This window comes from Pteropus medius, unplaced genomic scaffold, assembly GCF_902729225.1.
Source record: "Pteropus medius unplaced genomic scaffold, Ma_sr-lr_union100, whole genome shotgun sequence".
In the NCBI taxonomy this organism is placed as follows: domain Eukaryota; kingdom Metazoa; phylum Chordata; class Mammalia; order Chiroptera; family Pteropodidae; genus Pteropus; species Pteropus medius.
The window spans coordinates 620,308-747,880 of NW_024346667.1; the positions used below are offsets into that span (position 1 = coordinate 620,308).

The 127,573-nt window shown below is 38.2% G+C and overlaps 3 protein-coding genes, 2 long non-coding RNA genes and 3 pseudogenes across 21 annotated transcripts in view; 3 read left to right on the forward strand and 5 right to left on the reverse strand.

Moving 5' to 3' along the window:
- LOC120613171 (translation initiation factor IF-2) overlaps positions 1-2,874 on the reverse strand; it is a 57,174-nt gene extending 54,300 nt beyond the window's left edge. The window contains exon 1 of the mRNA XM_039875765.1: positions 2,282-2,874. Within this exon, the coding sequence (XP_039731699.1) occupies positions 2,282-2,874 (593 nt within the window). The remainder of the gene's footprint in view (positions 1-2,281) is intronic.
- Positions 2,573-22,058, forward strand: NOCT (nocturnin). Of its 2 annotated transcripts, XM_039875805.1 has the most exons (4): positions 2,573-2,674; positions 15,975-16,012; positions 18,641-18,910; positions 20,106-22,058. In XM_039875805.1, exons 3-4 carry the CDS (start codon positions 18,649-18,651, stop codon positions 20,939-20,941), a joined length of 1,098 nt encoding a protein of 365 aa, XP_039731739.1. In that variant the 5' UTR covers positions 2,573-2,674; positions 15,975-16,012; positions 18,641-18,648; the 3' UTR covers positions 20,942-22,058. The 2 variants fall into 2 exon arrangements, with proteins under 2 accessions (XP_039731739.1, XP_039731738.1); XM_039875804.1 differs by lacking the exons at positions 2,573-2,674; positions 15,975-16,012 and adding an exon at positions 10,325-10,384.
- A 3,065-nt stretch (positions 22,059-25,123) lies between these two features.
- ELF2 (E74 like ETS transcription factor 2) lies at positions 25,124-104,856 on the reverse strand. Of its 15 annotated transcripts, XM_039875789.1 has the most exons (12): positions 104,697-104,856; positions 90,873-90,945; positions 86,949-87,036; positions 85,471-85,706; positions 71,163-71,328; positions 36,807-36,920; positions 35,274-35,447; positions 31,497-31,535; positions 31,027-31,113; positions 28,474-28,666; positions 27,243-27,593; positions 25,124-26,836 (listed from the first exon to the last, which is right to left on the reverse strand). In XM_039875789.1, exons 4-12 carry the CDS (start codon positions 85,540-85,542, stop codon positions 26,209-26,211), a joined length of 1,824 nt encoding a protein of 607 aa, XP_039731723.1. In that variant the 5' UTR covers positions 85,543-85,706; positions 86,949-87,036; positions 90,873-90,945; positions 104,697-104,856; the 3' UTR covers positions 25,124-26,208. The 15 variants fall into 15 exon arrangements, with proteins under 15 accessions (XP_039731723.1, XP_039731724.1, XP_039731722.1 ...); XM_039875790.1 differs by lacking the exon at positions 90,873-90,945 and having other exon boundaries at positions 35,274-35,411; XM_039875788.1 differs by lacking the exon at positions 90,873-90,945.
- LOC120613213 (uncharacterized) lies at positions 28,665-32,422 on the forward strand. The gene is made up of 2 exons (XR_005655615.1): positions 28,665-29,079; positions 31,472-32,422. It is a non-coding gene; the product is annotated as an uncharacterized LOC120613213 (long non-coding RNA).
- On the reverse strand, positions 32,866-32,984 carry LOC120613652 (uncharacterized; annotated as a pseudogene).
- LOC120613578 (uncharacterized) lies at positions 52,088-52,206 on the reverse strand (annotated as a pseudogene).
- Positions 77,354-77,472, reverse strand: LOC120613536 (uncharacterized; annotated as a pseudogene).
- Positions 104,857-105,820: 964 nt separating the features above from the next.
- LOC120613211 (uncharacterized) lies at positions 105,821-114,423 on the forward strand. Of its 2 annotated transcripts, XR_005655610.1 has the most exons (4): positions 105,821-106,422; positions 107,003-107,203; positions 110,790-111,029; positions 111,439-114,423. It is a non-coding gene; the product is annotated as an uncharacterized LOC120613211 (long non-coding RNA). The 2 variants fall into 2 exon arrangements; XR_005655611.1 differs by lacking the exons at positions 105,821-106,422; positions 107,003-107,203 and adding an exon at positions 109,412-110,373.
- Positions 114,424-127,573: the final 13,150 nt, after the last annotated feature.

The following is a 127,573-nucleotide window of genomic DNA, read 5'->3' on the forward strand; positions in this document are numbered from 1 at the left end:
ACCCTTCATGAGTTCATTCTTGCCCGCGGCTTCTGTCTCCGCTCCTGCCATGCCCTTATGGGCACCTTGCACTCGGGCCTTATCAAGTGTGGCAATTAATGTTCCCAGAACGCCCACTTCTCCCCGCCTTGCTGTTCCCTTGGTGGATACCCTCCCTCATTCCCTCTCTGCTTGGAAGTCACCTTGTCCAAAAAGCCTCTCCTGGCTTCACTAGGCAAGTAAGTACTTCCTCTTCCCTGTTTCCACAGTACCTTGTTCATATCACAATTCTATCTTTATTATCAAGTATTATAAGTATTTGTGTTTATACACCCACTAGACTGTGAAGACTTTGTTCAATTCATTTTTGTACGGTTTCATGTAGAACCCAGTACGTAGTATGTACTGCATTAATGTTTACTAAATACATTTGTGAAGTGAACACACTTTATATTTTTCCGATTGCTTAAAGCATTCAGTGTTAAATATATAACAAATATAAAACTACCAACCTACTTTCAGAATAGCATGCTCTTTGAATCCCTTTTAATAATGTTTATATTTGAACAGCACTTTTAATTTTTCAAAGTACTTTCCCCCCAATACTTTATTACAAATATTTCCAAACATATAGAAAAGAAAAAAAATTGTAACTAAACACCCATATACCCATCACCTAGATTCTGACTTAACCTACTGCTATATGAGCCTACTTTGGAGATACTGCGTGTTTGGTTTCAGACCACTGCAGTAAAGCAAGTCTTAATCTTTTTTGCCGGTGGAGGGTCTTGCTTTCAATTTGTTAAAAAAAAAGCAACATCTGTGAAGCACAATAAAATAAGGTATGCCTGTATTTGCAAAACACCTTTTATGGACTAAGTTTATGAGCACCTTTTGCATCACGGAATGACTAAGGTATGCTTCACGGAATGACTAAGGTATGCTTCTACCTGTTTATAGATAAGGAAACTGAGACTGAGAAGGATTCTTGATTTGCCAAGGAGCTGTCTCCCAGGAATTGTGCTCACCCTGTGCCAGCTGACTCATCCACACCTGTGTGTTAGCTATACAACCCAGGTCTGAAAATATTTTGAATATCCCTGGTAATGAAAAGCTTCCAATTCCACAAGATAGGAGAATCAGCAAAATCATGGGGAAACCAACAAGAAAACATTTCTAGCTCCTAAATCATCCTGTCTTGGGTACCCTCACCCTCACCCCGCTTCCATTCCTGTTTGGTCATCATTTCCTCCCTGACCTATGAGATGCTTCTTCCATGCATATTTTTCCAGTACCAGAGGCAGGTCTAGAAAATCTTTCATCTCAGCGGGTCTACTCTCTCCTTCCTTTTTGTGTGCCAGAGATACATGACCTCCAATGAAAGCGGGGTCCCATCATATCCCTGCCCATCTCCTGGAACATCAGCAACTTACTGTTTCCCGCCAGACTGTCTAGTGTAATCTCTGCCTTCCACAATAAAAACTATCCAAGCATCTATCTTCTTACTTCTTAGCTTTCATCCTATATAACTAAGAGGAATTGTGTCCCCAAATACACCCAGGGCTTTCTGCTTGTTTCTTTCCTTCGTGTGTAAATTACCACCACTCCTCTCCCAAATTCCGCATGTCTAAATTCTAGACCTCCACGTCATGGCCCAACTCAAATGCCAACTCTTCTCATAAACCTTCTAGAAACCCCAGGCCTGCTATATAACCTCTGTCGCCAAGCTCGTGGCATCTTGTGGCATTGATCCTAATCTACTCTGTAGAGCTTTAAGGTATGATTTCTCTTGTCCCCTTTTGCCCCCTTTGCCTGAGCAAAACACCCTTGAGGAAAGGGACGCTGTCGTATTCACCACCGCCCTGGCGCACAGTCGGTGCTTTATCGTGCTGACTCGTTTAACGCGACACATCCCGCCGAAGGGGTCGGGGGGCGGGCGCCCTCACCACGCCGCGTTCACACCGACACTCGCGCGCGCGCACGGACGCCGCCTTCCGCTCGGACACACACGTGTGCCCGGGGCCGTGGCGCTGGCACTGTCTCGGGGCTCCCCGCCCGCGGACGCTTCCATTGCAGCGGGCGGAAGAGGAGGCTCGTTTCTGTGAAACCGCTCGGCCGGATGCCGGTTACCGCCGACCTCGCACGGCCTCCGCTCCTTACTCGGCTTCAGCTCTCCCTTCCTTTCCGAACGGAAGTGCCGGGTTCCCGGAACCCCAGCGGGGAGGCGTCGGCCCGCCGCGCCGCCGAACCCCCCTCCGCGGCCCGCGTGGTAGCGTCCGCTTTGTCAGCGCGCCGCGCTCACCGCTTAGTCCCCAGGTCCGGCCGGTCCGCGGCAGACGGTGCCGGTGCCGCCGCCGCAGCCGCATCCGCGCTCGCCGCGCGCGCCCAGAACCTCCCCGGAGCCTGGGAGCGTCCCGCCCCGACAGCCGGCTCGACTCGCCCGCCTCGGCCTCGGCCGTGCTCCGCTCCTCCGGCGCGCGAGGGGCCGCGGCGGTGGTGGCAGCGGCGCCCGGCATGTATCAGAGCCCGCGGCGGCTCTGCTCCGCCCTGCTGCACCGGGACGCGCCCGGCCTGCGCCGCCCGCCCGGCCCCGGCCCGCGCCGCCAGACGTCCACGCCGGCGGCCGGCCCCCGGCCCGCGTCCCCCGGGCTCCTGGCGGCGGCCTCGGGCGCGGCGAGGTCGTGCTCCCGCACAGGTGAGTGCGCGGCGCTTCCGCGCCGAGGACGCGCGGGCACCTGGGGCCGGCGCCGAATGAATGGGGCCGGGGCGCGCGCGGCGGGCGGGGCCGGGCAGCGGCCCTCTGCTGGCGTTGCCTCTTCCCCTGCCCCGGCTTGCAGCGCGTCTGGTGAGAAGGGAACGCTGTGGGTTCTCGTTTGGTCCCTGGGTGCCGTGCATATTTCTCGCTCTGGACCTACGTTAAATTTCCCCCTTCCGAGGCCGCAAATGATTTGTGTGTGTGTGTGTGTTGTTGTTGTTGTTTTTACTTCTTATTGCTCTTATGGAAATTTTTATGCAAAAAAAAAAAAATCACTGCAAGTTACACTTGACGTGACCACAGGCTGGCATGGCCCTAGTCTTTTTTTTTTTTGGGGAGGGGGGGAGGAAACTCGTGAATGTTTTATTGGGATATAAAGGATGGGTTGGGAAAATGTCACTGTGGGTGATTATGCCCCTGGGACACTGTCCATTCTAATCTCCCTGGGATAGCTTCTGGGGCTTTCTTTTTTCTTGAGCTGCGGCTCTTGTTCTGTTTTTTTTTTTTTTTTTTTTTTTTTAAGTCATGTTAACAACGTATTATAACACATTGACTCGTTTCACATTTATTCGGATTTTTTTTTAAGAGCCTTCCAACTCTTAATAGTTATGTAATTCTGTGTCCTGGATACCTGGGTTAAGATTTTGTAATGGTGATGCCTTCCTTTGCCAAGAGCCAATTTAATACATCACACACTTTGGACTTTCCCTTTTTTGCCATCTCCGTTTCTGCCTAAGGACACATTAGTGACCACACATTACATACAAATTGATCATACTTTTAAAAATGAGAGACAGTTTCTCTTTCAAACGGGCAATGACTTCATCACACTAAAAAGTGTACTCTACTTGTGCTCAAGTTAGCGTATTGCTGTTTCGGACATTTGGATGACCCTTCTAGATTATAAATAACTACATTTTGCTCAGAAAGTTTCGGACTAATTTAAAAAGGACAGATCGAGCAGTAGAAAGAATATGTTGAACGTGGCTTTCTTTAATTAGTGAAAGTGATAATCCAAAATGTATTCGAAGCCAAAATCTTAAACACTATTCAGATTCGAGACACACTTTCAAGAACAAGGATGTTAAACTGGTAACTGAAGACTCTAAACTCTAGGTTGTTCTTGAGAAAGGGCGAACTTGACAGTCATATACAGATATTTTTCCCTCAGTTATATAGGGATTTGGCACATTGTGAAATAACTATTAGAATGGCTAGCACCTTATAACTTAGTGTTTTTTCTTGCTGGAAATTTTCAAGAGAAAATTTGGAGTTGGAGAAGTAAAAGAAACCCAATTGATGTCTCCATATCTTACATTACCTTAAAGCCCCTCAGAGGCAGAGTGAACCTACTGGTCCGTTCTGGGAAGGCAGATAGCCTGTGTAATGCAGATACAGACAGCTGTGCTGTTAGCTGAGGGGAAAATGGTCAGGTCAGATAGAGCATCTGGAATGTTAGGCCTTTGGCATAGAAAGGTGTTTAATAATGAACTTTCTAAAAAGTCCTCTGAAACCCTCTGGTTTTACAGATAAAGAAAGTAAAGGATTTATGGTCCTAAAACTATTGAAGATACACAAAATCTAGGCAATTTCCTGTTTCATGCACTTCTAGCTTCAGCTACTTGTTAAAGCATCATTCACTAGTAGCTTGATCACACATTCATTCCAGAAGTCTTTACGTGTCTCACATACTGTAGTTGCTTTATTAAAGCAGATAAAACAATGTGAGCCTTAGTCTACCTTTAAGGGCCTTGTAAGAGAGATGAGATTTGCAAAAAGAAATGACTGTTTCATTAGACTTAACATCTTTTATTCACTCAGTTAACAGCTTGCAAATGGCACTAGGGTGTGGGAGATAAAGTTCCTTTCAGCAAAGGCATCTTTTTAGGCTCAAGAAGTGGGTAGCATTTGAGCTGGGCCTTGAAGCATGGTTAGGATTGAAAGAGATAAACATTTTTTTTTTTTCCCCTAGAAAAGCCAGGAGCAAGGAAGGGCAGGCATGGGGCATGGATGCAGCAGAGTGGGAGAAAGGGCGCCTTGTGGAAGGGTTCCTAAGGAGCCTCAGAGCCAGCATTGGTGCTTCTAAAACAGGCAGTGCTTGGAGCCTACTGTAGGTCTGTTAAACACAGTCGTTATGGGCGGGCCCCAGATTCCACAGTACTTAACAAAATAATAATAAAGCTCCAGGTGATTCTCACATGCCCCAAAGTTTAGCCATCTGGACAGAAGCCTTCCTTCCAAGAGTCATTCTTGGGGGGGGGGGGGGGGCAGAGGGGAGTAATAATCCCCAACACTTGACCCCATTCGGTAGTTTCTTCCTAACTCACACCCCTTGGCTGTGAGAGGTCACTGAAAAGAGTACAGTTCCTTTGGAGTCATCAAATGTTAGGTCATTAAAATTTAAAGGGGACCTTGGACACGAGCTCAGTGTTTTGCTACCTTTTCTCAACAAAAGACAGCAGCCTCCATAAAGAAGCAGCAATTGCCACAGTTATGGTCCTGGATGAAATGCAGTCGGGAGTTATCTGTGGGTTTATAAAAGCTGTCTCCCAGATCTCTCCTCAGATAATGAAGAGTCGGCTTTGCATTTTTTTCTTAGTACAATTTTAAGAGCAAATACCAGCTCATTAGAGGAGGTGGCTTTATTTAGTATGTCCCTTAACTATGAGTAAACTGCCTAGGAGATAGAAGAATGGGAAAGCTTGTAATTATGAAGCTTCTACAGAAATAAATTGCTTTCCTTGTGGGAGAAGCGAGGTATCATTTTCCGGTAGCATTCACTGGTAAGAGCTGAAATACAGTGAATTATTGGGGGCTTCAGAGTTAATAACCATGGCTCCAGAATCACTTCAGCACACTAAAATAGAAACATCTGCAAATCACTCAACCTGCTTGCTATCTCTTAACACTGGACTCTACCTAGAAGAAAATAAGCTATGTTGATATCAGTTGATCCCCAAGTTTTATTGAACACAGTACACTTAAATGGCCAAAAAGTACATCATGTCTCATGACTAATTGCTGCAAGAACTGATGAGAAAGAGAAATCGGTGCAGCTGGATTTGGGGGGGAAAAAACTTTACTTTGAATGGGTAAAAGGGAGCCAGGCCGGGAGAGAAGACCACACAACGCCCGGAGGAAGGTGGCAGGTGTGGGAGCCGGGATGAGACGCTTCCAGAATCACCTGGGCGCTTCAGAAAATGCAGATTTCTGGTCTTTCACCGTCTACTGAATCGTGTTTCCTGAGGAGCCTGGTTAAGTCCTATGTTTAGCCAGCGTCCCAGGAAAGGAGGAGCAGAGCTTATAAAACACTCCCCTTTCTGGAAAGCTTGGGGAATGTTTTATAAGCTCTACTCCTCCTTTCTCCAAGGTACTTATTCCTGCAAAGGTTGAGTAAACTGGGAGAGGATTCTGGGAAAGTGATCATCAGATCTTTGCGTTTGGGGCCTGAGGCAAGAACGTCCAAACAGAAGCAGGCTTTAAGAAAGGGCAGGGATTGGTGTCTTTATGAAAGTTCATTGAGAAAGAACTTGAGACTGACTTTGTAATGGAAGCGTACTGGTGTAGTTGTACAATTCATACGGATAAATATAACACCGTGTCGGTTTCCACATTGTCTACTGAGAGAGAAGCGAGTGAGGCAATCATTCTGGTTTTGGGGAGGAGGAGACTCCGCACCTGTGTTTGAATTTATAGGACCTTGATATCCACTTAAATGGTTATCGTACTTGAATGAATAGAAACTCGAAGGATGATATGCGTGGGCGATGAGCTCCACAGTAAACCCCCTTCTACTTTCATGAACAGTAGCTAAAGTATTTTGGATTTATTTTTATTTTTAGAATAGGGAGAAATCAGCCTTCCTACAGGAAGGAGTAAGACCTCAAGTAGAAAATCTCAGCTAGCTGCCCTCTTCTGCAACACTTGAAACATACTGGTCACCACGATTCGGTGACAGGGATGTGGGCAGGAGTGCCCAGGGGAAAGAGAGCAAAAGGAAATTATTACCATCAGATTTGAATGTTTCTGTAAAATACCTTTTTCTCCTTCCACTACCAAAAAAAAAAAATGCCTGGGCCACACTCATGTCTTTTGAATTTCAATATCTGCCGTTGAAGCCTGAGCATCTGGTGACAGCCACTTACTGGCAACACAGGAGGACAGCCAGTGAGGACACTTGTTTTAACTAGATGCTTAGTTAGAAGCCTGGTAGAATTTGTTTACTAAGGGATTTCCATGTCCCCACAAGTTAGGTACTGCTGTCGGATAATGAGGGATTGTGCACAAAGGAAAATGTTAAAACCATTTTTATTCCCTCTTCAGAATTGGAGTAGTATGAGAAGTCCGCGAATGCAAGTGCTTAAAGGTGACAGGCAGCCAAAATTCGGGTAAAGAATTAAGCGCAGTGGGGTGTCTGGGAAGTCCCTTGGGCTCGTCACGCCTGTCCCACTGTCTGCCTGTCCCTTTTCTTTCCCCTAACTCTTCACACTTCCAGTGCTTGGGCAGGGCCATCTGCCAGTCTGCAAGTATGCTCGTGACTCGCAGTACCTCACCTAGTACCAGGTACAAAATAAATTACTTTGCAGATGGTAATGATACCTTGGATATAATAGCTTTCTATTTCTTTTTTTCTGTTTTACTTTCATGGGTTTTAACTATCTTTGAGGGGCTGCTGAAGGAAGATGTGCATCTTTCAAATTTTTTAGGCCAAATAGATTTGCCGAGATGTATTCTAGAATTAATTTCTCTTTCGTCATGATTTTTTAAATAAAAAAGGATTTTTAATTGCAAAACTTAACACATGCCCATCAATAAAAATCTTCCCTCAGAACTTGAAATGTCTTTGTATGTACTGAGTATCTCTAGAAGCTTGTAGGAATTTCCATAGTCTTGGTGTTCAAACATTCCATTAGGACAAATGTCTCAGCATCAGGCGAGCCCATTCAACCTGAAGACAGACCGTTTTTGAGCTCAGGAAAAATTCCTATCCGGTCTCGGATGGTTTTATCCACCGTCTCGCCTCTTGTCATGTTCTCAAACTCCCGCTGGGTCGATTGTTAGCCTAGATCTGTCCTCTGTGTCTCTTCTCTCACTTTTTAATGTCTTTATCGCTTCTTTCTTTTGTGAGATTTTCTGAACACTTCCATCTTGCAGTCATTTTAAGTTTCTAGACGTTTTCTAGTTTTCCGATGGCTCCTTTTTTCATAGAAGCCCATTGTTGTTTTGCATTCCTAATATTCTGCTGCAGTTTTAAATAGATACAGCTGTGTATGCCCGTTTGCCCTCAGTCTGCCCACAGTCTGACCGCTCTGTGAGGCTATGTGAGGGCGGACAGCCTCGCTGGTCTTCAAACACCTGAGCAGGGCACACTGGAGACCTCCACCTTTGCCCAAGTAAGGGGGGCTTCTTTCTGTATTCTCTAATGTTTAACTCCTCACCCTGCTTCCAGAAAGATCCCTGAGGTCCAGAGTCAGCTCCTGGTCTGGTCTGCCTCTCTCTCTGGCCCATCACCCTCCTCAAGGGCCCTTCTAAGGCATGCCGCCCCCTTTCTTTGAAGCTTTCTTTGGTTCTGTCCAGCAGGCAGAAGCCACCTCTGCCAGCTTCCGTCTGTGTGAGGAGTAGTATGACTCGCAGATGGCCCTAACTGGTGCCCCTCAGCCTTTTCTGCCCTTTGTCTGACTCCTCAAGCTTCTTGGAAGGAACCATATTTAATTTACCTTTGGTAGCTGGTAACTTTTTCAGGCTTCGTGAGCCAGAGATCTCTGTTACACGTACTCAGCTCTGCCATTGTAGTGTGGAAGCGGCCGTAGCTAGGACATCAACTTTATGCATAGACACTGGAATGTGAATTCCCTAGAATTTTCACATATCATGAAATAATGTTCTGATCATTATTTTTCCAACCATTTAAAAATGTGGCAGCTCACAGACAGCACATGTCATGGACAGGGCGCTAGTCAGATTTGGTTCACGAGCCGTAATTTGTGGACCCCTGATCTAGGAGCAAACTCTGCAGTTGCTTGTCAGCTTTCATGTTTCCGTTCATGCCTGTAAAAATGGACCGTTTCCGCGAGCATCCCAGAAACGTCAGTGATAAACAACAGATAGTCACGCAGACCTGATGTCTTAGTGGACCGCAGCCGTCCACCCTGCTCCTTTGGGTTTTGCCTCTTCACAGCTCACTTCAGAGCATTATGCTAGAAAAGCCCAGCTTGTGGAAATGACTGGCCAGCCAGCTCACCAATTAAATGCGCTAACCTAAGCTTTTATTGTGGAGGGATTTCTTTTTTTCCTTAGTGATATTTTCTAGATGAATCTGGCATGACCGAAGGTACAGCTCAGCCTCTTCTGGAAAATACTTTGGCATTCTCGGCTGTTCTGCAACTGGACTGTCACTCTGGCTAGGTGCTCGTATTTTTAGACACGTTAGGTTGACAGTCATGACCTTCACTTGATATCTCTAGCACTGCCACATGGGTCGTTCTACTGCTTTGTACACTTTGTGCTGTGCCATGGTATGCTGTGAGGGCAGTGACGTCGGCAGAAGGAGGTGGAATTCGACCTCTATTCCTGGCAAGGCCCCATCGCATTGTCCTGACTCAGTTCTGTCAGGGGTTCTGGTGAGCAGCGGTGCAAGGTGCAGGCGGCCTCCTCCAGCGCCCAGACCCCCTCCTACTTATGCGATCTTGAGAAAACTGTGGAACCGCTTAACCTCAATAGCCGTGCCTGTAAGGTGGCAAATACAGTACCTACATTGCCGGATTGCTGGAAAGAGTAATGAAAATACTTGGAAGTGGTATGGCACGTGCTAGGCCCTCAGATGGTAATAGCCTCCTCCTTAACCCAGAAAATGAGCCTCACTCAACGTAGCAGAATAGGTCACATTTAGCTGACTTCTTAGGATGTGCTAGGTATGGCAACTTTAACTCAGTGACCCTCACAAAGGCTACATCGACCCCCAGGTGAAGAAACTGAGAGGTAAATAAGTTGTTCAGAATCCTGTTAGGAAAAAGAGGGGTGGGATCTGAGACCAGGGGCCTAATTGGGTCCGTGTGCTATGACTGTTTTGCCTCTAGAACTGTCCCCTGACCTTACTGAGAAAAGTTGAAGCTTTAGCCTTATGTAAGGCTTTCACCTGCAGACATACTCCGTTCCTGAGTACTCCAGGGATGCCTGTCACAGCTATACACTGGTGCTCAATGACAGACCTTCAAAGATATATCACCCTCACCAGAAAACGCGATCATCCTAAACTGACTCTTAGAATCCAGTCTCTAGGATCCAGGAACTAATGTACAGGCCCACACTCTCGTAAAACAGCATCAGGCTGGGTCCTGCCGGGGAAGCAGGGCAGACACAGTCCAGGCGTTTTACGTCAGTGGTTATCTTGTGAATATTTTCACTCACTTGTCTGGAAGGTGGACACGTTTACTCAGGAACCGACTGGACTCTAAGGAGCCTAATAAAAACGAGCTGCTGAATTAGCAAATCACACTTGCTGAGGTGGTTCAACGCTTGGCCAGTAGATGGCGGCATAGGCTTGCTCTTTCAGTGACACTTTCCTGTGACGTCTGTCGTTTACGGTTTTTGTGTAATTTACTCGTGAAGGTTTCCTCAGGCCCAAGGTTGTTCAGCTCGGCAGTTTCCCAGGTGTGTACCCGGATAATCTTGGCTTTTGTTTAGCGTTTAGTTTTTAATTCGAGTTTTTGCCAGGCCACCGTTTCAAGAGGCTAAGCTCAAAGTAATAAGAAAAATTATTCGCAGACCGAACGGTTTGGGCAAACTCGAGAATAAGCAATTGCTGGGTAACTGGAAAAGCAGTATGTGGAGAGATGTGATTTCTTAGCGTCGTGGGGATCTCGAAATGGTAGGCCCAGGCAGAGTGGGTCCCAGCCGTCAGGGTTCTCATCCAGCATTCTAGTTCTTGAAAGGGGTTCATTTCCCTCTCACGCTGGGCATTCTTGGAGGCTTGTAGTGGTCTGCCTATTGCTTTAGAAATATGTAGTAATTGGTAGTATAAAAAATAAGTATGTACCCTGTATTTTAATCATTAGTCCTACTGTATTTCTGGAATCTAAATAATCAAAATTATCTGGCAAATCTTTAAAGGCTTTTGTAAGGGTAAGAAGACTTATTTATTCCTATAAAGGAAAATAGCAGTGAGCTACTAATAATAATGCACAGAATGAAGGTATCCAGTTCTGAATGTTTTGGAAATATGCTTATAGAATTAGGAAATGGTAAGGAATGGGAGTGGTCTTGCTAAATGAATAACTAGGCAGAAGAAGTAAAGCTATTTTGACCTGCCTGTTGCTTGTATAAAGTATGTGTACCACATCGAGAAAGGTGACTGACACTTTTCTAGTGAAGCAGCTAGAAAAATTTTTTGAGCAAAAACCAAATACATTATGGGGTCAAATCAAAAAGACCCATATCCAAACACATATAAAAGTGGACCTAGAAGCTAGTATGAGTTCCAAATAAAGTTCGGCAGAGGTTTCATCAAGATTTTATGTTTTTCAATATCTTAATTACCAGCCAGGTAAATTATTTGTGCTATCTCGCCTCGGGAAATTGGCTTTCAGTATTGAGCTGTTCTGAACCTTTGACAATCTTTTTAAAGCCCTGAATAGCAATCCCTATTAGGGCATAAAACTTCAGTAGAATGGCTTGAAATATTGGAATCAGACAGAAATTTATGTGTGAAAAGAATTTTTTTAATGGTCAGTGCTCTAAAAGAAAAAAAGTATATGTTAAATTTTCGAGAACAGGTCAGAGAATGAGAATTGTCACTAAGTTACTTCTTCATTGTTAAAAGGGCATAAGAGTAGCCACCTCCTAGGATTGTGATGAGAATTATTTGAAAACACACTCAAGGCGAGCAGAATTTGTGAATGGGGCACATATTAAGCATTCAGTAGCCATTAGCTGCACTGTCACCAGCATCACCCTAGGATGGGGGAGGGGAGGAAGGCACCCATAACCTTCAGCCTTTCGTTTTCAAATTTAAATAAATAAGCCTTGCTACACTGCAGTCCTTAAGTGGATCTAAGCCTTGGTCCAGTATTAAAAGTGTAAAAAATAGTATATGAACTCTTTATAGTGTTCACTTTTAGTAATTAATTCCCTAGCCTGGGAATTAATTCATTTGTCAAAGTCTGCATTCCCTCTTGAGATCCCTCCACATCCTGCTTGGTATTTTAAATTTGCATACGTTAAAGTTTGTTGGTTGAGATGGACAGTTCTTTTGATTTTGCCAAAGGCATGGAGTCACATATGCACCATCTAGGGCTGTACAGAGTGGTTCCATCGCCCTAAAAAGTCCCCTCGTCAGCTACCACTCCCTCCCCCAGTCCCTGACAACCACCAGCCTATATAGTTTTGTGTTTTCCATAATGTCATCGGAACAGAGTCATACAATGTAATTTTTAGGATCTGACCTCTTTCATTTACCAAATGCATTTGAGATTCACCCATGTTTCATGGATGAATCTTGCAAATCAGCAGCTTGTTCCTTTTTCTCGCTGGATAGGGTTTCATTGTGTGGATGTACCACGGCTGCTTATCCATTTGCATGGTAAAGAGTTTCTTGGTTGTTCCAGTTTGGGCAATTATTAATAAAAGTGCTGATAAATACTTGCGCACACAATTTTCCATGAACGTAAGTTTTCCGTTCCCTTCGGCAAACACCTAGGGGCATGAGCTCTAGGCTGTACAGGAAGTCTATGTTTAGATTATTAAAAAAGCTTGCCAAACTGCCTTCCAGATTGGCTGCGCATGAGAAGCAATAAACAAGAGTTTGTGAAAGATTGGTATTATTCCTTATGTAAATATTTGATAGGCTCACCAAGGAAGCCATCACGGCCCAGGCTTTTCCTTGCGGGGAGGTTGAACTTATAGTTCAGGATCTTTGCTGTGCTGGTTGGACTGTCACAGAACCGAGGGGGAGAGAGGAGGAATGTCACAGAGTAGCATGGTTCTTACCTAAATTTCAGTAGCTTTCATGAGTAAAAGCTTCTCGGTTTGTCACATGCCTTTGGTCTATATCCAGGGCGTTGAAACAGTTGGCTTCGACAGTTCTGTCCAGGTTCATAGTTGCTTTTTGGGGAGAGGATCCGTCTGCTTCTTCGGGCTTCCCTCTCCTCTGTCACCCTCATTAGCAAACTGACACGTTATAACAGCGTCCCAAAGCCTCCATCTCCAGCAACTACTCCATTTCTCTCCTCTCTAGGGGCAAAATTCCCTCAAAACACTTCTCTGCTCTCTGTCCTAATTCCTCTTCTCCCCACAAGCCCACTGAAACTCAGAAATCGGTGATAAAGCTGCCAAAGTCTTCCATGTTGCTAAAGCCAGATCTGTCCTTGAACTTCAGTAGCATCTGACAGAGGCGGGAACGACCTTGTGGATGAAACACTGACTTGACTTTGTTTCCAGGAGGATCAGACTCTTCCTTACTTTTCTCCAACTCTCTGGTCATGTCAGCTTTGCAGATTTTCACCTCATCGTCCCCACTCTGCCCCAGAGCTCAGTCCTTTGACTTGTTGTCTCTCTAAACTCACTTTCGTTTCATCTGTCCACTAACATTAACCAGATGTTTGTTTCCAGCTTGTACCTCCTCCCTGAACGTCAGTCATCGCTTAAGTGCCCAACCCCTATTCTCGCAAGCCCACCACGTCTCCCTAACAGTGATGGCACCTTCACCCCCCAGTGGCCTTGGAGGCCTCTGACTGCTCCTCCTGTCACAGACCACATCCAAGTCATCAACAAAACCCAGCCACCTTGACCGCTCCTATCATTAGTCCAAGCCAACGACTCTTTTCTCCTCGGACGGGTTTCCTGTGTCTGCCCCCAAAAGCATAGTGTATTTTTAATATATCAGCCAATGAGCTTTGCACGTAATGTAAATCAGATTCTCACTCCTGCGTGGAATTCTCCAGTGGCTTCCCATCCCAGATAAAGGCGCAAGTCCTTATAATGGCCGACGAGGCACCCGCCTCGCCGCTTCCCCGTCCCCGCTGACCTCACCTTCAGCCCTTCTGTCAGTCGCTGACCTCGGCCTTGCCGAGCACCTTCCTTTCTCAGGGCTTTGCATTTGCCGTTGCTCTGCCCAGAATGTTCTTCTGTGACTCTCCATAAGACTCACTGATTTCCTTACCACCTCAGGTCTTGGCTCGAAGTCCGTCGTTTAGTGAGGCCTCACCGGGCGTCCTGTGGAAAGTGGGAACTCCCCCCTCAGTAGCATTCCCCACCTGCCCTTTCTCCTTCCTTTTTCTCCGTAGCACTTTTTACCTTGTGACTACCTGTCGATCTTTCTTTTCTGCCTCTCCCCACTAAACATAGCTCCATGAGGACGGAGAATTGAGTCTGTTGTGTCACCGATCTATCTCGAGTGAGCTGGAGTAGTGTCTGGTGTCCCGCGTGTGTCTTTGTGTCTGAGAGAGCGAGGCCGAGGATCGTGGTGGCTACTTACGGTGGACCAAGAAGGTGGCACAGTCAGGAGTTAGAGCTTCAGACCTTAAGTCTTTCTCTTGTTACTCTTCTCCATCCTGACTGTTTTAACCCTTATTATATCCAGCCTGTCCCACACAGTAAGCCCTCAGTTTTTCTCTCCCTAGTTCCAGTGTATTAATCTTTTCCCAAACACTTAAGTTCCTGAGGGAAAAGATCGGCATGTGTTTCATTGGTATAAAGTGCCCTTCTCAAACTCTTACTACTGACAGATTCCCCCTGAGAACTGTGGATTAGATTGAGACCTTCACCCTGCAGGGTAAACTCAGAGACGCGAATAAACCTCTCAGTGAAGACAGCCTGGCACGGGAGGCCCGCAGTTGCCCAGGAGGGTGGACTCGTGGCAGCGTCTCTCAGGAGCGTCGGTCTCCCTTCCCTAATTGCTCACGACGCAACAGGCTGATTCGTCAGTCGGCTTCCGCTACGGCCTCTAACCCAGATGCACATTCCAAATGAGACATTATGATCTCTTCACAAGCCCTCACTCTAAAGCCACGCAAGTTAAGTCTGGAGAGTCGTGGCACAGCTCAGTAGCAACGGAACTGGGACTAGAACTGGCCTTTTGATGCCCATAGTGCTTAGTACTTACCCATGCTGCAGTCTGTCCTTCATCTTTTTTGCTGCAAAGTTTTGTCTTTTGAGGGTAGAGTTGATTTTTGGAAACCACAGAGTCTTTCAGAGGCCAAGTCACGAATAAGATGGATGATCAGATTTCATAATCTACTATTGGTCCAAAATGAGCTGGCTTCAACAAGAATGTTTTCCCTGAGTGTTGTAGCTAATAGCCTAAAATGCACTTCTAAATCTGAACCAAAAAAAGATAACAGGGTATCACGGAATTGGAATATCCACTTTGCTCCGCCTCACATCCACAGAACGGTCTCAGAGTAACCATACTAATACCACCACTACTACTTATGATTATTGAAAACAGCTTAAAACTGTTTAAGTGAATTTGCTTTTTCTCATTCTGGTCTCTGCTTCGCCTCCTACTAAATCTTCATGTGTTCCTTGTTGGATCACATAGCCACGATATATTGTGCTCTTTTATCCTCAGACTTGAATTTCTAAGTAGCTGTTTGTTTGTTTGTTTGTTTTTGCCTACAGCACCTGGTCTTCCTAGGTGGTCTCCCATCCAAGTACTAACCAGGCCCAACCCCGAAAGTAGCTATATGTTTAATGCTCAACACCAGTTCTTCTACCAGTGTCTGTCTGGTTATTTTGGTCTGAAGCTTGTTCTCTAGTTCCAGGGCTGGCAATTTTCTGAAAAGGGTTAGATGGTAACATTTAGGCTTTAAGGGCCAAATGCGATCCTGACACGTATTCTATGTGTTGTGTCTGTGTCTGTGTGTGTGCTTAACACTAAAAACCATCCTTAGTTCGAGGACTGTACAGAAATGCCTCTGGCTGCAGTTTGCCAACCCTCGCTCTAGTAGTGTCCTCAAGATAGGGTTCTTGGGGTCAGTATTCCGGTTTCGCTTTATATAAAATCCTTGGTTCACGTATAGGTGAGATATATATATATATATATATATATATATATATATATATATATATATATATATATATAGTTTGAGATATATATACATATCTCTCAAATATGTAACTTAATTTTCTTCTGGTGTAAAACATTGCAGTTGAAGTCTGGTGATGCTCTAATTTTATCTTCCTTATAAGTTACTTGCTGTTTTTGCCTAGATGCCCAAGGGATTTTTTCTCTTTTTCTTTACAGTCCAGTTGGTGTTGGTCATTCTGGGTTGATATTCTCAGGTATGTGGTGTATTTCTTCAATATGGAGTTTCAAATATTGTTTTGTTTTTAAAGGTTTTTTCGGAATAACAAACACAAAGCTCTATGTATTGATATGTGAAAATATCCATAATACATGTTTTTTAACCTTAAATTTTCTTTTAAACCATTCATTTTATTTTCCCCAGCTTTGAAATATAATAAAAATTATATATGTTGTACCATGCGATGTGTTGATGTACGTATACATTGTGAAACGATCACCTCAATCACACTAACATATCACTTCACGTGGTTATTGCATGTGTGTGTGAGAGATCACTTAAAATTTACTCTTCAAGATTTCACGTATATAGTAGTTATTAACGATAGTCACCATGTCGTATATTAGATCTCCACAACTTAATTCATCCTGCATGACTGAAACTTTGTACTCGTAAAAGTTTTCTTGATTTATAGTTTTTAGTGTTTGGTTCATTTCCACGCATTCGCTTTCCCACGATAAGAACTCCTGTTATCCATATGTTGGATTTTCTTTGCTTAGAATGACGACATATTCGCCACTCTCTCTCAAACGCCTTATCTCCTCATTTCTTAGTTTTCTAAGTCTGACTTAGGCCATCCTACCATTTTCTGAATGACCTTCAGCTCATTTTGCAGTAGAATAGAGTTTTGCTTTGCTCTCTGGGCATGTCTTTCTGGCATGCTTTCATTGTCCGAAGAGGTGTTATTCTGTTCCAGAGTCTCTATTTGAAGGTTTTTCTAAGTTTTTAGAAGGAAGTGTGGTTCAGGGTGGTTTTTCTGACCTCACAGAACTCCTCAAACCGTGGACTCCCATTGGACTCCTTTTCTCACCATCATATTCACAGGATACTTTTTTTTTTTTTTAATCACAGTAACCTCCCAAACACTCAGCTCGGCAAAGATAACGTCAGCGAAAGGGTGTAGAGCAATCCTGTTGAAACTGAGCTACAGCGAGCCAGTAGTTTATAGAGCCTGACAGATGTCAAATACTGCTGTTTGTTTCAAATTTCACATATCCCATGGTGCCCTTGTGAGTCTGCTGCGGTGCCCCGTGACACTTTGGTCTACAGTGTGGGTGACGCTGATGCTGCTAATCTGGAGACCACACTTGAGAAACCACTAGAATCTCTACTTTTTTTTAAAAAGTAGAAGTACAGAAGATTTTCAGAGTTGTACTGCCAGCCAAGAAGAAAATTTCTTCCTTTGGACCCCTTTGCTCAGACAGGCAAGCAGACTGATTTAAAAAAAGAATTTAATATTAAGATCAAACAATTTGGAAACAGGTGTGTGTGTGTGCGTTTGTGCATGTGCACGTGTGTGAGAAGGAATAGTCTTGCTTACTAATGCATGTACACTTAAGTGTGTGTTGTGAAAACTAGTGTTTCTTTGCCTGAATCTAGTTTTCTTGCTGGGGGGAAAAAAAAAACTACTTTGAGTTGCTGAAAAGAATGAACAGAGAGCATGCCTGCATGCTTATTGACCTTGATGTTTAAAGGACATTTGGTGGTAAATATTTGATTTTTGCTTTTGCGACCTGCCTCAGTGAATTTGATTGACTGCGAGTTTCAGACAGTCCGTCTGCCAAATAATGTAGTTTATACAGAAAACTTTGTGTTTTTAAAGAGGATACGAATGTGGTAGGGAAACCCAGATTCCTCCATACAGAGATTCATTATGCAGAGAATCTTTGGCGATTGTTCCAAGATTTGCCCCTAATTTATACCATAATGAAGAATTGGTTGACCTCCAAAAGAGCAGTCACCTGCTCACAATGAAGTGACAGGTACAGCTCTCCTCTTTACTTGAAGGTTGTGCCCTGTTCTGATATAATCTACTAGGATAGAAAGCAAAGCACTAGAAAGTGTAGTGAAGACTGCGCCTCCCGCACCTCTCCTCACCCTTTCTCCTTCCAGGACCCCGGAAAATGTGGGTGACTGTCTCTTCCCCACTTCTGCCCCTAGCCCCTTTTCTGATTTATAAAAACTCTGGCAGTTGATATTCAAATATTGACTGTATTGCTCAGTGAGGTTCACAGAGCTCTAGAGAGAGCCAGAGAGCTCTGATTTACAGGTAACATTTAAGAGGAATGGGTGTGGGTTGAATCCAGCTGTTTCTTTTCATAATAGAGGGACCTTAGATGACATGGCTAGAGCAGCAGCCTGCTATACCCTAATCTCTTCTCCGGGATTAACACGGGCTTTCTCACATCTGGCTCTTTACAAACTGGTCTTCAATTCTTATTAAAATATATAGATAAAAGAATGTGGATTTCGTTTAGCCGTGCTTTTCTATGACTGGGTTTATCAGTTATAAAGACAAATCCTAGGTTAGAAGAGGCCATAAAGGTTAAGCTATTTTTGTCCTTAAAAGATTATCTTAGTTAATCAGAAACCAATTTTAACAGTGGTATTTCGATTACCTGTCCTAGTAGAAAGCTAGAACCTGGACACTCCGTTAGTCCACCTCTGGACTTGGCTCTGTACATGAACATGGCAACACCGCCCTAAGCTGAGCTCTGGGCTTCGATGCACAGTGCTTTATCTTCTAGTTGAGCTGGGTGAAAATAGAAGAAAGGCGGGAGGAGGAGCCGAGTGTGTAATTGTGCTCTCCTCTCCTTTCCTATAGTGTGTTCCATGGGAAACGGCACGAGCAGACTCTATAGCGCTCTTGCCAAGACACTGAACAGCAGCGCTGCCTCCCAGCACGCAGAGTACTTGGTGTCACCTGACCCAGAACATCTGGAGCCCATTGATCCTAAAGAGCTCCTTGAGGAATGCAGGGCAGTCCTGCACACTCGACCTCCCCGGTACCAGCGTGACTTTGTGGATCTGAGGACAGACTGCCCCAGCAGCCATCCACCTGTTAGGGTCATGCAGTGGAACATCCTCGCCCAAGGTATGCCTGACGCTTTTCTGCCTGAGCTGTTAAGTTTGTGGTGACTGCCTTTCTGCTTCTGCACAGGCCCGGGGTACTGTCTTATGTGGACGGAAGAGGTGTGGGCAGATGGAGGGAAAGGAGGGTGCAGTAACTGGGGTGGCATGAGCTCCCAGCAGGGGAGGTTAGGAAAGGGGGTCATTGGATTTTCTCAGATAAACCCAGCAACTCAAGATTTATTCCTTACCTTCCCCGTTTGTAGGCTTCCCAAGGACAGTGAAAGTCTGTCTACTTCCCAGACATCAAAATTTAAAGGACCCGGTCTTCTGTCAGCTTCAAAACTGTCTGTCGTCTCCAGCTTTCAGCCCATAGCACTAAGATAATAGCATTTGCAAGGGAGGAACTGAGTCTGCTGAATGGGTCACATATAGAACTTCGTGCGGGAAAAGGTTACTGTGTGATGTGGGGTGGTGCTGGGCCTGGGTTTTCTTACGGCCAGATTCTCATCCATGTGCATCTGTGTAACTTGAAGCCGAAGAGGTGCTGCTTCAGTTCTCTATTCTCGGTCACTTTCTTATGGTAGAAAGGGATCCTTTCCTGGGTTTGCCGAGTTAAAAAGCAGATGCGTCATAGTCAACTTTCTGTGGTATTATTGCCTCTCACGTAGCGGACGTTGAAATTTTAAGAAAAAGGAAAAGGCTGCATTTTTGTTTTCTTTCGTCCTGGAAAAGGGCATACTTTCCGACTTTCCAATCTTGGATTCATTTATTCTTCCAAGCATTCATCCACAAATAGGAAAAGCTGCCTACTTAAAGTGGTTCCCATTCATTTCTGAGCGGTGTCTGTGTCGGTTCATAGGACTTATTATGGTCAGTGTTGAAATTAGTATATAGAGTTGAATATATTTATTTCATCTGAAATAGTTTAGATCCCTGGAACTGTAAAGAACGCTTTTTAAGGCTGAAACTTAAGATCTTATGTCCATGAAATAGTTTTAATATGAAAGAAAATCAGTTGCTTGCTTTATCTGGATGGTGAGAGAGAGGTTATTTAGTTTGGTGGGTTAATGCAGTGGAGGCAGAGGAGAATCACCCAGAGCATCCGCAGCAGAGGAAGCGTACAGAGTGTCTGAGTGGTGTCAACCCCAGAGATACTCCCAGGTACTTAGAAGTCATGGTCCTGTGGTCGCTGACAACCGACTGGCTTTTTATTTCAGCTCTTGGAGAAGGCAAAGACAACTTTGTACAATGCCCTGTTGAAGCACTCAAGTGGGAAGAAAGGAAATGTCTCATCCTGGAAGAAATCTTAGCCTACCAGCCTGATATATTGTGCCTCCAAGAGGTGGACCACTATTTTGACACCTTCCAGCCACTCCTCAGTAGACTGGGCTATCAAGGCACGTTTTTCCCCAAGCCCTGGTCACCTTGTCTAGACGTAGAACATAACAATGGACCAGATGGCTGTGCCTTGTTTTTTCTCCAAAACCGATTTAAGCTGGTCCACAGTGCCAATATTACGCTGACGGCCATGACACTGAAAACCAATCAGGTGGCCATTGCACAGACCCTAGAGTGTAAGGAGTCCGGTCGACAGTTCTGCATCGCTGTCACCCACTTGAAAGCACGTACCGGCTGGGAGCAATTTCGATCAGCCCAAGGCTGTGACCTCCTCCAGAACCTGCAGAACATCACCCAAGGAGCTAAGCTTCCCCTTATTGTCTGTGGGGACTTCAATGCAGAGCCAACAGAGGAGGTCTACAAACACTTCGCTTCCTCCAGCCTCAACCTGAACAGCGCCTACAAGCTGCTGAGTGCTGATGGGCAGTCGGAGCCTCCGTACACGACCTGGAAGATCCGGACCTCAGGGGAGTGCCGGCACACCCTGGACTACATCTGGTACTCTAAACACGCACTGAGTGTGAGGTCAGCTCTGGATCTGCTCACCGAAGAACAGATTGGACCCAACCGGCTACCATCCTTCAATTATCCTTCAGACCACCTGTCTCTAGTGTGTGACTTCAGCTTTAATGAGGAACCTGATGGACTTTTGTAAAAACTCACCTGTGTCTTTTCAAACACAAGAGTCTTAACCAGGGATGTTTCAGGGAACCGAAATAAGATGCGCTGCCGAGGCCGGTTCCCGCTTCCCAGCATGCCCTTGGAGGGAATCCCGTTAGTCCACAAGCCCTTTCCATTAAAACCTACAGCGAAAAAGGTGTTTGCACTCCAGTTTTGGCTTGTATTGTTTTCTTCCCCTTAGCATTACAGTTTGATCATTTAAGGACATTAAATTAGGCTTGTTTTGAAGTTTTTTCAGTTTGCTGATGCTGTATAAAAAGACTCGCCTGAGTCCTCCACGATTAACCATAAGTAAGTAGGGACAATTTCGCTAGACAGTATTTCAAGTTACTTATTTGTGGGTTTTTTAAATGTCAATAGGATGCATGGCAATATTTATTTTTATATCCTTGTGTAAAATTAAATTATAGCATTATGAAATGAACATTTTAAAACCATGCAAACAAATTATAAAGTAATTTATCGTAATTTTCTTAAAGCTTTAAGATGTTTTATTTGGGGTCTAACAAAATAGTAGTATACAAAGGAACTATTTAGCCTGGAGGGGCTTTTGGGTTATTTTTTAGGTGGAAATACCAGGTCTTCTTGATATGCTCTTCATAAATAATTCTTGCTGAGCCTTTATGTTCCCCATTATTGTATTGCCTAAAGAGATTCCACGGCCAGCCTTCATTATTTAATCACTGCTGTGCATTTATAGTTCCCCATTGGAATGCTATTGCTATACATTTGAGGTCACTCAATGTCATTATTTGTATTGGAATGTGCTTTTCACAACAGGTTTTTTAGGAGCTGTTAGGTGGCACGGGCTAAGAAAATCGGTAGGATCTTTTCAGAGACGTGAAACTAGAAAGCCTGTTCATGAGGTTGTCGTTGAAATTTCCTAAAATAGCAAGGTGACTGGTTCAGAAGGTCTAGAAAGAATGTAAAAAGAAAGATAACCTAGAATTCTCTTCCATCAGAAAAAAAGTGGTAAAGATAACAGGTAAAGCCCCCTTCCCAACAAAATCCCAACAAATAATCTATTAATTGATGTTTTAATCCAGGAGGTGTATATATTTAAAATTAATAAATGGTCTTTTCAAACTATATTTTTAATAGCTTGTCTTTTTAGCCCAAAAAGAATCTGGGATAGATTTGATGTTTTAATACTATTATGTGGTGGCCCACACTATCCATTTACACAGACCTTCATTTTTAAAGGGGACAAAACTGGATCTATAGCAGCACACGGAACACATCCATGGTATGCTTATATGTAATCTCTCAGCACCAAGGCTGGAGTTCCCCAAAATGGCTCTGCACCCAAATCTTCTGCACTGGAACCACTTTGGAAACAAATGAGGTTTTCAGTATATTATATACAGAAAATCTTGGGGCTATGAAGGAAAAGCAAACAGAAAGAACATCTGTACCATTTGGTTCAAATCTTAACAGATGATGACCATTATGCGTGCTAAGAAACACAATACTGATTAGAATACTTACAAGTACAGGCATTAAATATTGTTTACTGACCCCAAAGTACAGCAGTCTAAAGGGAGATTATCACAACAGCCTTAAGCAAGCAAATCTGGACGAGAATGAAAGCCAAACACTTGAATTTCAGATGTTGTCCAATACAGTCATGCACTGCTTAATGATAGGGACAAGTTCTGAGAAATGCGTTAGGGGAGTTCATCATGTGAACGTCATGGAGTGTACTTACACAAGCCGTGATGGTCTCACCTACTACACAGCTAGGCTTTATGGTCTAGCCTATTGCTCTATAGGGGAGGAAAAATAATTCTCCCTCTATCCTTCTAGGTTCTTGGTTGAGAAATCCCTGTAATAAGACAGATTAACAAGAGAAAAAAACAAGTTTAATAATGTGTATACCTCCTGTATACATGGGAGACCCATGAAAACAGTAACTTGCAAAATGGCTGAGGCCACCACCTTAATTATAGCATCTTCAGCTGAAGACAAAAGATGTTAACGGGTGGGGGAAGTCAGTTATGGGAGGCTACCAGCAAAGGCATAGTGTATAAGGTAAGGTTGTGGAGGGTCGAGTAATGGGGTTGCTGGTAAGGTCACTTACTGAGCTAAAAGAAACATTTTAGAAAAGTTCAATTGGACATTCAAGAGGAAGTAGCCACTTGGCAATTACATAAACCCACCTAAGACTTAAAGTCTAAGCTAGAATATATTAGGTAGTAAGATCTATATGCAGGGGTGAGATTATCTAACAATTATTCTGAGGTGAAATCTATATAACAGTAAACATTTAACAGAATGCTTCATATATGCCAGGCACTGGTTCTAAATCCTTAATTATTTAATTCTTACAACTACTCTATAAGGAAGAGCCCCACAGACGGAATCTTGCTGAGTACTAACATTCAAAGGGAAAGCTGAAGGAAAGCAAGTCAACTAAGAAGAGTTGGTCGAGCAGGAGGTAAAATGAGGGGTTGTAGAAAATCAAAGAATTTTAAAGCTGAGACACACAATCACGTGGGAGGAAAAAGCATGTCTGATTTGAATATTAGGTTAATCGAGACTTCAATGAGAACTTTTCTAAGCCAGAATCCAGACTGCAAGCTACAGAAGAAAAAGAATGATGCGCTATTAACTGTTGGAACAAGGAAACCAAATAAGTATGAAAGTGGAGGAGATGCTGAGTACAGAAAGAAGGCATACCTGCCCACCAACGGAGACAGGTGGTTAAGGATGGGTGCTAGAATAAGTAGATGGTCTTATAGCAAGAGTTCCGGAAATGGAGGGAGCTTACAGCCCATGACTTCCATGTGTTGTCTGTAAAGAGGCATAATGGTAATGTGGTAAAGCAGAGTGGTGAAGGCTGGAATTGTTGCTCGCAGATGGCCTAAGTAATAAGTGGACAGACTACTGATCATTGTTCAAATGCCTACTGAGGCTGGAAAATTTAGTACATTAAGCCATTATTATGTGGTTCTTCTCCAATATGCTGGAGACAAAAAACGAATATGATTTATGGTTTAGGAGGGTTGAAATTAAAAGCCATACCACTGGTAATGTCAATCACCAGAAACATTCCAATCAGTACATACTGTCAATATGTATGCTTCCAAATCTAGGCTATAGGTGTGCTTATTCTGAAAGAGATACAGAAAAATGTTGAGGTAGAATGGTGGAGGTAAGCGAGGTAGCCTTGTTTAACCTAATTAGAACCAATTAATAATACAGCCTAGAAGGAAAGAATTACTTGCTTAAAATTTAAGTTTCTTTAGCTATCTTCCATAGCACGTGACTTATATTATTAGCAAATATTACTAAAATCAATAAATATCTGTATGTCTAATATGCTCAGCACTTGTGGAGAGGTGTAGGTACAGTATGATTTTGCCCCCAAAGAGTTCTGTGGAAGGCATTACTCGACAATCAAACTGCAGTGCAAATAAGACAATACAATTAAATGCCAAAGCATACAGTACAATTTTGAAAGCGGAAATATTTAGGAAATGTTTTCAGGAGGTAAAAATTTGAGATTAACTCTCAAATGGGATAATCAGATGAGTTTTTCTTTGAGCTTTTATTAAAAAGTACCATCAGGTATGTTTATGGAAAAGATAAAAGATAAAGGGAGTTGTTATAAAAACCTTTGTCGACCTAAGTAATATTTGATGAAATGCACAATTAAAGGCCACAAAATATTAAGTATCAGTTTATTTAAATTTCTAAAAGATGTAAAAATAGACAACTTTTCTTTATAGTAGAAAGAGCATTAAGATGTGGAGTCACAGGACCTAGTTTGGTGTGAAATAAGGAAATTCATGTAATCCCTCTGGTACCTCCACATCCTAATTTGTAAAAGGGCGAGAGTATTACTCTTCTAACCCTCAAAAAGTCTGATTGAGAAAGAAATGGTCTGATTTCAAATATAAATTCTTTAAGTGTGGCCAACATCAAAATAGTAAATTCATTATGGTAAGTAGAACATTATAGTTCATGATAGTAATTAGAAAGTGGCAACATGCAGATATTTGCCAAATATTAATACAATGGAACAAAACAGAAGTAGAATTTCTTACACAGTAGTTGGGAATGAGAAACAGGACTTCTATTCGTAACTAAAACGATGTCTCTATACTAGCTTTTGAATATTGTTATAAATATCACCAGAGAACAAAACGCAATATAAGTTTCATTTCTATATTTCAGAAAACCTACTTGAATACACTTTGAAACAAGAGTACAACAAAATAGAATATACTTCAAATGTTGAATATACAAACTATTATAGTTCAAATCTGAACACTGGTACTTTCCCTCTTAAACTTCAACTAAAAAAAAAAAAAGAAAGAAAACTCCAGGTATTAGAGTTGCCTGACAAAAATTCATGCTGAGCCTTAACTTCCAAGTGACAGGAGAACTGGAAATGTGTCTGCACAGATGCCAGGGCTAAGTGAGTGACACAGGCGTGTTACAGCAAAAGGCCAAAGCCAACTGTTAATTTGTCCACAATTAAGAAACTGACAGACTTAAACTACCATATAAAATGTTACATGTAAATTCTATAACAATACTGTGCTAGGTACAAGATTTTTAAATTTTTTTTCTTTTAATAAAAAAAGCTTTACACAAACAAGCCGTTAGCTTATTTCAATAAAGAAAACCGAAAATTAGTCTAAGGCCTTTGTTTTAAATCAGCTTAAGCTATATGATATAAAAAAAAAAAAATCGCACTAGATCTTTTTTTGCTATCCTCTGAAACTTTTGGATCCATTCTTCAATTCACATTCTAAAATACCTATATTAGCAGTCTTCACATAGCACCAGTTAAGTGAGTTCTGTGTGAACACAGTAATAATTGCTGGTATGCATATAAAATGCATCAAAAATTGCTATATGTAACAATGAGATCACCCATCCCAACCCCTCCCCCACTGAAAACTATATAGCCTCTTACAGAATGTTAGTGTTCCAAGTCTTAGTGTAACTTGATATTGTAGTGAGTTGCTTGGTCCCTTTCAATCCTTTTTCTTATTGATGGGGTTCAGTTGTTTCCTACTGTAAGAGGCAGTTTTCTGTCAGCATCTCAATATGTAGTTCATTTCCCACTGAAACATGGGATAGGTAATTTATTTCCAGTAAGTCTGATTGTTTTCTTATATGCATTATAAATGTTTTAAAGTCTTCTTTTGACTTTTCTTGATGATACCCCTTGCAAATATGTGTTAGTACTATCACTAACAGTCTAAAGTCCATGGCAGAGCTGCTATTTTATTTCTCACACGTCACCAGCCCTTCTGTTTTCATAGTTACCGGAAGGGCAATAGCTGAAGGCGCACTGACAACCACTACGTGGGTCACTGTCTTATTTCCATCTGCCGGTTTTTCTTCTTGTACCAGCTGCAAAGTTTTCACATCATGTTCCTGCTTTTTTGCCACTGCTTCTGACTTAACCTCTGGCCCTTTTATGACGGCGCTGATTACTCGGGGAGGAGTCTGGCCAGACGCCTGCTGAGTAGGCACCGAGAGTCTCATTACAGGTGTACCGTGGGCTATGGAAACCGGGGTCAGCGCCCTCACGGCCAGTGGGGTTCCAACAATGTTAATGCTTCCCGATCCAGTCAGATTTGACTTTGTCTGCAGTTGACACTGTGCCAGTTGTGTAGCTGGGATGGTAATAATTTTGGCAGGCTGCATGGTGATTTTGTCTCCATTTTCAGTAGAGGCTGGCATCACAGTAGGGATTGTCTGAATAACGACCTTCGGAGAGCTTGCTGTTGCTGGACTACTGCTGGTTAGTAACGGTGTGCCTGCATTAACTGACTGAACGGCCACAGTTGAAATTTTCTGACCCAACGATGTCATTACAACGGGTACTTGCATTGCCACACGAACTGTCCTAGTAGATTAAAAAAAAGTTGATTATATTGAATGCTAAATTAGAAAATAGGTCTCGTGCAAAAATATGACTGCCAATCCAAAATGTACAAACTAGCGCTCCCAAATTTTACAGATGTACTGACGATCCCTGACATTTAGAATATGAAATACCATGAAATAAATACATTTTAAAAATCAAATCCCACATTTAAGTTCTATCTATAAAACCATAAAAACCAATCCAGGTTAAAGGAGACATCTGCTACTTTAACAGTATAACACAATACATTTAAAATATCAAGTTCTTTTCAAAGTCCTGACCAACAGTGGGTTCTTAGAATGCTGGTATTAAAAAAGGGAGCATATCTTTCTGCCAGGGAGCTTTCTAAACAGCAAATACATTACAACTGACCATCTTCATTTACCTTGGAGCTGCTGTGGCTGATACAGATGCGGTAGTAGTAGGAGATCTGGACGAAGCATCATGGCCAGGGGAAGTGATGTTCACAACTCTAGCTACACCCTTCTCTGCTCTGGCGCAGTTCAGTGGAGATGAGTTTTTCCCACCACGAACAGAGGTTGCTGCTTTCAGGAGACTTTCTGCAGACAGTGACACACGTTCTAAGGATTTTTCATCAGTGGCTGCTGCTAAATCTTCATTACAGGTTTCACTTTTGTCATCGTCTATGACCACTATGTTTTTGGGCATATCCTTGAACTGATATACAAGCCTCTGTCCTTCAACCTTCGCAAGAATACCCCTTTGGTAATAATATCTGTAAGAGAAAAAGTACTAAGTGAATCAAATGTATTACTTTTTTTTTTTCTCAAAAAAAAAAAAAAACCATGTAGAATGGACACTAACAGAAACATTCATTTATTCCTGTAAGATAAGGAGCTCTTCTGAATTGTTCAAAAGGCTGCGAATTTGAAGTAAGAATGAAGGTGGAACCTGGTACCACAAGTCCTATAACTTTGAGATCCAGAGATCCACAAAGTAGCTCAGAGTTCATTCTTAAAGGAAGTGATTTTGCCTAAATACAGAATGTTATTGTATTTTACAAACACTGGTAAAAACTCAACTCTGACTTACAAAGGTTATAAAAACAATCTGATATTATATGGAAAAATTACCTTAGCCGTGCTTAGTAGAGATGAATCTATGGGATATCTGAATACTGTCACATAAACTATGTTCATTTACAGACACCCTTAATTAGAAGCCACGTACATTACAAAGTTTTGTGGGTTTCTTGAACTGACAAAACTTAAAGAGAAATTTTCATATCACCATTATATAGCCATTATAACAAATTCACAAGAAATGCAGCAAATTAACAATTTGGAAACTGTTTTGTTTGGCTTTAAATTTCTTTTTAAAGGTCTACAACTTAACTTTCTATTAAGAAACAGTCCTAAGTTCAAAAGCACATTTTCTGCAAAAATAGTATTTTCCAATGATACTGAAATTTTAGACATCTAGACCAAACTCCTTTCTCCCTATCTAGCTCCAAATCCACGAAGCACCTCTAGAATACCCCCCAAAATTAAGTTATAATAAATAAGGGGTTTTTAGAGCTTCTCTTTAAACAGCTAAAGGACAATATAAAGAGATGTATGCATTTTGTTTGAAAATTCATTCTTTTGTGCTCTTACCTCAAAGCTCGTCCCATAGTTTCATAGTTCATGTCTGGCTTGTTCTTATGCTTTCCCCAGAGCTTAGAGACAGCCTTTGAATCCACAAGTTTGAATATGCCTTTTTCTCTCTGAGTCCACTTAATATACCGAGGACAAGTATTTTTATCTTGAAGTAGATCTAAAAGAAACTCCCACAAATAGGTTGTGTTTCCTTTGAAAATAATGATAGGCATTGATTAAAAATTCATTAACATAATTAAACACATAACTAAAAGCAAATATTTAATTATGCTGGGTAAAAATCAATTCACTTACTACTGGTGAAATGCAAAGGTACTGTCTGTCATTAAATACTTGACTATATGAGCAATCATTTGTACAGTTTCAAATTGTGTTGTCTAGTACATAACCAAGTATCTGATAACAAAAATCATAAATATATATAACAGTATGAAACAATATAAGATATAAGATACATTACAAAGCAATGCATAATTAAAATCCAAATGAATGACAGAAAATAATGTTTGAGATTTCAGGAGTGAAAATTAAGTGAACTGGAAAGACATGACAGCATCTTAGAAGATGGCTAAGATCTGCACAGAAGAAAAGGAGGGAATCTGGGTAGGTAAAGTAAGGAACTTAACCCAACAGAAAGCATCACTCTTTTTTCCTTTGGAAGCAGAGGAAGAGTAATGGACGGTGATTATTAGATGCCCAGGCTTTACAGGCTGCTGCTTTTCTTTGATTCCCTTAGTAAGCCTCTAGGTACAGAGGTTCTTAAACCAATGGAAGAACAGAAAAGAATGCTAAGATTAGACTACACAGGCCACTACACTGAATCACCAGGCCACTTCCAGGCTCCTACTCAAAATAGCTTTACTATCCTCGAATCCAGACCCAAGTTACAGGCTACATAAGGAGAACTTCGAAGGGTGGAAGGCTTCCAAACCAAGCCACTGCTCCTCAATCTAAAAGCTGATGTCCACTTCCTCTAGCATTTCATTTTCATTCTGGATTTCCTTAAAAATTCAATACATCTATTAACCCGTAGTTGAGCCCCATATACATCTCTTGACCTAAAGAGATTAACCTTCGACTTCACAATATTGCATTTATATCTTGGAAGCCCTATTACATCAGCATCAATACCTAAAATCTCTTACTATTCAACCATGCATAACTTTCAACTACTATAGAACAAGATGTAGAGCTGGGGCATTTTTATTTTATGACCAGATTGTCAGGCCCTGTGAGCGGACATAGCAAAAGTGAGCAGAGAACTTATTCTGGAAGAAAATTTTATATAGCATAGACAGTGCCTTGTACATAGTAGGGATGTGAATGCTTCCGGGTGTGTTGAATTAGATTCATCAACATTCCTCAGGTTATCTTTAAATGCTCCACCCCAGGTCCCATCCCCAAGTAAAACTGACAATTCTATTTCTAGTTTCAAGGAAAACAATTCAGAAAAGAAAGCGTTCTTTATCATACCAGGTAGTTCATTACGTCCATGCAGAATTATCATTTTGCAAAAGAGTAAACACTGGATGAATTTTAAAAAACAGTAATAACTATAGTTATAATAACTCTAAATTTTAGCTTTCTAACATTTACTACTATCATGTAAGTTTTAAAGTTTTCAATTTAAGTTAAAAGATAATACCTAAGATGTTAGAAATATAAAATGACCAAACACAAAGAAGTTTTCTCAATCTGTCCCAAGTTGAATTATCAGCTCCTGAATAAATAAGAGTTCACTGGAATTTGTCTAAATTTCTTAGAAGGCTTACTAGACTTAATTATAGCTTTAACGACTTAAAATGAGATGTCAGAACACCTGTCGAGGATGGACTAAATTTGAGTATATTAATCCAAAATGATCCAACTATTGAACATTGGTCTGAAAACATTTATTCATGAAGTGATAAATTTTTAGTTACCAGAACACACCTAAAACCATTATTAAAATATTATTTGAAATACAACTTATCCAACAAAGTAATAGAACAGAATGTGGGAGGATCATTGCTATTTTTGTTTTTAATAAGAAAATATAAATTCTAAAGCAAAAAAGTGGGAAATGTTTATTCTGACTCCTGATACAACTCAAATTTGTTGACTGGAAGATTAAATCCAGCTTGCCTTGGATTACTGCATTGCTACTATCAGTTAAAAAACTATATCTGAAATAAGTCTTAGTTGTAAACTTCTATTCTAAGTGTCCCTACATGCGGATGCATGCTATTGTACATAACACACATCCTCTATAACTATGGCTCCTTTTTCAGAATGGTGTGTGTCAGGCTGCACTTAGGACCTTTCAAAATATAAATGCCTTCCTCCTTCCACTCCCCTGGTATATCTATGGCTAGAGAATCTAAGTGCAATAGGGAGCCAGCATAGTTTGAAAAACTCCCAGGTGATGCTGATATATCCCTGATTAAAAACTACCAAAGACAGTATTTCCAAATATGCATGTACCAGAAATAATTTCCTTAAGAATGCAAAAATGTAACCTGACTGAAAAACAAAATCATCTCACCTCCAAAACGGCCCTCCCCAAATTACCTTTTCCTTCTCTGGGTTTCTTCTTTATACCTAACTCAGGAGACCCATTGGAAATTGGTGATTGCTGGGTCTTTGGTTTACGGCCAACTGAAAAAATAAGATATGGAAACCATACATTGAAAACAAGAAAAATAACATAAGCATGATTAGCAGACTCTTTGATAACATATTATCGATGAAACTGAACACTAAATTTGTGGCACTAAATTTGTGGATTAATATACTCAGTGTATATAACGAGTTTCTTTAAAAAGAGCATTAAAAGCACTTCTGCAATTTTAGATTACAGCAGTTGTTAATTGGTAGTAATCTCAATATAGATGGCAACTCAGATACTATTAACCTATAATTTACATGGTCAGAGCCTCAATTTGGTAATCTTTTTCTAATAATGCGGCAATGGAAACAGATTCTAGTGCAAACTTTTTTGTTTTCTGGTCTACAGGATTGTTAGAAAAAGCTTTACCTACCTATTGCAGAAGATCTGATAATCTGCGAAGCCCTTGGAGCTCAAATGAGGAAAAGTAAAAAATATTAAACACTCTCTACTGCTCTGAGCCAATCCACCAGAATTTAAGCCCAAGTATTCAAATTCCCCCACCTAAACATACAGGTACATTATAAGAGTAAGAAAATCTTCCAAGTAATTACTTCATATGTGTAATGTTTATGCCCTTCCTTTTGTTTCTTCTTACTTCTGCCAGAAGGCTCTTTCAGACTAGCATCCACAATAAACAGAAAAACAAGAGCTGTACTTCCCTACATTAAAGAAGGCAGAAGTCTGAAATGTACTGTATTCAGACCTCAGCAGGTAAGCTGATGGATGGACACTAGCTGGCAGGTAAAAGGAACATTCAAGTGTATGATATAGTAGTCCCCCTATCCACGGAGGACATGTTCTAAGACCCCCAGGGGATGCCCGAAACCATGGATAGTACTGCACCCTATATAGACTGTATTTTTTTCCTATACGTACATACCTTTTCACTTACGGGGAAGAACTTTACAACTTCTCTTTGGCATACCCCAATTGCCACAATCACTAGTCTTGAGCTTTGGGGCCATTATTAAGTTAAAAAAGGGTGACGTGAATACAACCACTGTGATACCATGATAGTCAATCTGATATCTGCTGCTAAGTGACTAAAAGGCAGGAAGCATATACAGCATGGAGACACTGGACAAAGGGAAGATTCACATCCCAAGCTGGACACGGAGGGAGAAAAGGCTCAAGATTTCATCGCACTATTCAGAACTGCGTGCAATTTAAAACTTCTGAACTGTTTAGTTCTGGAATCTCCCATTTCATATTTTCAGACCTCAGCTGACCGTGGGTAACTAAAACCATGGAAAGCAAAATCACAAATAAAGGGGGACTACCGTATTTTCAAATTAAGTACAGGCACACTTTGTTTTATTGCACTTCACAGATATTGCGTTTTTACCAATAGGTTCTCAGCTGAGCAAGTCTACCGGCATCATTTTTCCAACAGCAGTTGCTCCTTTCATGTCTCTGTATCACATTTTCATAATTCTCACAGTATTTCCAACTTTTTCATTATTATTATATTTGTGATGGAGTTCTGTGATTAGTGATCTTTGACGTTACTATCGTTGTTGTTTTGGGGTATCACAAATCATACCCACAATAGCCAGCAAACTCAATCGATAAGTGTGTGTTCTGAATGTTCCCCCACCTTTCTCCCACTCCTCAGGCCTCCCTATCTAGAGACACAATATTATTATTATTATTTTTTTTTTTAGGCGAGGTAACCCTTGGTTGACCTCACAGATTGCAAGGACCTTGTCAGTTTACAATCCCTCATTTTTTATTTTTTACACCTACAGCACCTGGTCTTCCTAGGTGGTCTCCCATCCAAGTACTAATCAGGCCCAACTCGGCTTAGCTTCCACAGTCAGACGGGTTCGGGCTTGTTCGGGGTGGCATGGCGGTAGATGAGATACAATATTAAAATTAGGCCAATTAACAACCCTACAATGGCCTCTAAGTGTTCAAATGAAAGGAAGAGTCAGTCAATGCAGCAAACTTCACTGTTGTCTTATTTTAAGAAATTGCCACAGCTATCCCAAACTTTAGCAACCACCACCCTAATTAGTCAGCAGCCATGAACATCGTGGCAAGACCCTCCAACCACAAAAAGATTACAACTCACTGAAGGCTCGGATGATGGTTAGCATTTTTAGCAGTAAATTATTTTTTAATTAAAGTATGCACATTTGTTTTTAAGACATAATGCTATTTATAGCATACTTAATATATTACAGTATAGTATAAACACAACTTTTATATGCACTGGGAAACCAAAAAAATTGTGAGACTTACTTTATTGCAATACTTGTTTCATTGCAGTGGTCTGGAAATGAACCTGCAATATCTCTGAAATATGGCTGCATACTATTACTGATTTGGTGATTGTCAAACATCTGTGATTTCTGATGTCACTCTACTCTTAATTAGCAAGGACTATTTAAAGCCAAATAAAGAACTAGATTAAAGTACCTTAATTTATATTTCAAAATGCATAGCTATTATGTTCTAGGATTTTATTATAATTCTTATCAATGTTAGTGTACTTTGCCAAAATTAAAACAGAAAGTTCACTGGTCTTGTTAAAACAGAGCTTAACTTCTCAATTTAAATAATGTTTATATATACAAATCAATCATTAGTAAGATTAACATTTTACTGTCTCCTAAAGTAAAGCACAAAAGCCTAACTACGTAAAAGGAAAGGTAGCCCAAAAGGACTTGTTATCTTCTTATAAAGCAGCATTTCCCAAATCACATTCTTTGAAAAATACATTATTCATCAGTAGGAAAAAGGGTTCTACACTCAAATCAACTTTTAGAACACTGCATGCTTCTCTTAGAGATTCACAACACACATAAGTATATTAAAAGCTCTGGAAATTAAAAAAAAGGGCCCTATTAAAGAAAAAAATAACCTACGTAACTGTATGTCCCAAATGTATTTAACCACAAATAAATAAATGTGTTTTATGTAATTTTTTAAATGGTCATTCATTAAGACCATCTACTTTCAAATATATAGTTAGTTTTAAATTGGCAAATTATTTCCTCATTTATATCAAATCTCTTAGGTTATAACCATGTATCAATCTGTTTATCTAGAGGTCTTGGTTACCTAAATGATCCCAGCTTTTCATAGTCTTCTTTCTTTTAAATCTAAAAATCTCTTAAGTACTTTGTAATAACTCCCATAGGAAACAACCAGCCAAAGGCTATGGTGGACAGTGAGTAAACAGAACTATTAATATGTATGCCTTTTGTTTTTAAATGTTTACAACAAGAAATGATTCTTCTAAATTCTCTCATTCATACCTCTCTCAATATACACATAATCTATATAAGTATTATATGAGGGAAGGCACTCTGTCTTATTCTTCATTGTATCCCTCACAGCAATTAGAAAAGACCTATGAACAGCACAGCAGTTAGAAACACTTATATCAAAAAAATTGGGGGAAAAAACATAGTTTTAACACAATTCTCTTATTTTTGCCTTTTTGTTTTGCATTTTAAAACGTGAAGAAAGAGGAATTAGATGAGTACCCATTTATATATATTTCATTTCTTTCAAGTTTTATCCTCTGATTCAAACAGGAAAAGGACCCACTTACTGCCCATCTCTCCTCAGGATGTTGGAGATGTGCTGGGGCCTTGTGGCCACCCCCCACCCGGGGTCAGGTGAGCAGTCTCTGTCTGCAAGAGTCAAACAGTAACTGGAAATATTCTTTATCCACTGGTGAGTTTATTTCACTTAGAGGTCCCTACTGGCAATCTTGGTATTTAAAAGAAGGTATATGAAAGAAAATCGGGCCTTTATTTTAATGCCCGCAAAAGAATAGGAAGATAAGCTTATGAAACATAGAGAAAATAAAGAATAAAAAAAAGTTTAAGTAATCAAGGATCGAAAAGTAGACAATGTGCAGTGACTCTCTGGTCTGCCTTCTCTGTGTCCAACAACTGTTATAATCTCATTTTCAGGCAGCTACTTTTAGGGCTTAAATACTAATTCCTTTAAACAGTATGAATATGTTGAAACACAAAATTAAAATCTCGCTGTGTTGATTCTTTGAGAACATCTAAATTAAAATAACATCAATTATAAATCTACAGCACATACTTCCTATGACCCTTGGTGGGGAAAATGGTGCCAGAAAAAATTTCACTGGCTTTTCCAGAAATTTATAAATATACTCTACCTTTTTTCTTTTTCATTGGTTCATGGCTATCCGGTGACGTAGGAATAGGAGAGGTATCCATTGGTTCAGATTCTTCAGTTGACACCTCCACTACAGTTTCTGTAATGACATCTGGCCTCATAGCAGCATGGATAAATTCTGGAGTTGATACACAAGGAGGAACAAACACTTCCACTATAAAAAAAAGTTGAAAAATTAAAATTTCCCGCCCCGATTAATGTTTCTTAATGTGGACAATTCAATACTTAGTAAAGGTGAGGTTTTATTAAAAATTCATCAAAGCAAGATAAGGACTTGAAGTTCATTCGCTAAATGTGCAAATTAAAGTATATAAGGAAAAAAACGCAAAGAAAATCGAAGGAAATGGGTTAAGGGGGTGATCATGAGTAGTCACCCTCCATTCTTCACACTTAGACATATTTTCAAGTCATTACAGAAGTCTTCGAATTATTTTAACAACTGGGAAAACATATGAAAATAAAACAATAGTGTAGTAGCAAGTTATTTAATGATTACTTTCCTTCCATGTACCCATCATTATTCTTTAACTAGGTAATACATGCATAGTATAAAACCTAAAACTATTAATAAATGTGATTTCAGTGAAAAGTCAGTACTTAAGTTCATTTTAAAATACCAAGAAAAGGAAAATTGGCTCATTACAGCTCAATGAAAATCATCTTTCAATATTTAAAATTTTTACTTAATGGGTCAGTCCTGAATTTTGTACTAAATATGTACTAAATTGTACATATAGGTGGCTATTTGGTATTCTATTACATACGATAATGCTGTTCTGGCTTCCTTCCAATGTGCACAAATAATCAGGATATGACATTTCTATTTTGATTAAGCGATAGTTAATACATACTCTCTTGGATTAACACATTGACCAGTATGTCTTAATTTTCTTTTCACATCCACGAATAATACATGGGATTTCTGTTCTATTTTAAAAGTCTAGTTGCTCTTAGTATTTATTGTGAAACCCTTAATTTGACTGCATCAAGTCAAATTAACATTTGGACGTTAAAATTAGGACAAATTAAAATTAGAACCAAATGATTCTCAAAGGCAGTCTCAAATGAAAAAAAGAGACCAAAAGAAAGGAAAACTCGCAGTCTGAAGGGAGTGTGAGGAAATGGTGGAAGCCACCTCCTCTCTCCACCAGGGACACTTCCTTGGAGTCACTGCCTATTAATCATGAATAAAGGATTGAAAGTGGTCATAGGAGGCAACTACCCGCATCTGCCATTCGCATAAGGACTGCTATACGAACGTTTGTGATTTACCCAGAGTAAAGGAAGTAAGACATGATAGTATAAATAGCGACTTATCGAACATTTGTCTAACTCTAATGGGCATTTCCTGTATCATTTATTATGAAAACTAAGTATTTAAGACTTGGGAACTTTGACAAAGATCAATTATTGCTGTCACAGGTACTCATCTTGAGAACACCAACAATCCTCTTGCACTTTTTAAAAAAAATTTCATTCTAGATGCATATATAAAAAAGAACAGTTCACACACCAGGACTTCTTGAATCCCTCAAGCAGGTAGGAGATTCCATATGAAGCAGGGCTTCAGCAGCTTCGATTGTCTTGTCTGTACAGTGCGCATTACTGCTATGGACTGATGCTTCCACTGCGGAGAAAAAAGTTCTAGTCAATTATTAAAAATGTACTGGACACATTACTAAATTAAAACATGTTAGAAGAAATAAACATAAATCAACTCTGTTTGACTAAGCCACTGACACATATTAGTCTATGTAAATTATTTACAGAATTTAAACACAAAACGACCTAGTATCCACACTTTGCAAAATGAATGTTGATTTAAAGCAACTATTGAGACTGATTAGAAATTATTGAGAAATTTCTGAATCTTATCCAAAGGAAGACAAAGAAAGACCCTTAAATGGAACCCTGTATCAATTTTAGACCAAAACTAACCTAGCAGGGAGGCGGGGCAGATGGTCATTTCTATATTCTGATATACTACTACTAAAATCAGGGGTAATACCTATCAGAATCAATCAGAAACACATATTGCTAAGTTAATATAATTAACTGGTTCAATTCCTACGGACCCTCCTGCGTGAGAGTGCAGTGGCTCTAGCACCAAAGCTCTTGAGAATTTTTTTTCTTCACAATAACCTTGCTCTCTTCTTCAGGACCTCACTGGTCTTTGCTGGCTTTAACCCCAAAATTTTTTTTTAAAAAGAGTCTCTGTGTTGTTGGTTTTTTTCCCATGAAGCCTTTTCTGATTTTACCACCTTCTGTAGCAGTCCTAGCACTTACTTTATGCTTTGCTGATTAAATTATGTGTGAAACAGTAAGGTGTAAAACAGTAGTTTGGGATTCCACATCCAACGGCTTGGGTTCTAGTCTCTGCCACTTGCAATTTCTGTTATCTGAGGCCAGCAATTTAATTTCTTATAAGGGTCAGTTTCTTCTCACAGAACAGGAGCATTACTTATTTACCTCATAGAGCTGTGAGACTTAAGGGAGGCAACTCCCATAAAAAACAAGCATGCAGATAAGAATTCAATATATGGTGATTAAGAAATTATCACCATTATCACTCCTATAAGGTTATAAATTCTTTGAGGTCACAGGGTCTATCTTAATTCATCTTTGTATCTGTTACAGTCCCTAACACAGACTTTTCTTTCAATATGCATCCAAGTAGCTCTTTTATGTATTGAAGTTACAAACAACTTCAGGTACATTGACTTACTGACTTACAGAAAAACTGGCAATTCAAGCACAAACTTAGTATCTTAAAGATATATTAATTTCACATCCTGACTTAAAATACTGAATGTTTTACTTGGTAAGAAATTCGGAAACATGAATATGTAACAGTTTCTAATTTGACAGACTTTTTTCAAGATGTCCTCTAAAAGAACTAAAAGGAAATATTTACACGAATTCCATAAAATCGTATTACAAACTCACAAGTTCTACATACTAAAGATATGAATCTTTTTTTCCAGATATGAATCTTTTAAAACTGTTTCCAAGAAACTTTTAATTGAAAAAAAATCCACTTAGTCTCAAAATTCACCAAATGCTAAAGCCTCAGCCTCAAACACCAGTCATTTGGAGAGCGTTTATAAAAAAAATCCAGTGACTGTTTTACCACCTGTTGCACATCATCCACACTCTCGACCAAGGTACTGAGTCTCTCCAGTTGCTCTTTCCATTTATGGAAATCTGCTCAAAGCTAAACGGTTCCAGAGAGGCAGCCAAACCTCTAAGTAAATCTATCTTTAGGTGACCCTGCTTACTCTTATCTGCAGCTTCACCAAAGCAAAGGATTCAACCAGTCCTTCCAGCTCTACTTTAAGAAACTTAGTAAGTATAAAATACATTACCATTCTCAAGTATTTTTTTCAAAGTACCGCCCTACAATAATCACATACACCAAAGAACTCTGGAAAACAAATTCTCAGGTTTTTAAAATTTAGTCTAGGAACTTCATTCTCTTTAAAGTCTGCTTGTGCTGCAATTTAGCTGTTGTCCTAGGTGCTATTAATAAACCATCGTGGGTAAAGTAATTCCTTATGTAATTGTATTAAGACACACCCTAAAAACTCAACGTATTAAAATCAGAGCTTCGAGTATTTGATAATACGGCAAGAATTTTACCAGATTTTAAAGTTATCAACAAAATAAAATTTGCCTCGCAGATGGTACCCTGAGTTCTTACGTAGTTTGAGGTACATTTTCAAAACCATGATTTCGTATTACATCAGTGGAAATTATTTTCATGCTCATATTTCTAACCTCAACATAATATTATTTATTTCCCAGACATATTTTATATTTAGAGTAAAACAAATAAAAAATATATAAAGGAGAAAACTCATTCATACTTTAAATTCAATAATGAAAAAAATTCAATGTATCAATTCTCTATGAAGTATCAATCAGAAGATCTAATACTCTACAGTATAGTCAACAAGTGGTTGTTGAGCATTTACCATGTACCAGACCCTAAGCTATACACCTGAGATACAAGTGTGAATAGATCTCTGGCCTCATGAAGCTTATACTAACAGTTCAGAGAGTGTCAAAACACAAATGAAAGTAAAATATGTCAAAACTAAATAAAGGTGCAAAATAATTTAAAGTTACTCTTTAAGCTAACAACTGATTAAGAAAGCAATGATTTCCTTTTTTGGTGCTTACTAATTTTATTTTTTCTCAATTTACTAATTAAAATAACCCTAAACACATTTGGGAAAAAAGATGAACACCTACAAACTCACACATATCAACTTACAATAATGTACCGCTGCTTCTTGGCCTTTTGACTAAGATCAAGTGTAGTACAATAATGTACCTATGATAGTTTCCAAGAATACTTATTGACCCTTTTGTAAAAGAGAGCACTATCTCATTTTACTTTTCTTTTGCTGACACAAGTCAACAAGTGGTTTCTGATAACACAAATTGAAGAAATAGTTCTCTTCAAGTTTCTGTAATTTTAAAAAACTTTTAAATACTATTTTGTTCTGATCAATAATTCAAATACAATTCAAACTAAAAGTTTTGCACAATTCTTAAGAATAAACATGAATTTAACAGTGCTGTGCAATCAAAGTAAGCAAATTATAAGCGCAGGTTGAAAATTCCTTTTCTCTTAAAACTTGATTTACTGGTGTCTTTCTAGACCTGTGTATGAAAAATATGGGAGAAAATAATATGCAATTCATTTTAAAAAGAGAAACAATAAAGCTAAAAGTAACCTGACAGATATTTTCTAGTTACCACTAATAGATAGTGCTGCCAGTCAATATTCCTTGAAGAAATAAGTGTACCAAATAAATTTCAAAACCATTTTAATGTTAATCATAGTGCCAAAAATTAAATTTGCTTGTACCCTCCTTTACTATTGGTAAGAGTCTTCTTTATTCCATTTCTAGCTTTCTAATCAACTGCTGTTAGTATGGTAAGACTATTCCAGACTCATTCAACAGCTGTTACTAAATACCAAACTTGGTAATTAAGTCTGACAAGACACATACCTCTCAGCTTTGCAGAAGAGAATGCTGGCAATGGCTTTAGTTCAGAACAACGTTCTTAAGGTCAAAAATAAAAACTAATAGCAGTTTAATTTGAGAGGAATTTGAGAGGAATGGAAAAAAATTAGAAAACACTTCATTAGATGTCAGTGGTATTCCCCTACAAGCAAGACCATAAACTAATATCACAAGGTCATCATTCAACTACCACATCTGACTTACCACAGCTTATCCTCTGCCCCAAGGCTATAACATAACAGGTGAGTGAAGAATACAAGTGAATGCAATGAAAAGGGAGAAAAGATAAAGGTCTAGGACATTCCATCTTTATGTGTTCCCCTTTGACTTTCTAATCAATATAGTTGCACTATAAAGTTTAAAAGGGAAAGAATAAAATTATTTTCTGAAGTAGAGCTGTCCAATAAAAATATGACACGCTACATATAATTTTTAAATTTCCAGTAGCCACATTAAAAAAAAGGAAGGTGAAATTAATCTTTCGTTTAACTCAGCATATCCAAGATATTGTCATTTCAACACAATCGATATAAAGGAGTTTTCCACTGCTTCAGCTTTTATGTCTAAATTAAATTTTTTAAAATTAACAATTCAGTTTCTCGGCCATATTAAATATACTGAATAGCCTCATGTGGCTAGTGGCCAGGTACTGAAAAGTGTAGACTAAAATTGTATTTCAGCTATACTCAAAATTTTTTGATAAAAGGACCCTTTTATACCCAAATTATTGAGGCCCACAGAGATTTTACTTGTATAAATAATCTTATGTACAGATATTTATCCTACTTGAAATTAAATCTAAGAAAATTTAAAAATATTTAGTTCATTTAAAATAATAAACCCAATACTTTTAAAGATGTTCTTATGAAAATAATCTGTCTACAACAAAAAAAAAAACTTTAGTGGGTAGCTTTGTTTTACACCTGTGCAAATCTTTTTAATACATGGTAGAAAACAGCTGAACTTTAGTATTTGCTTCTTCGTTCAAATCTCTTGCAATATCAAGTCATGTAGCCTCCAGAAAACTCCTCTGAATATTTGTGAAAGTGAAAAGGTAAATAATGTCTTAGTATTATTATGAAAACAATTTTGACTTCAGACTCCCAGACCCCCAGATCAGAAATTTTAGCTTTTAAGAACTGCAACTGAAATTTTTTATCAGATGTAATTAAACCCCCAAATTCTATCCTGTTTTTGTAAATTTTACCTTCTAAACATAAACATCAGTGTGCAGATGAAAAATTATGCTTACACTTCCATAAGCACACAGTACTTTGTCCACTTACACATGAAAGATTTTTTAAAGCTTTTCATAAATATTTCCTTGCATCCTTTTGAATACTGAAGCTCTAGATAACACATGGAGTTTAAAAAATTATCAAGAACACTCTCCTGACTGCCCCCTCCACCAACCAAATTTGTTTCTAAAGAACATTGTTTTACGCTGAATTATCCTGACTACACACTGATGTTACTCTTTAACTCAGTTTTTATATGAATTTTAGTCTAATAATGCAATGAGTTCCGAAGAGTAATTTCTTACACACTTTCAAGTAAATTTTTTTCAATACTGCCATTCTTCCAGTTTTATTTCAACACATGCTTCATCTTTTCATATCTTAACTTTTTTTCAAATTGATTATCTTTTCAAGATACTGTTCCAAAATATAAAAAATGAGAAATAAGACTTTCAAGTTCAAATTTCATGATGAACTTAGACAAACCAGACACACTGTTGTGTCAGTAAAAATGCTTAGTCTAAATTTCCAGAAAATTTTCTCCCTTCAATTAATAACTACATTAAAGTAGAACAAAACTTCTGGTGACCCTATTTCTCAAGTCTCAAAAAGAAGAAGAAAGAAGTACACTTGAGAATAAGGCAGAATATTTTCAATTGAAAATCTTCCAGAAAATCGAGACCATATGTACACAATACTTTCGCATAAATATTAAGAACATTCGTTTTCCCTATGTTATAAATATAAAACTTATATATATGGAGAGAGAGAAAGAGAGCTGAAATTATACACTATAACATAGTCATTTGCAACATCTAGACATGGCCTCAAGTTCCAATCTGGCACAAAGACTGACTTAAAGAGAAATTAACCTCCACTTACATAACAACCTTACAGACATAGTCACTCATGTGGCGTAATGTAAAGAAATCCAAGAATAGAAGCCTTCACTGTCCATTAAATATTTCTGAGCCACTTATAATCTTAGAACTTCAAAAGTTATTAAAGATCACCTACTCAATCCGGATGAAGCTTAAAGTGGTTAAGTCACTAGTACAGAGCTAGTTTAGTGACAGCTAGACGTAGATCCTCAGCTCCTGACTTCAGGGTTAAGGCTCTTTTTCATATATCATGTTGCCAGGAAAAGTAAATATTTTGTATGTTAAAATAAAAGTGATTTTTAATAAATAAGCTTATTTATTTCATTCTTTACTCACACTACTCTAACAGCATAAATGTTGATAACTAAAGCTGAAACTAAAGCTGACAGTTATCGACTTTAAAGGAGGAAAATAAAAGCAAAAATATAGCCTCTAGTACCTTCCCATACAATAGTAGGGGCAATATTAAGTGCTTTATTCTTCCTTAGAAACAGTTATGCTAACATATTCAACTTAAAGCTTACCTCCTCCACAAGTTTTCATTAGTCTCAGTCATTCTACACTAATCATCAACCTATTATAACAATCACTGTAGTTATATTAACATTTACATATTTATATATTATATGTAGATTTTCATCTGTCTCCTCAATTAGATCGTAAAATCTTTGTGAGGTAGAATTATGTCTATCACCTGATGACTTCCCTCACGGGAATAAAAAGGTATCATTCTGTGCATTTTACAAACACAAACATTACAAAGTACTCTCCCAATGTTACTGGAAATGGGCAGCAATAAAAATTTAGATCCATGGTTCTTTATTTTATGGGCCACCTTTCCTCCCCAACTTTTAACTCACTGAATAAACCTTGGGTAAATCAGCAAACCAGTCTCAAGTTTCCATCTAAAACAGGGCTTGTAAAGAAGCTTCAGATTACATGAACATGATTGAGGAAATAATCTGAAAACAATTATACGTAAAACATATTCTTTACAAGACATTATAGCTATAAAGGAAATTTCGACGTTAAGGTTTGTATATATTGAAGAAATGCACTAGGGCTGGAAATCCGCATTTAACTTTTAAAAAAAAAAAAATACCCTTAACAAAGGGAGATAAAATTTTGGTATTTTCAAACTGTAGACTGTCTATATGTACCACTCCAAGCAAAATATTCACAGGTCACATTCACTTTCGCTGATAATTCCAAAAGCTTATGAAAAAGTATCTTCCACTGGCAAAATTAAGCCTTCCACTCTACAGTATTTTTCAAAAGTCTAACTGCAGGGGTTATTCTAAGGTTCTCTTGGTACGTTCAGAACCACTGGAAACGTTTCTTGAAATGTACATGTTTAACCCTCAGAAACATCACTAACCCAAACAATAACATAAAGCCCAAAATTCCATCCTTTAATTCATATTATGTTGTTATTAATAGACTGAACATACACAAAGGAACCAAGTTCTTGTACTTGCCTCAGAGTATTCCTTGTACTCTGCCTCTTACTTACTAATACTTAAGTTCTTGCTCTGATTAGAAAGTAACTATCAAATGTGTTTCAATCACGACTCAGTAAAATTGTGATTTTTCTTTGGGACCTTTGAAACGTTTAGTATGACATTTTATAGAATAAAGGCTGGTCACTCATTATGTGTTATACAATACATACGACTTTAGTATTCTAGACTTTATTTGAACTTACAAGTTCTTCTGCTAGAGATACACGTGTTTATGATTCTCCCAAACGAGCGGAATCAGTTTCACCAACCAAGCTACTAATTTCACGTTCCCTCCCCAAAAACAATGCATGAAAAACAGAGAGTAAGATCTTTCACAGCATTACTCTTTGCTGACTATTCCCCAATTCCCATCGATGGCGCTATGAAACAGAACCCGGGGAAAGGAACATGTACGTTTATTACTACAGTAAGTAAAGAGGATCCAAGCACTGCTACATCCATTCGGGGCCCTCGCTGCGCTGTCTGCTATTAAGTAAAGCTGCCTTTTCTATGTAACTTAAGTCCGTGCCCTTCCGCTGCAGCAGTGGCGCTGCACATCCCCCACCCCCGCGGCCACTTCCGTGTTTACACTCCTCTTCCCTCCAATTCCATGCGTACATTGTCAGCTTCACTCCCGCCCAATCTTCATTGGCCCAGCGCGGGCCCAGAGTCCCGCCCCCAGAAATCAACGTTCTCATTTGGAACATCTCGGCGAGGAGATTGGAACCAGAGGCCTGTCAATCCCGTCCGTTCTGTCCTCTCCGAGGCGCTTCCGCTATGGTGGGAGGTTTGGGGGGGAAGGGAGAGGGGCAATTCCGTGCTGAGACTTCCTTAGGGCCAAGACTCCCTCGCGTCGCCCACTCCTTCACATTCACCCACTGTTTACAAAATAAACGTTCTTCTCTGACGCCCCAACGCTCCAGGTCAGGGGTACAAGATATTCCGTGTCCCACCCATTCTCCCTCCTAAAAAAAAAAAAGAAAACCCACGAGGAAAGGGGCATAAACCTACTTCTTCACGGCCACCCATTAAAGCCGGAGAGGGAGGCGGGCCGCTAGGAGGAACAGCATCCCGGGCCACTCCACGCTAAGTGACCCTTTCCCGGACCGTTACTCCTGAGACCGTACGAGCTGGGGATGTGAAGGAGGGTCAGAGCGATTTTTTTTTTTTTGGCGGGTAGCGGTCTACCGGACATGGCCCGGGTCTGTCTCGTCCATGCGGAAGTCATGAGTCTGGGGACCAAGTCTGAGGGGAGAACGGGGCGAAGGTGGCGAGCGTTCACCGGCGGCGCCCGCCGCCCCCGACCGCGGGCAGCAGCGGCCTCTCCGGCCAGACAGCGTGGCAGGCGCAGCCGGGAGACAACAGCCTCACTCACTTCCTGGTTCCTCAGCAACTAGGGTGAAGCGCACAACTCGTCCGCCCCCGAGTCCCCAACTTAACTGCGGCTCGGTCCTCCAGCCGCCGCGGCCGGCGCTCCGCCCGGCAGCTGCCGGCGCTGCTCGCCAAACCCACCCCGAAGCGACAGCGCCGGATTCGAGGCAGGTTACTCTCCAAGGTGATCACTTCCTGATTCGTCGCCTCCATTACTTCATTCACTACCCCCCTTTCCCCCGGCCGCCCCAGTGACTGAGGTGGACACTGTACCCCCGGCACTGACCGCCACAGGGGAGTCACCTGCCTTCTGTGCACCCTTCTCCTGCAGCACTGATGCACAGGAGAAAAGTTCCCCTGTCCTTACCAGCCCGGATGAGCAGATCCAGCTGGTTCGTGGGTCCCTCATGCAGAGACGTCGCCATGTTTATCCCCGGGCTGGAGCTGCTGCTTCACATTGACTTACACCGTGAGCAGCAGCGGCAGGGGAGGAGGCGGAACCCGCGGCCGGAGACACGCCGTGCGACCGACACACACTCACGCACTCGCACACACTCCGACGCCCGGATCCTTGCGCGTCCTCCGACAGGAAGCCGAGGCCGGCCCGCCTCCCGCCGCGGGGCTGAGAAACCCCACCACCTAACGGCAGGGGCGGCGGCGGCGGCGGCGGCCGCCTCGGCTGGCAACGCGATCCTTCCGCCCCGCGCCCAGACAGGAAGTCCCGGACGCCCGCCCGGGGAGCGGCCCGGCCGCGGCGAGACACCTGAGGCTGGAAGGCGCCCCGGCGGCCGCGGCCAGGGCAGGGCCCCTCGGCAGGAAAAGGCACATTTCACGCTCTGCGGAAGAAAAGTCCTCAATTGTCCCCACTCTGGAAAAGAGCCATTAATCAGATTTTCTTCCTGGAAGAGATGAAATACCTAGTCCCGCAGCTGTAAATAAAGGTGGCTATTTAACTCGTTTTGGCCGTTTCAAACCTTATGCAACATGTAACCTGTTTGCTTGAAAGAGCTGCACTTCAAAACTGGAATACCAAGCAAAAAAAGTCATACCCACGAAATATTCTAAAAGCTGTGCTTGAAAAGTAAGGCGCTTCCAACTACTTTCAGAAACCAACTGCGTCCTTTTCCCTCAGTTAAAGGCACACTAAACAAGCATTTGTAAATAAACAGAACATGCCTACCTCTAGATTAGATCATCCTTCCTCAATTTGCTAGTCATGAAATTCATGTGTCCTTTCATTTCTATTTAGTTCATTTGGGAACAAATATACGTATTTACAGCATCATCTACTTTTTAAAATCCTGTTGATAGAAACTAAACCTTATCACAAATAAGGTACACATTAAAATACAATAGAAGAGGGAGGTAAAATGTATTCAGTGACTATAAATTTATTAACATAAAAAATCAAACCAATAAAATGACTCAGATAAGGCTTCATTAAAACAAAAAATGCTTCCCTGGTTTCAGAATTTTATAACATAAAAAATGTTTTGAAACAAAATTTGCCTTAAAGTTAGTTGTTCTTCAAAAAATTTACATAAAATGGTGCCTCCTACACCCTAAGTGCTCAATAAGTGTTTGCTGAATAAACAAAGATTTGGCAGTTAAAATTTAAAATAACAAGGTATAACTTTTATGATCTGAATTGAATGAACTGTGCTGATAATCTAGAGGAAAAATTATTCTTCCGCTAGTAATATTATGCAATATTATTAAATGTTTGCCCAACATGTCAGTGCAACTTCAGAATTTACATAGCCCATAACTATTTTTTGTCATTTCTTCTAAATACTTATTCCCTTGGTCCTTTCCCTTAGACCTACCGCCATGAACCCCACTCTTCCAAAACAGAACCTGAGGCCATTTCCAAAGTGCCACTCCCCTTAAATCGAATAAGGATCTCTTTCTTGCATTAGGTAAACTTGCCACCTATTAGACAAAAGGAACTATATGATTGGTAGCTTTTATTTTTTATTTCTAGTCAATTTAAAATAAGGATCATCCACTGATGGGCAGCATCTTAAACTGAGACAGTTTTCAGGTCAGCCATGATAAGGAACACTAAGAAGTAATTGCTGGCTTTAGGCAGATCATTCAAATTACAACAAATCTGAATTTCCACTCCTACTAGTCAGTAGTTTTTCAAGTATTGTATTTAGAAGACAGTAATAGACGTGAAAGGTTTTTTTCTGGAGGTGACACGTAAATTTGGCTCAAGAAGGAAGCCTGATGCATAACTTTTACTTTACTATCTGTATCTTGAGATATATCTTAAGTGAATAGTTGTGTGCATGTGTGTATTTTACTCTCTGTACATCTTAATTTTATATATCCGTGTCAGCCTTATATTTTTAAGTTCCAAGAGAACAGAAGCTGTATCTATTCCTGCATAATACTTCAGTTATTATATACACACATATATAAAATATATGCATGTCCATAACAGAAATTAATGCAGAAAGACTAGAAAATATTCCTATATATTTAAAGCTCTTATAAAAACACAATTTCCCATACATTAATGAAATTCTGCCATGCTATTATAAATGGAATTATACCTTGCTAATTAGGCTTTCAAAAGCTACCAATACTTTTTAGAGACCAATAATACTATACCAGGAATAGAGACAAAGGATAGTATGCTGCTGGAAATATAAACTGGGACAAACTTTCAGGAAAGCAGTGTGGCATGATATATCAAGAGTCTGAAAAAGGTTCATATATTCTGACCCAGGAATTTCATTTCTGAGGCATGACCTGAGGAAAAAAGGCATTCAATGGACTGTTCTATTAAAAACGTGTTTGAAGAATTTTTAACATGGTAAAATGTTAAAAATATAAATGTGGCAGGATTTAAATCTATATGTACTTCTTCCATACGATATGACTCAAACCATGTAATATATGAGAATATATGTATATACATGTATGTGTGTATATACACACGTCACACACACATCTGCATTTCTCGTCTTCAAGATTAAGCAGGTATTAATAAGCAGAATAAGAAGAGTAAGAAGAATAGGTAGACTAACATGGTAGGCACTACAGATCAAATTCGTATTCTGCTAATAACATTACAGAAAGACATCCCCTATGTGTCCTAGCAGGAAAAAATAAGGTAAACAGTAGATAACTCTTTTGAAATAAAAGCCACTATGCGAGAAGCTTTACCTTCACTTTTTCCACTTATTCCTCTTTACCTTCCTATGGAATAGATTGTGCTCATTTTATAGATGAGAAATCTAAGGTTCCCTGACTGAGGCCATGGAGTCAATGGGAGGCAGGGCCAGGAACTGATCCCAAGCACCTCCGACTCTCAAACACTCCCCAGCCACCAAAGTAACAAGGCCCGTTTATCTGTTGTGACGCATTTAGTACCTATGGATTTTCTTGTCTGAAAATTCTTTATATTTCTCCCTTCAAGAGGTGGAGCCTAATTCCCCTCTCCGTTTGAGTGCGGGGCTGGACTTAATGGCTCACTTCTAACAAACAGAATAAAGCTGAAGTGATGGTGTGTGACTTCAGAAACTCTCTGCTTGATTTCTTCCTTTAGTGTCACCCTCTCATAGAAAGCCAACTCCCATGTCATGTGTATACTCAAGTAACTCTGTGGAGAGGCCCATTAGGCAAGGAACAATGGCATCCTGCCAACAGTCATGTGAAGAGCTATCTAGGAGACAGAATCTCCAGCTCTCATCAAGCCTTCAGATGACTACAGCTTCCTGAAAGATCCTGAGCTAGAACAATGCAGGTAAGGCACTCCCCAGTCCTTAACCTCAAAAACTGTGTAATATAATACACGTTTGTTGTTTCGAGCTCCTAAATTTGGAGTAATTTGTTAATTAGCAAAAGAGAATTAATGCAGAAGGAAGGAACAGTTTAAACTCCCAACTTGTCACATTCACAGCTTCAATAAAGAAAGAAAAGAGTGAAGTTTGTAAATGACCTCTAATTTTCAACTACAGAGTCCTGAGCAGTTCTTTCCATTTCTTAATTCTTTATAGTCTGGGCATCGACTCTTTCTTCCTCCAACCTTCCCATTGTAAAAACAGACTTCACAATATAATCAATATCATTAAAGTCTAATATAACCAAAAATAATTAGATACCCTTGCTATTGGAATGATTTTATGGTTCTATAGCAACCAAGGTGGAAAAAATTATTGGGAGATATATAAATATACAATTGTTTCCAATACCGTATAGAATTTCAATGTTTTTATTTTTAGCTTGCCCTGGTGACTTCATTTGTGTTTCCCCTTTATCTAGTACACAGAATCTCAAAATACTATGGTTAGAAAGGAGCCTAAAGACATCACTTATAGGTTTTCAAATAAAAAGTAACTTGAACACCATGATCTCTTTTCGTTTCTACCATGAATGGGATATATTACACTTTAAAAACCAAACATAGAGTTGTGTGTTCTATCAGATACTAGTACAAACAAAGGGCAAAACAGGCTTTAAAGTTTTAAAAAAATTATAGGCAGGAATCAAAGGGAGGAGACATTCTATCCATTAATGTTATCTTTCTCTAACTTGGGAAAAGGATGCCAATTTCCTATTTTAGTAATAACGGCTCTTTACCTACCAGTGGTAGAGTTATTTGAGAACCACCGATTTAGTCCAATGCCCTCATTTTACACATCAGGAAACAGAGGCCCCACAAAGTTAAATAATTTGGCCAAAGTCACACAGTATCGATGATTTCAACGTCAAAAACTCCACAAAGCAATTTTCATCTATAAAACTTGGAAGTTATAAAATGGATGAAAAGGTAAATCCATTTTACTATTGTTTATTAATTTTAAGTTGCAAAATGGTTGATGCTTTGCTTTTTAATGTCAAAAGCTAAAGCAACGTTAAATGTCTATAAGCAATTAAGAAAAAAAATGTAAAAGAGATTTGAGCAGTGAATGGTGGGAGAACAGTAAGAGGAGGCCAAACAGTCTAAGCTTGTCTGATACAACCGAACTAACAATGAAATTCAAAGGTGTGGTGTGTTGGGCATGTTTAGGAGAAAAAAAAGGATGAAGAAAACCAAGCTATAAGAAAAATATGTCTATCAAGGACAAGCTGAAATCAAGATACACAATAGATATAGGAATGTAGTCTATAGATTTACAAAGGAAAAAAATTATTTCATGTTTTATACTACTGTTTAACTCTCTATTTGCAGTTTTTATACTTCTATTTTATTTAATAGTAAGGTTTTATAAAATATTATTAAATAGAATATTGCTAAAATGAAGATAGTCACATATTCATTCATTTATTCAACAAATAATTACCCAGCACTTATTTTGAGCAAGTTTCTGTTATAGGCGCCTATTTCTGCACCTAACAGTACTAAATAATGTGACAAAAGAAAAAAATTAAGCCTTTCCAATTCACACAGAACCCCCGCTAAGAGTGAAATTCTTAGAGACAGTATGATATACAAAACTGCTTATAAATGAAGCTAGAGAATAGTGGGCATATGCTACATTTTGGACTCTGTTCAGGAAAGTTAAATTATTTATATGTATAAAAGTGTACATAAGACATGGATTTTTAATAGGGGGTAGAAAAAGGTAAAATTTTGTTAGAGAACTATAGATTTTTCTAAGAAGGGCCATGGCTATTTTAAGACTGTCAGAGAGATCAATGACTCCCCAAAGTTGTTTTATAGATCGCGAAAACCCTATGATGAGTAGGGATCCAGTACGTATGGTTTTTAAGACCGATGATTTGGTTTATGTTCATGTTTTCTGCATTTTACTTAAGTTATCCCTGGGCCAGACTATCCTTGAGCTTACTGATTCTTCACTTAATGGTTTATATACACTAGGCAGAACACTGCTTCTAAATCCTAGCAGCCACTCCTAGAAGACTGTCTTCCAGGCTAGAAGTTTGATTCAGCTGTGTTCCTAGTTTAGAAAATCAGCTCATACAATTTTTGAGAGGGATTTAAAACATACATGAAATTCCAAATAATAATGTAACAAATAGTTACATTCTCACTACATAGAACCAACAACTGTTATCATTTTGTTATTTATGAAGGTTTTTTAACCTAAAAAATAGCATATTACAGGTGAAGACAACATCTTTGACTACTACCTCCAGTCCTCATTCCTGCATTTCATCTCTCCAAAGAAACCACTAACATGAGTTTTGTGTATATTCTTCCAGTCTATTTCTTACACTTTTGTTTTTGTGTGTATATATATTTATGCTTGTGTATGTATGTATGTGTGTGTGTGTATTCCCAGAATGACACATAGCATTATTTTCCATGCTTTGGGTACATAAATGACGTTATACTGTATGTGCCAGTCTAAATTTACTTTTTTCATTCAAGATTTACATTCTATCCGTATTGGTATAAGTAAATAGAACTATGCTTTTTAGATGCTATGAAGTATTCCAGTACATGAATTTACCCCATTTTATTCATCTAATTATCTACTAGTAGGAAAATAACATTTCTTCCATTTTTCACTTTCGTAATCGGTGCTGCAAAAAGTTCTTATCTATGTTTTCCTAAGCATTCATGTTAGAGTCTCTCCGCAGTATGTACCTACAAATAGAGTTTTTAGGTCACAGAATAAGTGCATTTTTTATTTTACGTTACTTTCCAAAATAGCTGTATAAGTCTAAAATCCCACCAGTGATATGTTCCCATTTTTTCTCACATTCTTTTCAATAAAAGATTGATCAGGCTTTTAAAATTTTGCCATCTGTTCGATGACAAGAAATTTATTTATTTATTTTTTTATGCCTACAGTACCTGGTCTTCCTAGGTGGTCTCCCATTCAAGTACTAACCAGGCCAGACTGTGCTTAGCTTCCGAGATCAGACGGGATCGGGCTTGTGCAGGGTGGCATGGACGTAGACAAGAAATTTTTCACTGTTGTATTAACTTGCATATACTTGATAAGTACTGAGGATAAACATTTTTTCATATACTTATTGGCCATTAACATTTCCCCTATGAATTGCCTATCCGTATCTTTTGTCGTCTTTCTATGACACCTTTTGTCTTACTGGTCTACAGAATGTTAACATGTTCTAGATAATAATTCAGATATGTGTTGCAAATATTATCTGCCAGCCTGCTGTCTAACTTAATTTGGTTGGTCTATGGTATCCTTTGTCCTACAAAAATTTTTAATTTTCATGTAGTCAAAATACACGTTTTCCCTTACAGTGTTGTTAAACAGTCGTTGGAATAAAAAGCAAATAAGTTAGACATATTTAGAAATTCATTACAATAAAAATACAACACATCAAACTATGTGTGATACAGCTAAAATGGTACTTAGAGGTCAGGAAATGAAAAAGTTTAAAAATAAACTGGCAAAGCACATTCAATTCACGAAGATGGAAAAATTAACGGAACAAACACAAAGAAACAAGAAGGAAGGAAATAATAAAGAACAGGGAAAATGAAATAGAGAACTATAATTTAAAAAAATAGAGAAGACTGACAAAACCAAAAGATGATTTTGAAAAAAATTAATAAAATGGATAGACCTTGGCGGGAGTTATCAAGAAAAGAAGGTGCAAATATGATATGCCAACAAAAGGGGAGTGACAACTACAGATACAATAGCTATAAAAAATAACAAATCAGTATTATAAAACAACTATATGCTAAAAAAAAGTTGAAATCTGGATGGATTATATAAACTGTACAAATTTATAGAAAAAATCAAATAGAACAGTACATAGTAAAGAAATTAAAATGTAGTTCAAAACCTTCTCTCCACAAAATAAAATCTCTTCTGTGTCCCTTCAGGCAAATTCTAGTATATTTTAAAATGAATTCTTATCTTATAGAAATTGTTGCAGAAAACAGAAGAGAATGCAAATGAAAGCAACCTGGATTATTTATGAGCCTAGTGTAATCTTCACTCCAAAACCAGAAAAGAATACAAGAAAAGTATAGCTCCATATTACTTATGAAACGTCCTTAAACTTAAAGCAAATCAAAGGAAAATGATGAGCGATGTGTATTCTCAAATGCAAGGAGAGTTCAATGTCTGAGAAACTGTCAACTGACCGCATTAATAGATTAAAGGAGAAAAACCATGACTTATCAAAGAATGCCAAAAAGCATCTGATAGGACTCCATACTTATATGTATAACTAACATGAAAACAAAGCCAAAGGAATAAATGGGAATTCCTTACCTTGGTATATATTATATACTAAAATCTACAAGAAATATTAAACTCCAGGTTGAACCTTCAGATACACTCCCTTCAAGATAAAGAACAAAAGAGGGACGCCAATCGGTGTCACTGCTCTACCACGATGTTCCTGTCCACGTCATAAGAAATGTGAAAGAAATATGACTAGAAAGAAGAGAGGAGAGCTTAGTTGTCCAGCCGAGGTCCTCCTAGACCAGTAAGCTCCCAGCTGATCCACAGATGGGGGAGTAAGCCCAGCTCATCTCAGTACAACCATACAGCTAACCCACAGGCTCAGGAGAAACAATAACCGGCTCTTGTTTCGAGCCACAAAATTGGGGATGGTCTGTTACACAGCAATAGCTGATAGAGGAAAGGAGTGATGGATGGGTCTCTATTACTGGGCAAGTAAAAATGTAAAATGTGATGGATGTCTATCATGGAGTACTGTGCAGCAGTTAGAAACAACAGATTAGGTATATGCAAAGCAACATACGTGGATATTAAGAACAGCACTTACTAAAAAAAGGATGAAACAAAGTGAGATACATCGTACCACTTATATAAATTTTAAATATATACAATATACACACTCAATACACTGAAAAAAAATACCCACTAATCAAATTAGATTGGATAATTATGAGGGAGAGAGATGGGATTATTGTTGTATAAACAAAAAAAAAATAAAGGAATAAATTAATTAAAAATAAAGAAAACAGGAGAGTAAGAAATAGGAATCTAATTTTACTTTCCTAATACGATTTATTGAATAGTCCATCCTTCCCCACTAGTTCATTAATCCATGTCTGTTATATACCAGGTATAACTATATGCTTACTCTTTGTTTCTGGCCTCTGTTCTTCCTTACTAAACTATTTGTGGGCCAATAATACATTTTAAATTTTTCTGTAGCTTTAGAATCATTCTTTATAGATAGGAGGAAGACAAGTACTTGACACTTTGTTCTTTTGCAGAACTGCCTAGACTATTTTTGGATCTTTATCCAACAGTTTGTCAAATTCCACCAAAAACAAGTCCTCTTGGGCTTCTGACCAGAACTGTACTGAATTTATAGGTTAATCTAGAAGGAATTAAAGGCTTTGCCATGTCCAGTTTTCCATGTGTGTTTGTGGGCTAAAGATTAAAGGAATCAAATGGTTCAGTTTGTTTATTTCTGCTTAAGTAAGCTATATATCTCTTCATTCATTTTGACGTCAATGAACTCAAATTCTTATTTTCATAAAGATCTTGCATATTATTGTTAGGTTTATTCCTAAATACCTAATTAAGCTTTTTTACTATTATGAATGGGATCTTTTTTATTTTCTGATTATTGCTCTTGTATACAGCAACCCTAATGAATCCTCCAGTTTTAAAATCTATATAGTCACAAGTTTTACGTTAAATTGCATATCACAATTTTGTTTCTTCTCTTCTGATTTTTATACCTTTTATTTTTCTTGGCTTATTTGCATTTGCTAGGAATCCCATTACTAATGCTAGTCAGTGAAGAAGAAAGCTGGTATTCTCTTTCCCCATTAATATATAGGGTTCTTTTTGCTACAGATTTTTAATAAATACCCCTTTATCAAGTCCCAATCCAGACTGTCTTTTCCCTCAGAAGATGATGAATTTTAATGAATGTGTTTTGGATCTACTGAGATGATTATATTGGTTTTCTCCTTTCATCTATTCATGTGGTGAATTACGTTAATAGATTTTCTAGTATTTAGCCTTCCTTGCCTTCCTAGTATGCATTTAATCATGTACTATTTAATCAGTGACTGATTTGATATTCTAATTGTAGCTAAAATCATACATACATTCAGCAATAATTTTTTATACCGGATCATTTTTAAGGTTAAGGTTATACTAGCATCATAAAATGAGTTGGAAAGCTTTCCCTCTTTCAATGTTTTCTGTTGACAGTTTGTGCATGATAGGGATTATGTAGCCCTTTAAATTTAATAAAAGACCTGGGTCTGGATTTTACTTGAATGAGGGGATGCATATGTGAAATTAAAGTATTTAAATGGTTACTGATCTGTTTAGGTTTTCTATTTCTTCTTGAGTTAGTTGTAATTTTTATAAATAGAAAGTTGTCAATCAGTGGTTCAATTCTTTGATGCCATTTTTAATTTTGTGTCTGAGTGATTTTTCAACTTTGACAGAGATGTGTTAAAGTTCCAATGTTTTGTAGACACGTCCACTTCTGTAATTCTGAAAGTTTTTGCTTTAAATGGTATTTCAAGGCTATGTTGTTAGATGCATATAAGTTTATGATGTTTATATTTTCTGGATTGTTCTTTTTAGCAGTTTGAAGGGTCACTCTATGTCCAAATTAAAGATTTTCACTCTAAATTTGATTTTATTACACTGGCTTCCTTTGGTTAGTATTTTTCTGATGAATATATTTTCCATTCTTTTTATTTCATTTTGTTCTGTTAAAAATAGCACAGACTCATATTAAGATCACAATAGGTGATTTTAATATAATTTATGATGTTTTGGATTTATTTCTACTATCTTGATTTATGATTTGTACTTCCATAGTTTTTTTTTTTTCTTTTGTTACCTTTGTTAAATTGGTCAAGTTTAGTTTATTCCCTAATCTACACCTCCTCTCCACCAATTTAGTATTTTGGAAGCTATACCTTTTATTATTTTAGTATGTTCTAGTTGCTAAAAATACATGTCCTTTTCACTTCTCATCTTCTCCAGATCATGATTCACACAGTTCCTATTTTATTCAAGGGCCACCACAACCTGGTTCCACTCTATCTTTCTAGCCTTCTCTCTCTCTCAACCATATGTCTCTACAAAGCCTAATCTCTAATTAAACTTCACTATTTGTCAGTCTCTAAATAAAATACAAAATTCCTGGCATTCTGTTCTAGTTCATGATGTCTTCTGATTCACTCACTCATTCAACAAATACTTTCTTGAAAACCTACTCAGTGTCTGGCTCTGAGCAACACCAGTGAACAGAGACATGGTCTCTGGCTTTATAAAACAATGTGTGGAAATAGTGAACAAATAAACATGGTATAAATAGTGTAAAACTTCATGAATTCATTAATTCATATAAATTAACAGGTAATGGACTCCCACCTTTCACTCTACCTGCAAACAGCAGTCCCTGGGCCCACAGATACCACCAGGTGGCACCAAATCACAGCCGGACCTCAGACTGATTTGATACCTTGGTTTGAACCCTGGGATGCAGTCCACACACACACTTCACACAGGCTGACTTGGGTCATTTTATTAAACTCACAATTAATGCCATATTTTATGCAATTTGAGCTTCTTTTGGAATTTCTTACTATCTTATTATGGGGGTTTATTGCATCATAAGTTTAAAGTGCTGATCAAAAAAAAAAAAGACTGGGAGGCTATGACAAAAATAATAGAACAGTCCTAATTGAGATTGAAGAGTATCAGCTAAAGCCTCACTCTGAGAAAGTGGCATTCAAACTGAGATCTAAAGGATGACTAGGAGTTAGAAGCTGAAAAATGGAAAGCAGTATGTTCCAGAAAGAAAATGACATATGTGAGTGCCCTGTGAAGGTGAAGTATGGATTACTGGAAAAGTGAAAAGATAACAGTGTGTATGTTGGGGAGAGGAGGGTGGCTCAGGTATGATAATTCATCAGAGTATAATACTTAAGAGCTTAGGCTCTGGAGCCCTACTTATTATCTGAGCTTAAATCCTTGCTTCAACACTTAAATAGCTATCTAGCCTTGGAAAAGTTAGCCTAGGGTTTTTGAGAGTATTAAATATGTTAATAGGTAAAGCTCTAAGAACTATTTCCGGCAATAAACTAAAGAATATTTTAAACGTTAAGAGTTTTGGTTTTTGTTGCTATTATTTTTTATTATTATTACTATGGTGACATTGGTTAACGAAATCCAATAAGTTTCAGGTGTACAATTGTGTGTATATATATTGCATTGTGTGTTCACTGCCCATAGTTAGAGTTCTTTCTGTCAGCACATATTTGACCCCTTTTACTCCATCTACCTCCCTTCTCCCCTCCGCTCCCCTCAGGTAACCACTAGTCTACTGTCTATGTCCATGAGTCTCTGTTTGTCCTGTTTGTTGCTATTATTGTTATGACTGTTTCTAGATGGACGAGAAAAGCTAAATTATTCAGTGTCTTGAAGGCCATGTTAAAAATCTTGAATATTATCCTGCATGCAATTAGAACCCACTGAAAGATTTTAGGGAAGGGTACTATGTGAACAATTGATTCCTTGGGGTCGCAGGGAGAAGGGGCAAGAGTTAAACAAGACCAATTGGAAGGCCATGGCCGGCATGCTAGCGCATACCAAAAATAACTACAGATTGGACTAGGCTAGTAGCAGTGAATACGGAAAGGAAACGGTAGATTCAAGACATATTTTGGAGGCGAAACTGACATGATTTGTAATGGACTAGGAGGTAAGGGAGAAGATGCAAATGATGACTTCTCAACCAGAAAAGCCTTTGCTATTGACAAAGGTTCTTTGCCTAACAAACTTTAGTCAGGCTCCTGAACGTTCTCCTATGCCCATCTACTTTTAAAATCCAGTTTTATCAAGAATCTAGCTACGTCTGTTTAGCTAGTCATCAGAATCCTCCACCCTCCATATCTGATCACTCATGACATCTAATTGGGTTCCTCATCCTCCACCACACCTCAGATGATGTCTGATCATCCTGATCTGTCTTCAGTAAGAATTTTCTTAGGTTAGTTTAGCCATAACCCCTCATTACTCCTGACATTTCCTCTTAGTAATTTTCGATCCACAGACGCCCACCCTGCTCCTTGCCTATAAATCTTCACTTACTCATATTGTATTCAGAGTTGAACCCTCTCTCTCTCTCCTCCACTGCAATATTCCATTGCAGTGACCTCTTATCTATCACAATAGTCTCCCCTTGAATAAAGTCTTCCTTACCATGCTTTAACAAGTGTCACTGAATTTTTTTTCCCTAACAATGCCCAATGAAATTTTATTTATCCTCCCAGGGTCAGCTAAAATATGAACTTTCCATCACAATAGCTAATAGCTCTCTTCTTTATGCTCACTGATTTCATTAAACCTTAGGTTATACAGTTTTTTTCTTATGTCTTTTCCCCAATAAAGAGCCAGCTCCCTTACAGTAACAGCCATATCTAATTTCTTGTTCTACCTCACACACAAAAAAGCGCTATGCATACCCCAGGCAGTCTCAGGCAACTCCACAAATGGTCTCAGACCCCAGAGCAACTCCTTATGCATTTTTCCTTCCTTTGGTAAGCACAAGAATTCAGTCTACTTTCTTCTGCTTTCAGCTCTTCTGTCTTTTAGAATTCTCTTTCCTCTAAGACCAACTAATTAACTAGCCTCTCCTCTCATTACCCTCCTCTTTTCCTGCAGCCTCCAAAAACAAGTATATGGGGATTTTGTTATAACGCTTGCTCCTAATTGAAAAACAGAAGGTAACAAAATTAAATACAAGGTTATACGATTTTACCATGGTGGTCTCTAATCTATGGTTCCCGGCTCCTTCTGTGAAATGGTAAACTGAATGCACTGGCTTCTGCCCTTTACTTTCATTCCCAAGGATGAGGTTAAATAAAAGTTCTTCCCTTTCTTATGGAGGCCTCTCTTCTCAAAACATAGGCCTGCAGATGAAGCCTAGATATAATAATTGGTGTCTTCTTGCCTCAAGTAGATAACTGGCACTTCTGAGGGCCTCCTAAATAGGCATGTCATGGTAGCAATAGAATTAAAAACAAATGTGATAATGCCAACTTTGTTTTTTCCAAGTGGCTAAAACTTAATGTTGTAAACCCAAATAGATGCTAACTGTAGACCAATGTCTCTAAAGAGAAAGAAAGGATGTTCATTTAAAAAATTATAGAAATGTTAAAAATAAAAATACTCACCCCCTAATCCCACTGCTCCCCAATTGTAGCCAACCACTCCAACAGGCTGAGCTCTTAGGACTGTCTCCTGATTTTTATGAATAGGAAAAATAAGTCCTCACGTTTTTGATGGTACTATTGCCACACATAAAAAAAGTAAAATGATGAAATTTAGGAATGCTTACTTCTATTTGTCTTTCTCTTTTGCCCCTAAACCCAGAGGCCTTAACTGTCAACTATGCCCTTATGAAGAAATTTAAATGTGGCCCACCACAGTAGCAATAATGCAACCTGGAAGCTTTAGGTGACCATACTCGGCAATTCCATCTTTCCTCAGCTTTCTCCAGCCCTACCTACTTCATACTGTTATTTCCTTGAATGCTTGTTTTTTTTCAACTTAGTTGGTAAGCTTCTTTGAAGCCAGGTACCACATGCCATTCAACTGCAAAATCACTTACTCCTTAGGAGCTATGACAGTACATATATATATATATGTGTGTGTGTATATATATATTTTCATATATATATGAATGACAGTACCTATATAATAGGCACTTTATACATTAAAAATATTGAGTTTACCAGTATCACGTCTGTACTTAATAACTGCCATACAGAGGAGTAGGAGGGAGAATTTATCTGCTGCTCAAATGCTTAAAGAGAAATGATTCATGAGTTTATTATTTTAGATTAATTGTAAATATTAACTCTAAGGACAATTTCAAGAGTTGTTAATTTATGTAGTCTGATTTCTGACAAAGCAATTTTAGAGTAAGGAGAATTTATATGCTTTCCCCACCAAATTCCAAGTACCATGAATGCAGACATTGCCTGTCTTATCTGCTGCTCCAGCCCCATCCCTTAATAGTGCCTGGCATACAGTAGATGCTCAATAAATGTTTACAGATGAATTAATAGTAGTAATGCATTACATCATCTCATATAAACCTGAAAGAACTTTAATCTCTCACCCTCAATAACAATCTTTGTGATGGGATTAACACAGTAAGACACTATAGTATTAACTGGGTTTTCACAATGGCAGCAGCTCTTTTTGGTGCTATCATTCCCAACTAGGTTCTCAAAGTATGATCCTTGGGCCAACAGCATCGCCATGAGCTGGGGACTTAATAAAAATACCAATTCTCGAGTCTCATCCCAGACCCACTGAATCAAATTCTGGAGGTGGGGCCTAGCAATTTGTATTTTAACAACTGCTCCAGATGATTCTGATCTATGCTCAAATTTGAGAACCACTGGCCACAGAAACTGTTGTCATAGAAAGAGAAGGGATCTCAACCCAACAAAGAGATCATAAAATATGAAATAAGCCCTTAAAGAAATACACTAACTGTTCAACGTAAGAATGTTTTAGAATGAATTAACTAAATCGATCAGTTCAGGGACATGAAAAACTACCACTACCTAGTTGGGAGGCTTTTTTTCCTTAGCAGGGATCCTAAAACTGTATTCAGTAACTGACATACTTAAAACGGCTTTCAGGTCCCTACTATGCGTTTGTATTAGAGAAAAGAGAATAGAAGTAGGGCAGGACACGGAGGAGAAAAGGATGAGGAAAAGGTGGGTGACAGCTAAAATAAGAGGATGAGACCCGGGGAAATTGTGTGTTTTTTTTTTTTAGATCCTAACTGAAATTTAGCACTTTTAATTTTAAATAAAGGTACAAATCACAGTAGGTTTGGCAGTATCTGTGACTTCATGATCAATAGAAATCAAACATGTTCATATGACATTATAGTTGCTACGGATATCTCAAAATAAAATTTATGGTCATCACAACTTCGAAAGTACAGCAGGAAATTAGATCTACCACTATATTTCATTATTTAATGCATTATTAAAGAAGTATATGCCTTAATATGCCACAATTAAAAATAGTCTGAAAGTTATATTTCAATATATTTGTTTCCTTGGTAATCCCAGGTATTTTATATATTTCAAAAAACTGTTCTGGGAGAAGGTCCACAGGTTTTACCACATGGCCAAGAGGCCATGACACAAAAAATATTTTTAAAAAAAACATACGAAAGTTAACAGTTAACACCTGTGTTAAAAGCGTTCATAGGATTAGGGAGATAGAAAAAGGTAAAGGGGGCAAAATATATGGTGATGGAAGGAGACTTGACATTGGGTAGTGAACACAATGTAATATATAAATGATGTATTATAGCCTTATATGCCTGAAACCTATATTATTTTATTACCCAATGTCACCCCTAATAAATTTAATTTTTAAACATTTTAAGTTTTCATGACCTCCTCTAAGTGATGAATATGAGAAAACTTGTAGATCCTTTTCCCAGTTTACAAAAGGGCATGGAGGATGCATAAAGGACAATGACCCCTTCTCCTCCTGAAAGAGCACCGCACCAAAGCACCCAGCTTTCAATTCCAAAAAGGCCACCTGTGCAACTACCTCATCTCTACACCTTTTAGCTTAGTATGGTCAACGAGCACACCTACAGCCCAAACCTATAGTGGCAGACAATCTAGTGGAGGGAGAACAGGAGTAGTTATCAGCTGTTAGGCAGCTGTGAATGAGGACCTAAGGAATTCAGATTTTAAAATACGTGATGCTTTGTCTTATTTTACTTTTCATTTACAGTAGTATTTTGGAAACCAATTTTCTATTAAAAAACAAATTTGTATACTTTGTTTAAAACTCTTAAAAGGCTTCCCACTGCCCTGTAGAGAAGGCCCAACAGATAGGAAGCTTACAAAGTCCTCGGCAGTAAGGTTTTTTTTTTACCTCTTCCGCATCACTTTAATCCCCTTCCCTTCTCATAATCCAAATTCTAGCCATACTTAATTCCTTTCTGCAACTCAAATAGGCCATGTTCTTTCTCCTTCCTCCAGACTTTCAACCATGCTATTCTCAGCTTGGCTAATTACTTCAAACCCTTCAAATCTGTTTAAATGTCACTTCCTCAGAAAGGCATTTCCCTGCTGTACACTCTTTTCTAAGCCTTTCATTAATCCTATCATAACATTCATCACCGTATATGATAATAACATGTTTAACTGTTCATCTTTCCACAAAGCTAAAAGCCTGGCGAAGGCAAAGACAGGACAGAGTCTTGGTTACCACAAGGTATTCACTCGGCTCTGAGCCTGACATGCTGCAGGCCCTCAAGTAAGAGCTGGCAGAGGATGGTGAATGCGTGGATCTGCCTCGAGACAGATTTTAAAGCACTCCTATTTGTACATCCGACCACCTTGACCTATCCCTATTCGCCAACATGTGTAACCTTGTGTACTACTCAATTAAAATTCCATATAATTCATATTTCTCCCTCTCCTCAGTCTGAATTAATAAAATTTTATTAGACAAATTGTTATACAGTAAAATTGAAAGGCACCTGCTGTTTAAAAAATAAAACTCTGAATGCAAAGGAATGAATGCCACCAGTTTCCAAAACCAAACATCTTTTAATGGCCTACTTTCTACATATACTTATCTGTTTTTTTATACAAAATAGATTTTTCTTGAAAAGTATACAAATATCATTTAAAATCATTCCTTTTCACTTCTGCTTTATTAATTGACAGGGTAGTTCTTTGCTTTTGGTCACTACTTTCTTCTTCACATAGTTAATAATCTGTAAAACATATATTTGAATGCATGAAAAGTCAGTGGCTATTTTAACGAGCCTTTAAAAAATTCTGTTTTAAAATTTCAGTTTAGAAAGCAGAAGCTTGATTTTTATTTTTAGATCACAAAATCCAATTAAAAAGTGACAATTATGATAAAACTATTGATTTAAGTAAATGTGTTATATTAAATGTGTTATATTAAATGTGTTATTGCCTTTCTATCTTCTATTCTCTCCATAATTTAATGCTTTTTGGTTATTTTGTATACTTTTAAACAATACAGTTAAGTGATTTTTTTTACTTGAATACCCTCTCTTAAAAGACAGTAAATAATTTAGAGATCTGGGGGCATGGGAGAGGATGAAGAGATTAAAGAGGGTCAAATATACGGTGACAGAAGGAGACTAAACTTTGGATGGTGAGCACACAATAGAATATACAGATGATGTATTATAAAACTGAACACCTGTTATCCCAATAAATTTAATTTAAAAAAGAACTGAGATCTTAATCAGTACATAGAAGGACTTCCACAACTGCAAAACACCTCCATTTTTCATAAACCTGGTATTTTAATGTCCAATTCCCACTAAATGGGAATTTCAGGAAGATTCATTAACTGCATGATACCATATTTCATTAATTCTAAGATGTACATTCCTTTTCATCTAAGATGTACATTTTGATATCTCTGAAATCAGGGTATATCTTACAATTGATGGTCTCTCAAAGTTTATAATTGGCAGCACTTTTTTTTTCTTTTAGTGGTCTAAAAATAGTATTTCTTATAATTGATGGCATCTTAGGCTAAATGAAATACAGTTACTAAAACATTAAAACTATTCTCTAATAATTCTTTCTAAATGATCTAAATCACAGCATAATTATAATTCGAACAATTCTAGAATCAAAACTAAATGAACTTAAGATTCACATTTTTTGTTTTTAGAAAATTAGTGACCAGACTAAACTGAAGAAAATAGGTAATTGGAAGAAAATGCTTCTTTTAAAAAGATTTAGGGAAAAGTCTGCATTAGAAGCAGAAATACCAGAAACGAAAATAAAAAGAGGCTTGAAGATGTTCAGTCAGTAGTAGCGTCCAAGGAAGTGAAGGCATGAAATAGCCCTAGAGCTTTATCTATAAAAAGAAACAAATATTAGGAACATGGCAGGGGATAACTCAGATAGCAAACTGTTTAGGAGAGAAAATACTATTGTATTATTCTCCCTCCTTAAGAAGGAGTCACTGTCACCCTTTAAACAAAAATATGGTATAGGTAGTTGAAATCACTGTAATTAAATGTAAAATTGTAAACAGTCTTAATAAAGTAAAAACCAACCTACCAGCATTGTCTTCCTTCTGGCTCAATCTGTTTCACCTTCAGGTAATCCTAGGATAGGGGCTCCTTTTCAGATCCCCAGTTTTTCAGGCCGATCTTCTACCTCCCTGTGGCAACAATATTTTCTAATTAAAAGAGTCCTTTTGTGCCACAGGGAGGATTTCTGATGATATAACAAATACAAAAGTTACAGCTCATCATGAAGCCAACTTAGTCTTCAGATTCTTCAAGAAAGAAATCTGGCTCCTTATCTTATTTTTTAAGAGAGAAATCTGGTTTTGTTTTTTAACTGCATTTTTAAAAACCTAAACTTTCATTTGTTTTTTAAAAAAGCACGGCTTTCTTACTGAATTATATAAAAATTCTTATTATTCATCTATCTTTTCAGCTAATCTCTAAATATAATTTTGTTGATCACAAAAAAAGTTTTCTAAGTTTTCTTGATAATTATTTCCTAAGTCCAACTTTTTACGTTTTAACACCTGGTTAAAAATCAAAGTCCTGTTCCCAATGATCAGAAGAGAGAAGCAGGAAGCTACCAGACCCCTTTCAGCCAATATTTATGAGTAAAGATTATAAGTCTACTTGTATTACATAACACAATGTTAATTGTGTTTAAATGAACATTTTAAAAAGGCCAGCAGGAAGTATAAAGAAGCAGTGGTTATTGTCCTCTTCCTGGTTAAGATTATGGGTGATTTTCACTCTTTATTCTTTGCAATACTTCTCAATTTTTCCAGTGAGTACGTACTGCTTTCATTGTAGGGGAAAAAAATTAATTTAGGTATAAGCAAGAATGATGAAAACCTAATGAGATTTTAACACGATGTTAATTTAGGTATGACAACATTATGGCTTTGATATATTTCATATGACCATACTGATGTTTTTGGATGACTACCTTTTTATATTTTAAATAACCCTAAGGTATTCAATATATAGCATATAAACAAAGAAGAAAATACATTTAAGATTTTACATAGATGGCTCTTGGTTATACTGTGATACTATGTCAAAACTCAATTTGTTTCAGACTGTATTTCCTAACAGCTATGTGTTAAACACTATTATATACTGTATTTGACAAAAGTAAAAAATGCGGTCTCTGTCTTCAAGGGACCTATACACTCACTTTGAAAACGAAAGGAGTATACACACAAGAATAGTATAAGAAAGTGAATAATCAAGTGCTTAAATCCAGATGGTCTAACGGAAGGAAAGGGAGTGTTTCATGTAGGCCACAATCGTTTTGGAGTTTCATGTAGTTGAGCCTTAAAGAATGGACAATACCTGAACTCACTCTTGATAGAAAACTACTTGAGCGAAAGCTCAGAAGCATAAATAAATAGCACAGCCCATGCCAGAGGCAGTAAGAAAAACTGCAATAATACAGTGTTTCAGTATACAAGAAGGTCAGAGTAGGAAGGAGCTACTTCTGGATGACTCTGTGGGTCACTGAATTTGGCAGAGGAGTGGCCTTTGAAATCTGATAAAGAACTTCAGGAGAATGATAAATGTTGTTGCCAAAGCACAGTAAGTTAAAGAAGGAACAACGAGGAAAAAGCACTGACTGAAGGTATAAAGCATGTTTTTTTTAACAAGTGGAAGTGAAAGAGAAAAATATTATAGAGAAGTAAACAAACATTTTGTTTTCATGTATAAAAGACCTCCATATTTGAAGGTACAAGGAAAGGTGCTGATGAAGTTAAGAGAGCACTTATGGAGCACTCACTACGTCATAAGCGCTATGCTTTATAGATTTATTTTATGTAATCCTCACAACACTGAATTCCTATTTTATGACAGTGAAACAGGCTCTGAAAAGGTTAAATACTGTCAAGTAAGTAATAAAGTAAAAATCTGAAACCAGGACTAACTCACTCAATATTCTTCCCTTTCCTACTAAACAGAGCTACTTAAATGGCTAAAAAGAAAAAAATTAAGCTCGAGAATAGTCGCCCAGAATTTTCTACCATATTTGACTACTCTTTGGCTTCTTCATGTTCCTCAAAATGTAAACATTTCCCAAAATTAATCTCTTAATTCTGTATCCTTTGTTCTTGATCACAGAGAGATAAACACAGAATTTAAATATCTTCCCCATTGGGGAAATCTCTCAAATACCTTTCCCATTCCCATGGAGATTAAATTTATTGCCATGGTCTCAGTGAGTATGATTCCCAAACCAGTCTCTCCTAGACCTTTCTTTTTACTAAGCTTCAGTTGTACCAGATATCCTCCATCTGAATCTCCAGATCTATTTCCTACCCTGCTTCACTCTGCTGTCTGTCCCAAAAGGCTGATTTCATCAACAGGGCTCTCGTGGTTTCAGGCTGGGTTTGGTCAATGGAGCGCCTTGGCAGGGGAGTAAAGAAAAGAAGGGGTCCAGATTCGGACTGCCTCTCTGTGGCATCACCCTCAAGCCAGTTGTGTCATTTGACCAAAGGTCCCAGATCCTCCCAAAGTGACCCTCTCTCCAGGGCTCTCTTCTTCTGGACTCTGATAACTCTTCTCTCCCTTTGGCCCAAGGGTCATAGGACAGAAATAGCTCTATTGGTACTAGTTCTGCAGTCCTACCTACCTCTTAAGGTCACCCACATATTTGTAACTAGCCATTTACTAAAATGTTCTTTAAATTATCCTAATTTGAGTATGCCATCTGTTTTGAGATGGAACCCTGAGTATACATTTGTGCATCTTTAAATACCTAAACATTTCCCCTTAGATGCTCTACTTCAACTCAAAATCAATATGCCTATTACAAAACTTTTTCCTGTAAGTCAATCAGTCTTGCCTTCCTCACATCCCTAGATATTACGATCGCCATCACTTAGTGTCAAAAACCTGAGTAATATCTTACCAAATTATGCCTCTCCCCCTAATCTATCATGTCTTGTGAGACGTTACAAAGTAGTATCACTTACATAAGCCCCTTCTGTTCCTATTGCTTCTACCTTGTTTTAATATTTCTCAAGTCATCTCTTGACTCATATCGTAATAGCTTATCTTCCTGCCTTATCTCTTCCCCTATAATTTATCCTCTATATACCAAGATACTAAACACAGAGTACTTTCCACTCAAAATCTTCCAAATCTTTTTGCATCTTATATGCCTAATTACTAATTCTTGGGTTCAATCACAATCTAGTCACAACTCTTAATAAAACCTCCTGTCAATATCTTATTTAGTCAAGATCTTCTAACCATATCTTGAATTTCAATATTCCACCCATTTATTAATGACACTTCCCTCAGTCTAAAGTGCCTTCCGCCCGCTTCCTATCTGCCCATCCAAATCCTTCCATTCGTCCTTCTGCACTTTCTCTAAAACATTCCCTAATCCTGTAAACTGAACTTTCCTCTTCTGAAAATTTCTTTGACTTTATAAATAGCACTCGATTTATTCTATACTGCTTTATATTTTGATTACTGTGTGTATGTATATAGAAAATCTCTTAATTTAACTAAATTATTAACCCCTTGAGGGAAAGAAACATGTTGAAAACCGTGCCCTTGCATATAACAAATACAAAGTACTTACTGATATATGCTCAGAAATTTCAGTGGAAGGTTAAGAGGATAAATATAGTAAGTTAAGATGCAAGATGAAGAAGCAGATACTAAACAGCTCAATTGTCTCAGACAAATCTTAAAAGATTTCTATCAAAACTTATCTATTATTAATCCCATTGGCATAAACTTGTTACTTTTTAAAAGGTAATCTGTAATAACCCATTAAAACTTATATAGTCTTTACATATACATAATTTTTTGAATGAACATAAAAATTGCATTTTCAAATCTTGGTAGGGAATGCAAGAGATTGCTCTCCACCCACAACTCACTCCATCGGTCCACAGAGCAGGTCTCCAGAGCTGGTGGAGTCTGCAGCCACTGGGCAAAGGTATTTCCGGCCTGCGAGAGTCAACACCACCCTTCGTCCACACTGCATTACTGTTTCTCGAAGGCTCTTTACAATTACTAATCCTCAGTTATCAGCAAACATCATTTTATCAGTTTACGTGAATATATCTATTTTTAAAGTTTCAAAACAGTTTTGGTTTTTCCTATAAAATTTAAGAGAGGATTATTACTACATATAAGCTCCACGAGGAAAATGTAGACTTTTAGTTTATAAAATGGTGAAGCAAAATAGCCTATAATTACACCTAACAAAATGAGAAATCATCTAATTCACAAAATTATGAAAATGGCTAAGTATATATCGTTATATGATCTTAATACTCCTGCCTGGATGACATCATGAACGTTGTTTCTGGTATAAGAATACAGGGATAAAAGAAAAACTTCAATGTAAACATACAGACAACTGACATGACATGTCAATAAACATAATTATGAACATTTTTAGAAGAATATAACCTAAGTTATAATGTAGGAGCATTCCAGGAAGTGTTTCCTAGATGTACAAAAGGAAATCTTATCCTAGATGAATCTCATGTCCACCAAGTCACCAAATTAAAACTGCTGTAACTATTTAATATTCCTTTCCCTTTCTTCCCAGTCAGCTGCTTCTCCAAAATTTATATATCTGGAACTTAAGTTAACACTTTACATCTCCACAAGAAATGGGCCTGACCTTAACCCACTATCTAAAGGGAAACATACATTAGGATGAGTCATAACAACCTTTATTCATTTGTGTATGTTCTAGATGTCAGAAGAATGAAAATTTATTCAGGTTTTAACTTGTTCAAAAGTGCATCTGATTCTTTAAATAAAAACAAAATTAAGCTCAGATTAGCTATTCTAAACTAATCTATATATATTACTAATCCCTATAAAGTTACATTAAAAATGCATGAGCTATAGTATTCTAATGTAACTTAGTATATTGTACATTCCATGGTCTGCATGCCTTATGATGAACAAATTAGTGTTTTAAACTGTTGTGATTATAGATTTATGAGCCAGCAGTTTTCCGTATAAATTTGGCATTGCCTTTAGAAGAGTTTTATCTGAATCCTAAGTTTTACAGTGTTGTTCTGTAAAGAGATACAAGAATACTATATCATTCTTTATTTTTAGAAATAAAGCAAGCATAGATTTCATTAAAAATCCATGAGTCGGCACAAAATTTAAAATGTAAAATGAACTTTTCAGGTACATTTAGACTATTTTAGAATAATATGAGTTATTCACTAACATTTCTTTTGTGTTGAAGAAAAATAAATCTAAAAAATATGATCAAGTATTCAAAACCACTTTTAAAATATCACATAAGTAGCTGTTCTTTTACTCAGACTTTGTATATTCTCTTTCATATCGCAATCACTCCTATCTCTGCCCTGGAAATGATAACATCACCCTCAGAGTTCAAGAAGAAAATTAAATCCCTTAAATGGATTATATTGCTTCCTATATGGAATTGTTTTCACTTGAGTAATTTAAATTAATGAAGCACTGACCACCAACTGTACAACCAATAAAATTTGGCCGATATGCTCTGGTATTTTCATGTGATAAATACCATAATTTTCTACTGAAGCAAACTTGGCACTGTAGTTTTCATTTTTTACAGGTTCTATTTTTTTTCATTCAATTATAGCTGTCATACTTTTATCTAGTGCTCTTAGTTTTGTTTAGTTACACTTCTATAATAACATCATTTATAACAGCTACTACAAAACATCACCATGCAGAATACTTTTAGCTGTTCTTCCTATTCTTTTCCTCAAGAAGAAAATTCATCTCTGCCACAAGACTTCCAGCATCTTACTGAAAATATATCTTCTTGCCACTTCCATTATCTATTGTAAATCAAGTACCACTCCAGACTACAGTCATGAAGGTTATTTGAAGTATTTAGTAACCTGTTTTAATAAAAATGAATTGATTACCACTCCACATGGGGTTTGCTAGAACTGCTGTCACCATTGCTCTGAAAAGCAAGGTAAATTCCAATCCCTCAGCTCAAAAAAAATTAAGCTGGAGGAAGAACAGCTTTTAGCTGGAAGGAGCTGGTGGTACCATGGAGTGCTACTGGGCCTCAACAAGCAAAAAGACATCAAACTCTCAAAATTTTTAATCATGAGACTTAGAGCTACATTTATAGAAATTTATCTAAATACTTTAGAAGTATTAGGATTGTAAAGCAAGCATAATAATAGCTAAAGATAAATTTTAATATTTATTATTATAAAATAGTCACTACAATCCTATTGGTAAAATGTTCTATTTTCTTTATGGTCAATGGCAAAAATTAAAAAGTTTCTCCAAGAATTATACATACTAACCCCCAATTAAACATAGTTATCTCACCACAGACAGACTGAAATACCATTTCTAAGACGACGAAAAGGGAAGAGGAATCCAATAGACTACTATGAGGATGCTTCTGACCCAAGAAAAAAGGAATCAGACTGCTCCACCCATTCTGATTCAAAAAAACTCTTAATCTGTTATAGAATGAGAATACTAAATTTATTTTTTAATTAAAAAAAGTTACCCTCATAGACTAGCCTACTGACTCCTATAAGTAAACAACTAGTCAATATTCATACTCCCAGAAAAAAAAATGATAAAAATAATTTTATTATTGCAGGCCTGTAATTTTGTCCATAGGGTCCGTGATATGAGATTGGTATACCTCAAAAAATTATAATGCAGAATTTCTTATATCTCTATAAATTCCCTTAAAAAAAGAGATGTGTCATTAATTTCCAATCCATACTAAACAGCATTGCAAAGAGGTTCTTTGGTATGTTATTCATCTGGCGACAGTAATGTTGACACTTTCAAAATGAGAAAGGTATAAACAATAAAGTTTATGAGATGTCTACCTGTTTCCACATTCTCGGTCTCAACTTCTTGTTCTTCTGCCACATCTTGCATCATATAAGTCTCATCATCATAAACCAGAACCTGGGCGGCATAGCCCTGCTCTAATCTGGCACTTGGAACTGGCTCCACAATCACTGCTGGATATTCAGAAACCTTTTCACTTTCCTACAAGAGCAAATTTAAAAAACAATCAACTTTTTTATTCACAAATTCTGGATTCACTTATAAATCCTTGAGTTCACAGTCTCAAGGAGCCCACACAATGAGTTTCATGTATTATAAATATGAACATAAGAACCAAAGAGATGAAAAAGGTTAACTTTAATAATCTTTTCAAGTCTCAAGAGGTGAGACATAAATGTACCATTTTAAATAATCAAGGCTTTAGGATTAAGACGGCAAATTAAAAACATGCACATAATTTCATTCTCCCTTGAAAGCCCAGTGAAACACAATAAAAGACTTTAAAACATAAACCAATAAGGAGAAGAGATAAGAGCGACAAAATCCTGGAAGACTGAGAGTGCATGGATGAGTATTATTAGGCGGTTTAGCAGACCCAGGAAAGCCAAATCACAGCCTGCCAGCAAAAAACAAACAAACAGACAGTTATACTGGAGAATCCACACAAGGCAGTGCCAATTACTTCTGGAAATGAAGGAGCAGCAGGTGGTAGAGAAAGAGGAAGAGGTTAAAACAAGGAAGGTTCCATTAAAGCTGTTTGAAAAGCACTTTGATTCCTAGACCTGCTCCCTCCTCCAAGATGCTAGGCCAACAGCCCTCCCCACCTCAGCACAAGATTGGAGAGTGAAGTTACTTTCTGGACAAGGAGAAACAAGAGCAACTTTGAGATACATTAGGCACATTTGCTAGTATCAGTATTGTACCCAAAACAGTTTCCAATCAGCTTTTTAGTCCTCCACTTTTAATCATGAGCAGCCAGCCAAGTATTAACTACTTATCCAAGGAAAAGCCTCCAACACAGAATACACACACACACTCACACACACACACACTCACACACACTCAAATTCCTCACAGAAATAAGTTATTATAACCATAAAACAAGAATGGAATACAATTTAATAAAAAACATTAAAAAATGAAGACTTCTTAAAAATTAAAAACATGAGAGCCAAAATAAAAATGGAAGCTTAGAAGATCAAATTGAGGCAGTCTTCCAGGAACCAGAGAAAAAAAACAAAGCGATAGAAAAAGGAAAGACAAGAGAATAATATTAGAGGGTCAGTCCAGGAAGTCTAATATCTGAATAACCAACCGTTCTAGGAGAAAAAAAAAGGGAGAGGAAAAAGGTTGGAAAGAAAGCAAAGTATTTCAGAAATTTTTCTAGGGTAAAGGACATAAGCAGCCCATTTGAAAGGACCTATCAAGTGTTGAGCATAAAGAAGTAAGAGAGACTGCCACAGAGGCATACCAGTATGAAATATTACGTTACTAGAGACAAAAAGAAGATTCTACAAGCTTCTAGAAAGAAAATACAGGTCACATACAAAGAATCAGGACTCAGTTCAGTCTTTTCAACCATCATACTGGGAAGATGACAATGGAGCCATTTCTTCAAAATTATAAAGAAAAATTACTTCCAACCCAGAATTCTTCACCCAGTCAAAGCATCTTATGAATGAATAAAAGTTTTCTCAGACATGAAAGCTCTCAAAACATTTACCTTCTATGCATCCTTTCTCAAGAAGCAACTAGAGTGTGTATTCCATCAAAGCAAATTGTAAAAAATAAAAAAGACAACTTAGGATAGAGAATATAGAAGATCAACATAGGAGACAATGGTAATCTTTAAGAGGCCTGTGAAGAGAGACTGCAGAATGCCAGCTGCGCAATGGATCCACAGGGCAACCAGTCCAGACTGTAGCAAGGTGACTCCTGCGACAGCATGGTAATAACCTGCCATCACCAAGACACCCACTGACATTGTTCCTAAGGAGAGAATGCCCACACAAGCCTATTCCAGATTTTTATTCACATCTGGTTTGCCCTGCTGTCCCTACTCACCCCATCTTGCCTTGGATCAGCTGAGAACATGCATTTCACCTCCTAGGTGTGTTCTGCTTTGATCTACTCCTAAGTACGGAAGATGACCAAGAAGAGTGCAGAAACCAAAAAAAAAAGAACAGCACTCTTTCCATGTGACCATTTATCTGAGAACGAACACACCATACAGGGTCCACACTGCAGCCCTGACAGATACCTAACTGAAAAGGCCTTGAGTTTCTAAGAACTAACTCACATCACCACTTACTGATCACTTGAGTAGAAGCTCTTGAAACTCGGTGAACCTGATGCCAAACTAGTGGGCCCTTTTCCTGGAAGCCTTCACCAAACCATGGTAATGCTGCCCTTTCCCAACTCGGGTAGCTTGGTACACTTTTCATTTTTCCAAAGAAAACAATATGTCGTTTAGGAATGTGTACACAAACAACAATACTATAAAAAGTAAAGGAACACATAAGTCAGGATAATGGCATCCCTGGGGACATGGATGGGGCACACGTAGTATTCTAAAATACTAGTAATTTCTATTTTTTAACCTGGGTGATAGGTAATAGTATTCTTGTTGTTATTCGTAAACAAACATTTTATTCATTCTTCATTTTGTATCAAACATTTCACACAAAAAATTTTTAAATAAAGTACAAAACAAAGATAAACTTTTTAAAAAGAAAGTGCATGGCAAATATTAACGCTGAATTCCCTACTCTGTATAAGGCAAAAAACGTGAGTCCAACTTTTTGTTGTTAAATAATTCTTTCCCACAAATTGTATGTAACAGTTGAATTTCCATGCCTCTTGCTCAGCCTATAGGCAGTACCAACCAGCTATAAAACAGCTGTTAATGAGAAGCATGAGATAGATAAAGACTGATGAGATCTCCACTCATGTGAAACTCAGAAAGCTACATCGTAATTAGCATCTGAACTAGTACTGACCCAAGCAGTGAATATTTTATTCATATATAATCCAAGAGACTTATAATTCCTTTCTTTCCTCTGAAATCTAGTAGCATATTTAATTGTGACTTTAATCTGAGATTACTTTATATTGTGAACCACCATCCCCACCCTACCAGTAGGAAATAAATCAAATTTTCTCAACTATGAAATACTTGAGGACTATAATTCTGTAAAAGGCCAATTCCTCTATCTAGACTCTCTTCCCCACCAATAAGGATTCTGGACCCACTCTTCTCTCTCCTATATCCTAGTTGGGTTTCGTTTTGTTTTAATATTTCAATGGTTCTTTCCCTTTAACAATAAAAAAGCAAAATTTTTTTTGTTAAAAAAAAATTCACCTCTTCTTTTAGCAGAACTCCGGACCTTTGCTCCTTATACAAGCATACACTTCTCAAAAAGACAGTCTGACTCCTTGACTCATTATTACATATTCCAGGTAATCTGGACTCTACCACTTCACTGAAATTATTCTCTCAGTATGTCAGTAAGAACCAAATTCTATTTGTTTTCACTCTCCTTTGCCATTCTGCAGACTATACAATGACCACTGCCTCATTTTAAAAATTATTTCTCCCATCGTTTTTGTTCTCTTTCTACCACTCCACTTTTAAGCATCTCCTCTGACTCCTCTTCCCTCTCCAGTGACTCAAATGTAGCCAACTTACTAAGGTTCTGTATCCCCTTTCTTTCTACTCTCTACTACCATCCCAGGCAAGCCTACCCATTCTTATGGTTTCAAATAGCACCTCTATGCTGATTACTAAATATTTGTCTTCCACTGTGACCCATCTCCTAAATTCCAGACGTGGATTTTAAACTACCAACTTAACATCACTACAATATTTCAAGCTTAACATGTCTAAATGGAAAAAAATTATCAATATTCTTCCTGTTCCCCTATCCTGTTCTTCTCTGTTTCTTCATATTTAAGAGATAATATTCATATGTCACAAAGTCCCTCAAAAATTAAATATGCACAAAGTACTCAGCAGTGTCTAGCACAGAGTAAGTACTCAATTACTGATATTCAAACCTACTACTTGCATCTTTTCGAATTACAATCAGAATTATTTCTTCGTAAAAAGTTTTCATGATTCTCAATTAGTCTAAAAAGAAAGTTAAACATAATATACGTTTGGTTTTTTTTAGCACTCTTTGAAACAGAACCCTCGGCCCACCTGTTAAGAATTGAATTGTGTCCCCCAAAAGATGAAGTCCTAACCCCCAATACCAGCAGGGTCTTTGCAGTTGATCTAGTTAAGATGAGATCATTAGGATGAGCCTTAATCCAATATGACCATGTCCTTACAAAATGAGCAAATTTAGAGAGAGAGAGAGAGAGAGATTGAGAAAACGATATACAGACACAGGGAAAACGGCCATCTCTAAGCCAAGAAACACCAGAAGCTACCAAGAGACAGATGTGGAAGAGATTCTCCCTCACAGCCACCAGAAGGAACCAACACCTGGATTTCAAACTTTTGGCCTCCAGAACTGTGAGAGAATAAATACCTGCTACTTAAGCCACCCAGGTGTTTATGGTACTTTGTTACAGCAGCCCCAAGGAACAAAAACACCACCTTTACAGCCTCATTTCTTACATTACTTCACATAGCTGTCTGATTACTTGCTTTGCCCCCAATTTCCAACGGTAAAAGTTTCCATGACTTGTTCACATTACTTTGCAGCCTGAAATTACCTTCCGCATCTGCCCAAATGCTTTTCATCCACTCAGGGCCCAGTTCCAGGGAGTCTCCTATAATCCCCCAATCTGAATCGGTTTTTCCATACAAGTACTTGTAGAACAAGTTGTCTGCCAAATATTACCACTGCCCATTATTCTGTATTATAATTATCTGTTTACATATCCAACTCCTTGATGAGATAGTAAGATGTTTGAGAGTTAAGAGCCTGTATCTTAGTCAATTTTTATCCTCCTCAACCATATGTTCTTCGTATAAACTGAAGAGACATTTAACTATTTGTAGCTTGGTACAAAGAATAATAAAGCTCGATACATTTTAATATTAACAGGTATTTATAGATTCCGCATATTGTAATCTACAATGCCAAGTAACTTCACGAGCTTTTCCTCTGCCAAATGACAGGGACCACAAGCCACTGCATACAGGTGTGCAGATAATTACTGCTTCATACAGTGAAGAGGGATGAGCTATTTTTACTAGGGAAGAAGGATGGAAAAGGATAGAATCAGGAGTCTTTGTTTTACAAGAATTTAGTAAAAACTTATATATCCACTAAGTTATTTTACTTATGATCATCATAATCTTGCTCAAGTCACTAAATTATGCAATAATTAAATGCATGAAATCCAGATTCAGAAGGTCTTGGCACAACCTATCTAGTTCCCTATAAATTAAGGCTGTCGGACTTAAATAAAAACAAAATACCCAGTTAAATTTGAATTTCAGATAAACAACAAATAATATACATAAGAAATCCCATGCAATACTCGGAACATACTTAAAAAGTTATTTGTTGTTTATATGAAATTCAACTTTAACAGGACAGCCTATATTTTACCTGGCAAGTCTATTATAAGCACTAAGATCTCAAAAACTTCCATTCTACACAATGCAGTATATATATATGCGCCTCACTGTTAAATTGTACACCTGAAACTTACTAGAGTTTGTTAACCAATGTCACTATAAAAAAAATAAATTAATAAAAAAGAAAAAAAAAACTTTCAAGGAGAGAGACCTTTAAAGAGGCACTGTTCACCTAAAAAGTACTATCATATTGCACTCAAGTCATTGCTCTCCAGGTACCTTAAGTTTCCAAAGATAAAGACCATAAAATGGCTGAAGGCAACAGTATTATAATCCTTTTATCGCTGTTAGAAATACACTGAAACACATGAAATTCCGAAGTACATTAAAAACACATAAATTTGTTTCACATTTCTTCTTTTGTGGTAGAGTGAGGCCGCCTTCAAAGCCTTATCAAAAAATGAAACATTCAGTGTGGGAGGCTCTGGGGACTAATCTCCTTCAACTATTTATCCCCAGAGGCCACTCCAAAAAATACGTCACTAAAATAAACACAGTGTGCTTCCTATGCAAACACAGTTTTTTGTTGTTGTTGTTGTTTTGTTTTGGGGGGGGCAAGGCAACCCTTGGTTGACCTCACAGATTGCAAAGACCTTGTCAGGTTACAATCCCTTATTTTTTTATTTTTTACACCTACAGCACCTAGTCCTCCTAGGCGGTCTCCCATCCAAGTACTAACCAGGCCCGACCCTGCTTAGCTTCTGAGATCAGATGGGATCGGGCTTGTTCAGGGTAGCATGGACATAGACCAAACATTGTTTTAAGACAAGCCCCCAAATTGAGATGGTCATATGCCAAAAAAAAAAAAAAAGGAAAGAAAAAAATACACCCATCAGAAATGGATTGAATAACTACCATATATCCACAAAATAACAGATGACTCAGTATCAATTAAAAGGTTAAGGTAGATACCTATATATTGTCATGGAAAAATATCTATGATACAAATAAGTGGGAGGAAAAATAGGTAACAAGACAGTACTACTGTATAATTCAATTTATATAAATATTTGTTTCACAAATGCATTAAAAAGTCTGGAAAAATATATCTCAAATTATTACTAATCTCTTTAGAGAGATATGAGGAGATAAAAGAGGAATTTTCATTTTCTCGGTATGCCTGTGTTTACTGCTTTTTTTTACAATGATCCTGTGTAACTAAGAAGAAAAATCAAAATACTGCTACTTTTTTTCATTTAAAAATAACAAATGGAACAACAGTAACAAAAACAAACCCTTAAAGCCTAGAGAGATAAGGTGAAAACTTTAAAACTAAATACCATTTGTATAATATAAAACTTGTGGAAGAATCTCAACAAATAAAATTATTTTTAAACGACTTTACCTAGGTATTTTCACAAATGTAAACATCCCTGCAACTACCATCGCAAACGAGAAACAGAACCTCTCCATGACACTAGAAGGCTCCCTTTACCCCTGTACCAGCCAAACCTTCACAACCACCACCTGCTCCCCCACCCACCTACCCACAGAAGCCTAGGCAACCACCAAGCTGATTTCTATCCCTATAAATTGCCTTTTCTAAAATGTATAAACATAGAATCAACAGTTTGTGCTCCTTTGGATCTGAGTTCTTTAAATAAACATAGTGCTATTTATACACGTTGTTTCATGTATCAGTAGTTAATTTCTCTTCATTGCTGAGAATTCCATTGTATCGCTATGCATGCCATTTACCTAGTCACCTATGCTCATATGGCTGCCATGCTATTAACGTCCTGCTCTTCCCCTCCCTTCCCTTCCCTTCAATTCCATATTTACTATGAGTTAAAAAACCAGATCATATGGTAAGTATACATTTAATTTTTTAAAAACTGTCAAATTATTTTCCAAAGTAGTTATTTTAATTTCTACTAGAATTGTACAAGAGTGGCAGATGCTTTATATCCTCCCCAACACGTAGTATTACTCTTTGTATTTTTTACCATTCCGTTTAAGTATGCAGTATCTCCTTCTGGTTTTAATTTGCATTTCCCTGATGGCTAATGATAGCAGGCATTTTTATATATGCTTATTGGCCATTCATATACTTATCTGTTCAAATCATTTTCCCATTTTAATGGGTTATCTCCAATTTATTATTTTATATTTTCTGAATATAAGTTTTCAGTATATGCACTATAAACATTTTTTCCCAATCTTTGGTTTGCGTTTTTATTTTTTTAACAGTTTTTTTAAAGGATAAAAGCTTTAAATTTAAATGAAATTCAATTCATTTTTTTCTTTTGAAGTTCATGTTTTTTTGTGTTTAATCTAAGAAATCATTGCCTATTTCAAGGTTGAGAGAAAATTCTGTGTTTTCTTCCAGAAATTTTTATAAACATTTAATCCTACCATCAATTGTAAGCTATTCATTGTATATGATGTGAGAAATAAATGTGGTTCATTCATTTGCACATGGATATACAGTTGTTTCACCATATTTAAAAAAAAAAAAAACTTTCTCCACGGAATTACATTAGCACCCTTACTAAAATTCAATCATCCTTATGTGGGTCTACATTACATTCCAATGATCTACATCTCTGTTGGTATATCGATACTATACTGTCTCAATTACGGGAACTCTAGTCTTTAAATCAGGCATATAAGCCCTCTAACTTTGTTCTTAACCATAGTCTCCCAATACATAAACATGTATCTCCATTAATTCAGGTCTTTAATTTCTCTCACTATTTTATAGTTGTCTCTGTACAGATAGATCTTTTACATAATTCATTAAGCTTATCACTATGGTATTTAGATGCTCTGTTAAATATCACTATGGTATTTAGATGCTCTGTTAAATAGTATTGCTTTTTAAATTTGATTGGTCAATTGTATTTTGCTAGCATATATAAATACAATTTTTACATATACATCTGTTCTAAATTTATTAGTTCTAATAGCTGTATAGATTTCTTAGGAATTTCTATGTACATGATCATATCATTTAGAAATACAATTTCTTTTCCCATCTGCAGGTCTTTCGTTCTTCTTGCCCTGTGCAGTGTTGAGTAGACTGATTACAGCAGACATCCTCGCCTTATTATCAACCTTAAAAGGAAAACGTTCAGTCTTTCGCCATTAAGTATGATGGTGGCTATAGGTTTTTCACAGATGCACTTAAGTTCTTCTTTATTACTAAAGAATCAGCATAACAGACGAACTTTGGCAAATGGGTTTTCCGTGGCTAATTTTTCCTTTTTACTTTAACATGGTGAATTACACTGAGTGATTAAACCTACCTTCTAGGGATAAACCCCATTTGGAATTTATGATCCCTTTTATATGCTGCTGGATTAGACTGCTAGTATTTTATCAAGAATGTTTGTTTCTATATTCATGAAGGATATCGGTCCGTAGTTTTCTTTTACTGTATCTCTATCTGGTCTTGGTATCAGGGCAGTGTTGGCCTCATAAAATGAGTTAGGAAATGCCCTGTTGTCCTCTTTTCTCAGAATTGTGTAGGATTAGTATGTCTTCCCTAAATGCTTGGTAAAGTGTCAATAAAGCCATTAATCCCTGGAGTTTTCTATGTGGAAAAGATTCTGATTAGGAATTGGATTTAAAAGATAGAGGACTACTCATGCTTTCTGTTCCCTTTGGAATGATTTTCAAGTAATTTCTCCATTTCGTCTAAGCTGTCGAGTTTATTGGCATAAAATGGTTACTAATACTTACTAGCTAACGTCTCATTCCTGATATTAGTAATTTCTGCCTTTTGGATTTTTTTTCTTGTGCAGTCAACTTGGAGATTTTTCGATTTTATTTTTTTAAAGGTCCAGCTTAATTTCTCTTATTTGTCCACTTTCTACTTTATTTTTTTGTTTCTATTATTTCCTTCTTCTACTTACTTCTGGTTTAATGGGATCTCTGTATCTTATTTGTTGAGGTGAAAGCTTAAATGACTGATTTTAGACTTTTCTCCTTTGCTAACATAAGTATTTGAAGCCACAAATTTCCCTCTAAGCACTACGTGACATACTGTTTTCATTTTCATTCAGTTTGAGTGTTTTCTAATTTCTCTTGTCATTTATTCTTTAATCCATGAGTTACATAAAAGTGAGCTACTCAATATCCAAATATTCCAGGACTTTGCAAGCATCTTTCTGTGCTAATTTCTAATATAATTCTGCTTCGGTCAGACAATCTTCTCTGTATGATTTCAAACTTTTAAAAATTGAGACAGGTAGCCCAGCACATGATCTATCTTGGTTCCCTATCCATGTGCACTTGAAATAAATGTGTATTCTGGTGCTGTTAGGTAGTGTTCCATAAATGTCCATTAGGTGATGCTGGTTGATAATGATGTTCAAAGTCTTCTATATTCTCACTGATTTCCTAATTGTTCTATCAGTTACCAAGAGAGTAATGCTACAATCTCAAACTAATGCTGCAGATTTATCTATTTCTTTCAGTTCTGTCAGTTTATGTTTTATGTGTCCTGAAGCTCTAATATTGAGTGTGTACACATTTAGAGTTCTTAAGTATTCTTGATGAAATGGTCCTTTTATCATTTATGAAATGTCTATCTTTAACCCTGGTAATATACTTGTCCTGAAACTTCAGCCTTTTTAAGATTAAATTTGCAGTTTTACTTTTAATTTGTTTTAATACTTAAAATGAATTTCTTGTATAAAAGATAAATAAGTTTGGCTTTGTTTAACCCAATCTGACATTTGGACTGTTTAGAATATTTACAATTAACATTATCAATAAAACAAGATTTAAATCTAATGATCTTTGTTCATTATTTGTTTCATTTATTCTTTGTTCCTTTTATTCTGTCTTTTGAATTGAGTATATTTTAATAGTATCCATTTTAATTCAAATATTGGCTTATTATCTATACCTCTTTGCTCTAGAGGTTTTAGTGGTCCTCTAGATTTTATATGCTTATCAGTTTATCTACAAATAATGTTACTTTACATAAAATATAAAAAGCTTACAATAGTATTCTTCCATTTCCCTCTTGCCCTTTGTTCTACTGTCATTATACATTTACTTCATATTCCTGTTATAAACAATTATCTTTTTAAAAATAAACTGATTTTTAAAAAAGTATTTTATATTTACCCAGACATTACCTATTTCCCCAGTACTTTTCATTCCTTTATGTATATCTAAATTTCCATTTGGTATAACTACTTCATTTACCTTCTGCCTAAAGAACTTCTTTTAACAGTATAACACAAGGCTCCTGGTGATAAATTCTCTCAGCTTTTGTTGGTCTAAAATAAAGCTTCATTTTGAAGGACATTTGCACTGAATATATAATTGTAGGTTTAGTCTTCCAGCATTTTAGAGAAGTCATTATCTTGACTTGCAGTTTCAGTCAAGATGTCTGTAGTCATTATCCTTGTTCGTCTGCACACAGAAATCTTTTTCTCTAGATGCTTTAAAGGTTTTCTTTCTGAAAATGGCTTTCAGCAATTTTAATATGATATGCTCCAGTATCTCTCTGCTCTATGCTTTATCCCGCTTGGGGTTTAAGATTCTCAGATCTTTGGGTTCATATTCGTTATCAAACTTGGAAATTGTTATGGCCATTACTTCTTCAGATGTTTTTTCCTGTTCTCCTCTCTTCTCATTCTGGGACTCAAATTATATGTATGTTAGAGAACTTGATATTGTTCCACATATAACCAAGTCTTTGTTCAATTTTTTTACCTTTTTCTCTCTGTGCTTCAAAATGTGGTTTCTATTGCTCCCTTCAAATACACTGGTCCTTTCTTCTGCAGTACCTAATCTATTTTTAACCCTATCCAGTGATTTTCTTTTCGGATGGTATATATTTCATTTCTAGAAGTTTTATTTGTCCTTTATATCTCTCTTCTGACATTCAATTTTTCTTTTACTTGAGCATGTTTGTTAACAGCTATTCTGAAGTCTCATCTGCTAATTTCATCATCTCTATCATTTGTGTTAGCTTTGAGTTTTTTTACTCCAAGTTATAGGTTATATTATTTCACCTTCTTTGCATTTAACATGCCTGGGTGTTGGATATGTAAATTTTACATCCTTGGGTACTAAATTTTGTTCTTATTTTAATGTTTACTATGACAGACAGTTAAGTTACTTATGGATCAACTTTCAAGGCCTGTTTTTAAATCTTTTTATGGCACATTTGGAACACCCTTTATTCTAAGGCTGGTTTAGCCCTGCGAGAAGGCATGGCTCTTCTGGGGTCTCTAATGAATGTCCTCCGCTCTCTACTAGACTCTTAACTGGTTGTAACGCCTATCTCCCAGCCCTGAGTGACCTCTGTAGATTTCTCAGTAATTTGGTGAGTTGACACATCATTCTAGTCATTCTCTGCCTGGCTTCAGGAGTTTGCCTGGGCAGCTCATTCAGCGAAAGAACAGAGGACCCTGAGGCAGATTCTGATATTCTTCCTCTGGGCAGCTTCTTCCTCTGATACTGACCCTTCAATTAGTTGTGTTGGCCTTTCCAAATTCCAAACATGGTTTCTTCAAATCAGTGAGACTGACATGCTCTGCTTGGGTTCTTCTCCGCAGACTGTGGTCCAGAAATAAGCCAGTACCATCAGACCTCCTCCGCTCTCAGGCAGCACAGGACTGTGCTGCCTGTCGTCCAACTGTCTTAGTCCATTCAGGCAAATACCACAGACTAGGTGGCTTATGAACAGCAGAAATATATTGCTCACAGTTCTGGAGGCGGGAAGTCCAAGTTCGGAGTGCCAGCGTGACTGGGTGAGGGGCCTCTTCCAGGGCACAGACTTACTGCTATATCCTCGCACGGCAGAAGGGGCAAGGGATCTCTCTGGAGCCTTTAATAAGAGCATTAATCCCATTCATAAGAGTCCCTCCCTCACTATCTAATCACCTTCCAAAGGCCTTACCTCTTAATACCATCATCACTGGGGACATTCACACCATAGCACCAATGTTTCAAAACTGTGGTTTCATATATTTTGTTCATTTTCCTAGTTGTCTATGATACGAATATAATCTGGTCTCAGTTATTCCATCACAATCTGAAGTGGAAGAATGCCCAATCCTATTTGTCTGGAAGCAGATGCTCTCTAGAACTTGTATTCACTGTGTTTTGAAAAATATATTTAAATCCTTTCCTTTTTTTCTGTATTAATTCTCCATTTCTATAAGACCTCCCTGATATATTTCCTTTTCAAAAACTGCTCTGACTATTCCTGCATGTCCACTCTTCCATACAACCACTAGATTTCCATAATCAATTTCTCCCAAATTTGCCCTAACATTTGATAGAGATAGAATACATTGATTAATTGGAGGATACTGACATCCTCCACAATACCAACGCTTCCATCTCTCCTATCCAAGTACAAAGTATATCTCTCTGTTTTTCTATCATGTACTTCAGTATTAATTTTCTCCAAACAACTCCCATAAAACTGTTACATTTATTCTTCAACAATTTACTTTTTTGTTAATTTTCTGAAAGGAATCTTATCCTCCATGATCTCTTCTAATGACAGTCCTTACAAAAGAAAGATATTTTTTGCATTAATTTTGTGCCTGCCAACTACCAAGCACTCTTATTAGTTCTAATGGGTTTTCATGGATTCTCCCTGGTTTTCCCAAGTACAGAATCATATCTAGAAGTGACTGTACAGAAAGCACACCTTCAAGGAAGACGACGATTATGAGAACGACGTGTGTTCTATAGCTATGGCCTTTCTTAATGGACTTTGAACCAGTTTGGGGTTCAAATACAACAGGAACGTTTGCGTTACCAAGTCCACTGAGAAGAATGGAAAAGCAGTACATTCACTCTATTCCCTTCCCACTGAATTTGCCCGCAGCTATTTTAGAAGACTGGACAGACACCAACCACGGAAGAAAAAGAATCCAGACTCCAGAACACACAGCCTGATGTCCTAACTTGTTTCTCGGTCATGCACCTATACCGCTATGGTGGTACTAAGTACCAGTAACAGCAGTATCTTTCACAGAATATAGAGAAAACAAGATTTTTTTTTAATACAGTAAGCTCTCCATTTTCCCACCTCATCTCTGACCAAATACTTGTTCATTAGTGTGACAGCATTATTATATTTTAATTCAGATCATTCTCAAATTCAGTCTTTACTGAATGATGGGAACAGAAGCCAGGCCCTGGAAGCCTATATATTTCTAATATTGTTATTTTTCTACTCTCATCTTATTCTTTAATGTTATCAATAACAAGAAAATAACCAAAAATGCTAATGAAAAATTCTACATCTACAGAACTTTAAAATCCAAATTTATTTTCTGATATATGAATTATCTAAATTCTTAATATATATTAGATAAAAATATGATGGATTCTCACTCTGAATTAGATATAACAGAATAACCAAAAAACAAAGATGACAACTAAAGGAGAAATATAATTCTAATTTAAGATGAATCTAATTTAGATATTTAGGTACAGTATATATCTACACACTCTATAATCTAAAATGATAAATTTTATCAGGAATTCAAATCTCTCCCTTAGCTAATACTAGTGTTCGTCCTTTCAATTTTTCTCTCCCTGTGCATTCCAACATATGCATGTTCCAACAATTCAGGTGAGCCTGGCAGTACCGCCTCTCAACCTTCTATTACCTATATGAGGACACATGACATGGACATGTACAATTTCCTACATTGTACATTTCTATTCTCAAACACCTGTTTCCCATTCATTTCAAAACTAGTTCATGCATTGAATTCTATGGAAAAAAAAACAGAAATGTAATACATTGGATGCCTAACCTCTTGATTTTCTACTCCATTGCTGGAAAGCTCCAAAATAGAACCTCCACTGTCAACCACTGCTGAAGTCATTGTTTATTCCCTGAGGAAGCTTGAAATGCTATTAATCAATATAATTAAAGGTTCATGGATGATTGCCAGTGTTATAGGTTTGTATTATCATGTCTTAAAAGTCAATAGAGGAGTGGAGTAGATATCCAGAAATCCAGTCTTCTAAAGATGATTAACCAGAGAGCCTAAAAAGAGGAAGAATTTAAAAAGTTATTAAAAATATATAGGAAGGATATAAAGCAAAACCTATTCTGCAATCTAATTTTTAACATTTTTATAAACTAAGGAAAAGGAGACAGGCATATACAGCCCTGTGTCAAAAGAGGGCAGTAATGAGCATTGTACTTAGCATTGTCAAGTTCATGAACATACTGAAATTAAGTTCTTACCAAGCTATCCCACATAAGTGACATTATATTTACATTCTAAGAGGTAAAAAGTTATAACTGTTTCTCTTTATGAAGATGTACTCTTATTTATAAATATTTTTGTAGAAATTTTTAAATTTTGTATGTATTAAAAACAAAATGTGCTGGACTGAGACTACTTCTAAAATTATTTGCCTATTTAACAAATTAAAAGATTTAATGGTTTGTAAATATTTCATTCTTCTTTGGCTCATTTGGTTTATTTACTTGAATAATGTAACTAGAATTGTATTTTGCTATGTAGCAATCCCATTTTGTGTTCGCATTTTGAATAGTCTACAAGAACTATAAAACAAATTAATTTGAGTTGCTTATACTTTCAAATGTAGTTTAAAAATAAAGTAGTGAAATCACTTGGAATGCTTTTAAATATAACTTTATCGTTCTCTCAATAAATTTTTTGCTATTAGTTCAAACTGCAATGCAGCAAATGGTTCAAATACACATAACTTGAGCTTTTTTCTCAAGCAGAGATGAATGCCAATATGTACATTATCTAGATTTACACATTCAACTATTCCTAAAAAGTTACATTTTATTTGATTTTGTATGTGTTCAATTTTTCAGAGAGATTATAGATTTAATTTCTAACAGGATTTTTTTTCATATGAAAATTAAAGAATGCAGAAAAATTAAGTACATTTAAAGAGAAAATACATTTCTAACAAATCATTTCATTACCACTATGTCCTATATTAAGTCTGACTACTGGCATCATACAGATAAGAAAATAAAATAATTTCAATAAACTTCTACAATAAAAAGAAATACCTGAAAAAAAGCAGAAATTTCACCTCACTACCTAAAACCATTCAGTACTAGTAGCCTCCTTTTTGATCTTATGAATAGAAAATGGAATAGGATGTATTTGTATCTTAAGAAAATAAGAAAAATCCAGTCCCACACACTAAAGCTCACCATTATCATGTGAGGTAATGACTATTTTCAATTTGTTTTCTAAACATATAGATAATAGTAGCAGAAATAAATTTTACTTACAATTTGAATGTTAAGTAGTCTAAGCATCCTTCACTATTTTCACAACTTGGCAAGAGCTAAAATATAAACCAGCAGTTCTTTAGAACTACTAGCAGGGGGGAAAAAGACAGTATTAATATAATTCTATTAAAAAATATTTTGCCCCAAGTATGCATGCTTCAGACAGTATGTACTTATTACAAACCATCTCCAAAGCCTGATGACACACATTATATAATAAACATAATAAATTACTTCTAAGCTATGGAGCAATCAGAAGTTTTTATCAAACAAATTTTTAAGTCACCACTAAATAACAATTACTGAGTAAGCACAGACAGATTCAATATACACAGCCTATGTTCCATATTATGGCCTATATATCCCAGGAGTCTAAGACCAAGTTTTTAAAAACTAACCCAAAAAACTACTATAAAATAATGTTAATGACATATTATTGCCTAGTAAGTCACTCTCCTGCTCTCTTACCCTCCAAGCCCACATTCCATCCATACACATCCAAACATCTCAATCCTCCTCAAACAGCCTGCACCCGCTCAAAGGCTAATCCGCTGACCTGCGCACTGGAGCTTAGGCCCAGCTCCATCCGTTATTTCCTCTTCTTCCTTAACGTTCTTTTAACACCGAGTCCTTTCCTTCGACATCTAAATATTTACAAGACTCTCTCATCTTAAACACGGAAAAGTCCTCCTCCATGACACTGCATAGCCCTCCAGCTACTGCTCCAGTTCCTTCTTTCTCAGATAAGGTTCTAGAAAAAAATTTCTATACTCTTTCTATACTCTGTCATTACTTCCTAATGTCTCAGGTACTCCTCCTTCTGTGGCATTGGCATCCGCCGCCACTGACTGAAACTTTTACTAAATTCCAGTGGCCAAATCCAACAGATATATTTCTGTCTTCAGAAGACTTAAAGCCTCTGAAGCACTGACCCTGTTGATCATTCCCTCCCTAAAGCTCTCTCCCAAATTCATCTTCTCCCTCTCTCGCTACTCCTTTTCAATTTCCTCTGACATATCCACCCTAGTTTTCAAGGGGGCTTGGAGCAAGAATACAAATGGGAGCCCATATGCCATAAGTAGAAATATTTTAAAATTATAAATCAAGCTAATAAGCTGTTAAATTATTATTCTACCATCCATCCTATCTTGACATGGACAGTTTCATTAACGACCTAAAAGGCTAGGTTCTGATTTGGAATTCTCAGACTCCCTCGAGTTCTATGGGGACGGGGGACGACCGCGCTGCCCGCCCTGGCCTGTAACCTGTCCTCTTTTCTCTTCTCAACTCTAGCTCCACTCCGTACTGCAAGGAGCGTCATACGCATACATGTGGGCATGCTAGCCCACAAGTCCAAGGTGTGGCCAAATGCCTGCAAAAGGCTGCCCCTTGGCCACCCCTTAGGCCTAGAGAGGCCCATGAACACAGTGAAGAGAGGAAAGAATCGGAAAAGAGGCCTGTGAAAGGACACATGGGCAGGAATTCTGGGGTTCAAATACTTAGAACCCGACCTAGTTCCCTTGCCCCCCAAATCCTCATCTTATCAGTAGCTGGAGGAAGGCCAGATGAGAACCTCTAACGCACAGGGCCCAGAGCAGGGCTCCCACTCGGCTAAGTGTGAGGAGGGGTACTCTCTAGTCAACCCCTGCATGTAGGTGTTTCGCTAGTCCTCTGACTACACTCTCTCTAGGCTATCACAAGTACTGCCATGGCTTCACTCAAATCTCTCTTCCATTCTAAACCATTCTATGGGCTCCAGTTTGTCTACTAGATGCTTCTTCCTTCTACTTTGTGAAATTAAAGAGGGCATAAATAAATCATAAGTATCTATTCTAGGATATCCCAGGCACTCTGTTAATTAATTCAGTCATTCGACAACAATTAACTGAGCACCCACCATATGTTAGCACAGTTTTCAGTGCTAGAAGTACAGCAATGAACAAAGCAAAAGTCCTTGTCCTTATGTATCTTACAGTCCAGTGGGGAGAGATGAAAGCAAAGTACATGTAGCACACACGTAGACAGTGATAAAGGCTAAGGAAACAAATGAACCAAAGGGAGAAAACACTCAGCAGGGAAGAGGGATGCAATTGCAAACTGGGTAGTCAGAGAAGGACTCACTGAAAAGTGACATCTGAGTAAAGACCTAAAAGTAGGAGTGAGCTATGCCAATAGCTGGGGAAAGTGCTCTCTAGTCGAAGGAAAGAGAAAATTCAAGATCTGCAACAGGGAGTTCACCTGACTAGTTCAAGGATCAGCAAGGAGGCCAGCATGACTGAAGTGAAGGGAGCAAAAGGAAGAGAGACTAGATGATGATGACAGAGAGGTAAGGGCCATCTGCGCCCTCTACAAGGGCCCTGACTTTTACTCCAACTTTTACTCCAGAGGGAAAGAGGGTGTTACATGTGGAGAGAGGACCCGATTATTACAACGATCATTCAGATGCTGGGTTGAGAATAGACAGGGGACAAGGGCAGAAGCAGGGAGATCATTTAAGAAGCTACTAAAATAATTAGGTGAGAAATGAGAGTGGCTAGGACCAGAGTGGTAGGTTCCAAAGAGAGTGAACAGTGGTCAACTTTTGGATATATTTTGAAGGTAAAATGAAAATATCTGCTAGCAAATTGGATGGGGAGTGTGAAAGAGAAGCCTTAAGAATAAATCCAAAGACATATATGTCGGAGCACCAGGAAGAGCCATTAAATGGAATGGAGAAAAGAGTGAGAGAAGTCCAAGATGTCCCAAACTAAACTCATTTTTCTCTGTTACCTTCCCAAACGTCTTACCTCTCCTATTGTGCTTGGCTCAGTTATACTCCAGCACCCACGCAAGTTGCCTGAAAACCAAAGATCCGTGACTCCCTTCTCCATCAACACCATCATACTCTGTCACTGTTGACCCTTTCTCGCAATCCCACATTCTCTGCCCTAGTTGAGGTCCTTATTATCATTTCTCTATACTGTTGTAATGGCCTCGGAATTTGCTTCTTTGCCTCTAACCTTCCTTCCCTTCATCTACTGCAGTATCAGGATGATCCAAGATGGGAAAAGTCAGGCCCCTCCCGAAGGTCTCCGATAGTTCCTCACCACCTGTGAAAGGAAATCTCAACCTCTCTGCAAGCATCCTGATTTAGCAGGAACAAGCAAGAGGTCTAGATCTGATTTTAGAAGTTATGAGATGGTCATTCTGCTATGTTCAGGTATGAGATTCACAGATCTAATCCATGCTCATTTGTCCGGCCTCATCTTTCTTTTCTTCCTCCTTCTAACTCGATACCATAGTTGCATACAGTTCCCTATATTCTTCTCTCTCGTCCTGACCATCCTTCCGCTGCTTGCCCGTTGGACCAATTCCTAGCTGTCTTATAGGTTTCAGCTCTAATGTAACCTCATCCCCTCAAGGCTCAATATCATTTTCTATAATTCTCTGCCCCACACTATATACCTCTCCCGCTAAAAACATCCGGGAAATAACAGCCTCCAGCAGATCATACACTTGCCACCTCCTATCAACCATACCAAGCCCAACCCTATGCCTTTCTTTCCGTGCTCTCTAAACTCTACTCCCCTTTACCCTCTTAGTCTATTCCCTCCTTCTTTCCCAAAGCAACTAAGTTTTAAAAATCTCTGTATCCAGGTTTTTTAAACCAGTGCCTTTCATATAGCAGATACACAGTTAAGACGTGATGAATACAAGGATAAACAAACATGCTCTAATGAGACAAGTATCTCCACTGTTCACGGCACACACTGTGCTCACTGCCATCTCTATCCTTTGCTGGTGCTCTTCTCTCACCAGGGATGTCCCCTTCTTTGTTTATTCAAATTCCACCTGTCCCTCAAGGACGACTTTTTACCTACAACATCACCTCCTTCCTATCTCTTACACACGAGTTTTTTTCAATAATATTTATTGAGCACTTACTATATATCAAACACGGCATGATGCCAGAAACACAAAAATGAAATCAAAACTCCACCTTCAAACAGCTGAGAATCTATAAGGAGGAACACAGAAGCAATTACAATAACGTAAATGCCATAAAGGAAACTATAAAGTACAGTAGATAAGCAAGAAAAAGGAACACCCAGGTCGGCTTTGGGCGGGGGGCGGGAGCGGGGGACGCGTCTTAGAGAGACCAGAAAGGAGCCACTGCTGTGTCTGGGACCAGGAGGAGAAAGAAGTAGAAACTGCTGGAGCAGTAAGAAGAGAAACAACTTTGAATAATGAATACTAAGTGAATTCTCAGGACTGAAGAAAAACTCTGTGTGAAATGATAGCAAATCTAAGGATCACCCAGAAGCAAATTCTGCTCAGACTATAATTTAGTTGCCTAGAGTACAGACTACATTCTCACCAAAAAAGTTTAGGTGTATGATCTTATCTATATAAAGTACAAAAACAGGGAAAACTTAATCTATGATATTAGAAATAAGACACTATATCACAAAGGGCTAATATTACTAATATATAAAGAACGTTTAAAACAGGAATAAAGTACCAAAAATTCCAAAAGAAAAACTGAGAAAACAAACAATCCACAAAAACAGATGTTAAAATGGCACTTAAACATATGAAAAGATATTCAAAGTCACTCATAGAAAAATGAAAATTTTTTTTAAATGAGGTACCTTTTAACCCATCTATCGGATTGGTGAAAATTAAAATGTATGACATCACATTGTTGATAAAATTGTGGAAGCTTATACATTGCTAGTGGGATCGATGAAACACTTTGAGAGGGGAATTTGGCTATATCTAACAAAACTACATATGCGCTTACCTTTTTTTAAACAGCTTTCATGAAATATAATTAACATACGTTCACCCACTTAAAGTGTAGAATTCAGTGGTTTCTAGCACATTCATAAAGTTGTAAGATCATCACCATTTAATTTTAGAATATTTTCAGCACCCCCCAATCCCAAATCCATTAACAGTCACTCCTCATCCTTCCCCAATCCCTAGTCCCTGGAAACCACTAATCTACTTTGTCTCTAGAGATTTGCTTGTTCTGGCCACTTTGCATAAACAGAATTATATAATATGTGGACTTTTGTGACTGGCTTCTTTCACTTAACATAACGTTTTCAATATTCATCTGTGTGTAGCATGTATTAGTATTTTCATATTCATCTATGTATAGCATCTATTAGTATTTTTTATTTGTTTTTTAGAAAGAAATGTTGGTCTGAAATTCTCTATTAGCAAAAAACAAAGACTCTCAGATATGGGCCTTATATTCTAATTCAAATATACCCATATTTCAAGTAAAAGAACTACCTGGAACTAAAATGTAAACTTTTTCATAGTGCTAAATAAAAAGGCCCTCTGCAGAAGCAACTGGGGCGGGGGGGGGGGATATACCTAGACTCGCATTAAACTATTTACAAGATTATCTCCCTTTACCTAAGTAAGCCAAAAACTTACAGTTTTTTCCATAGGCCCTGGAACATGGGCACCAATGGGGCTGTAGAACAATATAATGAATGGATGAATGAATAAATGGAAGGATTAAATATCATCTTCCCCACTGTACCTGGAACTCTAATCAACAGGCAGAGGGAAATAAACTTTTTTATTGGAAGGACTAAATATCATCTTCCCCATTGTACCTGGAACTCTAATCACCAGGCATAGGGAAATAAACTTCTTCCACTAAGGTTAAAACACAAATCTTCAGCCTTGGCAGGGCAGAATCTCTTGAGTCTTGGAGAGATATGGCAGGGGTCTCACAGAACTCAGCTTATTATTGTATTCAAGGCTAGAATAAGGATATATAGCAGACCATAAAGGAAAAAGACACAGGTAGAATCTGGGGGAAACTACCTGCAGGCTTCCTTATGCTCTCTCCTTCCTATGAGAGATCAGGCAGAACTTACTCCTCCCCCAGTAATAAAAATGCACCAACGTGTGTGTAATGTTTTGCCCGGGCAAGCCTTTCAGAGACTCAGCAACCCAGGTTCTATTGGGGGCTGGTAACAAGGGCACCCTTTGCTTCATGTGTGCCAAAACTTCAGACCCTCAGAAGGAAAGCAGATGTTCAATATAAACCATATTGTTTGTACAAACAGTCTAGGCACAATGAATCCCCTTATGAGTCACTGGGTACACTGAGAGCCAAGTTCTCAGATGCCAGCCAAGGGCCAACCTTGAAAAAGCAGGCCTATCTAAGAACAGCCAGTTTTAGACTGGCTATGTTAACTCTTTTCTGCAGAGCACGTTATTTAACTTCTCAAAATCTCAGACTCGTCTGAAAAAGGACAAGGTGATGGAAACTACATCACAGCTATCATAATTATTTTGGCTAAGTAATTCTCACAGCACTGTTCTCCAGTATGATGGCAAGACTTCATAAAGATCAGCTGATGACAGTGATGAGGACTACAGAAAGTGACAGATAATGTAAAACTTCAACTTAAAACTTAAACTTCAACAGAGCAGCAACTTTGAGGATAAAAACCATAATAATCTGGAATAAAGAGGATATAGACACCGCCTTTCCATGCTTGTAATATATGGGAGGTTTAAAATACTTTATGATTATAGAGTGATATCATGATTGAGTTTAAATACTTAGATATGACATAAAAAGAAAAGCATTTCCGCTTCTAAAAAATTCATGAAGCCCAACTTCCTGGAACATTCTCAACTCATCTAGATTATGAAATAAAGCATAAAAAATGAACATACTCTTAAAGTTTAAGCACATTATTAGAGAACAAAAATGTATGATGAAAACATTCGCTAATCCTTTTTAAAATGAATATACTTTTTAGTTCTAATTATAACCTAAAATTAAGATAATCATGAAATTTAGAGTTTAGAATGGTACATGTTTAACAGAAAATTGAGTTTCATAAAGAAAACCATTTTTATTCATGTATGTAAATGGTATCCACTGTAAGGTTATAAATAAAATTTTTCAAAATTAGAACAGTTTACTCATGAAAACACTAGGCCTTTGGCCTTCAAGTACAGGTAAGAATGCAAAAGATTCTGAGTTTTAGTATTAATTCTGCAATCACCATATTATTTGCTTGTTATACCCCTAACTCATGAATATGACTTTTATATTGCATCATTTATAAAGCTTAGCTCTATAATCGATCTACCACAAAGCCCCTCCAAATTTCCTCATTTTCATTGAATATGGCTTAGTAGAAGCCTATAGACCATATAAATTACCAAATTAGAGAAGTTTTTTGGTTTTGTGGTCACATTTTTTTTTGGCCACATTTATAATCCAATAATGCAAACTAACATATGCTAGCTTGGGAACCAAAACAGATTAGCTTTACCCTATTTTAAATGATTTGTATTAAGAATATTAAAGATATCAAGCAACAGAATATTTTTTAATTGTCTGAATTTTATCAGCTTTTTGTCATTCCTCTGTAATGAAGTGCAAGGTGAGGTTTTTTATTTACAGGGGATATGTTCCAAGATCCGCAATGGATGCCTGAACCTGCCAATGGTACTGAAACCTATATCTACTATATTTTTTCCTGTACATACATAGCTCTGATAAAGCTTAATTTATAAATTAGGCACAGTAAGAGTTTAACAACAATAACTAAAAATAAAATAGAACAATTATAACACTATACTATAATAAGTTATGTAAGTGTGGCATTATTAAGTAAAATAAGGGTTATTTAAACACAAGCACTATGATACCTTGACAGCAGATCTGATAACCAACAGGGCTACTCACTGACTAAGGGGCAGGGAGCACATACAGCGTGGATATGCTGGACAAAGGGATGATTCACGTGCCAGGCTCAAGATTTCATCACACTACTCAGAACAGAACACAGCTTAAAACTTATGAGTTGTTTCTTTGTGTAATTTTCCATTTAATATTTTTGAACCACAGTTAATCACAGGTAGCTCAAACTGTGGAAAGCAAAACTGTGGATAAGGAGGACTTACTAGATGTGCTTACCTCAAATCTTTCTACCCACCCCACCAAAACGAACTAGAATATAAGCTCCATTAGAGCTGGTCCATAGCTATTTTAATCACCATCGCATATACACCTCTCAAAACAGTGCCTGGCACATAATTTTAACTCCTGGCTCAATTTATTCTTGTCCCTGGTTTCCTTCCTCTATTTTATTATCTCTAATATATGTAATAGGCATATCTCGGAGATACTGCAAGCTCGATTCCAGACCACCACAATAATGCAAGTCATGATCCTTTTGCTGGTGGAAGGTCTTGCCATCAACACGTTAAAAAAAAAAAAAAATGCAACATCTTTGGAGTGCAATAAAATGAAGTGCAGAAAAACAAGGTATGCCTTTATGTGTCATCAAGCCACTTTAAATCGTTTTGGGGGAAAAGCAACCACCTTTTATCAACCATAAACACAATACTGAACACAGTCAGAATAAATATCTAGTGAAGAAAGGGGCAAGGAATATATTCGGATACACATGATAAATCGGTATTAACACAGAATTGGAGTAATTTAAAAATAACTTCCAAATTATGGTACATAGTCGATCCTTGAACAATGCAGGGGTTAGGGATGTGGACCCCCCCAACAGTTGGAAATCCATGTATAACTTCTGACTTCCCCAAAACTACTGTTGACTGGAAGTCATGCCAATAACATAAAAAGGCAATTAACACATATTTGGTATGTCGTGTATATATATTGTATTCTTAAAATAAAGCTAGAAAAAAGAAAACGTTATTTAAAAAATCATAAGGAAAATATATTTACAGTACTGTATGTAGTTATTGGAAAAATTCACGTATAAATGGGCCCGCACACTTCAAATCCATGTTGTTCAAGGGTCACCAGTACCTGGGCTGATGTGATATATCTGGTTTTTTGAAACATATTTGGTTTCCTTACAGAAAGGTATACTTCAAATATTAAAAATGTATGTGACATTATAAAAGAAATAGTAGCATCTACTGTTCACTTTATAAAAACCATAGGGTTTTTTTTTCTTTTTTTTAAATAACCAACAGTAGTACTCCAGAAAGGTAGTTTATCTTCAAAAATTTTATTCACATAAAGCTTTGAAAGACTATATTCTACACCATCTAATCTGAAGTAACTTAAAGTTATAATTTTATCTTAATATTAGCCAAACAAAATAACTGTGACAGGTTTTACTAGTGAAATGCTGAAAGAAAAAATGTTTACATGCCAAATTATTTAGAAAGTCAGTCGTCATACAACTACATGAAGTTTTCTGTATATTTTAGCCTGTATAATTGAAAGTATTTTATAATACTAATATAAATTGGTTAAAGTTGTTATCACAAGACTCTTTGTCATTGTAATTGTATTACGAATTTAAAGTTTTATAGATATTGCTATTTTATTTTATTCTTGGAGAATTAAATTTTAAAGAAGAAACATTAGGAAAAAGTTATTTTCCCTGCTATTCTTTATAAAGCTAAAATCATTTATAAAAAATCCTACATATATTTACTCACACTCAGAAACGTAAAGAAAAAAATTAAATACTGAACTGTAAATAAACTCTTTAGTCAAGAATCAAGGTCCTTGCAATGTTTTTCCAGTGGATTTCTACCACGCTTAGAAAAAAAATCTAAACTCTTTAATACGATCTATATGAAGATCAACCCCGGGCAAGCCCATCCAGCTTCTGTGACCTCATTCATGCCCCATCTCTCCATCACTGGTCTGCTGAGCTCCAGCCACACTGGCCCTACTACAACTCACCAAGATTCTGCACCTCCTCTTCTCTACACCAGAAGACTCTTCCAAGTCATCAACAGACAGAATCCTCCTCACCTACCGTGCCAATCTCACTTCAAACGCCAGCCCCTCAGAGAGACATTTCCCTTGTGGCTCCTCTCCCCCAAATTACATTCCATTTCCATGTAGCTCCCTCATCATTCTCTATTTGATACTATGTTACTGTCTTTTATTTTTTCATTATATTTATATCACTCTGTAAAATGATCTTATTTGTTTATACGTTTAATGTCAGTCTCCTCTACCAGAATGTAAGCTCCAACAAGAACAGGTACTACAGTTATCTTTACTGCAGTCTTTCAAGGACCTAAAAGGAACACTCTACTATTAAATGTGCAGGCTAATATGAAGGTTTTTATATCGTGTAACCATTCTAACACGTTATATTGCTATCTTGAGCTTCTTCTGTTTTTTTTCCCTACCCATTACCACCTACTATAAGAGAACTGGTGAACAGCAAAAAATATAGTCCAACGAGTAGACATTATACTGTATAATCAGTTCAGAGAATGACCTAAGGTTTCAGAATTAATGGCATGCCATGCCTTTCAAAAGGTATACTGATCCTACATATCAATAAACGTTAGTAATTACAAATTGTTAATTATGTTTAAATAAAAACTATTAGATAAAATTTAGCATTTAATATACTTTCTACAAAAGTAATATACTTTCTACAAAAGAAACTTTACATGCAAATAAATTTCTTTGATAAAAAGTAAAAAGGATATACTTTTATGCATATGAAATATACTGAATTTAGAAATAAAACTAACCTCATTTTAGGATTTGACACATAGTTTAGATATCATCTATCTAAAATTTAATCTTTTCTCCCAATAAAGAAACCATGTTTAAAGAATTAAATGAGTATGACAACTGTAACTCATAAAATAAGCAAATGCAATAAAATAGATATTTAAAAAAAGAATAAAATGGAAATTCTGGATTTGAAAGCTACAATAATTCTAGAGTTGAAAAGTATAACAACCAGAATTAAAAATCACTACAGAGCTCAATAGCATATTTGAGATGATAGAAAAGAGCTGGTGAAGTTGAAGACACAGCAACAGAAATGACCAATTCTGAAGAACATAAGAAATAATTGTTAAAAATGAACAGTCTCAGAGACTTATGTGATACCATCAAACATATCAACATACATGTAATGAGTCCCAAAAGGAAAGGGAGAAAAGAATAAAAAAAACTTGAAGAAATTGTAATCAAAACTCACCAAATTATTGAAAAATATTAATCTATAGGCTTCAGTTTAATGATTCCAAAACAGGATATACACAAAGAGATCCACACTTAGACACGTCATATTAAAACTGTTGAAAACCAAATAAAATCTTGAAAGTACAAAGAGAAAAACAACTTATCAGAAACAATGGAGGCCAGAAAACAGATGACATATTCAAGGTGCCGAAAAGAAAAAAATCTGGAACAAAGAATTTTATATCCAGCAAAACTACTCTACAAAAAATAAAGTCAATTTAAATTTTTTTTAAATCCCAAAAAAGACTTCATATAATTCACTGATAACGGACAGACTTGCCTTACAAGAAATCCTAAAGAAAGTCCATCAGACTAAAGGAAATAACCAGGCCATAAATTAAGCACACGAAAAGAAATGAAGATTACCATAAAAGGTAAATTTATGTGTAAAGATAAAAGACTGCTTAAAAACTTTTTTCTTCTCTTAACTGTTCTAAAAGACATACGATGGCAAAAAATTATAAAATTGTATTGTTCCGTTTCTTTACACATAGAAACTTAATATGTATGACAATACTAACAGAAGGAAGAAAATGAAGCAAAGTTTCTATATTTTACAATTAAATTAGGCGATTTGAAGACTGTGATAAATTAAGATACATATTGTAATCTTTAGACTAGCCTAAGAAAATAACTCAAAAAAATCTAGTTAAAAAACAAAGAAATGTAAAACTCTGGAAAATATTCATTACCTCTAGAAGCAGCAGGAGAGGATGAACAAAGAAATAAAAAAGAAATGAGACATATGGAAAAATAACTAGCAAAATTGAAGACCTATTGAAGACATAACAAATCTGACTATTAATGATTACATTAAATGTTAACAGATTAAACTGTCCAATTGAAAGACAAAAATGGTCAAATTTTTTTTAAAAAGCATTTAACTACATGCTGTCTATAAGACACACTTTAAATTAAAAAAAAATAAATAGGTTGAAAGTAAAAGGATGAAAAAGACTGCAATGCAAACAGTAAGCACAAGAGAGCTAGAGTGATGTCACTTACACCAGACAAGATATCACTAGAGACAAAAATATTACTTGGGATCTTTTATAATGATGAAAATGTCAATTTATCAGTAAGACAAAACAATTATATGTGTATATCATACCTAATACCAGTATCCCAAAAAACATAAAGCAAAAATTGACAGAACTGAAAGGAAAAATCGATATTTCAGTAAGAGATGTTAATATCTCACTCTCGAAAACACAGAACAGCTACAAAGAAAATTAGCACATAGAAGCCTTGAAAACAATTAACCAACTTGACCTGACACCCACAGAACATTCTACCCAACAAGAGCAGAATATATATTCTTTTCAGCACACATGGATATTGTCTACTAAGCCATAAAAATGTCTCAGTAAATTTAAAATGAGAAAAATCATACAAAGTATGTTCTCCTAATACAGAGGAATTAAATTAAAAATCAACGACAGTGAAATTTGGGGAATCCCTAATTAGAAATTAAACAATACATTTCTAAATAACCACGAGTCAAAAAAAGATCACAAAGGAAATTGGAGAATATTTAGTACGGAATGAAAATGTTAAAAAGCAGAACATATGAAATTGTATGGGGTGCAGCTAACATAATGCTTGGAGGTAAATTTGTAGCTTTAAATGCCTAGATCAAAAAAGAAAATCTCAAATCAATAACCTAAGCTTCTACCTTAAGAAACTAAAAAAAAAAAAAAAAGGTAAACTAAACCCAAAGCAAGCAGAAGGATATTAAGATTAAAATGGAAATCACTGAAATAGAAAAGAGAACTGGAAAAATCAATTAAACCAAAACTTGTTTCTTTGAAAAGAATAACAAAACTGACAAACCTGTAGCTAAAATGACCAAGTGAAAAAGAGAAAATACATGCTACCAAAATTAGGAATTAAAGAGGAACATCACTACCTATGCTAAGAAATTAAGAACATATACAGAACTATTATGGACTGTATGTCAAAAATATTAAATAGCTTAGATGAAATGGACAAATCCTTAGAAACACAATTACTGAAAACTAACTCAAAAATTAGCAGAAAATCTGAATAGACCTGTTTAACAAGTAAGGAAATGAATTAGTAGTTTAAAATTTTCTCAAAGAGAAAGGACCAGACCCAGATGCTTTCACTGGTGAATTCTATCCAATATACTCGAAGACATGATAATCCCTCATAAACTCTTACCGAAAATAGTAGAGAGAACACTTTTTCCTCAATTCATTCTAAGAGGATAGTTTTACTTACTGTGCTACAAAATCCAAAGACATCACAAGAAATCTACAGACCATCAGCTCTCATAAATTATAGCCACAAAAATGTTCACCGAAATGTTAGCAAACCAAATACAGCAACGTATAGTAAGATTACATACCACAACCAAGTGAAATTTACCTCAGGAACATAAGGCTGGTTTAATATTTGAAAATCAATTAATATACCATATTAATGTAAAAAAAAAAAAAAAAGACAAACCACATAATCATTTCAGATACTAGGGCGACCAGCCACACTGGTTTGTCCGGGAATGAAAGGCTTCCCAAGATGCTGGGCTTTCAGTGCAAGAAACAGGAGAGTCCTGGGCAAACCGTGACAGATGATCACACTAACAGATGCAGATAAAGCATCTGACAAAATCCAATGCACATTCACAATAAAAACTCTGAACAAACTAGGATTAGAAAGGAACCTTCTGCCAAAATAGAGATATGCTACACAGCATTGTACCTATACTTTAATAATACTGTACTGTACACTCAAAAAGTTAGGAAGGCAATCTCATGTTAAGTGTTTTTACCACAATGATTTTTTTACGTATGAGGTTTGTATACTGAAAATTACAAAACATCACTGAGGAAATTAAAGATCAATAAACAGAAATTTTCATGTTTGTGTTAGAAAACTCAATATTGTAAGGTTGCAATTCTCCGCAAACTGATCAATAGATTCAATGCATTCCCCATCAAAATTCCAAGACTTTTTGGCAGACATTGACAAGCCGATCCTAAAAATCTTTATATAGAAGCCAGAATAACCACAGTTTTGAAAAACAAGACCAAAACTGAAGGGTTAACCCTAGCTGGTTTCACAGGTTACCATAAAGCACATCAAGCAAGTCAGGGTGATGCCGGCATAAGGGCAGAGACGGAGATAATGAGAAGGAATTCAGAGCGCAGAAATAAATCTGTACATTTGCAATCAATGCAGAAATGACAGCCTTTTCTACAAATTGTGCTAAGACAATCCACATACAACAGATGAATTTAGACTTATTTCACATCGCACATAAAAATTAATGGAAAATACATCATAAATCTAAATATAAGAGCGAAAACTATAAAACATCAGGAAACAAAGGAGAAAATCCTCAAGACCTAGAATTAGGCCGAGAATTTTTATGACAACAAAAGATTAATCTATAAAAGAAAAAATTGGGAAATTAAACTCCATCAAAACTTTTGCCAAAAAAAAAAAAAAATTAAAACTCCTGTGCTTCAAAAGATGCCAATAAAAAAAAAAAAGACAAGCCACATATTAGGAAAAAATGTTTGCAAATCATATATCTAATAAAGGATGTGCATCCAGAACATACAAAGAACTGTTACAACTCAATAATAAGATGAACAAAAAATGGGCAAAAGATTTGAATAGCTATTTCACCAACAAGGATACATAAATGGCTAATAATCATGAAAAAAGGCTCAACACCTTGAGTCTTTAGGAAAAAGCAAATTAGAAACACCACTTCATAGCCACTAGAATGGCTATAAGACAGACAATAACAAACGGTGGCAAGAACGTGAAGCTGGAACTCTCTTATACACTACTGTTAGAAATGTAAAATGTACAGGCACTTTAGAAAACAGGTTGGCAGTTTCCTAAAAAGTTAAACAGATGACCCAGCAATTCTATTCCTAGGTCTCTACTCAAGAAAATGAAACCATATGTCCACACGAAGACTTGTACTCAAATGTTCAAGCTCCATTATTTGCAACAGTTAAAAACTGGAAACCATTCAAATGTCTATCAACTGGTCAATCGACAAACAAAACATGGTATCCGTACAATAGAATACTATCCAGCAATAAAAAGGAACAAAATACTGATAGATGCTACAATACGGATAAATTTCAAAAATATGAAAGAAGCCAGATTCAAAGACTACATCTGGTATGATTCCACTTATATAAAATATTCAAAAAAGGCAAATCTACAGAGCAAAGCACAAACCAGTGGTTGCCTGGGGCTGGGGGTGAGAATGAGAGTCAGCTACGAATGGGCCAGAGGGTCATTTTTAGAGGTGACAGAAATGTCCTAAAGCTGGCTTATGGTGATAACAAGTCTATGTATTTACTAAAAATCATTGAATTGTGCACTCAAAATGGACTAGCTTTTGGTATTAAATAACTCAAAAAGTTGATGTTTTTAAAGTGCACGTACCCAAGAGAAATGAAAACACGTCCACACAAAAACTTGTACACAAATGTTCATAGCAGCATTATTCATAATAGCTAAAAAGCAGAAACTCAAATGTCCATCAACTAATTAAAGAAAAATAACATGGTATAGCCATACAATGGAATATTACTTAGCAATAAAAAGCAATAATGACACATGCTACAACTTGGATGAGCTCTAAAAACATTATGCTAAGTGAAAGAAACCAGTCACGACAGATCCATATTGTATGATTCCATTTATATAAAATGTCCAGAATAAGCAAATAAATAGAGAAATAGATTACTGGTTGCCTATGCTTGCGGCTGTTGGGGAAAATCAAGAGTAGACTGCTCATGGTTATGGGGTTCCTTTTTGGGGTGATGAAGATGTTCAAAAATTGATTATGGTGACGTTGCAAAACTAACTGAATATATGAAAAACCTGAGAACTGTACACTTTAAATTGGTGAACTGAACAGTATGTATATGAATTGTATCTCAATAAAGCTGTTACTAAAAAAAAAAAAAACAACTTGTACAATCTGTGAGCAGGTAGAGCCATCAACACTGGTAGGCCCTACCATAGCCACAGTTATCAACCTATTTACTTAGGACAGAAATCTCAAAGTTAGAAATTTTTCCAACCAAACTGATTATTCTGTGAGTATATGTGTGTGGAGTGAGCAGCAATGATTAATCAATTAGTTAAGTCACTAAGATTATAGGTTGACATTATTCAGATTTCAGATGACCTAGTTCAATTTTCTACTTCACGTGTATACTAGCAGATACCTCAATAACATTCATATGAACGCACTCTGTAAACTGTACTGCACTATATATAAACTTTAATTATTCCCAAATTCCTTTAAATGTAATTCAACTTTCCTGTCCTATAAAGTCATTAAACCTTTGGAAGGAAAGAAGAAACACAAATATCCAAACCTATCTTAGTAAAGCATACATTCTTGTGAGATGCTAGCACTATTCTAGGATTATGACACTAGCGAAAGTAGACTCGATAGACTCACAGATGAAAAGGAAAGCAAATCTGATTACCAAACACACGATTACTGTTCTCTCATCACCGGATTAACATTTAAACCACACAGCTGAAGTAAATGTTCATGAACACAAGAAAGGAGGGAAATTCTACAGTTTTACAATGAAGTGTCCCCCTCTTCATTTAATGAAGTATTACGAACTTAAAGGCTCTTTCTGCAGCGAATCTAGCTCCGAGGTGGGGGGAGGAGGAAGAGCCCAGGATGCTGGCACATGAGAAACATTAGAAACTGTACAATCTGTATTACTCTTGGCGTTTTGGAATATTTTCTGTCCTTTATTGACATGGAATAAAAATGCCCAACTGGCGCAAGAGCCGGGCCCGGCTGCCCTGCTCGCAAAGCTGCGGGGGCAGTCAGTACCAGCCCGGCAGAGCCCTCCTCCCGCGCCCCGCAAAACAGCCGGCTAGCGCGGTCCTAAGGGCCAGCTTCGCGAAGAGAAGATCCAGAAGGCGGTCACTGGACGCGCGTGTTACAGAGCTCGTTTTTTTGTTTGTTTGTTTAAAAAAAAAAAGATTCCTAACAGCCAAACCTCCCTACCCCCGGGGAATGCGGGAAGTGGCAGCAGGGAAAGCGAGAATAAAAGAATGACCGAGTACAACCTGCCGTGCAAGCTAGGAGCGGAGGGAAGGGAAGAGGCGGCGGTCAGGCCCGCGGGGGAGGAAACTGCTCTCCAGCCCCCCACGCCACCCCGAGCGGCCGGAGCCTCCCAGGTCCCGCCCCGGGCTGGCCGCCCTGCCCCAGCGCCGGCCGCAGCCGCCCGCCCTACCGGACCCTCCCAGGACGCGCTTCCTCCGGAGCCGGACCCCCGCCCTGGCTTCCCCGCGGGAGAAGGCGGGTCAGTTCAGTCCGCTTCTCGGCAGAGGTGACTCGCGCGGAGATGTAAACACAGCGAGCCCGGCGGCGCGCGGCCCATCCCCCCCGCCGGGGTCCGTAACCTCGTCCCTCAGCCCTGCCCCGCGCTCCCCGCGGGCCGGCGCGCAGCGCGCCTTCCCCTTTCTCCGACTCCCGCTCCCCGACCGTTGCCCGAAGGCACCGGCCCCCCTCCCCGACTGGCGGCCGGTGTCACCCGCACAGCCTCCGGAAAACCCTCCGCAAACCCCGGAGCAAACAACACAGGCGCGGGGCGGGGGCGCGGAGGGAGGAGGCGGCACTCGGGACAGCGAGGCTTTATCGTCGCGCCCTCCGCGCTCCCTCCCACAGCCTCGGCTGCCCGCGCTCTTACCTGCTCTCCGCGTCGCCTGGGAAGACCGCGGCGTCGCTTTCGCTCCCGGCAGGGCCGCGGACTCGCCGCCGCCGCCGCCTCCGTTGGCCCGGCGTCCGGAGGGAGCCGGGGCCTCCCCGGCAGCCCGAGCCACTCCACAGGGAAAGGAAGAGACAAAACACCGCGCGCCGCCCCGCGCAGCGCCCCCCGCCCACACCGCCCCGCCGACCCCCAACCGCCGAGGCGACGGCGGCGACACAGAGCCCGGCGCGGGGAGCAATGGTGGCCCCCGCCCTCGCCCCGCTCCCGGCCCCCTCCCTTCACCCCCCGCTCGGCTCCTCCCCCTCGGCCTCCTGCCGCCGCCACCAGGACACTCGAGTCCGCCTCCCCCACCCCGCCCGCTCCGAGCGCTCCTCCCCTCCCCACGCGGCGAGGGGGGGGCGGCACCGCCAGTCACCGCAGCGCCTGTCAAAGCGGGGCCGGCTATTTATACCCCTCGGGGCCCGCGGCCCTCGGCCCCCTCCAGCCCGCCCAACCTGCCTCCGTTGCTCTCTCGGATCTCACCCGCCCCTGATCCCCCAACTTCTCCCAAACCCGCCTTCTCAGGTAATGACTCTAGCCACTTGTCCCGCGCCCTGCTCCGGGGTCCCCTATCCCGCTTCTCCGACAGGCGCGGGGGCTCCAAAGCGCGAGGCCGCGCGTGCACCTGCAGCGCCCGCCCGCTTCTCCCAGCCGGCCGGGTCCGTCCGCGCACACCCTCGCCACTGCCCGAGCGCCCCCGCGGGCTCGGGCTGGCGCCCCATCCCCGGCTCGGGACTCCCGCCCCTCTCCTGCAGGACGGCCCCGCGCTCGGGCAGTCTGACAGTTACTGAGGGCCAGGGTTTGGAAGAACTCCGAGCCCGGGTCCCTCGCGTCTCCACTCCTCAGCGGGGCTAAGTGAAAGGTGGGAGCGCGGGCGGGCAGCCGCGCGCCGCCGCCCGGCCCCGGCCCCGCCCCGGCCGCTGACGCTCGTGGCGCACCGCCCAGCCCGCCGCGCGCCCCTTGGCGCCGCCCGCTCCTCCTCCCCGCTCGCAAACGCCGGGCCTCGTACCCCGGCGGACCCCGCCCCGTTCCCAGAAATTACCACCCGCCCAACGGCCGGGCCGCGCGGCGGTTGGTGCCCGCGTTTGCTGACGGTCGGGCGGCGGGGCTCAGCGCGCAGCTGCGGAGCGCGGCGGGCGGCCCCTTGGCGCGGCTCCCGGAGCTTGCGGGTTCCCGCACCAAGCCATTGTCGCTCCTCGCTTGGTCAGCGACGAAGTAGTAACTCAAGTCCGAGTATTGTTGGCGCGAGAATGCGGGAGTGTGGTGGTGCGGGAGTCATTTATTCCAGGCGCCTACAATTCGAAAATGAAAACCCAGCAGTAGCTGCACGCTTTTGGTTTCCCCACTTTCACACAAAGGGGAACCTCTGAGCAAGGCACTCTCACGCGCCTTCAAGTGCACAAAGCCAATGACACGGTGTCCTGGGTTGTCCTGCGTTTGGAGCGCCTCGTATTATTGACCTTCCTTACCCACAGTTTACGCGTCCAAACGCCTCAATCTACTCCCCCACCACCACCACCACGCTTCCGCGCCGCTGCATTTTCTGGTACAGTATTTGTTCCGTTAACAAAGAGCAGTGACTGCCCCGTGCGCGTGGGGACCGATTCTGCGCCCCTCTCGGGCTCCTGCAGCCGCACGCAGATGGACCTGGAGTAATATTCACCAGGTTCGTTTCACTCTTTTTGCTTCTCCACAAGCAGTCTTGAGCAAAAAAGAACCCCTGAAGAATGTAAGTGCTAGCTGTTCTTGAAAGTAACGTGGGAACCATGGAAATAACCCTAGAATGGGGCTCAAATGTCAGAGAACCGCAGGAGGCCCCACCGATTTGAGTCCCTGAAGAACCTAGGAATTTAATGACCTCTTTTTTTTAAGCTATTCATGCCTCTTTACTGGAGAGACGGGGGTAGTTCTTCCTTTCCTATCTTCAAAAACAACTTTGGGGACTTTTTTTCTTAAGAGGTTTTTGCTTTTAAACATAGGGGAAACCCGGATAGCAAACAGGGTTAGTCAGAAAAATCCTCTTAACTCTGATGAAGTTTTATGGATTCCTGAATTCTAAAACATGACAAGTCTTGGCACCCTTTTGAACTAAAGAATTTGTAAAGCCGTGTGACGTTCAAACCATTAATATACAGTAAACAGGATACGACAAACAGCTCCCTTTCTAGGGCAGCATTTCTAATCCCCTATATCCTGTAAAATAACCTATCACTTACGGGAACCATTGTCTACTTTGATATTTGAAGGAATTAATAACGCTGCTGCATCTCCATGCCAACAATGTAAGATATTAAGGTGCATGCAAGGACAAAGCCTGATTCCTAGAAGTTGGAGCAGATCTCACCGGCAGAGTCGAATCATTCCTGTTGTTAGTTACCATTAAAAGAAATATATCTCCCCTACTGCCAATTGGAAGTAATCTGGAAAGTCACAGGTGGATGACAGTGGTAGGTAACATTATTCTTCCCAATTCTTCAGTGCTCCAGGTATGTGTGTCCTTTGAATCGTGACTTTGTAGTTCCTCTCATTAGAGATGGAATGTTTTCTTCACCTCACTGATGTTGCACTTAGATCATTCCACTTGCTTTTGGCTAAAGGAACATAGGCAGAAGTGACCGTGTGACAGTTTTGAGCCTGACCTTAAGAGGTATGGCATGTTTCTGCTTTCTTCTCTTCACACCAGCCTTTCACAAATGTGGAGACCATGCCTGGGTAGTCAGCTGCCCAATAAGAATGAGAGCTACGGAGCAGGTCTAGAACCACTCCCAGCTTGGAGCCAGTGACCTACAGAAGAAAAATGATTATTGTTTTAAGTGCTGTGTTTGGGGACAGTTTGCTCCCCAGAATTAACATTGCAGTCATTGACTGATATAATAAGACACAGAGCCATCTGCTCCGTTGGTGTTGGCCTTGAAGGTGCCAAACTTAGTCTCCGAGGCAGCTCTTTGATAGTGGGTCTTGGAAAGACATCTTTTGTGGAAGTTGGTCAAGTAAGAAACCCAGAAAGTTTGCAGCACAGCATTCTAAAGACAGTAGGTACAGTAGGCAAGGGCTGATGTGGCCAGCAGTCCTAGAAACATGCTAATGATCATAGACTAGGAGGTCTCCATGTTGTAACTAGATTGCTTTTACTTCTTTTTTTTTCATATTACACAATTTATTTTCTAACTATACAGTGGTTCATTACTACAGTCTCATCATCAATTTTCAAATAATACAAGATGGACCTTTTAAAAAGCCAAGTCTCCTTTCCTTCTCTACTTCTCTTTCCACTCCTCACCCTGCACACATACTGAGACATCTCATACCCGCCCCCACCTCCACAGGTAACCAACCATAAATGATCATTGAACATTGAAGCTTTAAGACTTTTTTCTGTGCATATACATACACGTGCATTTATATAGATAAACTATAAATGAGATGATATAATGTGTGTTAGGTAGAATGCTTTTGTACTTTTCTTCGTGTTTATGTCCCCTTTTTCTAATTACCTAAGCCAGTCTTTTGTAAAATTTCAGCCTGTCTTCAGTGATATTACTAACCAAGGGAAGAGGTTTTCCTGCTTTATATCATATTTATATGTGTAAAATGGGAAAAGGACCCTGTAGGGCCCAGTTTAGGGATGGGAGTGATAACATGAGAACCACAGAAAATTAAATTCTTCGAGTGGTAGCCAGATGGGGCAACTGGAAATGCTCTTTCTTGAGCTAGTCCTTGGACATTCTCAAAGTGCATAGTCCCAGAGAACGAGGGGAAGCTGTGCTCCCTTTTCTGACCTAGCCTCTGGAGTCACAGCCATCATTACACCTTATTCTACTGGTCACACAAATCAGTCCTAATTCAGTGCGCAAGGTCACCCTACATGAGGACATAAATACCAGAAGATGAAGACCACTGGGAACCATATATTAGAAATTAGCCACCACAAGGGCATCCACAGTAGTGAATTTCGAGTGGCAATCTTTAAACTTATTAGATTCCCCCATTGCAGGTGGGCAAAACCCCAGGTTACCAACAACTGTGTAGACTTTACAATAATAGCCAGAAAAATCTCTTCTTGTGCCTCACCTTAAGGAATGAGTGGTTCTGGGCAACTGTTCAGTTATAGTCTGCTGTTAACCTACCTTGTTTGTGAGCCACTCTATCCATCCCTCTCACTGTTCCTTTCTGAGCTTCTGCAAAGGTGATTATTCATAACTCTCCCATATTCTGGGTCTGCGAAGGAACCTACTCCCCAAACTCACTTTTTGTTTTAGGTATCATGTTGCCTTTTATGTATCAGAACCTCTTAAACATTGTATATTAAACAAGTTATAAGAGGCATGCCCTAGAGAATGACCATAACCAAAATAATTTCGGGGGGGCATGCTAAGTTTCCAGAATCCAGTGAAACAATTTTTGAGAGTGACATTTGTACAATCAAATACAATCAGGTAAAATAAGCAGAAAATATAAAGTTTTGAATATAGAAGAGAAATTAAATTCTTATGAGTTGCATGTGTAATTTTACCATGTAATGTTTCTAGTAGAATAAGTACTTAGTCATTTCATAATTTGTATTTGAAAAGCAAATTCCTCTTTAAAATAGTGCTTTAGTTGGAAGCATTTTATTAATTCTATCCACAAGTAAATTAAAGAACATTGTATTGCTTTATTAAAATATTTGAAATGTTTAAGATGGATTATACTTTATTCTAGTTAGAATTTCTAATATTTTCAATGTTAAAACCAATTTTTTATAAACAGATTTTGCCTCCTTTATTATAAAATTAATTAAAAGTCCAAATGAAATGTATTGAAGACATTTTTATTAGTGATTTAAGATCATATTAATCTTTAAAGCTTCTGAATAAAATTGGTTTCTTAAAAATTCAGGATAAATGCTATAGTATTTAATGAAAATACAAGATAAATATCTTTGAAGGGGAAAGATCTGAAATAAATTTCCATATTTGTGAGCTGACCAGTTTTCAAAGGCATTCCATGCTACTAAGTTAAAATGAATTAATAGAATTTTTTTATTTATTTCCTGAATCACCCTAAAGATTAAAAAAAACAAACCGGAGACTCGTTTTGCTTTCATTGGAGATTTTTCCTATTGGTGAGCTAATCAGAGTGGGGGGCATTATTTTAGTTACAGTAAATAATAATAGCAATATAAACAATATTAGCTATTATTAGGATACTACTAGATATTTCATGTTTATTAACCTTATGACCTCCATATAATTATCTCCATCTTACAGTTCACGAGTTCGAGATTGAATCCTTCTTCAAAGTCTATGCTCTTAACCAGTAGAACTTATCAAATGTAGCCTTGTTTCAACCGTTCTTGTCCAAACATCAAGGATGAAAAGTTTTGCCCTCTGCTTCAGTCTTGACATCAGCCTCATGCCCCAGCCCCCCAAATTCGTAGGACACTGCTGCTGCTTTGCAGCCTTACTCGCCTCCCTGTTCTGCCTCACACAGCAGGCACCACTGCAGATGGCTGAGCGTTTCTGGCCGTGGTCCCTATCTCTCTCTTTCCAGACACTCACTTCTCCACCAGCTGCCAACATATTCCCCCTACTCCAGCCTGTGGCTCCCATCCTGCTCTTCCTGTCTGCTGCACTGTGTGAGTAGACTTTCCATATCTGCTGTTGACACCGACTGCTAAGCAAAAAGAGAGAAATTTAAGGCCAGGATAAGAAGCCAATCAATACAGAGGATAAAAAAAGTCACGGGAGGACCGTAATACCAGACGGAAAAGAATGAAATAAATGGGAAGAGGAATTGAGAGTTTTAAAATATTGTTAACTCCCCCAATGTAAAGGAGAGAGAAATAAAAATAGTTCCGTGGTTCAAATTAATATTCAAGAGTCCATGGATAGGTATCGTAATCGATAATATCTGTATTTATATGGGGGTCAAAGTCCTAAGTATCGACAAAATGCTTTTGAAATTTAGCATTATCTTAATAGTGTTGATTGAATGTGTACTTTTTTAAAATACACATAACAACCCAATCATGAAGGTATCATCATTTTGCAGATTATGAAACCGAGGCGACCATAGGAGTTCAACGGCTTCACCAAGGCCGCCACCAGGCGAGCAGAGGAGCCAGGCAGGAAACGCATGCAGCCGGCTCCAGACTGCTCTTAGCAGGCCACTCAGCTTCCCCCTGCTCCTCCTCCTCATTGTCGTCTTCAGGGTTGAAAGCATGCTCAAGCCAGCTTCCTGATCCTGTGCTTTCCTTATGAATAGGCCAACACCGGTGCCATGTGATTTGAGGTAGGTGAACGAGCCCCATCACAATTCAACAAGCCTAAAAGTGGCTTATATTCTACTCGGAGAGATTTTCAGAGCCCACTTACAAAGTCTCTGTTTTTATTTAGTTATACCGGTAGGGAAAGAACATTAGCATGTTAACAAGGATTAATTCTGTTACCACTGGGTGTGACTGAGGAGAAAGTGGGTCCCTTTGTGATCAGTACAAACTAGAGAAGTAAGCCTTGAAGAGGCAAGGTCAGAGTCCCTAATCCAGCCTTTAGTCTCTTAGATCTGTCAGGAATATTATAAGTTTACTCTAACCTAATCGACCTACAATTGAGGACACTGAGGCCTAAAAAATTAAGTGACTTGCTTTTAACACAGCTAAGCAGAATGGGAATTCGAACCCAAATTTTCCTTTTTTTCACAGGCTGCCTTTCTGAGGTCACTGAGCTGGGAGCTGGGGAAGAGGGACTTCGTTCTCTAATGCCCTCGAGTCGCATGGAAGGAGTTGTGCAATAACAAGCGCCTTTTAATTGACTGGGCGGGGCCAGGCAGGACTGGGAGGGACTGGTGGGGAGATGATGGGGCAGAAAGCCAGGTACAGGATGACAGAGGCAGGCTTGGCTCTAGGAAGGCATAGAAGGTAAGGAAATCACGGAGCTGAGGCAAACGTCAGGAAAGGTCTAAAAATTGGCTAGGCAAACCGCGGACTCAGATGTAGACAATCATCGGCTTTACGATTTTGCCTATAGCTAACCATATCCAGATGTTCAAAATTATTTTGCTTTTCAGTTTTTCCTCTCGATGTTCTGTATATTTTTATAATGTGGTTTCCATTTATTATAAGCCAGTTTAGGTATTTCCTAACGCTTATATGACAAAAAACTTAATTATTTTTATATTGTTCTATTGAAATTTTCGGTCTTTAATATTTTTAATTTACCCTTAGCCCGAAGAGCCCTTTGATCATTAAGGTAATATTTGTGCAGTTAGGCAGCAACTAGATGCTAGAGCAAAGGTGCTAGACCCTGCCTCTCAAGCTCTGAAGTACTAAGCTTCCAAAGGACAGAGCTGAGAAGAGCAAGGGACAGATTTGTATTGAAGTAAGATGCACATCTGGTTGTCAGACCTGTGGTGGCACTGAGTATTTTTGAGTGCAAAGTTTTCAAATGGCAACAGTAGGTTGAAATTTAGCATTAGGTTTTTCTGTCAGTGATGTAGATATCTTGAAAGGAGACTAATGGCATTCGTGATTGTAATATACATGATTGACTTTGTGGAACACTGTTCTCACCAAAACTTCTTAGCCAGGATTCTGTTTTCCAGTAGCAGCTTTTTGGGGTGAGATAAACAAATGAGATAAAGGAATGAAAAAGTTAAGATAAGAAAGCAAAAATCTTTTGTATTCTCCAGATATGCTGGCTGTTTCTTGTAGTCTTATACAAAAAATATTTCAAAGATCTGATTTATGAAAAAAAGAAAAGACAAGTTATGGTAAGGCCTAAATAGCCTAAGGCCACTCAGTGTGCAAGGTAATGAGCTCTTAATTTTTTTAAATTTTAGAACTTATAAAGTTAACATCAGTCTGAAATGATAATATTAAGAAAGCAACATAAGTAGCATGTGAAAAATCCTCTTGAACTATAAAGAGGTAAAATGTTTTTTAAAAATATTCTCACAGATAACAAATGAACTTTGAAATGATATAGGGGAATATGAAATCAAATACAACTTAATCAAATACAACTCCGAGCTGCCAAGGATTAGCTCCAGAAGGCGAATTTCTCAGTGGGGAGGGGCAACTGATTTACCTGCTACCTGCTCTGAGAATTTAGTCTTCCCCTATGGCCTCTTATCACTGAGCCAGAAAGCATACTTTTTTTATTTAACATTCTTGTTTTACTGTGTATTCTATTCTCATCAGTTGTGAAGCTCTCTAGCATTTCCTTCTGTTCTCATTTACTTTTATTCCTACTCAGGACCCCTCTAGTTCAACCTCAAAGGGAGCCAACCCCAATTCTCTGATAACCAGGCACCGGCCCTGCTCCGAGCAGCCATTCTTATTCCATGTGACTTTGTTCTCTTTGGCTATGGTTATAACTGACTGATTGAACTAGCAAGATGCACCTTGTGTAAACTGGGCCTATCGTCATTGTTTTCTCAGGAATTTGGAATGGGGACAAACAGACCATCTACGGTCTCAATGTGCCCGGAACCTCGCATATGTGTGTTGGTAGCTGTGGGAGAGCCGTAGTCTGCCATATGCGACCTGAGATCAGGGAAAGCCCATCAGCTGTGCCTCAGCCCCAGAGAGGAGCAGACAACAAGGCAAGAGAGAAGTGTGTGGGTTCCTGGTAGCCTTCTGGACCCAATCTATTCCAAACTTTCATAGGACCTAACGAATGCTTTTACAATATGGGACAGCCCTCTTTCTAAAAAAAATAGAAAATTAGAAATAAAAAACTAGGTTTGAATATGCATACTTATTTAGAATGGGAAATAAATCACAAAAAATGACAGATTTTTAAAAGTTGATCGTTACCCAGAAATATAAAATATACTATCTTTTTTATTAATCAAGTGCGTGACACGCCTCTAAAGTAATTTTTCTACATTTTTTGGCTACATACTCATTGTTTTTTAATGCAATGATGTCACGATATTATTTTCTATGGAGAGAATATAAAGACAATTAAATTTTTCTTCTAGCTTAGAAAATTAAATTTTTCCTACTGTCGATAACTTAGAATAATTTCTATCAGCCTCACATCCTGTCATTGGTAATGTCATATCAGTTTCTAAGATTGTTTTCAATTTATGGGAGTTTATATCATGTTTCTCTCATGGAAAAGATGTCAGCACATCCCAGTTTTCTCATGCAGTGACTAATGTTAAATAGTCTTTAAACTGAAAATACTCAAGTAGTTTGCTATTTAATGTTCAGTGAGTAGTGATTATGAGTCTTATGTCATCTCTATGGATATCACTATTTAATATCAAATCAGTGACGTCTTAACATCTTTTGCTAATGTGTTCCTATAATTCACTCAACTGTGGTATGAAATAATCCAGAGATTACTCATTGCTTATTTTCAGAATTTATCTTATTGCTGTTGGCATGGTCTGAAATTATGATCTTGAATTACAATTTTTGGTATGACCATCATCTTTGTCACTTTCGTTTCACAGTTCTTTAAGTTTTATCTAAATAAAAATATATATTCAAAAATAAATTCAGTAGTTAAATTTTAAAATGATAAAAGAAGGTACCTTCCATATCCTTTCAAATCAGGAGTCTAATCTTATTGTTTTCTTGAAATGTTCCAAAATGTCTATTCAGATTACATGTCACAGTTAATATGCACACTCAAGCTTTATCATCTTTTTGAATAAATATTTTTTGTCTTGTTTATATATGAGTTCTTTTCTAAGTCTTCAAAAAAACTATTTTAGATTCTTCAACCTTTCACTGTGCCCATGCTGCAAGGTTAGAGCCTTGTAATGAACAGACCGTCTTGTTATACGCAGACCCGGAGAGAAATCCAAGCTAGCATATGCTTAAATGCTCCTCCTAAGGATTAGAAATGGTTCGTCTAAGACATAAAACTAAAAAGAAAACATGCAACTGTTGCAAAATACTGAAGTAGTGCATAAATTCAGGTACTGTACAGTCAGCTTTCCTCACTTCCAACCCTCTCCCAAGAGAAAAAATAGCCAATAGCGGCTGGTTCAGATTCCAGGAATAAGTAGAGACACAGAGATCTTAATCAACTGTAGTTAAAATGACTTACTTTTATAATTTTATGAAAACCCTTGACCATATGACTATATTGCTAGGGCCTACCCCAGGTTCTCTATAGCAGTCAGTTAAAGTAAAAGGCCCTGAACTTAAAGCTTATTAACCTGAGGTCCAGCTGCCCACCTGCCCCAGCGTTCTTTAAATCACCTCAGTTCCCTTGTAATATAGCCACCTTTTCAGCTTAAGCTACATCAAGTTGATTCCCTTTTTTTGCAAACCAAAGTGTCTCATACAAGACTCCATTATATTTTTCCCAGATGATATAGCATCAGACCTGTGACTGGTATGCTTAATGCTAGTCCCTTTCCAGCTGGTTTTATACTTCCCTGCCAGGTTCATCTTCCTAAAGCATAGCTCGGTACAAACTCCTCAACTTAGCTTTAAAAGTAACAGGCTTCAGAACACACTGCCCCAACGTATGGTACGTTGACATACTGAATATCTTAAACTGAACGAGTTTGATAAAACAGGAAGATCACTCTGACCTCCTCCCCACCATACACCCCATTTTCCCTGAAATAGGGCATAAAACTCTCGTGTGAGAAGTGTTCTCTCCATACCCAGAGGAAAGGAGAATCCTTATCTCTGAAGACAGAGGGACGCCAAGAAGAATCCCAACAAACAGGCCTCGCTAAGTTTTCCACAGTTCATTACAATTACTTCCTACTCCTTAACCTATCGTGTTCCTCCACGACTGTCCACCCTTCATCAAACCTAGCAGAAAATACTCAGGTCTAACTTTGCGTCTCAGTTCCTTTATGAGAGCCCCCATGTAATGTAAAACTTATATTATATAAATTTGTATGCTTTTCTCCTGTTAATCTTTGTTAGTTTCCTTCTCAGGACCTAGCCAAGGTCCTCCTACACATAACTCCCCCCCTCTGGTTGTCAGAGCTACATATACTTCAGCGTCCATCTCAAATAGCCTCTCCTCCATGAAGTCTTTCCTGATTTCCCAAAGAACCTCCCATCCCCCAAACTAGGTGTGATTTTTGTCCTCCATTGACCCGTTGACTCATCGTAGCTTTTGGTTCTCACTTTGCCAATGAGACTATATTTTACCTTCATTTATGATCATTGTATAAAATAGCATTACATCTTACACGAGGGCTAGACTGCAAAGTCAGCGAGCAAGGAAAAAAAAAAATTAGACTCCAAAAAAATTCCCGGAAATTGCTTAAGAATGCACCAATTCAGAGAGCAACGTACTGGTCTCCCTAGATCAACTGCACTCTCTTCCAGCTTTAAAAGACATCACTGTTACAGCCCAGATGAAGTGAATCGGCCTACATTATAAGTACCACAAAACCTTCAAAGTTAAAATCATCCTCAGCTTGATGAAATGTCCACACTTTGAGAGTCACAAGGACTGAGCAGGACAGTTCATCTGCCATAAATACACACTCCCTCCAAAGCCTGTGCCAACTGAGCAGAATACGAGAAACAGCCTTACCTTTTTTTAATTCTTCTCTCTGTCTCTCAGTGCATATGGTTGAATTCATGTAAATTAAATGTACGCATAATGGGATTTTATAGTAGAGAAAGTGCATTCAAGAGTAGTGTAAGATACAGACTCTTGCGTTGAATAAGTTTGTTTGATTCCTGGCTCCATGACTTACTAGATTTTTAACCTTGGCCAAGTGATTTAATCGCTTGACCAAGTGATTAATCTTGACCAAGTGATTTAAACTGAGGGGTATTTTCTCTACCCCTCAGTTTACGTCTGCAAAAAGGACTGCTAATAAGGCCTAATTAATAAGGTTGTTGTAAGGATAAGATTAGCTAATCTATGAAACAATATTGCATACCTTCTAGACTTTCAATGACAAGCGACCTAATACATATAAAGCACTTAGAATAGTGTTCTGGCATATATTAGTGCTCAATAAATATTAGCTATTATTACTTATCTCTGTCTCACTTTCTTCGTATGCTTGTAAAGAGTTAAATGAGAAGCACTAAGAACAGTGCCTATAATAGAGAAAGTACTCTATAAAGGTTGGCTATTATTATTATTGTTATTATTCTTGTTCCACTATTGTGTCCACCCTATTGCAATTTTCTTGGTCACAGAGATGGGGATACACAACTTTGTATCCTTGCAGTGACTCAAATAGTGCTAGTGCATGAGTCACTAAAAAATAGTCATAAAATCAGATAATCTTTCCCTCAAAAATACTGAATTACATTGATTTTAATTTTTATAAGTTCATAAAGTTTAATAAAAGAAATATATATGCATGGATACCTGAACAATTTCCTTCCCTCTTAAGCTGTCTTTATTATCTTCTGCAAAATTCTTCATTGCAAGAACTCCCCCAGATGGCACTGAATAACTTTCTGAATAAGGAGTTATTCAAATACCAGAGTTGGACTATGAATTACTTGGGGATAAACGTTGACTTTGGCTAGCTTCTCTGAGTTTTATTAGGGATATTTTCGTTATAGAAACCGGTCTGTATAGCTAGTCATTTATGATCTGTGGTTTGAAGACACCTTGAAAACGATGCCAGGACACCCAGAAATACATAATCCTAGATTTGTAACTGACTACAAACCTTTTCGTATCTTAGGTCTTCCATCTTATAAATAAATAATACCAACTGACCTCAAAAATTTGGTGATGAATAATTAACACAATGCTTCAGAAGTTAATATGACTACAGTCTATTAGTTAAAAGTGTCCATGGTTAGAGATGACATTTTTTTCCATGCATATACTTATTTAGGAAGGTTTTTCTCTCACAGCTCACATTTTCCAAATGGACCACGTGGAGGGATAGAGAACAGGAGACTCTGAGCACCACCCAACAACCTTTCCGATCAGTGGGGTGACAGCAGCGACAGCCAGACAGAGCTCTGTAAACGTAGGTAGGTGTCAAATACTCCCCTCTCTTAGTTTAGCAAATGGAGAAATGTTATTCTCCTAGCAACTGGTAGGATCATTTCTATTAGGAAGGAGTCTCACCTTTATTGGGAAAATTCCCTGATTAGCCTGCTTGGAAGCTGCTTGGAAGCTGGGACCTGAGTGGGAAGAACGGCCTCGCCTAGAATGAGGAAAGAAATGGGTTGACGGCGCTGGAGAGGCAGAGTGAAGGTGGAGCCCCTGAGATGACAGAAAGCTGGCTGTGCCCTGTGAGATGCATCCACCCGGCAAACCGCAAATCCTTGGCAAAGACATTAACCTCCCGAAAGTGCTGGGCGGGTAAGGAATTCCAGTGGAAAGCAGCCAATAGAGCACTCCTCATGTCCACCTTAGCCTAAGGCAGGAACGCAGGGAGCCCAGAGGGCGCAAACCTCAGGAATTCTCAGAAATCTCCAAGCAGGATCCGGACTCCCAGAGTCTGTAACACAGATAGGTGCTGGCACCAAGTTTTCCTCAACCTCGGGAGGATGGCGAGGCCCCAGTTTTATCTGGTTTCCATCAGCAGTAGTATTAGGGTAAAGGTAGCTTATTGTCGAAATTGTGAATGTTTCAACAAAATGGGATGGGGGAATAAAAATTAAACATTTTAAGTACTTTTAATTAAAACAGTAGAGCATTTTGCCTTTAAAACCAGGCAGACCACTTTCGGTGTCAGAGCGGAAATAAACTGTAAGAAGGACACTTCCTTGCTGTTTCAACAATTTGGAGCAAAAGGTAGGAAAGTATTTAAAACAGAGATTGCTTTACTCTATTGTAGCATCTACCCAAATCCCATCTAGAAATTAAGGACTCTCAAGCAAATATAAATTTTATCCTTTCTTATCTGTAGAATGAATTTTTTAAAAAACAAGGTTGACCTTTTTTTTTCTTATTTAAAAGGTTACATTTGGCCATTTGGGAAAAGTTTTAAAATACAAAAGAGTAAATCCATGCCTTTTTAAATTATAAACTAAATCGATCTCTGGCGTCCCTGAAATACAAAGATTATTCTCAATATTATCCCCGGTATGAGTTGTACATGCCGAGAGCAAATTACAGAGCTGTCGCTGTGTCTTTGGGAAAAATAAAAAGATAAAAGAAGAAAGAACTCTTTGCCCATTGAATTATCAGGACTCTTGAAGGCACATGACGAAAACAGAATTGAGCCAGCTTAGCCAAATATGGTGATAAATTTGTTGGCTCACGTGTCCAACCCATGGATCTGGCATGGACAATGCTAACAAAGCCTCTCGCTTGCAGGATGCTCTCTCTCCATCTTTCTTCACTGCTTCTCTTGGCAGTTTGGGTTTATTCTCTTGAGCCAGCTTGCTGCATGAACTATTGTGACCTTCATGCTGTCCGGGAAAGGGAATTCACCCTTCTTCCTTTCTTGAGTTCCTGTGGCTGGGCTACTAAAAAAAATTGGCATGAGGCAGAATGACAGGAGAAAATCCCAAATTTTATAACAGGTACACGGGAGAATTAGAAGAATAATTCTCTGTGGAAGAAGTGGAGCAGGCCACTTACGTATCCTTTCCATAAAGAAATAATAAACGTGTGGGGATTTGACAAGACAAAGGAGCACAGGTTTGAGGGTATGTAGTTAGTAAGGAATTTAAGTGGAACGAAGGCTTAGGGCAGTAAAGTAGTAAAATTACCAGGGTTTGTTTATAGAGGCTTCTCAGCTCTGGATCCTCTATCTCTGGTGATAAGCCTGTCTCTTCCTTAGACTGTTTGGTAGACCTTTTATGGGCCTGACTCCACCAAGAATCAGCTGGTAGAAAGGTACACGTCAACTAAATTTGGACTTTATTTCTTTCATCTCCACTTCGCCTGGAACAATAGTGTGATTAATCTAGCACTGAGTTAGAATATGTTATTTGTTTATTGGCTTATTAAAAGACATTATCCTGTATGCTGTTGGCTTGTGAAATGTTATTTATTATAAATTATGATTCCCACAGCAAACCTGTCTTAAATATCTGATTAGCAAAGACAATCTCAGTCTCTGGGCATAATTTGCCCAGAACAAAACTCACTCCCCTGCCCCACCCCCCTTCCTCCCTCCCTCCCTCCCATCTCTAAGCCTGGTGTTTGTTGCTCTCTGACTTAGTGCCCTCTTCTGTTTAAAACTTTCATTGCGCATCCAGGCAATTTTCCTTGTTCTCAAGCAACCTGAAAGAAGAGCTTGAAACTGTTGGGAGCAAACCTAGTAGGTTTTTTTGCAGGACAAAAACTGCGTAAATGCAAGTTTCTGAGAAACGCGTGGAAAACAAAGGCGTTCAAAAGGACTTGTTTTCGTTGTCTCGACAAAAGAAAACAAAATTACATTTTTCTCACTTTCCTTTTCTAAAACTGTGCTTAATACCCTTTAAGTTACCAACATTTCTGATTTAGTGAACATCAAAAACACTCTTTCGTAGGTCAAGTTTTTTTGCTTTTTTATTAGACAGGATATGTTATACCTATCTTGTTACGTTAATGTTGAACTTTTTTAAAGTGGTTCTGACAAAGAGGATGTTTGTTTAAAATCGTACCATGTCCCTGATGCCAGTCCCATTGCCTTCCTTTACCCTACTGGAAGGACAGAAAGGGACAGAGGCAGCATTCTCCATTCTAACCTGATTATAACTGGGCGGGAGAGGGAATGTCAGTGCAGAAGCATTGGAGACAGAGACACTCACAGAGTAAAGAATGGAGAATAACGCCCTGCGAATGGCCAGTCAGGCTTCCTTCCCCGGCATGACCTTTGACTTCATTCCTGTCCCCCGTGACCCAGACTCATATGGATAAAACCCAGTCCCAGACTCCCAGAACGGACATTCTGCACTATGACAAGTGAGAGTAAATTAGCCATCACTATGCAAAGGTTTGAGTTTGTAAAGTGTCCTTGACCACAGTGAGATTATATTGCCACCAGTGGAACCAGGTGTCTTGGTCATATGTCATGGTCCCAAAAGTAATGATTCTCATAGATATGATTCTCGTGGTTAAGAGAGAAATGTGCTTCCTCATGAAACTGTGATTTTTACCAAAATATAAACTTTAAGGTTGCTAAAATAAATGTGAACCAGTATGTACTATATTCATTCCTTTCATCACGGTGGAGCTCTCTCCTGGCCGTTAGGGGATCCGGGTTTCAACATGCAAACTTGCTGCTGACTGGATGTGTGACTCATGACAGGTCACCTGTACGCTCCAAGCCTCGGTTTTCTCATTTGGGAAATGAAAATGCTAATGCCTACCGTATCTTCCCCTAGGTCTGTCATTGTGAGGCTCTGACGAAATAACATCTAAAAACGCTTTTTAAACTATAAAGCCAAAAGTGTTACTAACCAAATATAAAATTAACCATTTCTTTTTGGATTCGAAAATGAAACCATTTGGGAACATATAATGTTTTGTGTAAGAAAAGGGTCCTGCTTGTTACAAGAGTTTAGCAGCAATGTAACTATATAACTATCCCCGAGGGCTTAGTCAGACCTTTTAAACCCTCATGACTGACATGCATAAGGAGAAAACTTTCAGTTATAGTGAATCAGATGGTCCCCAGATCTCAATGGTCTATGTAAGATTTTTTTTAAATAATTTTTAAATTTTTAAGTTGTGCCAATAAACACATAATATAAAGTTTACCATCTTAACTATTTTTAAGTATACAGTTCAGTAGTGTTAAGTATATTCACATTGTTGTGCATCTTTAGAACTTTTTCAACTGCAAAACTGAAATACCCATTAAACAACTCCCTATTTTCCCCTCCTTCAGCCCTGACAATCATCATTCTACTTTCTGTCTCTATGAATTTGACTACTTTAAATACTTCATTATAAGCAGAATCATACGGTATCTGTCTTTTTTGTGACTGGATTATTTCATTTAGCATAACATCCTTAGGTTTATCTGTTTGTAGCCTATGACAAGGTTTTCTTCCTTTTTAAGGCTGAATAATATTCCACTCCGTGTATATACCACATTTTGTTTATCTATTCACCCTTTAATGGACATTTGGGTTGCTTCCACCTGGTCTGTGTAAGATTTTTATTATAATAATATGATCTGAATTAGCTTGTCGAAGATCAAAGGAACACACACAGATCACCTTCAGTGATAGGATGGTTTTGTAAGGATAAATGGGAACTTGGGGTTGCAAGAAAGGAAGATAGCTCTGGAAATTGCCTCATGCCACTGCTCATACTTCAGGAGATTATATAAAAGGTACTATGGGAATCCAGACTTTTATTCGCAATAGCAATCCTAGTTAAAATGACTCACCTTCTTTTATGAATATATAGCATTATATTTCCCAGAAGAAATACTTTATTTGAGTTGGTTTATCACCATTTATTGTGGAGTGTTATCTTCGGGCAGAATGCGAGGCAAACAGCCTCAGAGGCAGCGAGCCTCCCTCATGCCTTATAGTGTTGCCTCGGCTTATGCTCCAGACCTCCGTCCAGTCTGCTATGACTAGGAGAGCAGCATGGTCTCACTCAATGTACACGCCGTAAGCAGAACACAAACGAGCGTTTAGTCTCTTACTCTAGGATGGAGCTCTGAATGTGTAAGTCTACGCCTTACCGAACACATGTATGTCACCAAACTTAAGTTACATGTCTCCTCCATTTTGTCCCTTAGCACCTTTCATTCATTCATTCATTCATTCATTCATTCGCTCATTTATTAATACTGTCATTCAACAAAAATACATCAAGTCCTCCGGCATCTTTTTTTTTTTTTCATTTTAACAGTTGACTTTTGTATTCTTTGTATAATGAAATGCAAAAATATCCAGATTGATATTTGCTTTTATTTTAATTGCTTATTTAAATAGATTGGCTAAATATATCACTTTTAATAAGAATATTAAAATAAAATAAAGTGATATAAACTCGAATCAACAAATAGAAATACATATATTTTGAAAGAATATGATTATTTATATCAATTTTGATCAAACAAATTTAAAGTAAATCTCCAGGAAATCCAAAAAGCCAGCCAAGCTCCCGACATCGATTCAGGCCAGCAGGACTTGCAACCTGGCCAGTCTACATCTCAGAAGTATTTTCAACTGTTGGGGGTCTGCAGAAAAGTACATTAGATTTTCCTAAGGATTCTCACCCCTCCTCCACTCCACCCCTTAAACTTGGACCCCAGGAGTATTTCGAAGGAAATTCAATCCATATGTGCCTGATTCGTGTTCACTTAACTCATTGACATGTTGTTTTCCAGGAGCTGATTGATGTACAAGGAGTCTTCTGACCTTTTTTCCTGAACCTTGCAGAACTGCCTTTCTTTGAGCTGGAAAATTGCCTTTCACTTGGTTAAGTAGCACTTTTGAGAGTTGAAAGTTTTGAGCTCAGCTTGAAACATAGTTCCCAAATCTGCGTGGGATTCTGGGTTTGACAAATGTGGCCTCAATACCTTTGTATAAAACCTTTTCTTGCCTCATTTTTTTTCATGTGTGACACTCATAGCTAGAGGAAAAAAAAAAAATACAAAGATGATGATAACTTTCAGAGCATCCAAGCAGGTATCTTTGGAAGTCACAGCATCACTCTGATGGTATAAGATGTCCAAGTCCATCTGTTCTCTTCAGCCATTCTTCACTTGCCTTGATTTCTTTTATGTGGTCCCAACCCAAAGAACTTCCTCTGCCAAGTTTTGAGTGTGTGATAAAGGCAGCAGCTGACTTTAAACCCTGCTTTGATTCTGTTAGGCAACATCTCAACTTGGGTTAAGTTCCCTAGCAAAGTATTTCAGTAGACTTTCATATTGCTACCCCTTGGAACTCATCCTAAATCATGCCACTAAATCATAAAAGTTATAAAGACAAACTACTCTCTCCATTATTTTTGCTAGGTTAAGAGGGAGCTGTGACTGGGGCGTCCCTCTGCCCAGGGACAGCTGGTTAATTGATCTAGAATAGCTGGAATAATACCATAAAAGGATAATCTCTTAGCTCTTCTAAAACTCTGGATAGAGAGACTAAATTAGATTCTGTAACAGAATCTACAAACCCAAATGCCTACAGGGGACAAATAAGAAATGTAAATGAGCAGAGTGAGGGGGGACTGGTTCAAATGGGGAACTCGTGTCCAAAGCTTATCTAAGCCAATGTCCAGAAACAGCCACTATAAATCATTGAAGCCTTGGCGTTGCCAGGTTTCTCAAAATTTCAAAAGAATTCAGAAATCTTCTAATTTTTAAATATTTGCATTTAATTCACATATGGTAAAGTTTTGTTTATGAGCCAAATTTAGCCTATCAAATGGGCTATGTGCTATATAAAGTGACAAAGAGAAAGAAGAATAACAGAAGTTGGCAATTTATTAGGTAATTGTAATGTGCCAGAAACTGTGCTAAGTGCTTTAACAGACCTTAATTCATTTGCTCTTTATCATTATCCTATCATGTGGATAGTATTATTTTTCTCAGATATAACAAGAGAAAACTAATATTTGGATTCCTTGTTAAAAATGCAGATTCTTAGGCCCTTCTCAGAACTACTGGATCAGAATCTCTAGGCACAGGACCTCCAGGTCATTGGTATGTACATCAAAGCTGGGTAACCACTGTATCATGATAAATCACAAAGCATACGCATTGAGCTTTAGAAAAAATCTTGTCCAACTGCACAGTTTACAAATGAGGCTCTCAGAGAGGAACTGGCTTGTCCAAGCTTAGATAACAGAGTCAGGACTCAAACTCAAGCCTACTAGAAATAATAATAATAATAATAATAATAATAATAATAATAATAAATATAGCAGCAATACTAATAGTGATCCCAGCTCCTATTTACTGAAGACTCTCCATGCACCAGGTACTGTACAACTAATGATATAGCCCCATTTAAGCCTCTTAGTAACTCTGAAGCAGATATTATTACCTTCATTTTATAGACAAGAAAACAGGCTCAGAGGAATAAAGTGGTTTTCAAGGTCACTCAGAGAAAAATAAAGGATAGAGTTTGTTTTTACATCCAAGTGTGTGTGCTTCTAACTCTGGAGCTCTTTTCATTATACAAGGACAGAAACTGCTAGGTCCTTGCCACTGAATGCTGATGGAATTGTATCATTAAGCAGAAGGTATAAGAGTACATTCAAGGAAAACCATGATGACGATGATGATGATAGTGATGATGATGGTGGTAATGATAATTATGAGTAGGACCAGGAGGAAGAGGAGGAAGAGTCAGGAACTGTCAGATTTCCCAAAGAGAAATCAAGCAGTAGACTTAGTAGCTCGCTGAATGACCTAGCCTCAGAAGTCATTTGTCCACGTAGGGTCTTGCCCTCATCTTTCAAATGAGAAGTTTAGATAGGTAATTTTTATGCTCCTTTACAGTTTGAAAATTCAGTGACTTTAAGTGAAGGTGCAAGTTGAGTCATAATATTTATGCAAATGTAAAGGCAGGGATGAATGCTTCAACCCTGCCAAGGCCATCAGGCAGGCTGTCCCAGACACAGAACCAGCCTCAGTAGATCTCACACGCCAATGTGAGAAGACTCGCTTATAGCTTTAGACCCCTCTACCAAATATCTTGAAAAACAAACGAACTGCAGCTGGGTTCAGGTTATCAGGCTCCCACTTAGGAGGCAGCCTCATTTGGTCCTTGAATTTAACCTTTGACCTTCAGGCCCGGAGAGTGGCTTCCATTGCTCTTTCTCCAGCCTTCTGTTCCTCCCAGCCTCCATTCCACCATTCTTTCTTCAACTACAGGAAGCCAGCTCTTTCCGTAATAGAGTAAACATTCCATCTGAGGTCAAGGTAATTGGACCTCTGCTGTACTTAGTTCGAGATCCAGCTAAAGGCCAGAATCAATACCACAAATCACAGCCAAATGACAACAAGGAGGCTGTTGTTCAATTTTTCCCCTTTTAAAGATGTCATTTCTAACATTTAGCTATTTCATTAAGTCAATTTCATTAGTCCATGTTTCCTTAAGAGGCCTGCTCTGAAGGCTGTCTTTGGCACCAGCAAGAACTGGTCCCTGAACATTACCTGAGCAATACATAGCTCCTCTGGGACACCTGTATGTTTACAAGTGCCTGTGCCTCAAACAAACAGCCCTCAATATTCAAAAGCACTCTGTTCAGAAAAAATGATCAAGGGAATTATGGGGAAGCACCTATCTCTGCTGAATGCATCAAGCTATATGAATCTATAAAAGCATAATGTCAAAGCAGTGTAATATAAATGTGACTTGTCATAAAGTTATCTTTTGTGGAAAAGAAATATTGCCATTCAAAAACACATAAAACCCCAGCTTACTTCAAATAGTATGTCCATATTATATCTTCAGATTCCCACAACTAAATCAAATCAGGATTGAGGCAAAAACACTGACTTGGAAAAGTTTAATTTCTGTGCATGTTGCAATGCAAAATAAAGGGGCAAGTCTTTGATCTTTCAAAGTTTCTGAGTTTAAAGAGTTAAAGGGCGTTATTTCTCTCTCTCGATTTCTCAAAAGGCTTATTTCGTTTTTGTTTTTTAGTTCTGCTGTTCAGTATACATACAATACATGAAAAATTAGAAAGAAATTTCTGATGCCAAATCTAGGATTTGTAATAAATAAATAATTTCATTAGACTCATTTGGACATTTTAGCAATTACAGGTTGTATAAAGATATTTATTAAAACATTATTGGTACTGATAAACTGGAAAAAAAAAACCTGTATGTCCATAAATAGAAGAACAACTAAATGAGCTATGGTTTATTCATGTTATGTAAGCAGGGCAGAGAGCTGCCACAAACAGCTGTGCAGGCTGCTCACTGCACAACTCCATGGATTCCATATATGAAAAGCAGCCCCGTCATTGTACTACTGCAGCGTTGGAAAAAGAAAAAAGAGGTAGATTAGGTGTGCTAATGTGGATAGATTTCCAAGGCCTATTGTCAAAAGAAAGTTTCAGAAGAATATACATGCAGACATTTGTTGTAATTAGCATACACTTGAAAAGCAATAATGTATGTGTATATATGTACATACATGCAAAATTTCAGAAAGATATGGACTAATTATAGCAATAATTACTTGTGGGGGAAGAGGAGAGGGAATAAGTTTAGGGTAACCTTTTAAGTACTTTATATATGTAATTTTATAGTTTCGAGTGAGATGAATAGGAATTTAAAAGAAATTTTTTAAAAATTAAATGAAAATTATAGAGCAGCTTAAATTCACATTTGCCATAATTTTTATTTTGTTATATATTTAATGTATTTATACATATTTTATTTTAATTATATACTCATATTATATATTATGTATTTTTATATTTTTATTATTACATTTATATTTTATTTATTATCATTTGTGATTATTCTCCATAAGAATCAGTAAATTCAAGGCCATGAAACTTATTGTATATTTATATACCTATTTCCCTCACTTTGCTAGGAGTTTGCAGAGAACAGAAACTATATCTGTAAGTAAGGTTTAAGTAAGGTGTAAGAATTCTTTCAACTTTAACAACTAACACAATGAATAGCACAGAATATTTTAAGTTAATAAATTCATTAATTTATCAACACATTCATTCCACAAATATTTAATGAGCACTTACTCTACGCTCTTAGAATAAATTAGGGAACACAACCAACAGAGTTTACATTCTGTGAATAAAAGAAAGAAGGAAAGACAGACAGAAAAGAAGGAAGAAAGAAAAAACTGAGAAAAACTGGCCAAAGATCATCAAATTCATTTCAAAAAAGATTCCCAAATATATGATTAAATTACATTTAAGAATGTCCTGGCTTAAAATTTCCACTATTTGGTAATCATTTCCATAGGAGCATAATTTTCTCAACTTCATGTCCATTTTCTCTCGCCTTTCTTTCTTTCCTTCCTTCCTTCC

Coding starts and splice junctions, on each gene's coding strand:
- ELF2 (XM_039875788.1), bottom strand. CDS start 85,542: ATGACTTCAGCAGTGGTTGACAGTGGAGGTTCTATTTTGGAGCTTTCC. Junction 31,114..31,496: donor TATCAGATCTTCTGCAATAG/GTAGGTAAAGCT, acceptor TTATTTTTTCAG/TTGGCCGTAAACCAAAGACC. Junction 26,837..27,242: donor TCAGCCACAGCAGCTCCAAG/GTAAATGAAGAT, acceptor TTAATCTACTAG/GACAGTTCGTGTGGCAATGC.
- NOCT (XM_039875805.1), top strand. CDS start 18,649: ATGGGAAACGGCACGAGCAGACTCTATAGCGCTCTTGCCAAGACACTG. Junction 18,911..20,105: donor GTGGAACATCCTCGCCCAAG/GTATGCCTGACG, acceptor TTTTTATTTCAG/CTCTTGGAGAAGGCAAAGAC.